General features: G+C 33.1%; 19 protein-coding genes, 1 non-coding gene and 2 pseudogenes across 23 annotated transcripts; 12 read left to right on the plus strand and 10 right to left on the minus strand.

Moving 5' to 3' along the window:
- The window catches only part of LOC108831559 (eukaryotic translation initiation factor 4E-1-like), a 1,566-nt pseudogene extending 255 nt beyond the window's left edge, over window positions 1-1,311 (plus strand).
- A 6,838-nt stretch (window positions 1,312-8,149) lies between these two features.
- Window positions 8,150-13,402, plus strand: LOC108848701 (two-component response regulator-like APRR2). Its single transcript, XM_057009507.1, has 11 exons — window positions 8,150-8,327; window positions 8,907-9,131; window positions 9,694-9,843; window positions 9,932-9,978; window positions 10,052-10,129; window positions 10,203-10,583; window positions 11,958-12,014; window positions 12,089-12,226; window positions 12,306-12,560; window positions 12,822-12,926; window positions 13,031-13,402. Exons 2-11 carry the CDS (start codon window positions 8,996-8,998, stop codon window positions 13,217-13,219), a joined length of 1,536 nt encoding a protein of 511 aa, XP_056865487.1. The 5' UTR covers window positions 8,150-8,327; window positions 8,907-8,995; the 3' UTR covers window positions 13,220-13,402.
- Window positions 13,403-38,134: 24,732 nt separating this feature from the next.
- On the plus strand, window positions 38,135-41,667 carry LOC108831900 (type I inositol polyphosphate 5-phosphatase 2). Of its 2 annotated transcripts, none has more exons than XM_057007405.1 (10): window positions 38,135-38,445; window positions 38,545-38,653; window positions 38,762-38,863; window positions 38,983-39,070; window positions 39,155-39,259; window positions 39,674-40,535; window positions 40,627-40,811; window positions 40,897-41,005; window positions 41,098-41,246; window positions 41,325-41,667. In XM_057007405.1, exons 1-10 carry the CDS (start codon window positions 38,416-38,418, stop codon window positions 41,527-41,529), a joined length of 1,944 nt encoding a protein of 647 aa, XP_056863385.1. In that variant the 5' UTR covers window positions 38,135-38,415; the 3' UTR covers window positions 41,530-41,667. The 2 variants fall into 2 exon arrangements, with proteins under 2 accessions (XP_056863385.1, XP_056863386.1); XM_057007406.1 differs by having other exon boundaries at window positions 38,145-38,445; window positions 38,548-38,653.
- Window positions 41,668-42,712: 1,045 nt separating this feature from the next.
- Window positions 42,713-44,652, plus strand: LOC108831906 (serine/threonine-protein kinase BSK2-like; annotated as a pseudogene).
- A 1,541-nt stretch (window positions 44,653-46,193) lies between these two features.
- LOC108831901 (serine/threonine-protein kinase BSK2-like) lies at window positions 46,194-49,745 on the plus strand. Its single transcript, XM_057007913.1, has 9 exons — window positions 46,194-46,272; window positions 46,511-46,770; window positions 47,036-47,171; window positions 47,247-47,486; window positions 47,590-47,675; window positions 47,757-47,945; window positions 48,017-48,169; window positions 48,253-48,357; window positions 49,455-49,745. Exons 1-9 carry the CDS (start codon window positions 46,194-46,196, stop codon window positions 49,743-49,745), a joined length of 1,539 nt encoding a protein of 512 aa, XP_056863893.1.
- A 7,742-nt stretch (window positions 49,746-57,487) lies between these two features.
- Window positions 57,488-59,332, plus strand: LOC108835828 (NAC domain-containing protein 71-like). The gene is made up of 4 exons (XM_018609051.2): window positions 57,488-58,087; window positions 58,173-58,459; window positions 58,554-58,772; window positions 58,853-59,332. The coding sequence occupies exons 1-4, from the start codon at window positions 57,925-57,927 to the stop codon at window positions 59,042-59,044; spliced, it is 861 nt and encodes a 286-aa protein (XP_018464553.2). The 5' UTR covers window positions 57,488-57,924; the 3' UTR covers window positions 59,045-59,332.
- A 3,626-nt stretch (window positions 59,333-62,958) lies between these two features.
- TRNAC-GCA (transfer RNA cysteine (anticodon GCA)) lies at window positions 62,959-63,030 on the plus strand. Its single transcript has one exon. It is a non-coding gene; the product is annotated as a tRNA-Cys (tRNA).
- A 374-nt stretch (window positions 63,031-63,404) lies between these two features.
- LOC108831904 (aluminum-activated malate transporter 12) lies at window positions 63,405-65,884 on the minus strand. Its single transcript, XM_018605405.2, has 6 exons — window positions 65,548-65,884; window positions 65,293-65,433; window positions 64,702-64,974; window positions 64,502-64,614; window positions 64,276-64,419; window positions 63,405-64,182 (listed from the first exon to the last, which is right to left on the minus strand). Exons 1-6 carry the CDS (start codon window positions 65,825-65,827, stop codon window positions 63,502-63,504), a joined length of 1,632 nt encoding a protein of 543 aa, XP_018460907.1. The 5' UTR covers window positions 65,828-65,884; the 3' UTR covers window positions 63,405-63,501.
- Window positions 65,885-70,589: 4,705 nt separating this feature from the next.
- LOC130511819 (AT-hook motif nuclear-localized protein 13-like) lies at window positions 70,590-72,371 on the plus strand. Its single transcript, XM_057009522.1, has 5 exons — window positions 70,590-71,176; window positions 71,262-71,314; window positions 71,395-71,535; window positions 71,621-71,782; window positions 71,875-72,371. The coding sequence occupies exons 1-5, from the start codon at window positions 70,696-70,698 to the stop codon at window positions 72,070-72,072; spliced, it is 1,035 nt and encodes a 344-aa protein (XP_056865502.1). The 5' UTR covers window positions 70,590-70,695; the 3' UTR covers window positions 72,073-72,371.
- A 140-nt stretch (window positions 72,372-72,511) lies between these two features.
- Window positions 72,512-74,685, minus strand: LOC108850138 (uncharacterized). 2 transcript variants are annotated; one of them, XM_057009521.1, is made up of 7 exons: window positions 74,337-74,685; window positions 73,887-74,251; window positions 73,489-73,786; window positions 73,168-73,404; window positions 72,935-73,083; window positions 72,774-72,851; window positions 72,512-72,674 (listed from the first exon to the last, which is right to left on the minus strand). In XM_057009521.1, the coding sequence occupies exons 1-7, from the start codon at window positions 74,659-74,661 to the stop codon at window positions 72,588-72,590; spliced, it is 1,539 nt and encodes a 512-aa protein (XP_056865501.1). In that variant the 5' UTR covers window positions 74,662-74,685; the 3' UTR covers window positions 72,512-72,587. The 2 variants fall into 2 exon arrangements, with proteins under 2 accessions (XP_056865501.1, XP_056865500.1); XM_057009520.1 differs by having other exon boundaries at window positions 72,935-73,089; window positions 74,337-74,679.
- Window positions 74,686-75,412: 727 nt separating this feature from the next.
- On the plus strand, window positions 75,413-77,034 carry LOC108854228 (AT-hook motif nuclear-localized protein 13). Of its 2 annotated transcripts, none has more exons than XM_018627742.2 (5): window positions 75,413-75,932; window positions 76,018-76,073; window positions 76,156-76,293; window positions 76,440-76,601; window positions 76,699-77,034. In XM_018627742.2, exons 1-5 carry the CDS (start codon window positions 75,533-75,535, stop codon window positions 76,861-76,863), a joined length of 921 nt encoding a protein of 306 aa, XP_018483244.1. In that variant the 5' UTR covers window positions 75,413-75,532; the 3' UTR covers window positions 76,864-77,034. The 2 variants fall into 2 exon arrangements, with proteins under 2 accessions (XP_018483244.1, XP_056865503.1); XM_057009523.1 differs by having other exon boundaries at window positions 76,021-76,073.
- A 604-nt stretch (window positions 77,035-77,638) lies between these two features.
- Window positions 77,639-80,286, minus strand: LOC108851562 (cytochrome P450 81D11). Its single transcript, XM_018625008.2, has 3 exons — window positions 79,692-80,286; window positions 78,507-78,890; window positions 77,639-78,431 (listed from the first exon to the last, which is right to left on the minus strand). Exons 1-3 carry the CDS (start codon window positions 80,193-80,195, stop codon window positions 77,820-77,822), a joined length of 1,500 nt encoding a protein of 499 aa, XP_018480510.2. The 5' UTR covers window positions 80,196-80,286; the 3' UTR covers window positions 77,639-77,819.
- Window positions 80,287-82,591: 2,305 nt separating this feature from the next.
- Window positions 82,592-83,488, plus strand: LOC108853412 (RING-H2 finger protein ATL29-like). Its single transcript, XM_018626825.2, has one exon. The coding sequence runs from the start codon at window positions 82,592-82,594 to the stop codon at window positions 83,486-83,488; it is 897 nt and encodes a 298-aa protein (XP_018482327.1).
- A 661-nt stretch (window positions 83,489-84,149) lies between these two features.
- On the plus strand, window positions 84,150-86,504 carry LOC108849404 (putative pentatricopeptide repeat-containing protein At4g17915). The gene has a single exon (XM_018622954.2). It carries the CDS (start codon window positions 84,341-84,343, stop codon window positions 85,733-85,735), a length of 1,395 nt encoding a protein of 464 aa, XP_018478456.1. The 5' UTR covers window positions 84,150-84,340; the 3' UTR covers window positions 85,736-86,504.
- A 2,213-nt stretch (window positions 86,505-88,717) lies between these two features.
- On the minus strand, window positions 88,718-90,165 carry LOC108853069 (uncharacterized). Its single transcript, XM_018626533.2, has 3 exons — window positions 89,972-90,165; window positions 89,303-89,489; window positions 88,718-89,232 (listed from the first exon to the last, which is right to left on the minus strand). The coding sequence occupies exons 2-3, from the start codon at window positions 89,386-89,388 to the stop codon at window positions 88,950-88,952; spliced, it is 369 nt and encodes a 122-aa protein (XP_018482035.2). The 5' UTR covers window positions 89,389-89,489; window positions 89,972-90,165; the 3' UTR covers window positions 88,718-88,949.
- Window positions 90,166-93,803: 3,638 nt separating this feature from the next.
- LOC108848889 (protein RGF1 INDUCIBLE TRANSCRIPTION FACTOR 1) lies at window positions 93,804-95,863 on the minus strand. The gene is made up of 4 exons (XM_018622342.2): window positions 95,609-95,863; window positions 94,959-95,156; window positions 94,655-94,873; window positions 93,804-94,249 (listed from the first exon to the last, which is right to left on the minus strand). The coding sequence occupies exons 1-4, from the start codon at window positions 95,669-95,671 to the stop codon at window positions 94,085-94,087; spliced, it is 645 nt and encodes a 214-aa protein (XP_018477844.1). The 5' UTR covers window positions 95,672-95,863; the 3' UTR covers window positions 93,804-94,084.
- Window positions 95,864-102,695: 6,832 nt separating this feature from the next.
- LOC108849426 (ubiquitin carboxyl-terminal hydrolase 20) lies at window positions 102,696-105,821 on the minus strand. Its single transcript, XM_018622980.2, has 8 exons — window positions 105,178-105,821; window positions 104,976-105,096; window positions 104,770-104,883; window positions 104,470-104,648; window positions 104,034-104,363; window positions 103,819-103,938; window positions 103,240-103,726; window positions 102,696-103,137 (listed from the first exon to the last, which is right to left on the minus strand). The coding sequence occupies exons 1-8, from the start codon at window positions 105,559-105,561 to the stop codon at window positions 102,878-102,880; spliced, it is 1,995 nt and encodes a 664-aa protein (XP_018478482.1). The 5' UTR covers window positions 105,562-105,821; the 3' UTR covers window positions 102,696-102,877.
- Window positions 105,822-106,251: 430 nt separating this feature from the next.
- LOC108851774 (probable ADP-ribosylation factor GTPase-activating protein AGD8) lies at window positions 106,252-108,850 on the minus strand. Its single transcript, XM_018625241.2, has 7 exons — window positions 108,637-108,850; window positions 108,434-108,552; window positions 107,514-107,931; window positions 107,154-107,441; window positions 106,937-107,062; window positions 106,749-106,850; window positions 106,252-106,655 (listed from the first exon to the last, which is right to left on the minus strand). Exons 1-7 carry the CDS (start codon window positions 108,703-108,705, stop codon window positions 106,548-106,550), a joined length of 1,230 nt encoding a protein of 409 aa, XP_018480743.1. The 5' UTR covers window positions 108,706-108,850; the 3' UTR covers window positions 106,252-106,547.
- A 2,446-nt stretch (window positions 108,851-111,296) lies between these two features.
- LOC108850140 (uncharacterized) lies at window positions 111,297-112,252 on the minus strand. Its single transcript, XM_018623716.1, has 3 exons — window positions 112,218-112,252; window positions 111,439-112,120; window positions 111,297-111,311 (listed from the first exon to the last, which is right to left on the minus strand). The coding sequence occupies exons 1-3, from the start codon at window positions 112,250-112,252 to the stop codon at window positions 111,297-111,299; spliced, it is 732 nt and encodes a 243-aa protein (XP_018479218.1).
- A 12,400-nt stretch (window positions 112,253-124,652) lies between these two features.
- On the minus strand, window positions 124,653-125,449 carry LOC130510748 (abscisic acid receptor PYR1-like). The gene has a single exon (XM_057007359.1). The coding sequence runs from the start codon at window positions 125,361-125,363 to the stop codon at window positions 124,788-124,790; it is 576 nt and encodes a 191-aa protein (XP_056863339.1). The 5' UTR covers window positions 125,364-125,449; the 3' UTR covers window positions 124,653-124,787.
- Window positions 125,450-125,745: 296 nt separating this feature from the next.
- Window positions 125,746-127,778, plus strand: LOC108854726 (uncharacterized). The gene is made up of 8 exons (XM_018628354.2): window positions 125,746-126,241; window positions 126,332-126,483; window positions 126,562-126,657; window positions 126,733-126,864; window positions 126,950-127,052; window positions 127,129-127,200; window positions 127,292-127,380; window positions 127,460-127,778. Exons 1-8 carry the CDS (start codon window positions 125,827-125,829, stop codon window positions 127,613-127,615), a joined length of 1,215 nt encoding a protein of 404 aa, XP_018483856.1. The 5' UTR covers window positions 125,746-125,826; the 3' UTR covers window positions 127,616-127,778.
- LOC130510747 (acetylornithine deacetylase) lies at window positions 127,660-130,311 on the minus strand. Its single transcript, XM_057007358.1, has 10 exons — window positions 129,907-130,311; window positions 129,204-129,448; window positions 129,020-129,128; window positions 128,806-128,944; window positions 128,665-128,722; window positions 128,558-128,575; window positions 128,359-128,481; window positions 128,114-128,267; window positions 127,981-128,014; window positions 127,660-127,893 (listed from the first exon to the last, which is right to left on the minus strand). The coding sequence occupies exons 1-10, from the start codon at window positions 130,234-130,236 to the stop codon at window positions 127,787-127,789; spliced, it is 1,317 nt and encodes a 438-aa protein (XP_056863338.1). The 5' UTR covers window positions 130,237-130,311; the 3' UTR covers window positions 127,660-127,786.
- Window positions 130,312-132,924: the final 2,613 nt, after the last annotated feature.

The raw sequence follows: 132,924 nt of genomic DNA on the forward strand, positions 1-132,924 counted from the left end.
ACCTTCTGGTTCGATAACCCTTCTGTTAAGTCGAAGCAGACGACTTGGGGAAGCTCCTTACGACCTTCTCCAGCAGTTCTGGAGGTTACAACTTACAATGATTCTGTAACATGTGGTGGTTTTTTTTTTTTGTGCACAACATGTGGTGGTTTAGATCTTAAGTTTAATCTATTAGCTTCAATATTGAATTCTTGTATATGGTTGCAGTTTGTACAATAACATGAGGCATCCGAGCAAGTTAGCTCACGGAGCTGACTTTTATTGTTTCAAACACAATATCGAGCCTAAGTGGAGGATCCTATCTGTGCTAACGGTGGCAAATGGACTATGAACTTTTCTAAGGAGAAGTCTGATAAGTCCTGGCTTTACACCGTATGTCCTTTTTTTTTCTTTTTTTTTCTACTTCTTGTTTCACCATCCGAGTGGAGTCTTATGGGATTTTTTTTTGTTTTCAACTTGCTGCTTTTGTCTAGTTGCTTGCATTGATTGGGGAACAGTTTGACCATGGCGATGAGATCTGCGGAGCTGTTGTTAACATTAGAGGAAAGCAAGAAAGGATTTCCATTTGGACCAAAAACGCTTCCAACGAACCTGCTCAGGTCAAACCACAAATCTCTCATCAAACTCTCTCTCTCTGTGTGCTTAGGAAAGGCAGGCATGAAATTTTTGATACCTTCAATGTTACAGGTGAGCATTGGGAGACAATGGAAGGAGTTTCTTGATTACAACAGCAGCATTGGTTTCATTATCCATGTAAGAAGAGAGCTTCTCTTGATGATTGCTCATTCAAAATGTGTGTTTTTTTTTTGAATTTCTCACTGTTTGTTTGTTTATTCTTCTATTGGTTTGGTTTTTTTTTCTTCTTCAGGAGGATGCGAAGAAGCTGGATAGGAACGCGAAGAGCGCTTACACCGCTTGAGACCCCAACAACCTTTCATATCTTCGCACCGTTTCAGTACACATTTCACTTACAGTTTTGCAGTGACAGTTTTTGATGACTTGACACTTGTCTTTGTTCTTGAGTGTTAGCTGTTCACAAGTCCAGCATTTAGTGATAGATTTCCTAAATCTGATGGTGCCCTTTTTTTGTATAAACCAGACTTTTCTACTATAATTTTCATCTCGAGTAGTTGACAAAAACAACTGAAGCCTTGTTGGCAAAACCACCTCAAGATTTAGTAGGCCTTAAAATCCCTTTCATGTTTCAAAACATACAATACAAGGGTGGTCCATGCACGTTGTTTTCTTCAGGTTTTAGCTTTCTGTCGAGAACTTTTTCAATAAATATTGTACCGATTTAACTCCATTTTGTTGGTGACCGGTTAACTAACTCAGGTTATGACTTGTGAATGTGATTCCAACCATTACAAAGAACACATTGAGCATTGTCTATGAGAGAAGTCTCGTTGGTATCTACCATGACTAGGATGAACTCTCTACACCATTAATTGCAATCTCTCTAGAGACCATAAACAAACAATCTCTAATATCTTTCCTGTTAAAATCTTGCATGTGTGAAAGGGTTTTCTACTTATCCAAGAACATATGATTTCATTCACGCTAGGGAGTGGTGTTCACTCTTCAGCTTGTATCAGCACTTGTAAAGATTATAAACCCTAACGTAACACCAGTGGCGATCCCAGAATTTTTTTTTTGAGGGGTCAATTATATAACAAAAAGGTCAGTAGGGGGATTCGAACCCGATCTGTGGGTTCATACAATACTCTTTTAAACCAAATGTGCCATTTTCAACAATGATGTACTGCTAAATTTTATTTTTTATACCATATTTGTGGTGTCAAGTGACACCATAATCAGCTACATAGGTCCGCCCCTGCGTAACACTAAAGTTTCACAGCTTGCAGTTGCAGGTGTGAATGGTTGTTTACAAGTTTACGAGATTTAACCATGAAGTTTTGTTAAAGTTCAATTAAACCCACAATGTGTATCCAGCAACTCTGCTAGCCAAGCTGATAGATAAAACTATCAAAAATAAATTTACTATCATTCAAAGGAAGAGGGACAAGGACTATGAAGGTGGAATGCAATACTGGTTCGCAACAAAACAGAGTTAAAAGGAGATTTCTAGGAGATTTGAAGCTTTAAGTAAATAGAAACAGTTTTAATCTTGTTCTGTTGAAGTTAATCTTTATAAGGTTGCACATTGCTGTAAGAAGGGGGTTTTAATTAAATTTAACATTCAGTTAAACTCAACATTTTGTACAATTTGTTTCAAAGTTCATGGTTATAGTTTATCATATGTTTGAGAAAGAGTTTCTTGTTGGTATTTTAGGTGAAGATTTAAGCTTGAAGTATAAATCTATTTTACTGGCCCTGTAAATTTCTTATAAATTGAATGAATGGAAAGAAAGAGGTCCAAAGTTGAAATACAATGTAGATGGTTTAATACGGATATGTTCATTTATTTATTTTTATATTTTTGAAGAAAAAAGGTCCATGTGTTTTGCAAGATAGTTGAAGCCTTAAGGGCTTAAAGTTTCTTATGATGTGATATTGAAATTTATAAAATTTTAGTTTTTTTTAACGTTGGATAATTATGCTATTGCAAATTATAAAAATATTATATGATTATGCTATTACAAACGATGAAAATATTATAATAATTTTACTACCGATAATTGTATCTGCTTTATAAAGATTCGCGTCTAACTGTATAATCTGAGTCGTCATATCGGATTAATGCTTAACAGTACTTCTTGTACCATGCTGCTGATCTTTTGTAAGATCTTTTTTCTATTAATTCACATAATTTTATTTTTATTGGAATTTGAAATTCAAATATTTTGGTGTAAAAATATTAATGAATTTGTAATCGTACCAGTCGACGAAGGGGATTTCTACCATTAAATTTAGTTTTAAAAGACAACTTATTAATGGAAACATCGAGATGACTTTAAAATGAATTCAATAGAATTATTCGTAGGGAAAAGAAAATATCAGTAATAGTTCATTGACATTATTGTAGGGAAAAAGGGTACATATGTCAGTCGATGATGAACGTAAATGGATATTACTGTTTTGGCACATATCTATATAGTTGTCATGGACTCCTCAACACACACAAATTTCACGCACTGATAAAACATATACATATTTATATTTTCTTATTACATTATTATATCAATTTAAAAATGTTAATTTACCCAAAAATATTAATTTAAAAAATGAGAACAGTTTTTTTTGGTAAAGGAAAATGAGAAGAGTTTACAAACTTTTGATATATATATCGTAGATGTATATGTGAATTGCATTGTATCTCTAACTACACAATCAAACAACAAATGAGATTTAAACAAAACGACTCAGACCGAAACACTCATCTATTTTCCGACCTTAAAAATACTACGGATTGTGAAATCGAAAGCTCCTTGACGACAAACAAATAGAGATAACTATTATGATGAATAACTATTGAAGAGTAAGAAGAAGAAGAAGAAAACAGGAAATAGCTATGGATGGAATAAAGGACCAATAAAGTAAAAACCAAAATAGCCTGCACCTTCGACAATCACTTTCGTCTACCGGATAAATCTATAAGAAACAAAACCCCATTCAGTTATTACTAGTTCAATAGTCTCCCGTTTTAAAATACATGTTTCTTGAATTATAACCGTTTCATGTATGTGTATATCTTGATAGTTTGTTGGGTGCAACAAAAAATAACTTGATAGTGGACATACATTTTAATTAGCTTTTCCTTCCTACGCAAAAAAGTTTTTGGCTTAGCATTCTAAACCTAATTGATCCAAATCAATATATTCTCTAGTGCTCCACAAAGTAATACATCAACATAGAGTAAAAATCAATAGCTTAGAATTATATTTGTATTTTGACCGTATTTGATATATCAATATATTCTCTAGTGCTCCACAAAGTAATACATCAACATAGAGTATTGATCAATAGCTCAGAATTATATTTGTATTTTGACCGTATTTGATATATCTTTGTTATCTAGTAATTTAAATTAGGACTAACTGCGTTATAACTTATTTTAAGTATATGTAAAAATAAATTATAAACCGAGAATCATATACCTCATATACCAAATTCACCTTGGTCAGAAAATAAATCAAGTCTAACAAAGGAAAAATATCATATGATAGAACACTTAATAATTTTTCGAGCAAAGCACTACTGCGATAATATTAAAGCACATAATTATCTTAAAAAATGTTTTTAATTTACAAGACAAGTGAAATAGAAAAGTGTTTCCACAATCTTAAGAGCATCTCAACACTACTTCATTTTTGATTCTAAACTCTATTTTGGAGTAAATTTTTTCCAATCTTATTCTATGTTTAATTTCAAAATAGAAGTAATAGTTAGATTGAATAATCTTATCCATTACTTCATTTTAAAGTTAAAATTTTATTTATGGAATTATCTTTTTAATTTTGAATATTTTAATTTCATATTTAAATAGTATTTAAAATAATAGAATAACATGAAAATATAATATTTAAAAATATAATAATTTATATAATAGTGTATAAACTCATAAAAATCAAAAATAAACATAAGAAATATGAAAATATAAAATAAAAGATTTAATAATTCAATAAATGGAATAGATAAGTTTGAGGTTAGTATATGCATAAACATATGGATTATGTACAAAATTTAAATTAAAAAGCAAATTTTTGTATTCTTTTTATGTTATTTGAATGCATAATTATCTTGTTCGATTTACGAAAATACAAGATAAAGAATCTCATTGTTCATTTAGAAATAAATTAGTTGATCATTTTATGATAAGATATTCTAATGCTCATTACTAAAACAAAATATGGTATCTTATATATTTTTATGTTTTACTGTATTTTCAATAATAGATGTTTAATTTAAATAAAATATATTTTATGAAAATTTTGTAAACATAAAATAGCTGGTTAATTTTTAAATTTTTATAAGTTAAAATATTACTAATAATTATTACTAAATAAAAAAGAATCATTTGAAAATATTTTTTTGTAGTAAAACTGAAGTAATATATTGCAATAAAATTCAACTTTGTTTTTAGATTACACCATTTTAAAGTAAAAAAAAAGTAATACATAGGAGATGTTTTAAGTTTATCCTCGGACTAGCTAAATCGAATGATCCAACGCGTACTACCACTACCACCTACTTTTAAAACTTCAATCATTGTAAAATCGAATGATTCAACACGTACTAAACGAAGAAATTAGGAGCAATTATTTCAGTCTCTCTTTTATCAAATCAAATTAGTTTCTTTCCCACTGAGATATACCCTATTTTCTTCACGTAAAATTTAAAACGAGTAAAAAATGTGTGGCTAAAACTAAAAGAGAAGAGACTATGGACTCAACAAGAGCACTGGGACATCTAAAAAGTCAGAAACTTTATCTGATTACATATTTATATATACAAACATCGCGTTTGACAAATGTTAGATGTCTGTTTCATGTTCCATATGAAACATAAAGTAATGAGCACATAAATATATATGCATCAGTCGTTTCTCAAATTTCAAAATGATCACGTCTTCTATATAACTTTTTTATAGCAGGTTTGTTCAGTACGTATAAACCAACTAAATTGAATTAACTTATGATCCAAACCAAATCTAACTCTCTCTCTTTTTCTATATCTATCCTTGACACCTACAAATAGTGAACAAAATGGCTTATTAGATTTATGGGTTAAGCTTCTTTTCCAATTTGTAGAGAGACTGTGATCTAAGCTACAAAATCCAGTTTTACCAAACAACCAAAAAGTTTTACCAAACAAACAAAAAGTTAAAAAACCCCACCATTTTGAAATTCTGGCCAAACTGTGGGCTCTTGACAATAACTGTGTGCTATTAGGTATTTGTATTTCTCAGTTCTTACCTTCTTTAAAAACTCAGAGTCTTATCATATTAAATTATTAATTGTTTTTGTTTCCTTTCTATTTTTGGCTCAATTAGATCATCTGTTACAACTTACCTCGATTGGTCCTTTATGTACAAGCTCGTTCAATACAAGGTCGACCACTTTTTTTTAAAAAAAAAAATCTTTCTCAACGATCATTTTCTAATAGTGTTTCATTTCACTTCCTTTTTTCATTTTTTGTTTCAATAGTACTTCATTTTTTTCTTCATTTCTTTTAATTTTGAAGAATCGAATATTTCTTCAAATTTGAAAAAATATTGTTCATTTTTTAAGATGAACTTTTTAGTTACAAACTAATCCTTCATTTCAACTTATTTTTGTTTTATACTTAAATAATTTATAAGTTTTGATATTGCCCTTGTATTATTATCTTCATCTAATTAGATGTTAGTAACAAAGAACATTAAAATATTAATTTCAGAGAAATTTATGTTTGATTTAGAAGAATTTCAAATAAAATAAGTTCATTTTCGTTTTGGAATACATTGTTTAATCACTTGAATATATATATATATATATATATGGTGTTTCTTTATAAAATCTAATATTTTATTTATTTATGTTATGTGTAGTGATTATATTAAATAATAATGTTTAACTTATAATAAGTAGTAATTTTTCGGATTACTGTTAAAATAAAATAGTTGGATAAAATTAGTAAAAAAATTTAAAATACAAAGTGATATTAACAATTAATTATAGAATGGTGATAGAATATGTAAAATATTTCATCAAAAGAAACATATTGCTACATTTTTTGAAGAACTTCAAAATTTGAAGAAAAAAAATGAAGCTAACGTATTGTAGATGTTATTAGTCATATATCTTACATTAATTACCTTACCAGACAAACTTGAATAGTTACGTGCAATGACTTGACCGCTAGCATATTTATTTTTTCACTAATCATCTAAACTTGTATGTTTTCATGTGAGATCTTTTCTCCAGGAAAGATTATTCAATGTACTCCAGTCCATTCACTAGAGTGGAGATATAGACCAAACTATACAAGAACAAAGAAACCAACAACACCATCATGGCCGACATTAATTAGCTGCCGGACCAGAAAGCAAACAGATAAATTTGAAATTGCAGCAGTTAGGATGAACTCCTCAATTAAAAAAAAAGCCACGATTGGACTTTTCCAATCATGTAGTAGAACTTCAGATGCTATACTCTAGTTCTAATCATATGTAATATGGATAAATCTTATAAATACGACGGAGCTCGAATAATTAACAAATTATGTTCAATAAAAAAAGACAAGTATGGTGATGGTAGAACAAACTAGCAAAAGCAATTATCATTCAAATGAGTAAAAATGAAAAAAGATCATGTAATAATGAAAGTTCTCTATGTATGGTTATTTCCCAAAAATGATCGAATTGATAAATGTTTTAGCAATAACTGTAGTTTAGTGTTTGTGTTAACGTAGTTGTTGTATAATCATAAACCCGAATTCAAAATCCGTATAATGCTAAAACAGTACTCCCTTTATTTTTATTTGTAGGTAGTTTTAGCAGAATATATTTGTTTCACAATATAAGGTGTTACAGATTCCAAAGCAATGAAATAATATAATTAAAATTCATTTAACTAGAAAGTGTTATTTTTCCATTAAATGTTTTTCTTAAGAATAACAATAACTCAATTCTCTAATTAAATGTCCAAGAAAAATTGAATGTGTTAATAGATAAAGTAATGTATTCTGCTTGCTGATTTCTAAAAAGTTAATAAATCTTAATATGCGTGCTTTTATGTTAAACTACCTACAAATAAAAACAGAGGGAGCATTCAATAATCAGAGTTGGATACAATCAAACTAAAGTTTTCCGGTTGCCGTTACATAAAAAGTACGCTTGATTGGTTGTTGTATATGCCTAGTCTAGTTACAACAATAAATGTTATTTGTTTTATTTGAAACAATATTTCTTGGACATCTGCTACAAGGGAAAAATATACTAACAATATACTATTTTTGGAAAAATATCTAGAAAATGCCTATTTTGTAATTAAATTTGTGCTAATTTGAAATATAATGATATTCAAAGGAGACTTCCAACTTTTCTCTTTGTTAGAGGAAATTAAAATTATATAAATATATTAAAAAGGTAAAAGATCAGTTTACCTTTATTCGTTTTCTCTAAATTCAATAGATTAACCTTTTTGATAAATTAACCTTTATCTTAGTAAGGCTTTTGATTCCATATATCTTTGTGTATAAGCCAATGACAATAACAACACTAGTCACCAACTTATTATAACTCTTCATCCATTCTCTCTCTCTCTAAAAGTCACCATATCCACCACCCATAGGATCTAACTTTGAATGTGACTAAAGAACAGAGAGTGTGAGAGAGAGAGAGAGCTTGAGGAAGGGGTTAAGCAGATCTGCAGAAGCACTCTCAGGTATGAGAAGACCTTTAACATATGAGTTTTCCCTTAGCCTACTTCTTTTCATTGGACTTCTTGATTGTGAAGGTCTATTTTGATTTTCAATTACAAGCTCTGTTTTTTTCTTTCATTTTGATAAAGTATATGTTCATTGCATGATATAAGCATCTCTTCTCTGGATTTGGGATCTTCTTCTTCTCCAAACCGGGTGAAAAAAGATTATTTATTTAAATTTGTTTTATAGAGAAGTGCAACTTTTAATTTGATCACAGTTCTTCCTCTCTGGGTATTCCTCTCAGTTCCCCTAAATTTCATAATATATACATACTGCATGCACGAGTTAATAACACTTAGAAATACTAACTAAGATGTAATAATTTTCTTATAAATAACCATTATTAATTCACTGCCAAATGGTTCAACGCTTTGTTAGATTTCATGGCATGGTGGTCCACTCCATAAATAAGAAAATCAAGTTCCTCATGAATTATTCTTCTTATCTCACCAATAATACACACCTTTTGCATACTTACTTTTCTATGTTTTATTCCTTTAAACTTATTCGATTCTTCTTTGTTATTAATCAAAATCTAGATAGAGAGTTCCCGTAGATTCTACCGGCAGCGACAGTGACGGCGTCGAGAAGCGGCGGTGTTGGCCGCGAAAACAATGCAAAACCAGCTATGGTCTGTACCGCTAACGATTTATCAAAATGGGAAAATTTTCCAAAGGGACTCAGAGTTCTTCTCCTCCACGGCTGCGGAAACGCCATATCCGCTGCCGAGACCCGATCAAAGCTCGAGTCCATGGACTATATTGGTGAGAAAACTACTCTTCTTCAGTTTCTCTCAAACCTTTTTCTGCTTTTGTTTGATTAGAAAAATAATATAAGACTTTACAAAAAATATTTAATTATTTAATGGCTCTGTATAAATAAATAAATAAATAAATAAATCACATTTGTCATATACTTGAGTGAGACCTTACGGTGTATAGTTCACTAGTTTAATTTTAGAGTTACTTTAGCCCTATACATTCCCGTGACGATTCCTTTTTTCAATATCAATTGATATATAATAAGATTGTTATGAAATTAATGTATAATGGATTATAGTAAAGAAAAGCAACGTTTTAGACATTTTAGTTGGTTGAAAGTGGAAAACAGTAGTAAACGTTGCGCAGTTATATTTTGGAGTTTTGTTAGTTAATTACATTTATTGAATCTTGAAAGAGCTTTTACTGCATCTTAAAAAAATTCATTAATGTTGCCCTTTTGACTGAGAATAGTGGTTTTCTCGGGTTTATTGAACCGGAATCCAAACTATCCCAGTGCTTGTTTGTGCATCAATCAGTTCTTGATTTTCTTGAATCTTTCTTGCAGTCACTACATTCACTGATGAATCTGAAGCTCTCTCTGCGGTTTTCAAAAGCCAGGAGAGCTTCCACATTGCAATCATCGAGGTTAATACGAGTGCCGAGGATGAGAGTATCAAATTTCTTGAAGTTTCCAAAGGCCTTCTTCCTACTATAAGTTTGTGAACCGTACCTTTGAAGTTTCTACGAATTTTTACAATATGAATTTGCTTTTAAAAATGTGGATTTTGTCTTTGTCTTTATAGTGATTTCGGACGACCATTGCATCACAACTACAATGAAATGCATAGCGGTAAGTGACCGTGACTTGCATTTTTGCATAGATGTATACAAAAATGTTGGTTATGTGATGAAGTGTTTTCCAGCTTGGTGCAGTTGAGTTCCTTCAGAAACCACTCTCACCGGAGAAACTAAAGAATATTTGGCAGCATGTCGTTCATAAGGTTCGGTTAGTTTATACATCTTACATAAAATAGTGTAACCATCTAAGAAAATGTACATTTTTAATGTTGTTAGGCATTTAATGATGGAGGAGCTAGTGTTCCGGAATCACTTAAGCCCGTTAAAGATTCTGTTGTCTCGATGCTTAATCTCGATACCAATATGACAAGCGACGAGAAAGATCCAGCACCATCAACCCCTCAGTTAAGGCAAGTTTCACGGTTACTAGACCAAGAGAACCTAAATTTCTCTGTGGAAAATGTAAACTCCCCGACCGAGAAAGAGAACACAGAGGATCATGATGACATCGGTGAGTCCAAATTAGTCGACACTACAAATCTTGAAGACAATGTGATTGTCAAAGAAGAGAAAGGAAATAGTGAAAAGGAAGAAGAACAAGGCCAAACCGGAGATTCAGTTAATTTTCATAAGAAAGAAGATGAGATTAATAAACCTATTAATCTCATCTTCTAAAATATCTACTATTTGAAGTTCTCATTTAAATTTTGGACTCTTTCATAGTTGTTGCTAAAATATATCATGCCTCCTATACAATGCAACCTACCAACTTAAATTAAACCAAAACTTAACCAACATAGATTAGTTAAACCTAACTGGTAACACTTTTATAATATTTTTGGTTAATCTCTTAATATAATTAGATCATATAAAACTGAACCATTTTTAAATCAACGAGTTCCATATCATTCCAGACATAAGAAAAAAATATCCGACTCATTTACAACGTAAGTATACAAAGACCTTGTATGCTTATGCTCATTGATCTTCCAAAAACCAAATAATTGTGGCATAGACCAACATAGGCTCATGTTCGTATCACTAACTTTATTTCCATATATTTACTCTTCACATACATCATATCACAACATACACAGTTCTGTAAGAACATGATTTTTTTTTAATTCAAACAACCAAATAATGGTGGCATATGGTCAGTAGATTTTTTAAATATGTTTTTATATATTACATTTTACGAGACTATTTGCATAACTATGTGTATAAGTTAAAAGGTAAAAAGTGTGACAAGGCAAACTATTATACTAAAAATGAAAGAAGATTAAATACAAACTAATAACAATTACAACACAAATTATAACACTATTAAATTCTATATATTTAATAAAATATTATATATATGTCTAATATGTATATATATATATAAATGTTACACAAAATATATATAATATTATATACACATATTATATATACCATATATTATTAATTGAAATTTGACAAATCAATTTCCGCCCTTTAGGGCGGGTCCTAATCTAGAATGTAATATATAAAAAACATATTTAAAAAATCTACTGACCATATGCCACCATTATTTGGTTGTTTGAACAAAAAAAAATCATGTTCTTGCAGAACTGTGTATGTTGTGATATGATGTAGGTGAAGAGTAAATATATGGAAGTAAAGTTAGTGATACGAACATGAACCTATGTTGGTCTATGCCACAATTTTTTGGTTTTTGGAAGATCAATGAGCATAAGCATACACGGTCTTTGTATACTTACGTTGTAAATGAGTCGGATATTTTTTTTCTTATGTCTGGAATGATATGGAACTCGTTGATTTAAAAGTGGTTCAGTTTTATATGATCTAATTATATTAAGAGATTAACCAAAAATATTATAAAAGTGTTACTGACTAGGTTTAACTAATCTATGTTGGTTAAGATTTGGTTTAATTTAAGTTGGTAGGTTGCATTGTATAGAAGGCATGATATATTCTAGCAACAACTATGAAAGAGTCCAAAATTTAAATGAGAACTTCAAATAGTAGATAATCCCTAAATTAATAGATTAGATTAATAAATCATCCGGGACCAAGAACTTTTCTGGTAACAAAGCTATTCGAAAGAAGGTAATGTCAGGTTTCTCTTTATGGTTCTTAGTTTCTATACGATTCAGCCTTGTTATTGAAATCTTTACCTTCAGGTGGATTGGACACAAGAGCTGCACAAGAAGTTTGTGCAAGCGGTAGAGAAACTTGGAGTCGATGCGATACCTTCAAGGATTCTTGAACTGATGAAAGTAGATGGCTTAACTCGACATAATGTAGCTAGTCATCTTCAAGTAACTAACTCCAATATGTCGAATGTTTTACATATATTTTTGTGAAAATGTTACGAAATCTTGTGAATTTTTTGAGCAGAAATTTCGGATGCATAGGAGAAATATTCTTCCAAAGGAGGATCATAACCATAGATGGATACAATCTAGAGAGAACCATAGACAAATCCAACGGCAATATAACGGTTTCCAACAACAGCACCGTCCCGTAATGGCTTATCCCTTTTGGGGTATTCCCGGTGTTCATCCGCATGGAGCAGTTCCGCCTTTGTGGCCGCCGGCATTGCCATCTGCCGGCCAACTACCTCCATGGCATTGTAAACCAGCTTATCCAACGGTAACATTTTAAGTTCTCTTTTATATAAAGTCAAAGAGTCGAGTAACAAGGAACTAAATCAGATCTATTACAACAAGAAACGTCATTAGCTACGAAAAATTGTCATTGTTTAAGTCGTAAAATTGTACAAGTAAAACTTAGTTATTTAGATAAGATTGTTTGACAAATAAAAAAAGAATTAGATAAGATTTGGTGATGTAATGTTTAGAATTGATAGCTAAATCCTTGATTGATGTTATATTATATATTATCGTGTTTCAGTTGAATGGTAATACATGGGGTTATCCGGTTGGACCACCGGTGACCGGAACATACTTTTCTCATCCGCTAACCGGAATATTCAGTACTGCTACGGCGAATCAGCTGGTAAAATTTTCATAAATTCTCTATTTTGCGTAGGAAATAACTAATAATCTACATTAAAGTATTCATTTCCGGGTCGGTTTTGCGTTGTATTTGGGTCGGGTCAGGACGAGGAAATGATTGATCAAGTGATTAAAGAAGTGATTAGCAAACCGGGGATGCCGCTACCGCTGGGACTTAAACCGCCATCAGCCGAGAGCGTTATAACTGACCTTTCGCGTCAAGGCATCTCGACCGTTCCTTCTTCCTCTTCATCGTCCTCTTGTCTAATCAACGGCTCTTGTCGTCTTCGCTGACGTGTCTACAAAGCGGGACACATGAAAACCAGGTGTGATGACGTCATGCGTAGTGTCCTTCTCCGTATATGATGGTCCGAAGCGGAAACTGATGATTTTAGAGAGAGAGAGAGAGAGAGAGTTGAACTGTGTTTTATTTTGTCATCAAATATTTGGCTTTATTATAATAATTATCAAAAAGAATTGGACAGTGTAAATGTGGCCACGACGACAGTTCGAGGACCACAAAAAGAAATCAGCGGCCGTAAATAGATCTCGGACACGAGATTTTGAGAAGTCGGAATCTGACATGTGTATCTCTTTTGTGGCCTGTCGAAGCGGGTCCCATCTAAGAATTTAGTAGTTGAACTTTTTAGGTGATGCGATAAAAAAGTAAAGTACAACTCAATGATTCCGTGATGACATTTTGTTTTTTTTGTTTTCTATAAATCCTAAAGAAAATACAAGAGAGGGGAATTACTAACATTTGTTTCTTGTAACGGGATCAGTAAGTATGTCACTTCTAATACATAGTAAAAAAAAAAACTTCTTGCCAAAACCAGGAAAAACCCAATGAAAAACACATACGTAGTAAAAGTTGCTTTACAATATCGAATTTAAATATGGCTCATTTGGCTGAATAACCAAAACAAGAATATAAATTAGCTGAGTGGACATTATTTTTATTAATTGAGAACATAGACATTCAGCATAAGAAATTGACATTTCTGTCCTCACCTATCATCTCTTTCAATCTTCTTCTTCGTCGCATAAAAAAATCAGTGTTCAAGAAAGCGCTAGGCGCTAAGCGGGCGGCGACCTAACGCCTATCGCCTAGAACGACTAAGCGGACGCCTAGATTATTAGTTAAGCGGTTTAGGCGTTTATAAATTATATCAATATATTAAATATATGTAATGTTTTATACTTAATAATAGTAAAACCTATTATTTATATATGATAAAAATTATTTTTATAAGAATATATATTACAATATATTAATTATTATAATTTATGAATAATAAATTATATATTATTTATTATTACAATATTGTAATTATCTAGGCGGTTTAAAGACTAATCGCCACGATCCTGTAACGCCTAAGCGCTGCCTAGGCGGCCGCCTAGACTGCTTTTTAGAACACTGAAAAAAATAACGTGACGGATCAAAACATCTCGTCCAAAAAAATCAAATCAAATCAAAACCCTTTCACTTTCATTTCAATTCGAATCAGAAAACCCTAATAGAGTTGACGATGTTGCGAGCTTTGGCACGGCCTCTCGAACGGTGTTTAGGAAGCACAGCGAGCGTGACGCAATCGGAATTGAAGCCATACGCCGGTAGAGATTACTCGATCGCGGTGGTTCAAGCCAATTCTAGCTTAAAAGATCAGAGTCAGGTGTACACGTCTTCCTCTGCTACTTACCTCGGCGTCTACGACGGCCATGGCGGACCTGAAGCTTCTAGATTCGTTAACAGAATTATATTGTGTGAAGTGAAAATATATTCTTTTCATCCTCTGTTTCACTGACTCAAGTTTAGAGACAAGTTTCCAATTCCACGAATTTTTTTATGACCACCAAGTGCTTGTCCCGACAAGAATAATTCTAAGACAAATTAGACATTTATGGATTCTCTTCTCTGTTTTCACTTTGTTACTCTGTTTTTGTTTAGAATTCAATTATCTAACAAAACAGGGATACTCTTGGTATTATTGAAAAATCAACAGTGCTATGGTCAGTTACCTAATTAAATTCTCTACCATGTATATCTAGTGCAAAAACCCTTTAAATATTATAAGCTGTAAAAAAGATCACAAATTTTGGAGTCTTAGGAGGGTTATTAAAAATGAATTCTCTATAACATTGGAAATTTGAGATTACATTGTTATTGATTCATTAATTTTAACAATCTTAGTAAAATTCTTTGTTATTGGTTTGATAATTTTTAAAATCCATTAAAATCTTTTGTTATTCGAAATTTTTTAGTTCTTATTGATTTTCTAATTCTAACCAATTCTAGTGTTACTGGGACATGAATTCTTTTCATTTTTAGTCATAAAACATAACTTTCAAAATATCATGTGTATCCATGAGATTTATAAAATCTATGTGATAGAAAAGTCTAGAAAATAAAATAATCCAAAAGTATAATTCATTTTTGTATAATTACTTTTTTAAAATGTATAATTATATTTATTGTTAATCATTAAATAAAAATAAAACTTTTTATATAGTTTTCAAATTACACATTTTGAATTTGAACTTCTTATAGTTTTTTATAATTCTTTTTTCAAAATTTAAAAAATTCAAATTTTATTTGAAATTTGAAAATATTTTTGAAAGTATTGTTTAAATTTTTATTCTCAATTTTAAGTATTTTTTATTTGTTATTAAATTTCTAATCAACATATTTTAATTTTCTCAACTATAATTTACAAAGTGAATGATAGAAAATAAATAATATAAATTCATGAAATAGAAATCTAGAAAAGTTATGATCAAATTTTGTAAGTCAATATATATATTTTCTTAACCCACATAACTTTTAAAATCTATCAACTTAAAAAATTTGCAGACTCAGACACAATTTTGTGTCCCAATAACCCATCCTCCACCCCCAAGACATGTTAATATGATAAGATACCATCCTAATTCCTCAGTGGTGAATAAATTAACACTAATCAAAAAGACTAAATTACTCCAAACTCACCCCTAAATATAAAATTTTGAACTGTAATCAATAAGCCCAAATCCAAATCCAAATCCACATTTTTTTTAAAACGCTTTCATTATATATTACCATAATATCATAGAGTGAACTACAAAAAATAAGAGGATCCAAGATAATCTAAAGGATATTACAACAAGGATGAAAGCTATTGATAAAGATGACTTAACCAACGCGGGAATCCAGTTGCAATATAAGATTGAAATCGATCCTCTTTGACCACACTATTGGCAATAAGCTGAGCGCCTTTTATGTCACTACGCTTCAGGTATTGAAATTGCCAATCCAAAAAATCATGTAACCGAAGACAAACCTGTTCTGAATAGAATTTAAGAGAAGGCCAGGCATAAGGAGAAGAGACTGCGGCAATCAGGTCTTTGTCTTCACTTGCAAAAAGAATAGAATCAAAGTGTAGGCTTTTTAAATTTTCAATTGCCCAAATCCAGCTTTCCAAAGAAGCATCAGATATACTGTTGATTCCTGAGAATGATCTTCTACCGTGTAGCAATACTTTCCCTGCACTATTTCTCAGAATCCAAGAAGCTCCACTCTCCTTTTTGAGGCGACTCCAAACATATCCAATGTCACATTTAACCCAACGAGAAGGAGGTGGTTTCCAACCAAATAAGATTCTCTTCTTTCTTTCAAGGTCAATGGCCTTTTCTTCTTTCTCCAAAGTTTTGATGTGAAACCAATGGTTTACTTCTTCATAAACTTGGTTAGAGAAATATGGAGCATTGATGACGTTACCTTCAAAGAAATGAAGATTTCTGTTTTTCCATATGCTCCAAATGATTCAAGGTCCTGCTCTACTGATCTCCAAAGGGATAGAGGTGATGTCTCTAGCTTTGAGAACGTAATAAATATTAGAGTAGACAGAAGATTCAGAGAAACCAGTGTGAGGAGTAGAAAAATTACTGATGGCCCAGTATTGCCTAGCAAGCGTGCAGGTGAACAGAACATGGTTTACGGTATTTCTCAAGATTAATTAATTATGCATAACTAACTACTTGGGAGTTGGGACACCTTATTTGTTCGGCGGATTGCAACTACAAAGCAACTATTTTTATTTTCTGGAGTGCACGAATGTTAATAAATTATAGACTTATTTATAATCACAAAGCTTACTTTAGCAAAATAGGCTGTTTCTATTCTTCCGAAATTGTTACACATTTTTTTCTTCTAATTCACGAGATAAATTAATCACTACCATCTGAAAACATTGATAAATCATAAATCAAGCTAAACAGTCTAGCTGAAAATAGGAAATTTTTTTTTTTGGTTTTAAATATAGAATAAATTCATATGATATCTACTCACACATCCACAGTCTTATATATACACCTAAAATCATTATAGAAGAAAGCTTTTATGGCCATTGAGACAACTTTGAGTAAAACTTATGAGCGAATAGTACTTTCTTGAAATTTTAATGCTGAAATTAGGTTTGTGCCTATATAAGTAAGATCTCATGGACGATGAGTAATATGGCCAATCAAGCGGGAATATAAAAATTGTCGAGAGGTGTACGGGAAGGATATCTTTAATCTCCATGTGATTCTATCTTTTGTACGGTGGTATTGGTCTTCCATATTTGTGAGGCGAACATAGATGATGTGACAAAAATACATATATGATAGCCTGCTTTTACGTTAAGCGTCACCAAATCATGTGCCTAAAAATATATACATAAATACAACCGATATATATATATATATATATATATATATATATATCGTAATAAGGCTCTCTAGACTTAACCCAGTTTTGTTCTTTCTTCGTTACCGAAGAAGTGCCCCACATTTAAAACAGAACCGAAGAATCATCTGAGGCTCGTGTTTTCTTTCTGAAGTTTGACCTATTATCTAGTATTACGTAAAAGCATGAACGCATAACCGTTTTGTTTTTGTCAAAGGGGTTTTCAACCGTATTTATATTTAGGTATCTGTTTACTTGGCTGCAATGCAGTAAGCATTTTCACATAATTGCCTCCCAAAATCCCAATGTTCAAGGACTGCAACGCTTTAGCCGTGTGGTGGCACATATTGTTCGTCCACGATTTCTAAGTGCTAGTGCTTCTTCTTTTTTCTCTTACGTAAACCACTAGTACTTTCTACAATATTGCTACTACACTTTTGTAAACGTTTGAATAAAATGAAAACTTGCGGTGAACAATTTTTTTTAACTATATATAATACATGCATGTAGATATTATATTATTTATTTAATTGTGATATCATTTTGCTGTAAGGAAAAACTAAACATATCACTACAATGTAAAATACAATATCACGCAACCGTTCAAAGGGTTTGAACATGAAATAAGATTATATGAGCATCAACATTACGGACCTTTATCAAAAAAAAACTATCACGGTCTCAAGGAACACTATGAAAGGCCATAAACAACAATAAACAAGCGTTTGAAAATGTCCATGAACATTACGGTTTCACAGAGGATGAAAATCGTTTATGGCGATCATGCTATTCTCTTTTAAAATAAAATATAGAAAATCCTTTAAACACAAAAAATATTCACTAATCAAAGCTTAATTTGTAATTCTTCTTGTTGGTGTTACTCGCTGAAATTGATCTAGGAATAAACAAATTATACTACAGACGACAGCTCGAAACGCAAAATTAGAAGCACTTACATACCTTTTAATTAAAAACAATTTTTTTCTATGAAAAAACCCTCAAAATGCAATACTAGAACACGTCTCCATTCAGAACTAGCTTCTGGTCAATATAACGTACACGATTCACATATTGAAGACATTGTTTATATTGTGTGTATAACTATATATATATATATATATATATATATAATATATATATATATATATATATATATATATCCCCTAGTCTATATTTGAGAAGTGATTTGCCATATGTCTTCTCTACAATCGTTTTTACCAAAAATAAATTGTGACGTGGCTATTAAGATTTGATATGATGTCGTATGGTTTAAATATGACATGGACAATTACATTTAGTGTTGATATATATTTGTGAAATCTTTTAGGAATATAGCAATAAACTCATATATTACATTTAATATTGATTTATATTATTTGGGTAAACTTTGTAGAATATGGTAATAACTCATAAATCATTCACTAAAAAAAACTATATTCAAATTGACATTTTGAATTTCGAAATATTATATAATTTTACTTTTATAATTATATAAAATTTATATTAATCTAACTACTTTTCTAAATTTTCTGAATTAAAAAATAAATTAAATCGTTAATATCATTAGTTCTTTTAGATAATCTACAAATTATATAAATATTTATTTGGTTTTAAATTTTTGATAACTATACAATTTTATATGATAGTAATTTTGTACAAGTTGATTTAATAATTTAACCAAATGAAATATTTAATTTTTTATCTAAGATTTTAACTTTATATATATACATATATATTCTTAAATATAATTTAAAATAAAAAAAAAATATTTTCTCTTAATTTTATGCTTAATTAATGATATTTATATTAATTATTGGTCAAAATAATAAAATATAAAATTTAACTTTAAAAAAATCATCATTAGACATGGTGCAGGAAAACACCTAAATTAATAATTGTGACATGGCTACTAAAATTGATGACATGTCTTATATATTAATATGACATGAAACAATTATATTTAATGTTAATTTAGATTTTTGGTAAAAAAATTTAAATATAGTAATAACTCATATATTACATTTATTGTCGATTTATATTTTTGGATTTTTTAAAAAATATGATAATAACTCATAAATCATCATTAAAATAAATATATTCAATTATAACATTTCAAATTTCGAAATACCATTTAAATTAAAATATTTCAAAAATATATACATATTTTTAGAAAATTATAAAAATTAAATCATAAAATCAAAGTAAATCGTAAAATCATTAGTTTCTTATATATATCTATAGATTTTATAAATATTGTTTAATTTTTGACAATTATGCAATTTAACATATTTATTTAATATACTTAATTAAAATAAATAGATAGAAAAATCTACCTAAGATTATAATTTTAAATATATACATGCACATTCTTAAATATAATTCAAAATAAACAAAATTGTTTTTATCTTAATTTTAATGTTCAATTAAATCAAATTATATTAAAATATTGATAAGAAAAAAGAAAATTTATAATATTAATAAAAATTAAATATAATTTATATTTATCTATTAAAATATTTTAAAATTCTTTTACTGCACATGGTGCAGGAAAACATCTAGTATATATATATATATATATATAATATATATATGTGATGATAAGGATTAAGGCCTACTCTTGCATGGTGGGATCTCCAATTCTCTCAAACCCGTGTGGTTCTAAAACCCAAAAAGATAGTGATTTCTGATGTAGAGGGATCTAATATTCCACTTCCCAATTGTAATTTTGCATACAAACAAACACGCGTCACCCTTCATTTTATTCCTTTATTTTTAAATATGCCTTACATTTTATTATTGTAATTAAAAACGAATTTTCGATTTTACTAATTATACTTTGGGATTATCACATTGTTTGCATTGCAATCTAGACAAAGACAAGTGACTTTCATATACAAACTAATTGATTTTTTTTTTTTTTTTTTGACAACAATAAATTACTCTAACAAGTTTCCACCGGTTCAGAAAGCCAAACCGGAGAATCGAATCGACATATAACATAGCTGATGGTGAACTCCTTGCCCCATGAGCAAGCTTGTCCGCCATTGTGTTTTGCGCCCGTGGAATATGTCGGATCTTGAAATTAGGGAAGAAAGTCTTACTTCGTTGAAATTCCTCCATATGCGTAGTAAATGCTGGCCATTCTTCGGGTGAGGACACCATCTTCACCAATTGAGAACAATCCGTCGCAAAAACTACATCTGAGAACTGCAGGGTCTTCATGCACTCCATTGCCCAAATCAGCGCTTCACATTCTGCATGTAAAGGAGATAGGCTACGTCGGAGATTCATTGCCCCCATCATCTTGTCCTCTGAATCCATTTTCCGGCAGTACCACCCCTGTCCAGTAAAAACATCTTTTTCCTTCCAAGATCCATCGACACAACAAATCCTTGTTGTACCCATAGATTGCCAATCGGTGGTAGACTGAACATTACCATGAGGATCCGGTAGCAATAATTGTGCTTCTGTCCATAGTTTTTCCTCAAGATCCGCTATCCGTAATATCTCCTGAGGATTCCCATTTCTATTTGTATAGATCTTACTATTTCTATTCTTCCAGATATACCACATAATCCAAGGAAAATAGTTTGAATCCACTTCTTTCGGTAACCTCCAGAATAAATAATCCAAGCTAGAAAAAACTGATGTTGAGGGAAATAGTCCCGGGGGAGACGGAATCCTAGATAAGGCCCATGTTTGCAGTGCTGGTGGGCACTCAAATAAAACATGATGGACTGTTTCTTCCTCAGCTCCACAAATATTACATCTAAGGTCACACTCAATACCACGTGTCCTTAAATTTTTGTACACCGGTAATGTTCCGGATAGTATTTGCCAAATAAAATGCTGCAATTTAGGTGAACATTTTAATTTCCAGGAGAAAGCCAGCAAAGGTTTTATATTTGGTCCAAACGGCGGTATCCGTGGTTCCCTATCCGGGTATAAGGTTTCCGTTCGAAATCCTGATTTCACCGAATATTTTCCAGATTCTGTAAATGCCCAGCCATAAGTATCAGGCCGATGATTCCGGCTAAGTGCCATACCTCTGATGATCTTAACATCGTCCGGGTGTATGTATGCATTGAGGAGGTTTACATTCCAGGTTCTATCGAGTGGATTGATGAGGTCCTCCACCGTTAAAGATGGGTTCAAAAATTGAACTTGATTTTTTTGTTTTGCTGATCTCGGGCGAGGAGCTGGGATCCAGGGGTCATTCCAAACAGAAATTGATTGCCCGGTTCCAACTCTTTTGATTAGCCCTTTTTTAACCAGAGATCTAGCTGAACAGATACTTCTCCACCCATAAGAGGAAGAATAAGATCTGTGTTCATCCAATGGATGAGAGTTTCGGAAATACCTTCCTTTAAACACTTTCGAAAATAGACAATCTGGCTTGTCTATTAGGCGCCATAGTTGTTTTGCCAATAAAGCCGTATTGAAGACTTGTAGATCTCTAAAGCTCAAACCTCCCTCTTCTTTATGTGTGCACATTTTATCCCATGAAAACCAATGTATTCCTTTTTTGTTACCGCTGCCTCCCCACCAGAAATGTGCTGTGGTACTCGTTATTTTTTTTGTAACGCCTTTCGGGAGTCTAAAACAGGACATGACATGTGTTTGCATAGCCGAAGACACAGATTTAATTAAGACCTCTTTACCACCCCGAGTAAGGAACCGAACCGTCCAACTGTTAACCTTCTTGTTAACATTTTCATTTAGAAAACCAAATATCTGAATTTTTGACCCGCCGAGACTCTCCGGGATTCCCAGGTAATTCCCCATACCACCTACAGTGGAGATGCCTAACAACTCATGAATAACCGCTCTATCCTCTTCCGCAATCTTATGACCAAACTGAATTGATGACTTAAGAAAATTAATTTGTTGACCTGATGCTCTCTCGTATTCTTTAAGTAACTTGAGAATTACCCCACATTCCTGCGCTGTTGCCTTACAAAAGAATAGGCTATCGTCTGCAAAAAGTAAATGAGAAATTGCCGGGCTAGCCCGAGCCACCTTTAGACCTGTTAATCGCTTTTCCCTCTCTTCTTTTTTAATGTTCGCAATCAGCGCTTCAGTACATAAAATAAATAAGTACGGGGATAGCGGATCCCCTTGTCGTAGGCCTCGTTCCGGGATTATATGCCCCTTAGGCTGTCCATTTAGTAAAACCTTATAACTAACCGAGGAAATACATTGCATCATCAACGCAACCCACTCTCGCGAGAACCCCATCTTTAATAGAATCCGTTGGAGAAAACTCCATTCAACTCGATCATATGCCTTACTCATATCCGTCTTGATTCCTAGAAATTTCCCCTGACAGGACTTATTAGTTCGTAACCCATGAAACATTTCCTGCGCAATGAGAATATTATCAGATATCAACCTCCCAGAAACAAAAGCCGATTGTGTTTCCGAAATCAAATTTGGTAATATTACTTTGAGTCTCTGACATAACACTTTAGAGATGATCTTATACCCAACATTACACAAACTGATGGGTCTCAATTCTGTCATTCGATTCGGTCTCGCTGTCTTTGGAATAAGACAAATATTTGTCAAATTCAATCTATCATCAAAGACCCCAGTTCTCAAAAACTCGTTAACCATGCGAACCACATCACCTTTAATTACTGACCAGGATTGTTGGTAAAACAATGCCGTCATTCCATCTGGTCCCGGAGCCTTCTCCGGGTGCATCATAAAGAGTGCTGCCTTAACTTCTTCTTCCGTAGCCGTATCTAATAGTCTATTATTCTGAACTTCCGTCACCGAAGTCGGTACCTCTTCCAGAAAACTATCAATACCTGATGGAGAAGATGTACGGAATAAATCATTAAAATAGTTGACAGCCACTCTCTCCACCTCCTCCTCCGAGTTAACCCACGTTCCATCCTCTTTGTGTAAACCAATTATCCTATTTTGGATTCTCCGTTGTTTTGTCAATGCATGGTAAAACTCTGTGTTTCTATCTCCGCAAGTGCGCCATTTAACTCTACTTTTTTGTTCCCAGTATTCTTCCTCGTCTCTATAAGCCTCCTTCAGTTTCCTGGACACCTCCAATACCTCTTCATTTGACTTAGTAAAATCATTTTGTATATCCTCAAGTGCTTTTTGCAAAGTATTTATCTTTTCCTTCCCATATGGAGGGTTGTTCTTTCGCCATACTGATATTTCATGTCTACACCAGTGTACCCTATCCACAATTCCAACCTTATCATTAACTCGTTTTGATTGCCAGCCCCTGGATATTGATTCCATCAGCCCCTCTTCACCTATCCATCTCTTATCAAACCGAAAGGAACCTCTGAATTTGATCACTTTGTCCTCAACCACCGCCACAATCGGTCTATGATCCGATCCAAACATACCTAGGTATTCCACATGGGAATAGGGAAACATATTGTGCCAGTCGTTATTGCCAAGCGCTCGATCCAACCGACACTTTACATTATGTCCTTTTCTCCTCCCACTCCATGATAAATTATTACAAACTAATTGATATAATGCTGTTTTTCTATATTTCAAGAGAGTTGTTTCAGGAGTTGTTGCAATCTTTTGGGAATCATTTGGAAATGGTATCGAGATTTAGAGAGAAAAAAAAATGCCTAGGAAGTGAGGTTAACGATTAGGGACAAAAATGTTAGTATGTTAGTGCGGTGGCTCACAGTTGTGTAGTCGGTACCGTAGCGGTACTTAGCCGACAAGCCGATATCTACCAGTTTCTGTTTCTCTCGAGTTTTCACCCTATCTTTTCGAATAAGTTACAACTGATACCCAGATAACATCCATATTATTAAAACTGAAATAACTTCGTGAATTGTTTAGAAATAACATGCATAAAATATAATATTATTTAGAAATACTATATTCTAAAAATAATGTTTTTAAACAACATTATTTCTAAACAACATAAAAATAATGTTATTTAGAAACATTTACCAAAACAAAATACTGTTTAAAAACGTGAATAACAGTATATTAAAAAAAGTAATATATATTATTAAAGTTGAAATACTTTTGAGAATTATTTAGAAACGTGGATATCAGTATAAAAGAAATATAATGTTGTTTAAAAATATAGATATCATTATATTAAGAAAAAATAATAAATTTATATTATTAAAAAAATAGAAGTCCAGTTTTACTATGAAAGACTATCTATCTGGACCAGGTTTAAAATATATGGACAAATGATCCAAATTAATTACCTAAAACATAGTTTTGTCTAAAATAATCATAAAACAAAATTTAAACTTTAATATATAATTTTAATTTATATAAAAAATTAATTCAAAATATACAAATATTCAAAATTTGGTTTTTACTAAAATATTTTCTATTAACCACTATAAAAAAATTCAATATATATAAAAAAAAATGCAATACAAAACCAGTTTCAAACACCAACTTAAATTATGGTTTTTATATTTTATATTTAAAGTTAAAAAAATGATATATGTGATTATTTATATGATGATATGTATAAAATAACTATTAATTATTTGATTATTTATATGATAGTACATATAAAATATGACTAATTAATAGGATAACACTTTTATGATATATAACAGTGATATAAAAAATAAATTATATATTTTTGAAACAATATGCATAAACGGGTACACGAGTCAAATCCTAATCCAATACTTTTAATTCTGTAGCATGACCTATTGATGTAAGGTTATGTCCAACTAATCATTTCAATAATACATATATTTTTAATATAACTGCATCAAAATTTACTTTCTTACTGTAACCACCACATGCACACATACGCCTAATAATCAGGGGTCCAATTAATTTCTCAGTGTAACCACCACTTTTTTTTTTTTTTGTAACCACCACTTTCTTGCTGAATGTAAACATTGGTATACCTTATTTAAGCCCACATTAAAGAGCAATTATATAAACATTAAACATCAATTAATAAGCCCATATATCTCACGCAGAATGTGAAGCGCTGATTTGGCAATGGAGTGCATGAAGACCCTGCAGTTCTCAGATGTGGTTTTTTGCGACGGATTGTTCTCAATTGGTGAAGATGGTGTCCTCACCCGAAGAATGGCCAGCATTTACTACGCATATATGGAGGAATTTCGCAGAAGTAAGACTTTCTTCCCTAATTTCAAGATCCGACATATCCCAAGGGCGCAAAACATAATGGCGGACAAGCTTGCTCATGGGGCAAAGATTTCACCATCAGCTATGTTTATATGTCGACTCGATCCCTCCGGTTTGGCTTTCTGAACCGGTGGAATCACCGATAGAGTAGTTTATTGTTGTCAAAAAAAAAAAAAAAAAAAAAAAAAAAAACATCAATTAAATCCTGAATTTTTCTAGAAATATTTATTTTCTATGTGATGAGTTTGTGGTCGGATGTTATATTTGAGCCTTGAGGCCTCGATTTTGATATAGAAATCTTCAGGATTGGTTGCATTATGTATTATATGGGCCTTTTAAAAATTCCAGTTGTTTGAAAATAATTTTGTTTAATTACACGTTACATATAATTCAATTACACAAATTACTAATCCACATTATTATCAAACAGTTTCTATAATTTGTTATATCTTTTTAACAGACACCTACTCTAAGTTTAGAAATAAAATAATTAACACTATTATCATATAGGAAACTACAAAAATATAACATATTGCAACTTTATAAATAAAAATTATAAATAAAAATTTAAAATAATTTTTGAAACACATATGACACAAGTACATATTTAGAAACTTGAATTATTTAATATACTTACATAAAACTATCTATTCTATTAAATTCACATCATGCAGAAATAAGATTATACAAACACACAAACATATAAATTATATTAGTCAAAATTATTAAAAACAAAAAAATATCCATCTTCTCAAAGAGCGGAATTTAGTTGCCTAATAATCAGAATATCTTTTTAATATAACTGCAACCATTAGTATAATTACCTAAAATTACTGCAACGATTTTTCTATCCACTTTTTGTAACTGCATTGGAAATTTATGAAACTTGCCTAATATAACTGCAACCATTAAAATACTTATGAAATTTGATTTATTTGATATAGTTACATAAAGTTATATATTCTATTAAATTCATATCATAGAGAAATATAATTATACAAACACACAAACATAAAAATTATATTTCTCAAAAAAAATTTAAATAAAAAATATACCCGCCTTTTTAAAGGCGGGTCAATATCTTGTTTTCTGTTATAACTGAAGAAGTTTAAACTTCAACTTATTTTTCTTTTTGTGGACGGCATTTTACATTACAGCTTGATATAAAATGCAAGACATGTCTTATTTTTTGGTTGATAACCCTTTTAATCTATGAGATTGAAAGATAAAGTTTTTGTGTAGTTTAGTTTGATAAATATCTGTATATATTTGAACTCATGATTAGTTAAATTTAGAAGTTGACATAAAATATTATGGTTTGCTTTTATTTTCAGCTTTTAAAAGTATTTTTATTTCCTTCTCTATATGTCATCGTTGTTGTTCATTTTTATCGAAAAATTAAACACTTTTGTGAAGAAAAGTTTCATATATGATCATTCATATAGTTAACAGTTGTTTTATCCTTCTTTTTATATTCAAGTGATCCGCCATATATAACCGACTATTCTAGACCCATTTGGTTATATGAAACTGCAAAAGAACCTCTCTTGTTATAAACAATGCGTTAAGTTTCGTTTTTTTTTTAGCAAAAAAATGTTTCGTATTTTTCCAACTTAAACTTATTAGCGGTAAAGTATACATTATCTGAAGTTTCTATTTAATATATAGAGATTAAATCTTATAAGTTATAACCCATTAATCTTTATATCATATCAGTACACCCTTTCAAGATTAAGGATATCTTTCTAGCCATTAGTCTCACATATCATCATTATTGAGTCCAAGAGCAAATACTACTTCTGGATCATATTATAGAAGTGTGTGGATTGGTTTTAAACCCTTTTATTAACTAATTTTAGAGGCTTTAATGATGTATTATATTTTGTGAACTTCTAGTTGAAAATCAGCTAGTAATAAGTGAATTATTTTAAGTTTATATACATTACTCATGTTTTATCAAAATTTTCAATGTACGAGTTTATATTCTCATACCCATTTTTTAAAGATTTAAGACGACCCATATTCTTTTTTTTTTTTTTTTGTAACTGACGACCCATATTCTTCTTCATAAAAAAGAAGCCAAACCATAATTGTAAAGCTGTAAGAGGGACGTAGGGTCGGGTAGCCACTTCATGAGGATGTACGTATATCTCCTTTTCTTCTAGTAGGTCATAATTAATTCGTACCTTTTTTTTTTTTTATAATCCGAGTATCCGGTGACTCGAGGCATAACCATTTAATTTTTGGGAAGTTTATTCACCGGCGTCATAAAGATTCAATTATTCGCAATGAAAATTAGATATACATATCGTTTGACTACAAAATCAAATAAATCTAAGTTTGTATATCCAAAATGATTAATATCTTTCCAAATCTGTCGTACCACTTGGATGCGATTAGGAATAATCTGTAACATGAAATGAAAGTTTAGGTTTATAGGTTGATCAATTTTAAAACTTATGGGGTCACCTTGAAGGTTTTAACTCAATATATCCATCATCGAAGTGTTTCTCCTTTGGGTTCACGAGGAGCCAAATAATATCTCACCACCTCCGTACATATATGTATATCATCTATCTTGTATGCATGTACTGTGTACAGATAACACTACAAAATAAGTGTTGAATTGTATCACTTAATTTGTATCACAAAACTAAGTGATTTTATTTTACATTACTTATTTATAAATGAGGCAAAAAATACATAATTTAGCATCAGTTACAATAAATGATTTTATTATTAATAAATTTGGCATCAATTGAACAAAGTGATATAATTTATATAATTTAGAATCATTTAAACAAAAGTGATATAATTATATAAATTTAAATCAGTTAACTAAATGATGTATTTCTTTCTTGTAGTTAACATCAATTACAAAAGTAATACAAAATTTACATCAGTAACAATTGATTCTAACAAAGAACTATATTAATGAATTTCTCTTTCTAAAATTATACTTACAAATTCACACGTAACTATATAAACATAATATGTGTGTCTAATGTAATAGTTGGGTGGTTTTGTTGCCAATAGATTATGGAGTTTAAGTCCATATTATTTCTCTCTAGAACTGAGAAGTGAGAACCGCCACTACTTACACATTATACTAGAACGAAAGTTTAAATTAAAACAAACTACAACCAGGATAAGTATCGTATGCTTTTTAATTTATGATCAATTGCTATATGGAAAACAATGGTGTTAGTCGAAGTGTCTACGTTAGTTCTAAGAGAAAAAAACTGACGAGTTAAAGTTTTTTTTTTGGGTGTAATTAAAAAATGTTAAAAATTTAAAGTTAAAGTTACGTAATCCCAAATGAAAATTTAAAGTAAATGTGAATATCCGACTACAGATGAATGAGTCAAGAAATTCATCATTTCAAAGAAAGAATGCGTACTGGAAATCCTATATTCAAAATATTAAAGACCTAATGAATGAAATATTTTTTGGAACAAAAAAAAAATATATATATATATAATCACCGTATTTCATATATATATATAGATTTTATAATGATCAAACTAATATGAATTCTTGTTAATCATTATATATATTTTTTAATCTTCAAGATGTGTTACATTGATATAAGCCATGCATTTGATTAATAGAAAATCACAAGTATATGTGTGAAGACAAAAGGGGTTGTCATTGTCTATATCATTGTATGTCACTAGATTTGGTTCACCCCACTATGATAAATTAATATTATATTATTTCAAGAGATAATAGTTAATTCCAATATGAACTACAATAGTATTAGATGTCAATTTGCCCACATAAAATTACGCATCGTAAAAGTTTCATACTGGTGTATGGTCGTGACGCTGTGCCATTGTGCGTGCTTATCTCGTGATACCGGTAGTGAATTTGACATACGAATCTACTCGTTTTGGTGGACCAAATTTCGGTATCTTAATTAAAAAATTAATATAATCATTGTAAAATGCAAATCAGAGATATCATTAAAAATCATGTAATATTATATTAGATTACTTCTAATCAAGAAAAGTGGACAAACTTTTAGATCGTGTAGGAGATTTATTTTGCGGCACTAACGAACTTTTTTCTTCTTATTTTATTTTGTCATTTCCCTCTCGATTCGACAAGATCATTAATTTAAATATTAATGCAAAGGAATTTGGGTAAAAAAAAGCTGAATTTGCCAACATACCCAAAGGGACTGAACATAGTTTTTAAGTCTTAAGTATTACGTAGAACGTATTTAATATACTATTTTAAACTAATAATCATGGTGAATTTTTATTAAAAACAATTATCTGAATCTTCAGTTGTTACATGTCGTCCTATATATTTAAATACTTTTAAAATTATTTTTTAGAATATAAATATTCTATGTACATAAAATCAATATCTTAAAATAACGTTACGCATTTTAAAATATTTTATTTATAATGTTTCAAAGATTTTTTCCATTGATTTAACTCAGAACTAAATAAATTATAAACATGAATCAATATATTTTTCAATTACTAAAGGTATTTCTAACGTTATTTCTAAATTTCTTTCAAAATGAATTTGTGTTTCACTTTAATTGTTATTTTCAATTTTTGTAAGAAATAATATTCTAAGTATATTTTATTTTAATTTTACTATTTACTATTAATTCTAGTAATGATATTTATTTTAAAAACTTACAAATTTTATCTAACTATAATTTTATTTTACCTAAATAATTATTTTGTACAGAAATTTAGTTTTGAATAAAATAGACGATGATTTATGTGAATTTATAATTGTGTTAGTGAAAGAATTAATAATTTCAAGAAAGTATAAAACAAAAATATTTAGTTTTTATATATAAAGTAGATAAGAATTCAAGATCAATTTGTAAATAAAAAATTCAATAGTGAAAATGAGCTTGTGAATATATAGTATTTTTTAAAATTCACATTCTCATTTTTTGTTTTAAAATAATTCACCAGTGGATATGTTTTTCTTCATATTTTAATATTTTCCCCCAAAATGAAAGACAATTTAAAATGGTTTAATAAGAATCCAACCAAATTCTAAACAATCCACTAGCGCCTGCATTCTCCTTAGATGGATTGAGATATTCAATCTTAGTCGGAGAGTTCCTCTCCAATAGGAATCGTTGAAAATCATACGCAGAGAAGTAAACTTTAATTTCGATATACGTGAAGCATATGAAGACAAGAATTTTAATTGCAATTTTGTCTTCGGAGGGGACCAAAATTACAACCCCATTCCTTGTATGGATTCAATTGTTTTCCTGTCCAAAAGTGTTTGATGATGGCTTCCACGATAGTTCCGTTTCTGTCTATCAGTTTTTTTAGCAAACCTATATATCAATTTGTAATTCATCAGTGTTTCCATTTACATTTTGACAATAACATGATTTATAGATGGAGCTAGCTAGGTTATTCAATTTATTATCTTCAGAACAAATCTTGAACTTTTGATCTATGAAAATCAAGTTTGTAGGTTAATCTATATGTTGAATTCAGAATCCAAATGGTTTCTTAAACAAAGATAAGACTTACCTGCAAATGAATTATGAAAACAAAAAAGTGGTATTTCTGAAATCCTTATTGTAACTAGTGATGAAGGTGGCTTTGCACCCTATCAATATTCGACCCAGTTCTAAAAGATCCATTAGCTTCAGCGGTCCGGAGTAGAACAAAAAAGACCCGACTCAAAAACAAACTCTGATGAGGAAAACAATGTCTAGAACTTGACCCCAGCGTGCATGATCGGTGATCGGTCAACAAATATAAACGATACAGTTTGAAAATATTCAGTGTCTTGAGACAAGGCGAGTTGCATTCATGTATCAGAGAATATGTGATATCACCTGACAGATTAAATATTTAAGACGAGCTGTCTTTTGTTGTATTTGAAGCACCCTTCACCTATAGAAGGATGAATAGTCAACAAAAGAAAGATCGATTTTTTTATATAGCCAAATATCTGATGAATTGCTTGAGAAGTTATGACATCAGTCCAATAAAAACTCCATTTTTGCCGTTAAAACTCCATTTTATTTTGTTGCACAAAAAAAAGAACTGTATAAAATAAAATAATGGAGTCAAAAAATACAAGTGATTATTCATATAATTTGCGTGTTGATGTCCTATTAGCTCGTTAAGAAAAGCAAATGGCATTGACTTCTTTCTACAACATTTTCATCTTTTTGTCCACCCGTTACTCAAAAAACTTTATACGGCATGATTAAATTTCAATCTTTTTAATAACGATATTGGTTAGTCATAATAAAGATTAGGGCAAGTGTTTCCTTACACAGGTGCGTTTAGGTATGTGTTCCAAATGTACCTTTAGACCGGCCTACCAAGTACCAATAGTATCTAATTTTTGTGTTGGATTTGGTAAATTAAAATAATTAATTATTTCAAATATATTATCATGTTAGAGTTCTCACATTTTTAGCAATCTTCGAGTAACCGACTTGTCCAGTTTGAAATAAATTATACTTGTATATAAATTTGTTTCTTTGTGTTAGCTTTTTGTAATCCCACTCTTTCTATAAACGTTATTTGACAGCAGTTACATCACGAATTAATCTATCCAAAAATGTATTAGTTATCCGGTCGCTCTCGTTGGTGATTAAGAAACATTTTTACTTCCCACTGAACTTATTGTAATAAAATAGTGATTTATGAATGGAAGTTCAAAGAAAAAACTTGTTGTAATAAAATATCCTGTTACCTATTTGATTGATCAATTACTTAAACAGAGACAATTTGATTAACTAAAACTAATTTAATTGAGTGACGTTAGTTTATAGTGATTATCTAGATTCTGACATGCCATTTTAAATGACATATATACTTTTTGTTTTTTGTTAAAATTTAATTTGTATATTTAAGTTTTTTCATAATATCTATATTTATATTCATATTCAATATTAATTTAATTTGATAGAATAATCTGTTAAATAAATGAAATATATAGTTCGACAACATTCATCAATTGATATGTTCATATTTTAAAAGAATATAGATACCAATTTGATGGTTATGTTCATATTTTAATAGAATATAGATATCAATTTGATGGTCAACCATCATCTTCCAGGTTTTTGTTTGAAGGTCCATTAATCAATTACAGTTTGATTAACTAAAAATAATTTAATTGAGTGAAGCTATTTCAAAATGATTAACTAGATTCTGATACGTTCTTTCAAAAGGTGATTATATTTTTTGTTTAAATTTTTTTAAATTTAACTTTTAAATTTGTTTTTAGTCATATTTATATTTAATATTAGTTTAATTTGACATAGTTTTTTAAATAAATGAAATACATAATTAAACATAAAATTTATCAATATGTCATAACATGTTTTAATAAAATAAATTAAATTAATTAGTTCACCCAAACACTTTCCAAATAACTCTCGTTGCGTCCGCTATCCACAAGTTGCATTGCATGGGCGTCAATTGTTTCATATAAACTTAACTTATCTAATTATTGACGTATATTGTGCTAATTCTTAAGATCAAAATGAACTAAAATCCGCTGTGTGAAATTAACATTTCAGTATATTTAGACAATATATCCACATACTAGACTTGGATATTTCCCTTTCTTTTTAAGAACGGTGTGTTTAGCCTTTAGGATTGTATCTGCAGAGTTCCAAATTTAGCGAAAAAGGATTGTATCAGCAGAGTTGATATCCATCAAATTTCATCTGTTTCGGAAATTGGAAAATCTAATTTATTTATTTATTTATACTTTTTATAATTCGGAGGTGTCCAGCGGGCCAAGACCTAACCTACTAATTCTTTGGAAACCTATCTATCGGCGCCAGACAGATCCGGTTGTTCGCGATAAAAATTAGATACCATGTCGTCTGACACACAATTGGATAAATCTGAGTTTGTAGGCTTTAAACCCGGGGTACTTAACACCTTTCCAAATTTGCCGTATTACTCGACCACGTTTGTGTGGTTAACCTAATTTATTTTCAAATATCTGAAACTGAAACATAAGGTAATATTAAAAAAGATATCGAAAATCCCCTAGACTATATTTGAGAAGTGATTTTGCCACATGTCTTCTCTACAATTATTCTCACAAAAATAATATGACATGGCTACTAAAATTGATGACATGTCTTATAGATTAATATGACATGGATAATTATATTTAATGTTAATTTATATTTTTGGTAAAAATTTTAAAATATAGTAATAACTCATATATTACATTTATTTTTGATTTATATTTTTGGACTTTTTTAAAATATGGTAATAACTCATAAATCATCATTAAATAAATATATTCAATTATGGCATTTCAAATTTCGAAATATCATTTAAATTAAAAATATTTCAAAAATATATACATATTTTTAGAAAATTATAAAAATTAAATTATAAAATCAAATTAAATCGTAAATCATTAGTTTCTTATATATATCTACAGATTTTATAAATATTTTTTAATTTTAATTTTTGACAATTATGAAATTTTACATCCCTTAGACTATATCTGAGAAGTGATTTTGCCATATGTCTTCTCTACAATTATTCACAAAAATAATATGAGATGACTGCTAAAATTGATGACATGTCTTATAGATTAATATAATATGGACATTATATTTAATGTTAATTTATATTTTAGTAAACTTTTAAAAATATGGTAATAACTCATATATTACATTTATTGTCGATTTATATTTTGGACCTTTTAAAAATATGGTAATAAACTGAAAATAAATATATTCAATTATGGCATTTCAAATTTCGAAATATCATTTAAATTATTTCAAAAAATATATACATATTTTTAGAAAATTAAAAAATTAAATCATAAAATCAAATTAAATCGTAAAATCATTAGTTTCTTATATATATCTACAGATTTTATAAATATTGTTTAATTTTAATTTTTGACAATTATGCAATTTACATATTTATTTAATATATTTATTAAAATAAATAGATAGAAAAATCTACCTAATATTATAATTTTAAATATATACTTGCACATTCTTAAATATAATTCAAAATAAACAAAATTGTTTTTTATCTTAATTTTAATGTTCAGTTAAATCAAATTTATATTAAAATATTGATAAGAAAAAGAAATTCTATAATATTAATAAAAAATATATAATTTATATATATCTGTTAAAAAATATTTTAAAATCTTTTACTGCACATATTACAGGAAAACACCTAGCATACTAGTATTTATAAAGGCGTGAATAAATGCGCCTGTTCTTGTTTTCGTTTTTTTATGGTTCCAGTTCATTGTCAATTGTCATTTATAATATTGTTTGATCAAACATTAGTCAGATAAATATATAATCAATCTTTGGCCCTGTATGGCTGAAAATCTTAGATGGAGCTAGACGCGTATTGAAAAATTATTCGTCTCTCCTAAGAAATTGACATTTTGACTTTTTAAATCACTAAAAAGAACGTTTATAAAATATTATCCTTATAGAATTGCTGAATCGGATTTGGGTTGGTTTTTTGGTTTGTATTTTTGTAGTTTTTTGTTTGAGAAAAACAGTGACTAAAGTGAAAATGATTCGGGAAATGGTTCCATTTAGCAAAATTTTAGTTTTGCTTCCGTCTAAGTTTTAGGACAAACATATTTTTAACTAGCTGATTTTTCCGTGCTCATGCACGGGCATAAATATTTATAAAATAAATATACTATGATAGTTGATTGTTATATACTTTAATTTAAATTTAATTTATAAATTTTATGCATAATTTATATTAATAATATTACATTACTTTAATTAAACATATGATTTTAGATATGTTATATCTAGTCGATTTAGTTATCATTTAGGTATATTGGATTGTATTTATTTCTCTGAATTCAACTATAATATTTTTTATTCTAAATATATTAAAAATTTGATTAATTTTCTTATTTGCATTTAGGTTGGTTGTTGTCTTCCTTAATTTTAATATAATCTATTATTTTAGATTTAAGGTTGATTAGTTTATGTTACTTAATTATTTATGTAATCATCTAAGAAATTAGATAGATATATCAAAATATTTATATTACTTTGAAAATATATATTTTGTATTTTTTAATATTATGTTTTAAAATAAACAATATTTCTTTTTCTAATATCAAAATTATCTTTCTGAAATTTGTTTTATGAAATCACATTATATACAAATGTATATATTTTTCATATAAGAAACAATAGATATAAAGTAAGTATTTTATTACTTCAAAAGTATATTTTATGTTATTTTTTTTAAATAGAATATTACTAATGTGAAATTTCCTTTTTAATGAAATCATATCATATATACATATATTTTTGTTTTTAAATTCGATTTTAAAATTTTATATTTTTTTCCTTTTTAATATATATGTTATATGGAGAATTTAAAAAAGAAAACTAAAAAAATAATAGTATTTAAATGTAATATTTTTAATTCATTAAAGTTATCCGTGTAATCAACTATCGTGAGAAATAACGTGAGTGTGACACATAGGAAATTGACTTCTCAAATTATATTATAGATAGATATATAATTTGTATTGTTTAAAATTATGTTTTAAAATAAATTATATTTCTTTTTCTAATATCAAGATTATTTTTCTGAAATTTATTTTTATGAAATCACATTATATGCAAATATATTTCATCTAAGAAACAATAGATATAAAGTAAGTATTTATTACTTCAAAATTTAATTTATGTTATTTAAAAATATTTTTAAAATAGAATACTATTATCTTGTGAAATTTTCTTTTTTAATGAAATCATATTATATATACATATATTTTCGTTTTTAAATTTGATTTTTAAAATTTACAAATTTTCTTTTTTAATATATATGTTATATGGCCGACAAAAAAATATATGTTGTATGGAAAATTTCAAAAAGGAAATTTAAAAAAATAATAGGTATTAAATGTAATATTTTTAATTCATTAAAGGTATCAATGTAATCAACCATCGTGAGAGTTAACGTAAGCGCGACACATAGGAAACTGATTTCTCAAATAATATTATAGAGATTTGCAAAAAGAAAAAGAGTTAACTAGCCCAAAAAAAACAAAAGAAAAAGAATCTAGCCGGTTTCCTTCTTTCTTTCTTTTTTTTCCTGAGAAAACGGTTCTTTATTTTATGCTGTTGAGTGATGTAAAAGCTATAAATGATATTGGTTCAATTTACTCCAATAAACCATCATTATATCTCCAAAAATATCATATAAATTAATTGTTCCCGAAAATGAAGAAAAAGATAATCAAAGATTAGGTTGTTTAAGCTTAAGAGAAGTATCCGGTACACTAACTATAGTAAACCTAATTGAAATAAATGATTTGGTTCAAATACATCCAAAACCGGAAGAAACACGTGAGTAGAGATGGCAATTGGGCTCTCCCGTCCCGTTCCGTCCCATACCGCAGCGGGCTCGTCGTCGAGCGGGTCACGGCGGGCCTGTCCCGCGCGGGTTATGGTCTTTCAAATGGCTGCCCAATCCCGTACCGCATAATTTATAAGCCTTCGCGGGCCGTCCCGCGGGACGCCTCTTTCAGTTTTCTTTATGAATGTTAAAGTAGAAGAGTTGTGTAAGAGAGTTGAAAAGACCTCAACAACATTGATCACAACAACATCCAATGTGATCACTCGCCGGTTTAATGGTCTTGAAGTAAGTGAAAACCATTTGGACAGTCAAATTCAACTCTTTCATGTATATTCCTTGTTTGAGATTTTGTAAAGCAACGTCTCTGCATAGCACCGGTAACTTAATACTAATGGTTGCTTCATCTCCTTCAACCAAATTGTTGAACTTAGAGTGTAGAGACAAGATTCTACAGTAACTCAAACATCAATTCGAACAGTTTAAAGAATAAGCAGTAGCTCTTCAACAAACAGTATCTCTTTAACAACATCATTGTAACTAAATTTTTTTTTTTAAATCACCAATTAACAATACTGAAAACAAAACTCATCAACCTAAACAAAAAAAATCTCACATAGTAATAAAGTAATTTATGGTACTGAAAAAAACAAGTAGAAATGGGGATTTATAGTTGCGGGTCTTCAAAATTCTGCGGGTTAACCTGTCCCGCATCCGGCCCATTCCGTTTTGAGCCCATCCCGCATTCGTCCCGTCCCGTTGTGAGCCCGTCCCGCGAGGCCCGCAATTTTGCGGGCTTATCAAATGGAGGCCCAATCCCGTCCCACAACAAACCTTTACGGGTTAGGCCCGCGGTCCAGGTCCTTGATTGCCATCCCTACACGTGAGAGAGCATAAATACAGAGAAATAAATCAGATGGTATTTATAATTTCTTATAACATGTCTTCCCCAAATTAATCTTATTAAAAAAAAGTGACTTGCAAGTTGGAGTTTGGTTCGTGAAGGCTGTTAAATAACAGCCATAGCTTTATAGCTTTTTCTTCGAACGAGCCCAAACATAATATCAGAGAATTTCCATTATTACACCTTTTTATTTTAAATTTCTTATAATTTCCTCCACACGTCTGACTACCACTTTTTGTTTTGCGTCTTTGTTCTTTTTCGTGTGTAGTCTTCTTGAACCTCGCTCTGTCACTGTTATAAATATCATAACTCCGACATCTCTTCTGTTCAAATTCTCCTCAAAACTCCCCCTAAGAGAAGAATATATTATCAAATATTTGTCTCATCAGAGAAGATGAAAACAAGACGCGGGAAGCGCCCTGAAGTACGATGTCTTGCTTGCTTGCTTGCTCTTCTCTGTTTTCATATATTTATTTATTGTTTATTCATAAAATTTCTGTGTTTTTGTTTGTTTGACGTAAAGCAGAGGTTTTGGCCTTCGATTGTTATGAATAAATGGCTGAACATAAAGCCCAAGGTCTACGACTTTAGCGAAGACGAAGTAGATACAGAGAATGAGAGCGAAGATGACGGTAAGTATTGTACTATATTAACAAGAATCGTCCTCTGCTTTCAAGTTTGGTCAAACTTTATCTATAGTTTTATCTTTATTAATATTATTTTATGTGTCCCTTTACCAGTATGTTCAGTCAAAAACGTATCCAATGGCTGCTGCGTAGCTGATGAAGATAGCTATGCCAGCTTCCGAGGAAGGGAAGCTGATCACGGCAACAAAATTTCAGGTAAAGATTCTGATTTTCTGTTAAAATAAATTTTTATTTTCAAGTAATTGAATAATAAATTCCGATTATAAATACAGAGGAGTTATAATATATTTCTTGGTTCATTTAATATTTTTCAGACGGTGGTGTGAGGGGTTACCAGAGAAAACACCGGCGAGGCAAATCGGAGACTTTGAGAGTCCAATACATAAACACTAAGGACATCAGGTAAGGGTATTTCTGGAATTTAGATCTTTTTCTGGTGAAAATATTTCCTATAACGTTTTTGTATTCGTTGAAAATGACTTATAGAGTGACGGTGGCTACATGGAACGTCGCCGGAAAACGTCCCTCCGATGATCTTGATATTGACGATTGGCTTTCTACTGATAACCCTTCAGATATCTACATCATTGGGTAAGTAAAAAAAATTAACAATAACTTAATAATAATATTTTACTAATTTAAAGATATTTTTGTTCTATATTTTATTTTTATTATTTAAAGGAAAATATTTTTACATTTACAATCATATGGTTATAATTTGACCGTTAATTAAGCAAAATGATTATACAAAATATTAAAATATTTTAAAACGTAGATATATATATATATATTTTTTGTTTTGAAGAAAACGAATAATATGATGTTTTATTTATGTGTATATTTATGTTTTATTATTAATAAACAAATAATTACTAATAATGATACTATATCATGACCATAGTTTTGACCCAAAAAAAAAAAATCATGACCATAGTTATATAGTACTATGTTCCTCTGTTTTGATGAATCTATATTCAACGGTGTTTATTTAAAATCTTGTTACAGGTTTCAAGAAGTGGTACCCTTAAACGCCGGAAACGTCTTCGGAGCAGAAGATAGAGGTCCGATTCCGAAATGGGAATCGATAATCCGTAGAACACTGAACAAACCCCAAAAAGAATCAGTCTACGATCAATCACCAAACAACAGCAACGTTCTCCATAGGTCTCACAGCGCACCGTCGTCTCCCATCTTAGCACAACAAGCAAACTCCATTCTCGCTGATGTGATGGTCGAGAATCTTGCTGCTGGCCACTCGTTAGACCTAGCTACTGATGAGTTCATCGACGCTGCAACTGCTTTACCGAGTCTTGAACCTGTAGGGAATCCTGACATGGACTGGCCTGAGCGAGCTTTAGACGAGAACCCTCAGATTGTTGGATCAGAGGGGAAGCTAAGGCGAGTGTTGAGCAGCAACGCTATGCTAGGGTTTAAGCTACCGGAGAATCCAACGGGAGTGAGTAGGTTTGCTTGTGACGCAAGAAACTTGAAACGGTCACGGAGCTTTGAGACACTAAAGCTGAGTTGGAATGATATCAAAGAAGAGAATGATAATACTTCCTCCTCCTCCTTGTCTGAAGCTGAAGAAGCTGCGAAAGCTATGTCTGATGATTCATTGGACGGTGAATCATCTTCCGATGATAACGAGGAAGACCGAGACAAGATCGGAAATACTTACGGATTGCCGGAAGATTTAGTGGAGGAGTGTCGGAAGGTGAAAGATTGTCAAAAGTATGTGAGGATAGTGAGTAAGCAAATGGTTGGGATTTATGTATCGGTATGGATCCGACGGCGGTTAAGAAGACACGTCAACAATCTGAAAGTTTCGCCGGTTGGAGTTGGCTTGATGGGATACATGGGAAACAAGGTAATTAAAGAAACCCTTAACCCTAGCTTCTTTCCCAAGTAATATCAATAAAAGTTAAAAAATCCTTAACCCTAGCTTCTTTCCCAAGCAGGGATCAGTATCGATCAGCATGACGTTGTATCAATCAAGAATGTGTTTCGTGTGTTCGCACTTAACTTCCGGTCAAAAAGAAGGTGCTGAGCAGCGCCGGAATGCTGACGTGTATGAAATCATACGTCGTACTCGTTTCTCATCGGTTCTTGATACCGATCAACCGAGAACCATTCCATGTCACGAGTAAGCAATCAATCAAATATATTAAAAAACGCAAGAAACTTTTAAAATCCTTTTTCCTAAATGTTTTTTTTTCTTTCAACAACAGTCAGGTATTCTGGTTTGGTGATCTGAACTACAGACTTAACATGTCAGACAGTGATGTAAGAAAGCTTGTCGCACAGAAACGATGGGATGAGCTCAAGAACAGTGATCAGGTTTGGTTTTGAATTGTTACCCGTATATGTATGTATACTAATTACTTTGCTACTAATATATATTAAAACAAGTATCACTTTTCATTTAACAGTTGATAAGAGAATTCCGAAGAGGGCATGTCTTTGATGGATGGAGAGAAGGACCGATCAAATTCCCTCCTACATATAAATACGAATTTGATTCTGACCGTTACGCCGGAGAAAACTTGAAAGAAGGAGAGAAGAAGAGAGCTCCTGCATGGTACGTGACTAAAAATTGTACGTTATCAGAGTTCTGATAATTCAGAAAAAGTGTGATTATTGTTGTGTGTGTTAACAGGTGTGATAGAATATTATGGCTGGGAAAAGGAATAAGACAAGACTGTTACAAAAGATCGGAGATAAGGATGTCTGATCATCGGCCAGTGACTTCCATATTCACTGTTGGAGTTGAAGTTTTCGATCAACGGAAACTTCAAAGAGCTCTTCACGTTAATAACGCAGCTGCTTCTGCTGTTCATCCTGAACCTTCCTTCTTAGTCTAAGTGTCTCGATACCATGTTCATAATTAATTTTTATTGCATGGAGGATTTGTTTTGAGTTTTGTCTTTTTTTTTCGCTATATAAAGCTAACTTTTATCTGTTTAACTGTTTCCATTCTATTTGATTTCCTTATGATGATCTACTGTTTCGTTTCTATTTTTTACATAAATTTGTATGAAAAATGCTTAAATTGATGACGTAACTCTGGAAACCATTTGACATATAATAATAACAATGATGTTACCAAGGACCGGTATATTTCAAATATTCAATATTGTCAAAAGCAACATTTAGTTATTTCACCACGTTACTCCACCGCGTCATCAAAGGGACGAGATGTAAATCTACAATGCAGCAAAGATGAAGATGTAGCAATGAGTTTATTTACTAAACCATCGTGAGCGTAAAACTGATTTAGCTTTCTGGACCCAAGTCTAAAATAACAAACCTTGGTGTGTGAGGCCTGCAAAATAGCCCGCCAACAAATATTCACATGAATCTCGTTAGAGGCCCAAATTATGCATGTTGACGTGTTGCTTTCAAGGGAGTACGGTTGTGTCTAGTATCTATTGCACTAAGAACGAAGAAACAACAATTGCAAAATCTTTAAGCACATGAAAGTTTTATTTATCTCTGAAAGATTTATATCAGAACCGGAATGTTAGCTTTACATATGTATAGGTAAATAACCAAAATGCCTCAGCATAGAGGAGACACTACTTCCAACTTCTAGCAAATTAACTAGAGAAGCAAACTACCTCTCTGGTTAGACAAAAAGGATTACGTTAAGTACATGCAAATTAAGGTATTTTGTTTCGCTTGATATGTAATGTTTTTTTTTATTTGGCACTTTGCAGCTTTTGATTGGCGTTTAGACTTTCCTGTAAGGAAGTATGTCTTAGCGCTGTTGGTTGGTAAAATATAATCATTTAAAACTTTCATCATATGGTAAAATAATCTTTTGATTGGATATAAATGTTAAACAGAAACTCAAAAAGCTAATTTATTTCTGCATTGTTATCCAAAAATATATTCTTACTCTTTCTGTGGTGAATTCAGTTCTTATTCTTCCTTTCCCACTTCTCCTTATACATAGCACAAATGCCAAACTCACTCATAATCATTTTTTCTTATCAACTTACGCTTCCGTATTTCCCATTGCTTGGAAGAATCTCATTTCTTTTGATGGGTTGTTTTCAGTCCAAAAATGCCGATGAGATCACTTCTCCTGATCATCCATCAGCTCAGCACAATCCAGAATCTGGTTCGACTCTACTTTGCTTCTTAGTGGAAGTGTAGATTAGTTTGTCTTTTCCTAGTTCTGTCTTAACTATGTGTGCGTGTGTTTTAATTATTGTGGGTGTTGGTGTAAGGCAGGAATGAGATGGAAAGTGTATACCTTTGTAAACTACACTCTAATAAATCCCTTAGGCATTTTTTTTATAACAAAACTGTTTTTGTGTTGCAGTAACTGAGGGCCAAGTGGATCATGAGGACCAAGTGGAGCAGGAGATTGATGTTCCATGTTTCCAACGCTTTGGATTACGTCAACTGTACGATGCAACAAATGCGTTTAGTGGCAAATGCATTGTCCCTGGAGGTGAGATGAAAGATCTCAATTTGGTGTACGGAGGAATGCTCAAAGACATTGGTCTCGTCGCCATCAAGCGACTCTCTAAACTGACTTGGCCTGATGCTCAGCAGTTTGTGGTAAGAATCTTACAAGGGCTAGTTCAGAACTTTAGCTTTTTATATTATGTTTCATTGATCATTAATGACTAGTCGAAGATTAAAACGGTTTCTTTAGTTGTAGAAAGGGAAAATAATACATCAGCTAATGTGTTTTGAAACTTTAGGTTGCAAAGGCTACTTTATTCCATGATTATGACTATACTTTATCGACCATATATAGTTTTATTAGATTCTCTTTTATTTGAAAAAAACAAAGTTGCTTTGGAACTTTCTTCTGTCTGTTTATCTTGTCTGAATTTGTAATAGTTGATCTTGCGTTGACTTATGTTTTGACTTGTGGAATCAGGATCAGGCGACTGCTGTTGGAAAGCTTAGGTCCAAGAGATTGGCCAATCTGCTTGGTTATTGCGTTGAAGGAGGCGAGAGATTTTTGGTGGCTGAGTACATGCCCCATGGTACTCTCCCAAAGCATCTTTTTCACTGTAAGACGATGTTCCTCTAATCTTTTCTCTGACTACTTCCCCTTTCTATCTTCCCTTAGAGAATTGATGCTCTCTGTTGTTGTGTAGGGAAGAGACGGGAAATGCCTTGGGAAATGCGTGTTCGAGTTGCATATTATATCGCTCAAGCACTTGATTACTGCAACGTCCAAAACCAAAAGATCTATCATGATTTAAGTGCATCCAGAATCCTCTTTGATGAGGACGGTGATCCTCGTTTATCAACTTTTGGTCTCATTAAGAACAGCAGAGACGGAAGAAGCTATAGCACTAACTTGACTTACACTACGCCAGAGTTTTCAGAAACAGGTAAATATATATAACAAGTCTACTTCAAGAACATTAAGAAAAAAAACTTTCATGATTTAGATGGAGCTAGCGAATATTTTCCATTTTTCAGGAAGAACCTTTCCTGAAAGTGTGATTTACCATTATGGAAATGTTCTTATAGAACTTGTGAGCGGCAAACACATTCCACCGAAACATGTAATGTCCCTGAAAATTTTCTTGTTTCATTTCACTAATCTGTCATCTTAATATGAACTAGTGATGAATGTTTCATATTTCAGGCTTTCGATATCATAATGGAGAAAAATGAGTTGCGACTCATGGATTCATCACTTGAAGGGAGATTTGATAATGAAAACGCAACTAAACTTGTTAATCTTGCTTCAAAATGTCTTCAAAGCAACCCGGAAGATCGACCTGATACTAAATCTCTTGTCTCTGCAGCAGCACCACTACAAAAGATGGAAGAGGTTAATGAATCATAATAAGGAATACCCAAAATTTTCTTTTAGCAAATAATTAAATTTTTGTGTTTATGTTTAGATTTCATCTCACTACTTGATGCGTCTGCCTAAGAATCCTGTGTTACTACCATCCATGCGTTCTCCTCTCGGATAGGCTTGTTCTCGGATGGACCACGCTTAACTGGTTCAAACAAAGAACTTGGGAGACAGTGGTTTCAGAGACAAGGAGTACTTCATCAACATATCTTGGTTAAATCTTATTCAAAAGCACTCTATCCGTTTTATATATGGTCGTTCTGCACTTTAAAATTTGGTCTATTTTTTTGTAATTTCAAAACATATCGTTATCAAAATTTTCAGTTTTATCCTTATTGTTTTATTTTCATAAAATTAATACATTAGTCAGAAAACAGAACATTTAGTTGTAACCAGGTCCTTCTCTGCGCATGCGAAAAAATGTTTTTAAAAAAATAATTTTATTTGTAAAGAATTATGTTTTGCCTGTTTTAAATTTATGGTATCTAGTCAAAATTAATTTTTAAACTTATTTTAAAAATATTTGTTAAATCAGACTCTTTGCAGTAAAATTTTAAATGTCATACTTAGATAGAATGCATGTCATATTTTTTTTGAATTATACAAGGATATTATTGCCTCCATTAAAGTGGATCAAGATTGGCTACATGTTAGCCGTCTACATATCGTTTTCCTATTTCTTTGGTGATATCAAAATTTAAATTCCTCAATAACCGGAATTCAAATCCTAATAGTTTCACCGTATAGACTATAAACCCCGGTTGCATGTGACATTTCTTACTAACTCATGTCACATTTCTTACTACGTCATGTTATTATTTTTATTTCAGAACTAATGTTAACATGACACGTAAACAAATCAAAGGAATTATTTCATAAATCAAGTTTAAAGGATTTTAATATGTGCGAAAAGAAAAAGTAAAACGATATATAATATGAAAGGGAAGTAACAGATAAAAAAACAAAATAAACAGACATAAATCTAATCACTAGTTTAGTGTATTTATATCTAAAACTCCTTGTAAACCCTGTTTCTTTTTTTTTTGTTATGATGACCATTCCATTTGCGACTGTATTTACAAGAAGGTCTTTCTCCTACTATGGGAATGTTAGCTTTACATATCCATAGGTAAAAAACCAAAATGCCTCAGCTTAGAGGAGACACTACTTCCAACTTCTAGCATGCAATAATAGGAATGAATTAGATAAGCAAACTAGCTCTCTGACTAAAGAGGATAATGTTAAATGCAAGTTAAGGTCTTTTGTTTCGCATGAAATGTATTATTTTTTATATTTGACATTTTGCAGCTTTTGATTGGCCTTTAGACTTTCATGTAAGGATTTTATGCAAGGGTGTGTCTTAGCTGTTGGTTGGTAATATATATCATCATTTTATGGTAATAATCCTTTTGATTGGATATATATACCTTAATTTCTCTATGTTAAAAATGAAAGTCAAACAAGTCTACTTCTTTCTCAATTATTTTCCAAATATATATATTTTTTATTAAAAAAATCAGTTTGTATTCTTCTTTTGCCTCCCCCCTATACATAGCACAATGCTCAACATAATATAGTCCAAACTCACTCAGAGGGAGAGACGGAATTTTCTCTCGGCATAAATTTTTTTGATTATCAACTTACTCTTTCCTATTTAGCATTGCTTGGAAGAGTCTCATTTCTTTGATGGGTTGTTTCCAGTCCAAAACTGCTAATGTGATCACTTCTCCTGATCATCCACCAGTTCAGCACATACCAGAATCAGGTTTGACTCTAGTTTCTGTCTAGTTTTTTTTTATTATTTATGGTGTATTAGCTTCTTAGTGGATGTGTAGATTAGTTTGTGTTTTTCCTACTTCTGTTTTAACTCCTGTTTGCGTGTGTTTTAATGGTTGTGGGTATTGGTGTAAGGTAGGAAAGAGATGAAAGTGTATACATTTCTGGGACTACACTCCAATAACTCCCCTAAGCCCTTTTTTGATGAAATTGTTTTTGTGTTGCAGTAACTGAGGACCAAGTGGATCATGAGGACCAAGTGGATCATGAGGACCAAGTGGAGCAGGAGAATCATGTTCCATGTTTCAAACGCTTTACATTACGTGAACTGTACGATGCAACAAATGGGTTTAGTGGCGAATGCATTGTCCCTGAAGGAGGGATGAAAGATCTCAGTGTTGTTTACGTAGGAAAGCTCGAAGGCAATGGTCTCGTTGCCATCAAGCGACTCTCTAAACTGACTTGGCCTGATGCTCAGCACTTTGTTGTAAGAATCTTAAAAAGGGCTAGTTCAAAATTTCAGATTTTTATATTATGTTTCTTTGTTCATCAAAACGGTTTATATAGTTGTAAAAGATATGTTTCATTGATCATTCATGAATAGTCGAAGACTGAAACGGTTTATATGCTAATGTATGTCTGAAACTTTAGATTGTAAAGAATGCCTTGGAAATTTTTTTTCTGTCTGTTTATCTTGCCTGAATTGTAATAGTTGATCTTGCGTTGACTAATGTTTTGACTTGTGGAATCAGGATCAGGCGACTGCTGTTGGAAAGCTTAGGTCTAAGAGATTGGTCAATCTGCTTGGTTATTGCGTTGAAGGAGGCGAGAGATTGTTGGTGGCTGAGTATATGCCCTATGGTACTCTTTTAAAGCATCTTTTTCACTGTAAGATGTTCCTCTCATCAACTTCCCTTTTGATCTTCTCTAGCTGGAGACTTGATGCTGACTTTTGTTGTATAGGGGACCAACAGACACTTCCTTGGGAAATGCGTGTTCGAGTTGCATATTATATCGCTCAAGCACTTGATTACTGCAACGTCCAAAACCAAAGGATCTATCATGATCTAAGTGCATCCAGAATCCTCTTTGATGAGGAAGGTGATCCTCGTCTGTCAACTTTTGGTCTCATCAAGAACAGCAGAGACCGAACAAGCTATAGCACTAACTTAACTTACACTCCACCAGAGTTCTCAGAAACAGGTAAAGAACTTTCATTCTTTTAGTACTTTCATGATTAAGATGAATTTAAAGGTTATCTTTCACCAGTGACAAAAAAAAAAAAGGTTATCTTTCACATTTTTAGGTACAGTTATTCCTGAAAGTGTGATTTACAGTTATGGAAATGTTCTTATAGAACTTGTGAGCGGCAAACGCATTCCACCGAACCATGTAATGTCCTTTAAAGTTATCTTTTTCTTTTACACTTTTGTCATCTTAATGTGACACTAGTGATTAATGTTTCGATTTTAGGCTTTTGAAATCACAATGGAGAAAAATGCGTTGCTACTCATGGATTCATCACTTGAAGGGAAATTTGAGAATGAAGACGCAACTGAACTTGTTAATCTTGCTTTAGAATGTCTTCAAAACAATCCGGAAGTTCGACCTGATACTGAATCTCTTGTCTCTGCAGCAGGACCACTACAAAAGATGAAAGAGGTCAAAGAATCATATAAGGAATACTCAATATTTTCTTGTACCAAATAATAAATTTTTGTGTTTGTGCTTAGATTTCATCTCATTTCTTGATGCGTCTGCCTAAGAGTACAGTAATACAACCAACCATGCTCTCTCTCAGAAAGGCTTGTTCTCGGATGGACCACAAGGCTGTATACGAGATTTTACTTAAAACTGGTTACGGCGACGAAGGACCAGAGAGTGATGTACTTAGAGACAAATCATTAACCTAGCTAGTTCTTCCATTTGGTTTTTCACGTTCTAATATTGTCTCACTTTGCGTCCACAGCTTCTTCTAGTGACACAAGTGCAGGAACTAGTTCGAACAAAGAACTTGGGAGACAAAGCTTTCAGAGACAAGGAGTTCATTAACGCGATTAAATCTTATTCAAAGGTACTCTATATATCCGTTTCATTTATGGTGTCACTCTGCACTTTAAAATATGTTTTATTTTAAAATTTATTTTTATTTTTAATCTTCCAGTTTTATCCATATTCTTTTATTTTCATAATTATCAAATTCCAACAGATTAATACATTTATTGGAAACAAAACAGAGCATTTAGTTGTAACTAGGTGGTTTCCAACACATGCACAAAATATTTCTTTCTAAAATAATTTTATTTAAAAAATTAAAAATATTTATTAAAGGTTTAAAAATATATTTATTTAATTTTTATTTAGTAAAGTTTTAGTTACAGTTAAGTTAAAATAAAAGATGGATTTATTTATTTTTAATGTATTTATATTTAACACCATAATTTAGCATAGACTTTGTTCTATATAATTTTTGGTTAAAATGCATTGAATTAAACTTGTTATTATTATATTTATCTTAATTAATCGTCAGTCATAACTGATGCATTTTATAGCATTTATACTCAAATAAATTCAATAGTTGGAAACTCATTAATCACATATTTATGCTAAATAATTGATTTAAGTATAAATTTTAAATATTTAACTTATTAAATATCCTAAATTTTGAATGTTAATCAAATTTTATTTTGTGCTTATTAAGATATATTTACAGTTAGTTTGACGGGATACATATATTTATGCTATCAATTATAGTATATTCAAGCCCTTTTACAAAAAGAAAAAATTAGTATGTTCTAAGAATTTTAATAATAGTTATGTATATGATTTATATTTTTGGTATATAGCCGAATAGTGTCATTGTCTTATTTAAGATATTACTTTTATGGTATGTAGGCAACCAAATTTATCAACTTATTTTAAGAATATTTTTTAATCAAAATATTTATCATTAAAACTATAAATGTTATAGTAAGACAAAAGATATGTCACTTTTTAGATTTTTCTTTTAAAATTAATGTGGTAACATCACATAAATAAAATTTAAAAATCATTTCACAAACTAATATGAAACAAAAAGAGTATAAATAAAACAAAAAACAGATAATAAAGTCCAAACATTAGATTAGTGTATTATATTTAGAACTACTTGTAAACCTTTTTTGTTATCAGTTGGTGAAGATGATGTCCGTTCGGTCCGTTCCATTTGCGACGGTTCCATATGCGACTGTATTTGCGAGAAGGTCTTTCTCCTACTTAGTGACGGGTGAACATGATCCTGCTTTGAGAGACGCAATGCAGGCTCAAGTTTGCATACCGGAGTGGCCTACTGCGTTTTACTTGCAGGCTTTAGCACTTTGGGAACTTGGTATGGAGACTGATGCTAGTGATATGATTAATAAAGGTGCTGAACTTGAAGCTAAGCGACCACAGAGAGATCAGAGAGTCCGTAACCTTCTTTGATAATTTATTTTACGCAGCCGCTTCTGCTGTTGTTCCTAAGCAAAATTATTAATAGTTATTAGCGAGTTTCTGTTACTAATTATTTTTTTATGAATGGATGATTTGTTTTGAGTTTTGATTATTATTATTTTTTCTATCTAAAAGCTTACGTTGATTGTTTTCAGTTTCAGTGATGACACATGGGAGTAACAAGCAATTGACTTTTTTTCAATTTATGGAATGTTATAAAAACCTATTTTTTCTGAAAAACCTTAACTTTACCGCGAAGATACAAATAATGAAAAAGAAAAAGAAAATATATTACTAGACAGAATTTTTAAAGGTATCATGTAATTATGTTTTCGACCATATATGCTTTCTTACATGGTTTTAAATAAGTTATAAATTTCTTACTTATCTAATAAGTTACATTTTTAATTTAGTAGATGATTAGATGTAAACTTGTTTTCTTATTTTAATTATTTGAATATATTAAGCAGTAAATTTCAGAATAAATTAAAGTAATAATAAGAGCTATGTCTTAACTTCTTTTTTTTGCCAAAAATATGTCTTAAATGGTATTGACATATTTATATTTTAATTATAATGTAAGACTATCAATACAATCCCAAATATTATATGTATGGTATAATGGCCGCATGAAATCTATTTGATGCATTTATAATGGCCGCATGAAATGAGGTTCGCGACAAACCCTTTTTGACAAGTTTAAATCACCACCGACAAAGTTGGAATCAATTTCAAAGCCTAATGTATTCTATTTCTAATCAAAAGATAAAAAAATTGATGCATTTATATTTGATAAAAAGATTTAATGGTATATAATTGTATATTTATTTTAAACTACTGTATCTGGAATGATTATAAAAATCAGTCCCGTGGCTGCACATTGTTTTGTAAAAGGTTGAAGTTTGCAGCCCGAATCTACATTTAAACATATAGGTTTTGATCAACTCTTAGCATTAATCTAATTATTAGTACTTGGTGAATAGACCAAAAGTGAGCGTATCAGAAGATCAATAAAAAGAGGAGCCCAAAGGGAAGATGATAAAACTAGGGGACAAAGTGTCGTTAAGTGATAAGTTCTGGTCTGTGGGATCTTCTCAATTTCTGATTCTTCTGATTCTGTTTGTTTTCTCCTTTCAAACTAATCGAATTTTGAAACAACATGTTTTCTTAGAAAAGGCTTGTGTGGACAAATATGTTTTTTCTTCTTATTTTTAGATAATATGGTGTACATGTGCGTGTTTGTTAAACTACCGAAACAGAGCAAGGAATAATGTTATGTGTATTTCTTTGACTGAGAGTACTTAAGTATATTACGGTTGCAAGATCTATAAAAACTCTAAATTAATATTCAATAAACTAATAAATTAATGAAAAATTGGTCTCAAATTATATTGGTTAAATCCTATGTAGATATATAGTTCTATTAAAATTACAAAAATTAGTAATTTATATGTATACATATTTATATAAGTACAGACCAACTATTATATTGTGTGTTTTATATTTACAATAAAATTATTTTATATTTTCTTAACAATTAATATATTTCGGTGAGATTTAATAAAATTATATCTAAAACCATATATGACATCAAAAAAAAAATCTAAAACCATAAATAAATTCTATAAAACATATTTTATGTACATAGAACAATATATAAAGTCAATATAAATGCAAAATTTCAAAATTTTAATTAATGTATATACACTACAAAGTAAATATTTTTTGTCTTAGATAATTATTTTTTTGTAAATTAATAATTTTATAAATTAATAAAATATCTTTTTGTCAGTAAATTAATAAAATATCATAATCATAATGTCATTAGTTTATAATTATTTTTTAATATAGTTGCTTAAAGTGTTACATATACCATTCTAATAGTTTGAATACCGTTCGTTGTAAACAAAAAAAAAGCTATCCTAATAGTTTGACCAAAAAAATACTATCCTAATAGTCAATAAGTTGCTCAGTGCAAAGGTAAAACAAAAGACAGATCAATGTTACATAAGCACTATTCCAGATTTGACTGTGATCTTTGGTTGCCAAACGGTAGGGGTTCTTCCTTGATTGTTTTCTTAATGCATAAAAATTAGTTATATCCGCCGGTCCGGTCCGGACCGCGAACCGGACACCTATCCGGGTTGGTTTAATGTCAAAACCCAACTAAAATTGAACCGGTTAAAAACCCATGTTGAACCGCTAAAAATCCGGGAACCGAGTGACCCAACGAACCGACGAAACCCTGGTTCGTATAAAAATCAAAATTTTGTTAATAAAATAATTATTTTTTTCTCCCTTTTTAACATATATACTATTTTGTTTGTCACAAATTGCAACCAAAATAGAGTTTTGTAACTAATATGTATATAATTTTTATAGGTGATGAAGATTTAGAAGGACAAAGATTTGGAGAATAAACTTTAAATGTTTTTTTTTCTATTGACTTTAGATTTGAACTATTAATTTTTTTTTATCACATTTCAATTTGTTATTTTTGAAAGTTTTCTAAACATTATGACTATTTTTGAAAAAAATATATATAATATTTATAAAATAATAAATTCAGTTTAATCTAATCGACCCCGGTCGAACCAGGTCGAACCACAATGACCCGTGACCCAAAATATTTCCGGTTCGCTCGCCGGTCCGGTTTTAAAAACACTCTTATATCACCTAATTGCCTTGCTGGTTTAGATTAACTAAATTGACTGCGATCGACAAAGTAACCTATAATAGCTAAAGCAGAGCCGGTCCTGACACTAAACATTAGAAGGTGGTGTATATAATAGCAAAAGCAGAGTCGGTCCTGGCACTACGCATTAGAAGCTGGTGGTTCTGGCGGAGAGTAATATATAAATTTACCGGCCATAACTTTTCTCCTGTCTAGTGTAGTGTAGTGGTAATGGATCTTAATGAGATCATGGGTTCAAGTTATTTTGACATTCAAATCATTTTATTTTTATAATACACATAACTATTAACGGTCGATAATTTTGTGTGGGCTTCTGGCCTTCATATTTCTAGGACTGGCACTGTAGCTAGGAATACAAATGTCATATATTAATTGGACTTTTTCTTGGGTTCACCCCCTAGAGTGAACCTTTAGGTTCACCAACCAATAGAAAGTTGTTATTTTAAATCTAGTATCTTTTAATTAAGGAAACAAAAATAACTTACCAAATTATATTATGCTTTTAAAATAAATAAAAAAGATTAAATAAATAAAAATAACAATAGTTCTCAATAAAGATTATTTTAAAAAATATTTATTTATAAGATTTGGAGTTTAGTGTTTAAGATTTATAGTTTAGAATTTATCCAAATGTTTAGTATTTTTTCAAAGGTTAGGGTTTACCCAAGGGTTTAGGGTTTAGGATTAGAATTTAGGGTTTAGTGTTTTGTTGACAACATGTTTAGTGTTTTTCCAAGAGTTTATGGTTTACCCAAAGGTTTAGGGTTTATGATTAGAGTTTAGGGTTTAGTATTAGAGTTTAGGGTATAGTGTTTTGTTGACAACATTAATTTTTTTAATTCGTTTTTATATACTATTTTTATTTATTTTTAAATATTATTTTGAAAAAAATAATATAATTTGACAAATTATTTGTTTCCTTAATTAAAAGATACTGAATCTAAAATGACAAGTTTCTATTGGTTGGTGAACCTAAAGGTTCACCCTAGGGAGTGAACCTAAAGGTTCACCCTAGGGAGTGAACCTAAAGGTTCACCCTAGGGAGTGAACCCAAGAATAACTCTATTAATTGATACAAAAAATGTAAGATTAGTTTTGTTTTTTGGTAAAAGAGATTAATTTAGTTTTGTTGGTCAATTGTACCAGTTGAGTCTATTAGATATCGTTCTTGCTCTTTAGCAGGTTGGATGAGTCAGTTTTTACATAGACCAAGTTTCGTCGTATCGTGAGCTGCTTTTGTTGAAAATGCTGCTCTTCGATGTGTCGATTTCCTCTACGATTCCTTTATGGTAGACGTGTACCGTACATACAAATGTAAAGCCAAAATATGCCATATCCAAAATGATTTTCATTGTACATCTAGTTCTGTTATATAGAAACATAAGCGAGTACGTGGAAATGAAAACGTATGAAAATGCAGAAGCAAAATCTTTATAAAAGTTAGGAAACAGATATGTGTTGAAGATTTTAGTTATCTTCTTCGACTTGGATTTCTTACTACGTAATCTGTATAGTGGGAAAAGTTATCATCCTAGCCAATACGATAGAGTTAGTCCGCCTAGTAGTTATAAAAAAATATTTAACAAACGACATTCTTCACTACAATCTGTTGTTGAAAAAATTTTGGTGTGTGGAAAAGAAAATGATGAGTTTTAAGAAAGAAATTAAGATACAACATGCATATTCAAAGAAGAGTTGTTGGAGCTATAATGACTCTACATAATTTTATTAGGCTATCAAATTTAAGAGATGTTGATTTTGATTTGGACTATAGAATTGGTAACGGATCAACTGAAGACTTTGATCCAGATGAAGAAAAATACAATGACACTCAGATGCACTATATGGAAGGCATTCGAGATCAGCTTTCTGCATTTTATAAGATTCAAGATAGTTTTTATTTTATATTTGATGTTTCTGTTTTAAATAATTTTATTTAATAAGTTTGAAGAGTGTTTTAATAATAGTATCTTATTTTTTTTCAGAACAACAATTTTACTATTAATAATATTGTTCATTTTATTATTTTTAAAAGCAAAAATAAAAAAATAAAAAACAAAATCTAAAATCACCATTCAAGGTTTAAAAAAAAATCCACTGCAAAATCAAAAACCAAAAACTAAAAACAAAAGATAAAAAACCAAAAACCAAAAATAAGAAACCAAAATCTAAAAACCAACAATACAACCATCACCTCTGTTATTTTGTTACTGGTTTAATATAGTTTTTATTTTAGAATTAATTAGGTAATTAGATTGTATAAAGAATATTATTATTATATTAGATGAAAACTTTATAATTGTAGTCTCTTAACGGTGATGATGCTAGAAACATATATTCAAAATATTAAATATGATACAAGTTTCTTATTTTTAAAGAAAAATCTTAGATTCTTGGTAACCACAAAAACTCTATAGACTTATAATAAGGGACTTCGAAGTTTATTAATTTATAGAGATATTAACTTTTTTTTTTATTTTTTTAAAGGATTTAGTGTAGAAGACTAAAAATAATATTTATTTATGATATTATATATTGGTTAAAGTTATTAATATATACATCACACATTTGGAAAACGTATCATACCATTTTCCAATTTAACTATTTTTATTAGATTATTTGTATTTATATATGATGATTATATATTATAGAATACAAGTTCACTTTTATATGTTGTTGGATTAAACTATAAATAAAATTAGGGATGAAGTTTACTTTAGAAAAGATAAACAAACAAAAAAATTGTATATGTTTCTATATAATTTATATATAAGATAATTATTAGTTTAAGGTTTAATAAGACTATATATGTGACGATTCATAATATTATTATTTTATTAAATTATGTCATATTTTGCTTTGGTTTAATTTAGGACTGGAGAAATTTATTAATATATTATGTTTATTAATTTATCGAGAATTTATACTTTATATTCAAAATATTATACATGAGGCTAAATGTATTATTTTTTAAAGAAAATGTTAGTAACCACATATATTCAGAACTATCAAATATGATGGGAATATGTTATTTTTAAGGAATGTTTTAGGTCTCGAACGTTACAATTCGCTACGTAAATTAACAGTAATAAAAGTTTTTACATATATTATATATCTATATGTTTTTATAACTGTTAGAATACACAGCAGTTATACCGTTTTTAAATCATTTGGAGTTTTAGTAACCACGTATATTCAAAACTCTCTGATTAGACCCTAGAGCAGTCAACACAGCAGGTCCGTTATTCGCTTTTTTTTTTTTGAAACACCCGGTCCGTTATTCGCTTACTTCTTTCTTTACCTACCAAATGACGTACGTAGTTATCTTTGCTTTCGTAGATCTTTCCTAATTTCCTAATTTACATATTGTTTTAAAGTTTTTGTTTTAAGTTTTTGGGCTAATTAACTCTTATCTTTTTCTTCTTTTTGTTGTCTTTTTCTCTTTCATCTTTTTATTGCCTAGTGTTCTCTTCAAAAGTGTAAACACCATTAGGGACGAAGGTGACCGTTCCTAAAGTGTCGGGGAATATTCTAACCACATCATAGTTACAAGGCTCGGTTTTTTTTTTATAGAACCAAACCTGACATTTCCATCTCGTGAAGTCATTCGTTTATTTTTGTATGTTTCTTTGATCGGGTCTTACACAAATGGGAACTAAACTTTAAACTACAACTTTACATCTTAAACAATAACTACATTTTTACAGAAAGCCATAATTAACTAAATATATTTCGTCAAAGTTTCGTTATCTCTTATGTTTTAAAAGTTTAAAGCGATTTTGTCTTACTCATGCTGACGTGGAAGAACAATGTTAAACCCTATTAGCGATTAAGAACTTTAATACATTTCATTTAAATAGTAATTTTGGGGGTAGAATATAAATGCCAAAAAGCATCAAAACCGGTTTTTACGACCGGAAAGTTAAGTTATACTACTGGATTCAGACTAAAATTCTATTATAAATGCCTTTGTTGTGTTAAACCAGGTCGAAAACTCGAACATTCATAAATCTATAGAATATTTGAAGGAACATAAAAAATAATAATGGTGATCTAATATAAATCTCAAATCAATAGCGGAATAATATAACAAAAGGCAGATAAAACATTTGGAATGAAAAAAAAATGTTAAACAACAGTCAAAAAGTGATAGAATATTTAGTATAGGTTAATAAAATATTTAAATAAGTATATAGCAAAATTACGGTAAACAACAATCATAAAGTGATAGATAACATTTCTGTAAGGCCTTTTCTAAAAAAAAATAACATTTCTGTAGATTAATGTCCCCTCTGTTTCTAACTATAAATATTTTTGCTTAAAATCACAAATATTTAGAAAACCACATTTATATCGATCTTTAGCATTTAATTAAAGAGGAAAAATAACCAATAACAAATCATACTTCTAAGTTCTAACTTTGCTTTTTCACATTTTATTAAAATATTATTTTATTATATTATTTTTGCATTGTACTTTGAAAATAACTTTTACTGTGAAAATCTTGAAGACAACTTATATGTAAAAAAAGAGGGAATAACACATTTCTACTTCGATATATAAAATTGACATAAAACAAACTCATTGTTTAACAAACTGAAACCATAAATAAGAAGCGGAGGGAGTAGCACGTTAGTTCTTCGATATATATATAAAATTGACATAAAACAAACTCATTGTTAAACAAACTGAAACCAGGTATTATACATTTAGTCGAAAACTGAACCGATGATCCCTGATTAATGAATCACGGGATGGGTTTTATTCCGAAGCGTGTGTGTGAACACGTCCAATAGCTTTTAGACCAGGTAGGTCCAAGTTCTTTTGGAATTTTGGGAACTCTTAAGACAAGCAATGTCTTTATGTGCTTTCGGTGTGTCTCGTAATTTTTCTTCTGGATTTTAAAATGGCATTATAAAATAAAACACATATTAATTATTTAATCTACATATTAATTAATTAATATGCCCCTATAGTTCAAACATTGTGCTATATATATCAAACTCTTCACAGCCATTCAACACTCTACCACCTTTGTCTTCTCTTAATCATTCTCCTAGTTTAATTACTCACTTATCACTTTTGATTTCTTATATAGCTACTCTCTGATTTAAAGTCAGAGCACCTTTTTCTCCAGCCAGTGTCTTTGACCCGTCGCAGTTATATTGCCCTCAAGTTCAAATTCCAGTCTATTACTCTTCGTTATTTCCAACTTTTTTCCTTAATTTTGTGTCTATTGTTTTTCTCAATATTAAAAAGGGGAACTTGGGGTCATTGGGTTGATATTTTTAAATTGTAATCATACGTTTTCTTTCGGACAATGATCTTGTCACAAAAAGAATGCAATCAACGTGAGTTGCAATCTTTTCTTAAGAACAAATCAAGTGTCGAGAAAAGTTTCTATTTCTGGATTTTCAAAATATTGAGTAGATTTGATCGCTAAATCTCTCCTGTCACAAGCAACAAGTGTGAAGCATGCAAATGGGAAGTTCTTGTTTACCTCCTGGATTTAGATTTCATCCAACTGATGAAGAGCTCATAGGCTATTACTTGAGTAGAAAAGTCGAAGGTCTCGAGATTGAACTTGAAGTCATTCCTGTTATCGATTTATACAAATTCGATCCTTGGGAGTTACCAGGTAATTTAAATAAAACACATGTTTAAATTAATATAATTCATAAATTTATATCCAACTGTTTTAATTGTTATCTTTGTTGTTTTAGATAAATCGTTTCTACCCAATAGAGATATGGAATGGTTCTTTTTCTGTCCAAGAGACAAAAAATATCCAAATGGTTCTCGAACCAATAGGGCTACAAAAGCCGGTTATTGGAAAGCAACTGGCAAAGACCGGAAAATCACTTGTAAATCATCGGGTGCTATAACAGGATACCGTAAAACACTAGTTTTCTATGAAGGTCGTGCCCCATTGGGTAATAGAACAAGCTGGTTTATGCATGAATATCGCCTTTGCGACGATGATTTTTCTCAAAAATCACCAAATTTTAAGGTAAGAAATTTATAATATGTTTCAATATCTTTATTCCTTTAATTTAATGGAAAGTAACCTAAGAATAATATATACATATATGTTGGAATTTCAGGGAGCTTTTGTGTTATGTCGTGTAGTCAAGAAGAACGGACTTAAGACCAAAAATTTGAAAAACAAAAACGAACAAGCTATTGGTTCAGGTTGCTCTAGCCTTGCGACCTCTCCATGTCGAGATGAAACGACTCAGTTTCAACCTTTCAAGCCTTCTTTAACTACAAACGAATCTTCTAGCATTTGGATTTCTCCTGATTACATCCTTGATTCCTCCAAGGTACGAACTATTATCTAAACCAAAACAGTTTTGTATACACAAACACTTGTCTAATTTGGTCTTGTGAAATTTAAATATAGGATTATCCTCAAATTCAAGAGGGTGCTGCTGAATACCTTCCCAACTACCATTTTCCAGTCAATGGGGCGAACCACCAGATGGGATTTCCAGAGAGTTCTCATTTGAACATTGATCAATCAGTGCAAACCGGTTACTGGCCAAATTATGAATACGACCAAACCGGTTCATTCGATTACTCAAACCTTTCCTAGGTAGAAGGAAATGTGTGGGTCTCTTCAGGACAAAAACGCCTTTTAATGTTGGAGTCCTCGAAGAAGATAAAATTGGTTTGTCACAAATTTGGAGTCTTTTGCACTTTATTTTTAGAATACAATTATATATTGTTTTTTTTCCTTTTTGGTTTTGATTTTACTTATTGATATATTGCATGCTGTGGAATGGCTTTTATATTCCTAATTTGTAATATGATAGTCTTATTTTACGTTTCGATATATTTGCAAAGAGATTAATGATATATCTCCCAATCATTAATTGAACATAACTTATAACCTTTACACCCACTTTGGTACGGTACTCACTTGTATAAGAAAACCAAGACATTCGGGACCATTTCATACTTCATACATAGTTTTTGAAAATCCATAAAGGAGGTTTGGAAGAAAAAATAAAGATTACGACGATTCAACAAACAAAAAGATACGATGCAAAATTCAAAACTGCAAATGTAAAAAGGGGCAAATGTGACGCAGAGAATTGTTTAAAGATGTATGAAAGCCTAAAAGTTTGCAATTTGTCACTTGTTGGAGTGCTTTAGCTATTTTTTTTCTCACGACCATTTTCTATCATTATTTCTTTTAAAATGTACAAGAATACGTTTAGTTTGCACTTTTTATCATTTTGATTTTAAGGACTCGATCACTTTTAGAGATTAGTATAGTTTTTGATAAGATTACTATACTTTTACTTCACATCAAATTTCCCTATTATGATTACTGACTCCACAATTTTGAAGGATTTATTGCTTTTTATCACTCGAAACTAACAGAAAAAACTAAAAGAAGGAAGAATTAGAAAAATGTTAGAGAAATTAATATTAACAATTTTTTTTATCTTATGAAGTGCTCTCTTTATAATACAATGTGAGTCTCAGAAAAGATATCACATTTTCTAGACTTCTAGTGTCTCCATCCTTCCTATGAATCCTATTTACGGACTTTACATGTCTACAAATACCACCTTTAATTTGAACAAATCATAAATCAAGTTTTCTCACAGGTTTCATATATCTTCCAAATTTCTGTTATATCTTACAGAGATAACGAAGTCAAAATATAAAAAATCACGTGGTGTTTGTATTAAAAACTACTCAGCTTCCTTTTCTTGATGAAGTGATGATCCATCAGTTTTGAACAAACAAGAAATTTGCCAAGCTTTAGATGAAGAAACAAAAAATGAATAAGTATGGGAAAAGACTGTGAATCTTAGGAGGTTTATTATTAGATAGCATCAAGTACAGTTACTTTATGAATAATATTTTATGATTTGTGACTTTATGTTCAAGATTTAAGAATTTTTGGGTTTTGAAAGTGTAATCGTTTTTCATCTTTACTGAGTTTTTTTTAACGACATTTATTATTAAGTTAAATAGTATATGGGCGAATACAAAAATTCACCAACCATATCGGTGGAATTGTAAACTATAACATTTGACTGCTCTTCCATTGTGCGCTTTGATAAAACATCAGCAGCCATGTTTCTTTCTCTATTGACACCCCTAATGAACATTCCGACAGTAGTGACATCCAATGACGAATATCATGTAGTAAGTTGCCCTACTGTACATGTTCAATTTCCACGTATTGATTGTACGATCAAGTTCTTTTCATCTTTAGTGAGTTTTTTTTTTAATCAACAACTAGATTCTGACCCGCGCGGGTGGTTTTTTAATTTTTATATTGTTCAATTTTTTCACAAATAATTGATAGTATATATTTTACCATTTACCAATATTTAATAGATGTTTAATATGATTTTTGTAGTTTATATGCATCAATTTTATTAATTGTTTTTTTGTTGTCATTTGTTTTGGTTCGTTATATAAATATATATAATATTATTTGTGAAATGATTTTTCGTATATATATACTATTATTTGCGAAATAATTTTTCGCATTCGAACTCTCACGTTAAAAGTTAAAGCGGCTAATATCGTTTATACTCTTAATGAATAAAATCATGAATTTTATTTTTTTATTAGATAAATGATTAAAATTAATAATAATAAAAATTATCTAAAGTCTAAAATATATATTTTAAAATAAAAATATAATTCATATATATATACATATTGTGTTGTTATCTGAATATAAAAAATAAAAATTAAGTTGTCCAAAAAAAATTAAAAATTAAAAAACCGAAAACATAACTTAATATTAATCAAGTAAAATTCTTAGCTTTATATAACCGAAAATAGAATAATTGATGATTTGTAAGACTTATTTCTATATAATGAATACAGTGTACAAATAAATTTACAAAAAATATAGTTTGTAAGAACTTTCAGATAAAACACAAATAAAAGCTTATCAATAAAATTCTCTATCTTCACATTCTTGTTGGTAGACTTTGACACAGACCCCTTCTTGAGCACTGCACTGATGTGACTTCAGCTTAATACCAAACCACCACCACCATCGCTTGTGTGCAAGCTTCTAAAGAGAGCTTCTAGCAATCTAACAACCTGCAAAGATTCTCTCTTTTTGTTTCCATTAACCACGTATGATGCATTAAGTAAATGTCTATTGCACGATATAGTCCATCATCTAAAAATCTGGTGTATTCAGGAAAAGAAGCAGCTAAAGTTTGGAACTTTGGAAGCTTGAGATTTACATCAGGTGCAACTTCAGAAAGATACCCATCGATTAGCTTTGCAACCGCTGTCCTTGGTGTTGACTGCGGTAATCTGATTATATTCCATCATATATTATAGAACAGGGAGAGCCAACGTCAACAGACGTAATCTAATCCGTACTAAGAAAATGATCCAAGATCTTCTGCACAGAGTCAACATCGTATATATTCTCTATTGTATGAAAAAAGCTAGGCATTAGAAGATCTTCTAGTGCCGCCTGGTCAAGCTGCGTCCCTATCCCCTTCTTTGGATGCTTCTGAATTTCTTCTTTCCTTTTTTTGATCAGAAAAAAAAGAAATTCTTCTTTCCATGACTCCACTTCTAGAGAGCAAAGGAAACTTGTGAAGATGGAAATACACTTCTCCAACTTCAACTTCAAGGACAATATCACTTGGAAGTCCAGTGTGCAAAACCTGCAAATAGCAAAAAAAATGAAAAGAACAAAGTCAGACAAAGGAAAAAGGTTTGGCTGAGAAATGCAGAGACCAAAGGTATCAGATTTAACAATGAAAATTATGAAGAATCAAAAAAAAAAAAAAACTCAGAGAGATAAAAGTGAATATACCAAGCTTGGCCTTTTCTTTGGAAAGCATCAGATTTGGATCCCAGCTTCATGCAAGCCAAACTTCCTCCTTGACGAAGAAACTACAGTAGCTAAGCCTCCACCAAACTCAAAAGATTTCTCAAAAAGAGAGAGACTTTGAATCCACCCCAGATCGATAGTTACTCAAAACAGATCAATTTCACTCATAGACATTTCAACAAACACTTAAGCTTCAATCTTTTCTCCACATTCAATAAGCTCACAATTATCTTCAAGAAATTAAACCTAAAGCCTCAAAAGAATCAGACCCGATGTGAAATAAAAGAGATCCCTTTAACCAAAACCACTAAAAACTAAAGGTTTTAAATAAACTTGTCTGCAACACCAAATTCAGACGTTTTCCCCAACAAAATAATAAAAATTAAGAAAACAAAGAAGCCAAATCCTCCAGAAACCCAGCTAGAGAAGAACAGCTAAGCATTAAAGATGGTGTAGTCGTGATGTTTGGTTTAATATTTAGTTGGTTTATTTTAATATTTACGAATGGTTAGGCCAGTGGGCAATATCTCGTAATTATTTGGCAAATCTCAGGTTTAATTTAAATTTGTACTTCACTTTTAATAGATTAGATTTCATTTTTGGTGAGTTTTTCTTTCATTTTTGTAAGCCTACGGAGTAATATACTTAACTGTGAACATATCTAACAACATGGGTCCATAGCTCAGTGGTAGAGCAATTGACTGCAGATCAATAGGTCACCGGTTCGAACCCGGTTGGGCCCTTTATTTTTGAATTTTGTTTCCTTTATTTATTTATTTTTTTTTTTTTTTTTTTACTTTTCTTCCCAAGTGTTGGTATTATAAATGAATACGGTCCCATTTCAGGATTAGTGTGCGGGTTTTAGACATCGACTCTCCACCATTATAAAACGATCAACTAATTCAAAGAAGAATAACCAGAGTTTGAGAGACACAAGAGAATAACTCTGTATCTCCAAACAATGGTTGTAACCTAGACTAGAATATGTTCTCGCCAGTTGCCATAAGCTGTGTTGTTGTCTCGACAAGGTTGCGGTCTATTTGGAATCTAATGTCAAGGCATAAGTTTGATGATATAGATCATCATAATGATCATCATCAAAGATGGATAAACCGAATTATACCGAACCAAATCGAACCACATAATCGATTCTTTATACCGATCGGATGAATAAGTCTCCATCTTTTCAAATATTACACCTTAGAAAAAAAAACTTATTCCGCGGCGCCGACACTGATCACTATATTCGCAGGTTTTTTGCACCGGACATCGTCAGCCGTCGGATCACGCGCGTGATCATACTCCTTAAAACATGCGATCCTTCCCAACTCCTCCACTTCCTCTATTACATTATCAAGCCTCGCCACCATCTCCACCAGCAACGACACAAACGCCGCGAACGGCAAAGCCTCCGAGAACTCGAGGCTCGTCAACACCGCTATTTTGCTCATCTGCGGCCGTAACATCTTCCTCTCTCCAGCTCCCGCCGCCGCCGACGTCTCGGACCTATTATTGTTCTTGAACGATCTCCTGTACTCCATCAAAGCTGACGTGTCCGTCCTGAAGCTAGACAGCGAAACGGCGCCGCTTTGGCCTTGACGTGAACCGGTCTCCGCGGCTTTACTCGAAACGTCGTTTGCACGGTTGCGTTGTGAAACGGCGTTTTGGTGTTTATTACTGTGGCGATGGAGATTGGAGCCGAGGAAGAGTTTAGGCTGAGACTTGATAGCCGAGTTAAGGTCCTGGAGTGCCACGTGGAGATGATCGGAGAGAATCTCAGGCGAACAGTGACGGTGGTTTGAGATGCTATCGGCGAGTTCCGAGAGAGCTTTGCATACTTCTCCGGCTAATCTCACACAAGGATCTTTGAAAAGAGCGCGAATAGATCTTGGAGTCTTGAAAGAAAATCAACAAAGTAATTAAAGATCATTTGATTTAATTCAACTTAACTTAAGACATGTATTTTATTAAATATAAATTATACGTACTTGGATCTCAGTTTGTAAGCAACCGTGAAGAGCAACAACAGTGTAACCAAACTGACGAAGAACAGCTCCGACTTTAACATATTGTTGACATGGGAATCTATGACATCGTCTCGTGTGTCTTGGCTCCCAGTTTGCATATAATGCCTTTATTTTATAAAATTATATATTATTTAATTTGTGGGTTTTATTTTGTTTATTCTGAATTAAAGAACTCTAAAAGACTTACAAGTGTTTCATCAATGGATTTAGAATCCAAAACAGCTTGATACCCTTCATAGATTCTGTCTTTTGAATCTGATGTTTCTTTCTCTTTCTCCTCAAAGTACTCACTCACACATGCTACGAAATAAAATAAAAATATTGAAAATGGATATGAATTATGTTATTTCTAAGATGTTTAACTAATATTACATACGTTATATGTACCTTCTATAGAGCGAGAGAGGCCTTGGAGTTTACCGACGGTGGTCTTGTGTAGATCTTCACCGGACCAAATAGGGAAAACAAGAAGGCTCATGAAAAGGCATATCCCGCAACCGATAGCTATAGTGTAGAGTCTATCATGTGCTATTTTTATCACACTGTCTACTCTATAACTCGAAACCGTTATGAGATTGAACGTCAAGAGAAATATCACAACACCATAATCGTAATTCTTCTTTATATACGGTATAAATCTTATATATGTTGCAGCCGCACCTGTAATAATTTAGAAAGAGACACACAAATTTTAGTAGTTTTATTGTTAGAACTTAATATACAGAAATGTCTCTAAATTCAAAAAGATTAGTTTAGGTTTAGAGACTATAAACTGGATAACAAATCCCATTTCATGCTTTTTATCACAGAAAATATATATCATGCATGTTCAAAGAACAGAAACTCAACTAATATATTCTTGAAATTTATACAATACTCAGACGTATACACCTACAGTTTTTTTTTTGTTTTTGACGTCACGTATACACCTAAAGTTGCTATACAATAAAAGGGTTAAATCTATAGAAAGATACATACCAATGATAAAAACAGCAGTGCCAATGAAGATAGCTCGAAGAACTTTTCCCGAATCATTAGCGACAAACTCAATGAAAAATGCCAAAGATCCCGCGATTAGTGTTCCTAATCCTCTGTTGAGCCCTTTGCACAACGTTGCACCTAAAGAATAGAAATCCATCAAATGTTATATATATGACACTAATGAAATCACTACATTAATGAATTCAAATTGTTTGTACAATAAAAGAATCATTGGCACTTGGTTACACGTACCGGCAGAGAACTCGAGAACGACGACGACGGTCATGACAGCCCAAATCGCAGTGCTCCCAATGTCTTTGAAGAGAGGCTCCATGAGATATAACAAAGAGACAAGTGTCAAGGAAATACCTACTTTAAGGGCATGTATTACCCTTCTTGGATCTTCTTTTCCGACATCCCAAAGCCTTTTCGGAATCTTCTTGATTTTATCGGAAGGTTCTAACACTTTCCACTTCTTATTTCTCAAACCTTCCTCCATCTCAGTGCTTCCTACGTGAACCTTGTTGGACATGTTGTGGGGGAGGAATCGTTCTATATTTTTCTCTCTCTCTTTCTTTTTTGTAATAGAATGTGTTGTTATTGTGCGACTCTCTATATATAGCTCTTTGTGTGTGTTCGTGTATATGTGTATATAGAGTGATGGGAATCTATGGTTTGCGTACATAGTTGTTAATACGTGTGATTGTGTTGGTTGAACTACGAGAATTTCATTTATTAGGTTTTCTATTCGTAATTTTTTTTAGTTGTCGCATGATTTTACAAAATCACGATTATATCAGGGTCTAAATTTATTTTGATGTTTTTACATTCTGATGAGAAAATAAAGTATCATTTTGCAATGGACAATTCTCTCAAATAACGATTTTTAAGTTTTTGTCACAAAAATAGTAATAAAAAATAAAATGACTAAAATAGTATTTTTGTTTTAAAATTTTTAATTTTTATTTTTTATTTTTAAAAATACGAACACATTCCTAAAACTCCATCCCTTTACCCATCAATAAAACTTATTTTGGTCATTTTCTTTATTTTGTGACAAAAACTTGGTTTTGTGCTATTATGATCTTTTTCTCTTTGGTCATTTTATTCAATTTATGGCGTAATGATTTTTTTTCTTTTAACGATCATTGTTTGTAGTAAAATACAAAAAAAAACTCTATTCAACACTCATAATCACTATAAAACCCTCCTGGTGTTAATTACCTTTAATAGGTAGATAAATAATATTCTCCTGTGGCAAGTTATGAAAGATTAGATTGATGGGTTTCACATGACTTGCAAATATTGATGTTGATATTAATTGAAGTACCTTTTCTATTTTATTCACAAGATCGAAAATAAGAAGTCAAAAGTTACTGAAAAAGATGCTAAACTAACATACGTTCCATAATAGTACTAAATTACTAATTATAATATATGAGATCCAATTATTTGTCTTAGATATTAACATTTTCACTGTATAATAATATGCATGTGTCATCAAATGAAAACTAATATTGTTAAAAAAGATCGTTCAAATAACTAGATCCTTTGTTACAAATGAACGTTGTTATCTTAGACTAAATACAAAAGTATGACATACACATTTTAGTTACATTAATTAGTCGAACATAATAAATCATACTACTAGTCGTTTCTATCACATTGATTATGTATTTGAGGAGTGAGAATTAATCATCACTTTGTATTAGGTCAAAAAGAGATTAAATAAGTTATTGATCATATGACCAAGAACACATGAACACAAACTCAAATTGTATTATGATAAACCATAAACAATACAAGGTTTCATTAGGAAACATAACTGTGATAAATATAATACAGTCTAAATCATATAAAACTTTTTCTTATTAAAAAAGAAGTCATTAACAAGTTATCAATATCTCAACTAAAGTTGACATTTTGGATCCTTGAAAGCCGTACCAACATTGACACATAGCATATGTATACCTTCTTATTGCACGGGGACAACTAATTTTACAAATTGGGTTTTAGCACATCACGCAAACTAAATGCCACGTTAATATTTAAATACGAAACCGCCATTTAAAATTCATAATATCTAAGTTATTGATATCTGATCAAAATTAACTTCCGACTGCGAACAAGAAAAAAATAAGTACCACATGAGAGGATTATAGTTAACAAATTTGTGGACTACACAATTTGATATTTCATTTTCTTTTAGTTGTGAAGTTGATTCGCTGTGTTTCAACGTCTATTTGGCAAAGATAGATTTAAATTTTATATTTTCTGGAAAAAGATTTAAATTTATATAAAATAACTAAGTTCGAAATAAACTGAAAACATGAAGCGGTAATAATGTTCTTACTGCTTCGGCTTGGAGAAATATTGTTTAAGTAATCGTATATTCACGAAATGTAACGTCTCTTACCGTATTCTTCCACCAAAAAGGAAAAAAAGAACGTGAACAGTATTAATGATCACACGGGTTGCGACTTGTGAGTTGATACACAACTCATTAAAATGGATTTGTTGGATATACAGTTATGAATTCACCGTCCAAAGAAAATTGTATTTTTTTCTTCTATGTGGCTGATTAGCTAACCTGATTAGAACATGTTTCAATTTTCTTTAATGAAACAAGGTTTTTGATTCCACATATTGTGAGCTTCTAATGATCCACACTCCGATTAGCGCCGTAGTCGATCAACCAACTGCATTGATTCTATTATTTAAATACGTTCATTGTCGCAAAATACAAGAAAATCAAGATGGGTGATGAGTTGTGTACATGTTTACAAAAGGTTTTCACCCAAAAAATGTTTACAAAAGGTTGATTTACAAATGGACATCTTCTATTTTCTTGATCAACTTGATTTTGCTACTGTGGATATTTTCTACACTGAGTTTGTAATCACGTATTATTCAAATTGTAAGATATTTATAGAATTTTTAAAGATATTTTGGTATTTATAAATTAACTTCATTTTTATCAAAAATTATGACTACTTGTATATTACAGATTTTCTGATAACTGGTTGATTTTTTTTTTTGTTTATTTTTGATGATAATTTTTTAAAATGTGTTTTAGTTCTTTTGTTTTTACCCAAAACATCAAACATCGTGTAATTTATCAAAATGACCAATAAATATTTAAAAGTATACGATTCTCTTTGTAGTGTTGTGTCATGTGTGTCAAGGTGAGATCTTTGTATGCAAACTTAACAGCTGTTTCTTTACTTTAGGGTGTTGTGTTGTTACGCTTATGAGATTCCAGATTTCTCGTGTGTTTGTCCATGTCGCTCATGTGGGTTCTCTCCTCGTGTCAGAAGAAAAGATAGTTGAAGAAAATGAAATTACCAACAAAAAGAAACTTTGGTTCATGTTTAGTAAGCCAAAATAGATTTGATTATACCATGTATATAAACACAAAGATGTATAATACATATTACAAAATCCAAAAGATGCAAAATTAAGTGTAAACACACACCCCAAAATCAGTTGTTTCTGTCTAATTATAAAATTAGTCTTGTTTTGCTCAAGAATCAGAAACAAAATTTCATCTCAGAATCTAATTAATACTCTATCGCTTGATGCCAAGTTTTGAAATACTGATGAAACAAAAGAAACCTGTCCTAACTTCTATGTTCCAAATCTGTTCATACTATAAGTTATCTTCCTTGATGTTCACTTAAGACACAACTATTCTTCTTACATTTGCAGGTTTTATTTCACATTTCACTTCGAGTCATGGCATAGTCTTAATAAGTTTTTTTTTTTTTTTGTAACTTTAGTCTTAATAAGTTAGGATCATCTTTCTGCGTTTGTGCGTTGTCTCCCTCTTCCATAAACTCAATCGCGAGTCTCCATCTTCATCTAACCTTTAGCCGTATTGTATACCACCTTAGTCCCTGATTCAAAAGAGTAGAAAACTATAACATAGTATAGGAAATAAAAACAAATATACAAGAGGAAGATAATGCAATCTCTAAACTAAGTAAACTCCCCTACTAATCCAGTGACCTAAACGTCTTCACAATGGAAATCAATAATTCAGGTAGCTGGAGGGATAACACCAAATCAGGATTGGGTTTAAAATGTTAAAAACCTTCTTGTTTTTTTTTTAATTTTTTGACAAACACCTTCTGTTAGAAGTATATATATAATTTTTTATTGATACTACATTAGGAGTGATTGGTTGAGATTTATCTCCTTACTTTAGTTTTATTTATTTTTAAATTGTAATTTTATTTTTATTAATTAAAGTCTACATCAAATTTCTATAATTTTTTACTAATCGTGTTTTAGCTTTATTTTTAAAGCTACATCAAAAGAAATTAAAGCAATTTATTTTTTTATGTGTTTTAGGTAAGAAACTTAAAGTTTTTTTTATAGCCTGTAAAATAAAAAATTATCTACAATACCAAATAAATTAGATAATCATAACTAAAAACATCTATAAATATTTAATTTAATTTTGGGTGTTTTTAAAATTAATGAAATATTTTAAATAACATAATTATTATTTAAATATCACATTTTTAAATAACATTAAACTTTTATAATTTATAAAAAAAGTATTAATATAAATTATTTAATAGATAAAAGTTAATTATTTTACATATACTTTTTTTAAACATCTATTGCTTATAACTAACAGTTACAACAAATTTAACTATAACAAAAGTATCTGCAAAAAAAAATCTATAGTAACAACTTTACAGATACAACTAATTTACCTACAACTAAATTTTTACGGCTAAAATTTTAAAATCACAGTCGAACCAATCATCACCATTATCTTTATCGGTTAATATGTCTTTTTTATCTTTACTATTTAATTACCATTTAGAATTTTTATGATATTTGGCTTTGGAAAGATTTCGATTCTATCGTTTTTTCTCCAGATTTTATTTATTTGTAGTTTAGGTGTGTGATATACATTTTCAAATATTTTAATATAATATTCAGAAGAGAAAAAGATTAAGTGCTCAAAATAAGCTGATGTCATTTTTAAAGTAGTGCTGGTGAAGGATTCTATTATATACTTAAGAAAAATCTGATTCATCAAAGTACAAACCCATGCTTACTTGGATATTGAAACACACAGAAGTCAAACCAAAATCTAGAGTTTGAATTATTTCTTTAAATCCCTGAAAAGTGAAAACCCTTATACCAATAATTTATTTCTTTAAATTATTTAACTTCTAAGTAAAAAAAACAAAAAAAAATACAAATGTCTCTCTGTCACACTACTATATATATCTCTGAAAAACTCATGTTAGCTTGGCTCACACGCTTTCGCTTAAAACTCATAAAAGCCTTCACTTTCTCCCGCGTCTATATTCTCAAAAAAAAAAAAGTCTTTCAAGAAAGTTCCTTCCTTTTTCTTTCTCTAATCCTCCCTCCATCCCCATGGATGATGATTCTAAAGAAACCAACGAACATCAGCAGCAGCAGCAGCTACAACCACCGCAATGGACGCTAACGGGCTCCTACAACCGCAACGCCGCCGCGTTAATGAGTCCCACGTCCACTTCTCAGGCGATGCCCCACTGGTTATCTGTCGGGGCTCTCTCGTTGCTTCAGCCTCAACAACCGCTCGGGCTCCACGGATCACCTTCCTCTGTTCCGACGCAACAGCCGTATATGCAATTCGGGAACGAGCAACGAGGACGAGCAAGAGCAAGAGCACGAGGAAGAGTCAAAGGAAGACCGAGGAAGTATGCTGATGTCATTGATCTTTCTCTAGGTCCTCCTCCTACATTGCCTCTCTCTTCAGCTTCTGACGATGGTGGTGGTGGTGCAAATGCTAACTCATCAGACCCACCTGCTAAACGGGGCAGGGGCAGAGGTCGTACTCCTGGCTCCGTTAGTAAGAAGCTTAAGTATTTAGGTACACTCAAAGGACTACAATCTTTCTTTCTTATCTTGATTCCCTTTCTTGATCACTGCTTACTACGGTTAATGTGTGTGAGCAGGAGGAGCAGAAACATTGTTGACACCTCATATCATTAACATCAATCCTGGAGAGGTAATGTGAGCATATCTTCTTTAATCTTGTAACTTGTCAAGATCTTTTTACTTGATTATCTTCCATTAATTAATACTCAGGACATAGCTGCGAAGGTAGTGGCGTTTACGCATCAAGGACCACTGGAGTTTAGTATTCTCTCAGCTTCAGGAGCTGTTTCTAGTGCGGTGCTTCTTCACTCCAAGGATCCTAACAATCCTACTGGAGTTGTTACGTATGAGGTATAGCATTTTCATGTCCTTGTTGCGGTACTTCTGCTGGAAATTTTATCTGATTAGGCTCTTATGATCGTTAATGTATTTGCAGGGGATATATGATATCATTGCTATGTCAGGTTCTTTCTTGAATACTGAGAGTAATGGTACTGTGACCAGAACTGGTGACATGAACGTGCATCTTGCTGGTCCTGATGGTCGGTTTGTGGTGGGTTTTGTTGCTGGAATGCTAGTAGCTGGGTCACAAGTCCAGGTTTACTCCATTTCTCTAATTCTTTATACTCAGAGTTGATTCACGGAATCTTCAAGATATTGACTTTGGTTGGGTTGGTTTTTTTTATGTAGGTCACTGTTGGAAGCTTTGTATCAGAGAAAGTGAAACTGAGTCTCAGGGACCCCGACCGCGAGCCAGCTTCAGCATCGGCCAGTGGTGGTGAACCAGGAAGCCCTCAGTCTCAGGGACCGCGATGTTCAAGCGAGTCATCAGATGAAAATGATAGTATCAACAACAACAATCATCAAGTTGGAAACTCTACGCCCTGACCACTTCACCTCTCGCCTGGTGACAATCCTAAATAAGCAATGTCTCACTGTGTTTGCTTCTCTGTTCGTTTTATACATCTCTCCATCAGAATTGTCCATAAGTAGATTTGAGCTTTCTTACTCTCTCTCTTCTTCCTAACATTTCATCAATGTAGCTTTGGTGTTAGATAATAGAAAGATACAGAGATGTTGAGTAGGTTTGAGTTCCATCTATTTAGTTTGTTTCTTAGTTTCTTTTGTTTGTGATGATCATAAAGACTAGTCTTTAGTACCGAGTCTCTAACCTTTAGTACAAAATTCTTAATTCAACAAACGCTTATACAGAAGCCCTTTTCTATTATTATCACTAGGAGTAAAGCCCGCGCAAACGCCGGGATGTTAGAGATATATTTGAATTGTTGTAGTTGTAAATGTTGATGGAGGTGGAGTGTAGAAGAAGAAGAGTGAAGAGATTTTTAAATTCTTATTAGTGTACATTGTGTAATGTCTGGAATCTTTTAACTGGAAACACAATATCAACGTCTAGTAAAACGTAATGGTCTTGGGACAAAACCCTTCCGGGGTGCTTTCCTCATACGTTTGGTCTTGGGAGGATACCCTACCTACAACATGTAGGTTATATGAAATGAAACATATTTGTATTTTGGACATGTATTTACATTTTGAGAATCTATATCACTATTAAGAAGAAAAAAACTTGCCTCATCATAGTAGTTGGATATTTTAAATTGCCTTCGTCGGCCAGGGAAAGATTGAGAATGCGAAGTCATTCTGTTCTCCTGTTTGACAACGAGTAGAAAGAGTTAAACAGGTAGCAACAATCTATTTATTGATACAGAGGGAGAGGGGAGAGGATGCTTACCTCCTCTGTATGGTCTTCACTTGCGAGATGCTTATTGAAATCATCGAGGGTTTTGCAATCACATAAACACAATGTGCAACAAAACATACCGGTAGATGCAACAACCCTTTCACTTTCACTGCACTTATGAAAAATGTGTCTTTTTGTCTCTGAAACTAGGGAGGAAAAAAGAAAGATCAGCGTAATTATTAGCTTGGTGGTGTGGTAATGTAGTGGAAGAAGAGAGAACAAACCTGCGAGTAAGCTTTCCCATAGCCATTCTGCAGAAGTGACCAGGACGGGCATTTCAAAAGGCCTAGCTGAATAAGCCAAAAAACACTTGTAGTTACTCTCTTGTAGTTTCCGGCAAATAAGTGTTGAACGGTACTTGCTGGAAGCCACTTCATCCGATATGATCATAATTGAAGCCGGAGCAGGATTATTTTTTGTCCATTTCTCAAATTCTGTAATCATGCGACTGTAATGGACCCCTGTTTCAACAAAAAGGAAATAGTTTCAGTTTAAAGTTAAACCCTAATTAATTAAATAACAGCAGGGAAATGGGACTAACTAACAGGAAAGGGTATGTGAAAAATCAACTCCAGTGGAAGAGAGCGCAAGAAGGTGGTGAATAGGGGTTTGTTTTTGGTCGGCAAAGGCAGTGATAGAGACAGAACCAGAGTAGCCTATTTCCTTGAACGCTCTTTCTATACTTGGACGGACCCTACGAGCATCATACCCCTCAGGAATCGGGCAGTCGTTCATGTCCCACAAGACATGTATTTTAGCTGTGGCGTGTTCAGGCGTGGCCGGGTAGTTCCTTGCCCACGTCTTCGTTACACATATGAGTGTGTCCGGAGGATCTATAGCCTCCTGAGCTTGACAAAGAGTTAGATGCTCAGATTATGTAACAAAAGTATTTGAGAAAGAGAGAGAGAGAGAGAGAGAGAGAGAGGATGCTTTGCGTACTTACTTCCATTCCATGCTTATAACTAGAGAGATGCTTCGTGAATTTCTTCAGGCTTTGGCAGTCGAAATTGCACGTTTTGCAATAAAACATGGCAGATGATAATCCACCCGCCGCCACAAGTGGCTCGCCTCCGTCTTCTTCTAGTAATTCTTCCCAGCGCCAATTTCCATAACGGACCAGGATTAAATCACTGCGAAGATTCATTGAATAAGCCGTAAAAAGGTCGTAGCTAGTGCGCTGTTGTAGACGGGCCAGATCCCAGGAGAAGTCACCTTCCACCTGATCGGATATAATCATAATTGTAGCCGGAGGTGGATTTTGACCTCGCCACTCCACCATATCCCGATACATGACTGAGCGCGTGCTTTCTGTGAATTATATGGATGAATAACATAAAATGTTTATAGTCTAGGGAGGTTTTGTTATATATACTAACATCGGAGAAAGACTAACCCGATTTGGTATGTGCAACAGCGACTCCAGTGGAAGAGAGCCCTCGCAGGACGTGGCAAGGGGTTTCTTTTTGATCGGCAAAGGCAGTGATGGAGACAGGACCGGTGTAGCCTAGTTTTTCGAACGCCTTTTCTATACTTGGACGGACCCGACGAGCATCATACCCCTCCGGAATCCGACAGTCATTCATGTCCCACCACACATGTATTTTAGCTGTCTCCGCCGCATCGTTCCCCGACATCCTCTCTAACATAATCTCAGACACAAGTCCTCTATCCCTACGTAGTACTAGGGTTTCTTTTATATAAACCAAACTAATGGCCATAACCGAAACCTAGTATCGGTGTGGGCTTACTTACCAAATACGTTTTTTAAAAAAACTTTTCATTTTTTTCATCACAATAGACTTGGGTTTATAAACTATATCCTAAAACGAAAACATATCTTTATATCTCATTAAAATAAAATAAAATAAAACGAAAAAAAAAATCCCCTAAAAAGTGAAAACCCCTAAAGCAATGATATATTTATTTCTCAGTAAATCAGAAAAAAAAATACAAATCGTCTCTCTCTCTGGATTACTATATATATATCTGAATTATTTAATTTATTTGTTTATTTTACTTAAAAATTAAATAATTTATTTCTTTAGATTATTAATTTCTAACTAAAATAAACAAAACAAAATACAAATGTCTCTCTGTCACACTACTAAACATAGATCTCTGAAAAACTCATGTTAGCGGTTTTCGATTTTGGCGGGAAATTATATTTTCTGTTTTTTTGTAGAAAATGTGTTTTACTTTTTTTTTTAATTAAAAACCAAATGTGTCAGAGTTGACCCAACCCAACAGACATATTTAACTTGTTAATCCATTAACTTGTTAACCCATTAACCTGTTAACTCATTAACTTGTTAACCCATCAATTCATTGGATCAAAAATAAACAATTTATTTGGGTTAATGGGTCAATTTGGATTGGGTCAACCCATGGGTCATGACCTATTTTGACACCCCTAGTCACACTACTATATATATATCTCTGTAAAACTCATGTTAGCTTGGCTCACACGCTTTCGCTTAAAACTCATAAAAGCCTTCACTTTCTCCCGCGTCTATATTTTCAAAAAAAAAACAAAACAGTCTTTCAAGAAAGTTCCTTCCTTTTTCTTTCTCTAATCCTCCCTCCATCCCCATGGATGATGATTCTAAAGAAACCAACGAACATCAGCAGCAGCAGCAGCTACAACCACCGCATGGGATGCTAACGGGCTCCTATAACCGCAACGCCGCCGCGTTAATGGGTCCCACGTCCACTTCTCAGGCGATGATGCCCCACTGGTTATCTGTCGGGGCTCCCTCGCTGCGCCAGCCTCAACAACCGCTCGGGCTCGACGGATCACCTTCCTCTGTTCCGACGCAACAGCCGTATATGCAATTCGGGAACGAGCAAGGACGATCAAAGAGGAAGTATGCTCCTGATGGCATTGATCTTTCTCTGCGTCTTTCTCTTCCTTCAGCTTCTGATGGTGGTGGTGCAAGTGCTAGCAGAGGTCGTCCTCCTGGCCCCGTCAAGAAGCAGCTCAACGCTTTAGGTACAGTTCGCAAAAAATAAAACTCTTAACGATCTTTCTTGAAGCCCTTTTTTGATCAAATCAAGATATCACTGCTTGCTTACAGGAGGAGGAGCAGGAACACCGTTTATACCTGTAATCATTAAGGTCGAAGCTGGAGAGGTAAAATGTGTTCAAATCTTTAATCTTTTAACTTGTGTCTAGATATTTTACTTGAATTATCGTATATTAATTTAATACTCAGGACATAGCTGCAAAGATAGTGGGGTATACCCATCAAGGGCCAGGCGGGGTCGTTATTCTCTCAGCTTTAGGAGCTGTATCTAGTGCGGTGCTTCAGTCTAGCAATCCTAACATTCCTAGTGCAGTTGTTAAGTATGAGGTATAACTCTTCATGTTCTTTACTTCTTGGAACCTTCAGGTCTCACACCTACCTAGGAGATTTGATCCCCGGGAGCTTTGATCTTACTCTTAGCTGAGCTGGAGAATGCTTTATCTAATTAGGGGTCTTGTGATCTGTATTTGCAGGGACAGTATGAAATCGTTGCTATGTCAGGTTCTTTCTTGAATACAGAGAGTAATGGTACTTTGACCAGCACTGATAACTTGAGCGTGACTCTGGCTAACCACAATGGCAATATTGTTGGGGGTTCTGTAGCTGGAATGCTAGTTGCTGGGTCACAAGTCCAGGTTACTTACTCCATTTCTCTAGCCTTTTATAGTCGAAGTTGATTCACGGAATCTTCAAGATACTGACTTTGGTTGGGGTGTTTTTTTTTTTATATAGGTCGTTGTTGGAATCTTTGTACCAGAGAGAGCGAATTTGAGCGCAGGGCGCGTTGAGAATAACCCCGAGACAGCTTCTGCTTCAGCATCGGCCAGTGGTGTTGGACCAGGGAGCCCTGACCAGATGTACCATGTTCGCCTCTGGCCTGGCAGCAACCCTCAGTAAGCAAATGGTTCGTGGGTTGACCTCACCGGATTTGCTTCTCTGTTGGTTTTACACATCTCTCCATCAGAATTGTCCATAAGTATATTGATCTGTCTTACTTCTCTCTTGTCTTCCTCTTCCTAACATTCTCTTCAGTGTAGCTTTGGTTTTAGATAAATAAAAAGATATATTACGTAGGTTTCAGTTCATCTTTTTTGTTTGTTTCTTACTTCATTTTTTAGTTTGTTTCTTAGTTTCTTTTTGTTGTGTTGATCCTATGATCAACTAATGATCCGGTTTGTAGTTTCAAAGGTCTCCGTTCATTTTTTTAATATTTTTCATATTGTATATTTTCTCTTGTTTTCGGTAAAAGTTTTTGTTAGGATAAAATTTTTGGTCAAATACAAAACAAACTAAAGGACTATAGTTTTCATCATCTGATCTGACATTTAACTATTAAAGAAAAATTATCTTAATTTGTTTCGCTTAATAATAGTTTTTGTTTTTGTTCTGATAACCAATGCTCATTAATCAAAAGTCTTAACACACATGCATAGTCCAAACGCAGTTTAAAACCTTACTAACAAGGGTTAGCTTTTTAGCCCATAGCTCCGGACCGGTTTACGGTTAAAGTTGTGGAGGTTAAATAGCTCACAACTCTTTAAAATCTCAACAGATTGACACGCAAAATTTTGGAACCTCTGGTCTTTTTCATGACATGCATGTAACTGATTCTTATATTTTATATGATCCTTAGTCCTTACCTAGTATTTCTAATATGATAGTCATTTATAAAAATAGTTAATAATTTTTTATTAAAATAATTATATAACTAAAAATGACGTCAATAAACCCTATTACAACTCTCACCCAACGCACAAATATACCTATGCATCAAAGACGCTTATTAAACTAAACTTGTTGAACCACACAATACTTCTATTTTCAAAATTATCTATAAACCATCATAATGGGTTCTACACAAAGACTATCATTTTACGGGCAACAACACGTGACTTGCACTTGGCTCGCAACGGAGTAGCTTTAGGCATAGTGAGCCCTTTGTCTTCCATCATGTCCACAAGTTCTTCACCAACCCTCTCCCACTCGAAACACTGAATCAAACACCCAAGAGCCAGGCTCACTAGACGCTTCCCAAGCTCGGCTCCAGGACAAGCTCGTCGTCCCATCCCAAACGGCATTAGCTTTCGAGTCTCTCCTTCTTTCTCGAATCTCTCCGGCTTGAACCTCTCTGCCTCTTCCCATATACCATGATCTCTATGCATAGCCCATACGTTTGTTAACAACATCGTGCCACGTGGCATATCATATCCCGCCACTTTACAATCATCCGATGAAAAATGTGGGAGTAGTAGAGGAACCGGAGGGTACAAACGAAATGTTTCAGACACGATGTACTGGAGATAAGGGAGATTCTCAATATCTGATTCTTCGAGTAACCGGTCGGAACCGATTTTATCATCGATTTCTGCTCTTGCTTTCTCAAGTATTTCTGGATGGTTCAACAAATTCGACAATGCCCATTCTAGAGTTATTGAGGACGTGTCTGTCCCCGCCATTACCAGAGACTGTATATGCATATTATATAGTTAGTAAACTCTCATTGTATACTATAGTTTAATTAGTTAATATTATGTACTTACGATTATGATTCCTTTGATGATGACATCGGTATAATACTCAGGTTGGTTTTCTTGGAGAGAAAGCAAGTGATCTATCAAAGTTTGACCCCTTTCTTTCTCTGCACGTTTCTCATCAACCAGCCTTTGCAAGAATCCATCGAAACGTTTCCCCAAAATTTTGGCCCGTTTTTCAAAATCCGTGACCCATCGTACGATCGGAAGATAGTCAGCTACATTTCCAGCACCAGCCCCGGCCACCGCCTCTGATATAAGTGCTCTCACTATTCTGGCCTCGTCATTGTTTTCTGTGCCAGTACCGTAGTATCGTTTTCCGGCTACCATCATGATTATATTGTTGAAAGCCAAGTTGGCTAACAATGATTTCATTTCCACTTCAACAAATCCCTGCCAAGCGGATAAATACCATTTCCAAAATATATCTTTAATAATACAGCTATTTATTAAAGATCAATTTTTGGAAAAAAAAATATATATATTTAAAACGTTTTACCAAAAAATATTTTTTTTTGTAAAACAAAAAATATATATTTAAAATGATTATTTTGGTGTTTTGTATAGATTAATATTATTTGATAATAGTAAATAATAAATTTTAAGAAAATTGACTAAGGTTATTAAATTATTACTTATTTAGATTTACTGAAATGAATAATCATAGAAATAATGTATTTATGGTACAAAATTAATTTGATTTCTAATATGAAGAAACAATGAATAAATTATTTACGTGAAAAGGAAAAAGTATTACTTGTGAAGTTAATATAATTTCAAATTCAACTTAATTTGCCCTAGTGCCAAGAAAAAAATAGAATTTGTAAATACATATCATTAAAATATAAATTAAGAAAATAGTTTTACTGATTATGAAAAAAATAATTGATTCATATATTTTCAATAAAAGTTACCATCAATTATCAAAAACATATTTCATTTACATTTTGAAACGTCAAGATCTTCATAAAAATCATTTTTTTGTCAACTTATAAAAATCATTTATTATATCATTTATTATATCATTTATTATATCATTTATTTATTTTTCTGAGCACAACATTTATTATATCATTTATTATGAAACAAATTATTATTTTTGTTAGTTAAGTTTAGATGATTTCAAAGTTGAATTGATTTGCTCTACTGCCAAGAACAGAAAGAAAAAATAATAAATAAATAAAAATGTCTTACGTGTAATGAGTTTCTCGAGAGGTGTGTTATGAGCCGCCTGATCTCGTCTTTACGGATAGACATAAATGTACTGACCCTATGAGAAGAGAATATCTCGACGGCCGCGATGCGGCGGATATTCCTCCAGTGGTCGCCGTATGGGGCTGCAATCATGATGGTGGAGTTGTAGCCGACGTGTTTCCCGATGATGAGCTCGGGACGGTTTGCAAGAACTACATCGTTTCTTGTGAAGCATTCTTCCGCTACAGCATGCGTGGAGACGACGTAGACTAGGCGGTTTCCAAGGCGGAGGTGGAAGATGGGAGTATTCCCGAGTGATTCAGAGAAGGAGAGGAGTGTCCGCTGGACAGGGTGCTTGAGGAGATAGAGGTGGCCGATAAACGGTAAAGAGTAAGCAGGTGAAGGAGGAAGATTCAGTTTCCGAGTTGAGTTCTTGAACAAGAACTTGATTGAGATCAAGACAAGCAGAAGAGATAGAAGTAAAATTGGGTTGAAGTCCATCATTTCTTTTGTTTGTTCTGTTTTGGATCTGTCTTTGTTTGTGTGTGGGAGATTGAACCAGATGTGTACTCTTTGGTCCTAAAAAGGAAAATTTATTGACCTGACTATAGATCCGGCAAAAGATTTGTTGGGATCTGGATTAAAACAATAATATAAAATTATTTCTCATTGAATTTAAGTAGGTAAGAAAACGTAAGTCTATTTGTTTATTAATTTTTATTATTAATAAAATAAAAAAGAATGCAAATTGGGAGATCGAATTGATTATAGAAACATGAGTTTAATTAGTCGATTTATTAGTGAACAAGGAAAAATATTATCTAGACAGGTGAATAAAGTAATTTTAAAACAACAACGATTAATTACTATTGCTATAAAACAAGTTCGTATTTTATCTTTGTTACCTTTTTTTAATAATCAGAAACAATTTGAGAGAAGTGAGTCGATCCCTAGAACTACTAGCCTTAGAACTAGAAAAAATAGACTTATTCTTCAATTGAATAACTAATCTGAAGGAATTAAAAAAGAGGTTAATGTATTGAAAAATAGGAGGGGTGTAATATAACTCTGTCGTTAGTGACCAATTGAAATTGATAGAATGTATCAATAATCAAGAGTTTTTTCGACTATAACTCTCCCACTTCAATCGTGCTTTTCTTTCTGTTACTTCGAAAGTAGCTGCTACAGCTTTAGCCACTCGAATTTTCGATATTCTTTTTTATTTCTCATCAAATGAATGGCATCTTCTTCTAGAAATCCTAACTATTCTTAGCATGATATTGGAGAATCTCATTACTATTACTCAAACAAGCATGAAACGTATGCTTGCATATTCGTTCATAGGTCAAATTGGATATGTAATTATTTACATATTGGAATAATTGTTGGAATTTAAAATGTGAGAGGTTGTTATTGCTTGTGGCTGCTGTGTTTCCATTGCCGTCAAACAAAACGACGTTAACAAAATACTTAACAATACTTTATATTATTTTATTCAACATATGTTAAGAACTTTTATTTACTTTTAGTGTATTTAAATAATTTAATGTTTTGTTCTTTTCTATAAAATCGTATATTTATATTTTGCATTTTTTGTCAACTATTTTGCATTTTATTTTATGATTTAAATAAAATACATAGCTAAAGTCTAAATCTTATTTCTAAAACTTCTTTTAAAAAATAAATCAATTTTTAAGTACAGAGAGAAATTAAAGTACGCAATTATTGCATGTGTTACTGGAGTGTTGTAGTTGATTTGAACTTTATATAAATAATGAGTTGTTTTTACCGTTTGAGTGGAGCAAAGACAAGCTAGTACTACATACTGATACTATAACAGAATGTGGCCTATGGGTCCAAAATGTCAGCTGTTAGTGGGGTCTTCCTGATCTTTCGAATTTCTGGATCTCTCTCTATGCCCATTTCTGATACGCGATTTCCTTTTAATTTGTCTTGTTTGATATTACTTTCATTCAAATACAAAAGAGCTACAATTCACAACAAAACTTTAGCGGCGATAACACACATGCTCTGCACATGGCTCGCAATGGCTCCTTTTTGGGCATCGTAACTCTCTCCCACTCAGAACATTGCACCAACGACCCAAAAGCGAAGCTCAGAGTCGGGACAAGCCCGGCTTGGAGCGGCAAGTTTGGTTTCGGCTTTGATTTTGATTTTGTGAAGCAAGTTTCAATCTACGTAAAAAGCATGTTCTTAGTTCTCATACTCAATCCTCTATACTCCTGGAAAGGAAAGAGATTTCAAAACTGGCTCTTAGCTCTTTGATTTCAAAACCTTGAGATTCACTATACTGAATTGATAATTAACTGACCCGTTAAGCGGTTATTAAGCAAGATTGTAAAAGTTTACAACAAAGTATCCTGTATCCACATAAAGACTTGTCATTTTTCGTATACTTTTATTAAACATAGAAAGGATACAAAGCTGTCATTTAAACATGTACGTTTATTTAAGAAAAACATTAGATCAGTTTACCAACAATGGGACGTGTTTTGCACATGGTTCTCAACGGCACTAGTATGTTTAATGAGGATGTTATGTATATATAAATTGGGTGAAGGTTGCTTGTAATTGTTGTTCCTATTTTATTAAGGTATAAGTGGCTTATTTTCAAGCAAATGTCACAAAAGACTCGTTCAATGCATGGTATTAATTAAGAAAACAAATACTCAAAACACACTTTCTATTTTTAGTAACCACAACTTCTACACTCTCTCATGCCAGACACACATCTTCCACACATAATCGTCAAAAATAACCTTTTCAACTAAAAAAACAATCAAACAAATAAATCTCCATGTCTTTATTTTTCTAGCTCTATTGTTTCTCTCGTGTATGAAAAATCTCACGGCGGAGATAATCAATCTCCGGCCGCCATAATGCCGACAGTTCCTTCACCTGTCCCGCCACAATTAGAACATTACGTGACACCACCTCTCACGGTGATCTTCACCGTACTCTTTCTAATACTCATCTTTGTCGGTTTCTTCACTCTCTATTTCTGCAAGTGTTTTCTCGACACCATAGTGCACGCCTGGCGCATCCATCACCACAATGGAGAAACGGAAACAACAGAAAATCCCTTACAGCCACATGACGAAGCTCCTCCTCCGGTCAATCCTGGCCTAGACCTTAGAATCATAAACTCGTTCCCCACTTTTCCTTATTTCTCCGTTAAGGATCTCCGGGAAGAGAAATACGGCCTCGAATGTGCCATTTGTCTACTTGAATTTGACGGTGATCACGTGCTACGTCTCTTGACAACTTGCTACCACGTGTTTCACCAAGAATGCATCGATCTTTGGTTCGAATCTCACAAGACTTGTCCTGTTTGTCGCCACGACCTAGATCCTCCTCCTCCCCCAGAAAACACCAGCAATGTTCTATCTAACGTCGATGAGATGATCATCGATGTAGTTCAAGAAACCAGTTATGCTGATGATCGTCATCAGACAACAACACCGAATGATACTTGCACGTCTTCGGGACAAAGCAGTTGCGCAAACAACGAAAGATCGAGAAAAGAACAAACATCGCCAGAAATATTCTCGAGATCGCACTCTACGGGACATTCAATAGTGAGAAACAAATTACCAGAGGAAGAAGATAAGTATACATTAAGATTACCAGAGCATGTCAAGATTAATGTTACAAGAGGACATAGCCAAACAAAGAGTTGTGTGACTTTTGCAGAACTTGTTAGAAACAGAAGCTATGATCATCGCCGGTTTGGTGAAGTATCCAATCAAACGCTTGCTACACACTCGGGAAAGTAAAAGAACTTAAGAAATGATCAAAAACCTCTTCTTGACAAAATAGTTATTTTATTTTCTTGTTGTATTGATTATATATACTTCTTTTAGGTAGAACATATAACTTGAGGTGCTTTAGTGTTGTCTGTGATGTTTTTTTTCTTCTAACATATAATTTCTTGAGTATCAGTAACAAGAACAGACAATTTATAGTATAAATGCTAACTAAATTTGAGTGATTGACCGTAGAGAAGAAAGCTAAAATATAATAAAATAAAATTAGAGTTACCACATTGATCAGATGAGAGTTGAATTGTTTGGATTGAAAAGCAGCCACATTAACCTTTGAGCTCTACATGTTAAAGTGAGCTGATTGTTTTTTTTTTCGTAATATTTTATCCAAGTGAAAACATGAGTTTTCTCATTTCAATTTGAGACATGCTGCTTAGATTTGGTAGAAATGATCAAAAATTTGTTGGATTAATCGGTCTTCTTCTTAAATCTAATTCATTTGCATCTTCTATTATCCAGTTCTATACTTCTATAAGATTTGACAAAATCATCTAAAATGTATATAGTTGACAAAAACAACAAATTCAGGGAGTTATTTGACATATAAATAATTTACGGGGTTATCTCAATACAAACTTAAACCTTAAAGACTGTTCTTGTAAAATCCATCTCAGATGTTTTGTTTCTTCTCTTCCCTTCCGATATCATCTTCTTCGCCGAGATCCACATCTCAAAAAGTTCGAAACTTTCTCCACCAGCGAGCTACACTCGCGAAACCCTCCACTCTCCCAACCCCCAATGTCACAAACCCATCTCCAAATCCCTCTCCTTCCACCACTCTTCTATGTTTAATCCGAGCAGAGAATGGTCGTCCTCGGGCTGGTCAAATTCACGGGACTATCCACAAGGCTACTCAACATATGCGTCGACTCCCTCTGCAAATTCCGGAAACTCGACAAAGCCGAGACCTTGATCACAGACGGGATCACACTAGGCGTCTCCCCCGACGTCGTCACTTACAACACGCTGATCACCGGGTACTGCCGTTTCGTCGGAGTCGAAGAAGCTTACGCCGTCACCCGCCGCATGAGAGACGCCGGCATCAGACCCGACGTCGTCACGTACAACTCTCTCATCGCCGGAGCCGCGAGGCAGCTGATGCTGGACCGCGTCCTCTACCTGTTCGACGAAATGCTCGAGTGGGGTTTGTACCCTGATCTGCTGAGTTACAACACTCTGATGTGTTGTTACTTCAAGATGGGGAAGCAAGACGAAGCCTTTCGTGTTCTTTACAAGGATCTTCGCTTAGCTGGGCTTAGTCCTGGGCCCGATACGTACAATGTCGTGCTCGATGCGCTTTGCAAGTGTGGTTGTGTAGATGATGCTCTCGAGATGTTTAGGGAGATGCAGAGTAGGTTTAGACCTGGGTTGATGACTTATAACATTCTTATCAACGGGCTTTGTAAAGCCAGGAGGGTCGGTGCTGCGAAATGGATGTTAGCAGAGCTTAAGAGATCGGGTTACACTCCCAATGCAGTTACGTACACGACGATACTAAAGCTTTATTTCAAGACTAGGAGGATTAGAAGAGGGCTTCAGCTGTTTTTGGAGATGAAAAGAGAAGGGTATACTTATGACGGGTACGCGTATTTCGCGGTTGTTAGTGCTTTGGTTAAGACGGGGAGGACGAAGGAGGCGTTTGAGTATATGCAAGAGCTGGTTAGGAACGGTAGGAGGCACGACATTGTTTCGTATAATACGTTGTTGAATCTGTATTTTAGAGAAGGGGATTTGGATGCGGTGGATGATTTGTTGGGGGAGATAGAGAGGAGAGGAATGAAAGCTGATGAGTATACGCACACGATCATAGTCAACGGGTTGTTGAGGACGGGACAGACGAGAAGAGCAGAGAGGCATTTTGTAAGTATGGGAGAGATGGGGATTGGGTTGAACCTCGTGACGTGTAACTGTTTGGTTGATGGGTTGTGTAAAGCGGGTCATGTGGACCGTGCGTTGAGATTGTTTGAGTCGATGGAAGTGAAAGATGAGTATAGTTATACTTGTGTTGTGCATAATCTCTGTAAAGAAACGAGGTTTGTTTGTGCTTCCAAGCTGCTTTTGTCGTGTTACAGTAGAGGAATCAAGATTCCGTCGTCTGCGAGACGAGCTGTTTTGTCGGGTTTACGGATGTCGGGGTGTTATGGTGAAGCGAGAATGGCTAAAGCCAAAATGAAACTGACTCAGGTTGGGAATTCCTGACGCTCTTTACACATAGTGACACAAGTTTTGAAGTGGAAGTGTGATGTACTTGTTATGTAACAAATGAATGAAATGAAACAAAGACTGATTCTTTACATAAAGTCAGATTCTTAGCACATGGAAGAGTAAAATCTTGGCTGTTTATGTGAAGTAAAAGGGTCTGTCTGCAGTGGGGTTGTGAGCTCCAGGAAGAAGTCTTTTTGCAAGGATCTGTTACCAGAAAGCCAAGGTAATGATCAAGGTGACGATGATGAAGTTACTAACTCAAGTATGGAACTAAGTCTAAGAGAGACCAAGAACAGCGCTTGGAGTGGAAAAAACTCAGGTTAAGGCAAGGTAGATTGATGAGAGTTTCACACAAAGGAGAAGCTACTTGGAAATACAAGTGGCGGGTCTTCTGAGTTGAGTAATGTGTGTTGAGGCGGGAGCTCTAAGGGACAGCAAAAGAGAATTCTTAAATAAATGAATGGAAACTGATTTGTATTGGAAGATTCTTGCAACAGGAAGCCAGTTACATTCCATCCCTTCTTAGTGGTTACTTGTCACAGATTTACTTGCGGATCAGAACAAAAGCTACACTTGAGAACTTTTAGTTCAAAGAAAAAACGTTCTCATTTATTTGGAGTTTATACTCAGATGCCCCTTTAGAAAAAAAATCATTCTCCACGTCCCCTCTCTATTCACAACACCCCTCTGTGGATCCCACTACCAATGTCAAATACCAAACTATCTTCTTATTTTTTAATATTTTTTTTACCTTTTTAAATCATTTATTTTTTCATTTAAATAAATCAGTCATATAAAACAACTCAAAACAACTCATGACCCACATATTTGTTTTAACCAATCAGATTTAAGCTTGGTCAAACCTCTCTCTTCCTCTTTACTCTTCCATCGTAAAATTCATCTTCCTCATCCTCCATTAATGATTTTGAAGCTTGAAAAAAAGGAAATTCTTATCCGTTTTTGATCAATTTTTTTCTGAAATATCATTTAAATGTTTTTTACGTCATGGGTAACATTAAAAGATAAAAATTGATGGAAGTATTGAGAAATTAAAAACCATTTTGAAAACTATATTTATGAATTTTGGGCATATTTTATGTCTGTTTTTGATGATTTTTTTACCTGAATACTATTAAACAGATGTATCTCAGCTAGAATAAAAAACAGATTCGATATAAATTATAGAAGATTAAAAAGGATTTTGAAAACTGTACTTATGAGTTCAACGTATAATTATGTCTGTTTTTGATGATTTTTGTGTGTAATTTCATTTAGATGAATTATATATCATGGGTAATATAAAATCCATCCTAAAAAATTGATTAGTTAGTGCAATGATAAATTTTGGGTATTACTAGTTTACTAAGGCAACATTATCTCATTGTATATATTATGTTTTCAAATTTTCGATTGTATTTATTAATTTTATAAATATTAAAATAGTAAAGCAGATTACTTAAATATATTTAAAAAAAAATTATCATAAAAACGGAAAATATTTTTTGGTATAAACCTTCCAATTTAAACTTTTGACAAAAAATATTCTTATCTTCTTATTTTGATATTTTATATTTATGATTGGATTAAAAATATAAAAATTATAAAATAATAAATATATTGTTAATAAGTAAGAATTGATAAAAGTTTTGAGAGATTAAAAATAATTTTAAAAACATGTTTATAGATTTTAGGTATATTTTATGTTGGCTTTTGATGAAATTTTTGCTAGAATACTATTAAAAAGAAGATCATGGATCTCATCTAGTGTAAAAAGGAAGATTAGATGCAAATTTTAAGAGATTAAAATGGATTTTGAAAACTGTGTCTATGGGTCTATGGTATACATTTTGTCTGTTTTTGATGATTTTTGTGCGTAATTTAACTAATATGAATTATGGGTAATGCAAAATCAAAACAAAATCGAGATAAAGACGTGATTAGTTACTGCAAAGATAATTTCTGGATATTACTAAGATTACTCTTCTTACTAAGAACAAATGGTATTAATGATGTTACTAATATTACTATGTTTACAAATACTACTGGTATACTAGTATTACTACCAGTTTTACTATGTATAGTACTGACACAAATTAGTATTAGCAAGAGAGCACTCTACAGTGTGGAAATTAAGGATATTATATGAAAACTGGAGCTGAAATGAAATGCATTTCAGAGATGGTGAAGGGAAAGATGAAATTCACACTATTGTCTTGATGAAATCAGTGGAGGAAGTCACATACTCTGTTTTTGTTAAATGTTATTCAGACTACTAGGTTTACTCGTATTATTAAGTGTTATCTGAACTACTAGTATTTAGTTTTACTAAGTGTTATTTGGACTACATATATATTAGTGGGACTACTTATGTTTAGTATATAGAATCGATATATATTTCATGGCTATTATTAATTAGTAGACTATTCACTTAATAAATAAGTATATTAAGACTATTTTTATGACTATTTCAATTGTTTAAGGAATATCTACGCAAATTCTCAAAAAAAACCTTAACTTTCATTGTTAGTATGTGAATGGTTAGACCATACTAAGGAAAATCTAAAGAAATACATATTCCTGACATATTTTTGCTGAAAATGTCTTTTTTAATGATAATTATAGTGTAAAAGCATTGGTTTTACTACAAAAAATCTCATCTTCGTAGAGTTTTACTAGATAAATGTGAAAATGGTCAAAAAATTACTATGTGTAAGGTAGTATTACTAAGTCCTTGAAGATTACCAAGAATTATTAAGTGTTATTAGAATATTATATTTATGTATATAACGGCTGCACATTTACATGTGCACTTTTCATTCATGCATGTTTTACATGTAAACATTGTTTTATTATTTTGTCAATTGAAGTATTTTTAGACAGTATAACCTAGTATGAAACTTTTTATATTATTGTTTTAACATGAATAAAACAAAGCAAATTTATGAAACATAACACTTTTTAAAAATGCAAAATAAGAAGATCAATACTTTTTTTTTCATTATTTATAAATGATGGAAGGTGTAATGTGTGATATATTACCTTGTCTAATATTTACTGACACACAAAATGTATTTGTAGAAGAAAAAAAAACTTTTAAACTATAATCCTACATTAAAACATACTCAATTTTTTTATTTTTTCATTCTTCTGTCAATCTTTCTTTTTCCTTGACTTTTTTTCTTAGCTGCAGCTTTAGCTCTCATTTTTGCTAATGTCTCAGGCCTGGGAATGCCATGACCTTCGGCCTAGCCTTGGGTGCAGCTTCCTTCACCACTTCTTCACTGTCTTTGTACACAACCATGTACCAATTTTGCTTCTCTTCTTCAGTGTATTTTTCACCATTTTCCTCTGTGGTTTTTTCCACCTCTTCCACTAATTTTTCAGGTTCTCGGTTTTCTACTTCTTCTTCAGTGGGATTTACAGCTTCTTCCACTTTTCGTGAACTGAGAGTTGTTGAAGTACAACTCAAGAAATTGCATTGGCTGCCTTTCCTGAAATCACATACATTTTTTTGTTTATCAAACATTAACAAAAGTTCTTACATGATCATAAAATGCATACCTGAGATGATGCAGACATTCCCTGACTTTCTGACCCATCTGAGACCGAGAGTGAATACACTGTCGGTTCTGGAACTGGGATTTCATTTGAGAGCTCTTCTACAATCGGTTTTCTAGCTTTTGGTCTTGTATTGCCTTTGGTCTTGCCTTTTCCCTTGCCTTTCCCCTTACCCTTCTTCGTTACCATTCTGTGCAAACAGATTTAAACACAATAACTCAATTAAATACACATGATATTCACAAAACTCACATAAAAACAGAAAAACTACAGAAATTTAATTACACACCAGGTTCATACAACTCCTAAATTTTTCTCTATAATTCAAAGATTTTTTTAACACACCAACTTAACATTCAAAGCTATAGAAATAACACAGCATCTATAATCCAAACTTATAAAACTCTCACAGCATCTTAACCATTTGTAGACTTCTTAAACCATTCAAAATAATCACAAAATCACAATCTCTTATGGTCTCAGTTCGCACTCTACCACTGATTGTTTCACAATCTAAGATTTCACAAACATTTTCCTCAATCTACTATCCTTAATATGTTTTACCCATACCCTATTCAAGATTCATCTACACCATACAACTTTTCCCCAAATTTTGTTGACCTAATTACATTATCCGACCTTTACCGATCAAAATCAAGAGAAGTTACTTACTGAGATGTTAGGAGAAAGATGAAGAATGATGACAGAGGCTTGATTTAGGCGAAATTTTGCAGAAAACGAGAAGATGAAGATGTGAAGAAGATCAAGATGGGAGAAGAACGGCGTCGCGTTTCTGTCGTCGAGAGAGAAAAAGAAGTCAGAGCAAAAGAAGACAAATAAAAAACGACGTCGTTTAGGATTTAGGTTTTTTTTTTGTTTTTTCAACCTATTGGATTTGGGTCGGAGTCGGATAGGAACCGGATCATTAGGTTGGACCATGTAATATATTGATTTTTCTAAGGGCAAAATCGTATTTAACTTGATTTTGTATTTAAAAATTATTAAATAAAAATATATTTTAATCAAAGGAGAAATAGGAATCATATATATAATGAGACACTTTCTTCTCTTCTTAAGGTGTCCACATCAGATTTTAATAAATGTTTGTGGGACCCATCTTTATATTTTTGTTTTAAAATAGTATGTATTCATATGAATATCACTAAATATCACTTAGTGCAGTGGTTTATGTATCATTAAAGAAGCTCACAACCCGGGTTCAAATAGAGAACATGTGCGTTTTGCATTTTTTTATGATTAGATTTAATGAAAGGCAATTATGATTTTTACAAGTCATCTTCTTCTTTAGACTTTTAGACTTTCTGCAATATTGACTCCGACATCTCATAATTTGTCAAGAGTTATACATCAGTTTCTTCGTTTTTGCCATTTTCATGAAAACTTCATGAATTTTTAAATATATTACTCGATTATAGGATGAAATGAGTGAAAATTAAATTTTTAAGAATTTCGGTTTTTGGACTGAGTCATTTTAAATCGTCATCGTTGGTGTCCGAATTACGTTTTTCCGGTGATTTTACGGCACTCGGCAGTGAGTTTTCAAACGTGATTATGTAATGAATTAAGGATTGTTGGGTCATTTTAAATTAACTTGCGGCCTATGGCACTCAGTTTCTACATCTCTATTATTAAAAGAGAAGTACACTTATAAAATGCTCCTGAAGTTTCAATGTTATTTACAATGATATGCCACTGAACATTTAATTAATCTTCCTATATTAATGCTTGTCTTTTTCAGTTATTTAATGTGTATTTCCTAAATATTTTTTTTGTCTTTTCTGTTTAATTAATGCATTTTACCTTTTATGATTTTTTGTCTTTTCTGTTTAATTAATACATTCCCAAAATCGAATTCGAAATAAAAAAAAGTTTGGCAACAATAATTAATAAACCTAACTTATATTATTCATTATTTTTTCCTATTTTTTATATATGTGTGTGTGTTTGCAAATAATTAATAAATATAGCTTTGAATGTTTAATGAACAATATTATTTATAAATATGTAATTATATTTTTATTGTTTATTAGTAATAACTAAAAATAAAGTCACATTAACTAATTAAATTTTTCAAAAAATTCTATACTTTTCAAAAATTTTGCTAACATGATTTAAAATATTTTCACAGTGTATACACCTTCTCTATTTTTAAAAATATTGATACAACTATATAAACTGACTATTCTATGGAATAAATTGTCTATAATGTTTTTATTTTCTTAAAAATATTATAACTAATGTATCAATTTTTAATACTATACTAACTCATATTTGTATATGTTTTCTACTTTTGATTCAAAAATTATATTTTTAGATATTTTATATATAAATCTAATTATACAAATGTTTGATTTGTTTACATGATCTAATTTTACAAATGTTTGATTTGTTTATATGATGTCCAATAAATATTGGTCATGTAATTTATTGTAGAACGCAAAAAATTATTCGATGTAATTAAGTACATTGTTATTTTTAAATATGTTATATTAGTATACATATTGCAAACCATATATACTATTTAGTATAAACAAAAAAAATGAAAATTGACACCCGCTCGGTCGAGCGGGTCAAGATCTAGTTTTTCAAAGGTGACAAGGGTGTTTGAGAATAAACTCCCATTTATTTAGAGCATATCTCCAACAGCCATTTATCTGTTTATTTTTAAATAGTTTTGCATTCCAACAGTCTTTATTCTTTTTCTTTATTTTTAAATGAGTAAATAGTAAATCTTCAAATATAAACAATTGCTATTGAGACTTTTTAAACATTTTTCAATTTAGTCTTTTTTATTTATATAAATTTAATGATTATGTATTTAAGACCTTTTTGCTTTTTATTTTATTGTAGTTCTGAACTAAATCTGTAAAAATATGAATCGAATTTAAATCTGAACCAAAAATTTATAAATATATGAATAGAGGTTAAATTTTTAATCCCAAAATCTGAAACTCAAACAGACTCAGATCAAATTTGAATGGCTATTCAAATATCTATCTCTATTATCTATTTATTATTTAAATAGATAAGACTTCTATAATTTACCAAAATTTACTGTATTAGATGATTTGCTTTTCGTTATGTGCTGATTACAGTTTTTATTTTTAATGTGTATTCTTTTGTCACGGGTTTAACAAGGTTTGTGTGCACCAATAAACCTAGATTTGATCAATTTGTCCATTTTTTATAGGGAAGAGTTTTAGTTAGGTTCTCTCCTATTAGAGAAATGACATATATTCTTGTCTACTTTCTCTTATACTTATTCCAGTTTCCAAATGGTTCCATTTCTCAAAAAGAAAGAAGAAAAAGTTAAAAGAGAAAGCAAATTAGTGAAATTGCACCTCCCCACCAAATGCTTTCCAACAACAATGCCCCATGAGAATTAATAGTTTAATACACCATATGCCGTATAACGAATAGACTTCAATTATTTTCAAAAAATTGTATTTTATTATATTTAGAGTGGCACATGATTAAAAATAGTGGCTCCATTTATTTAGATAAGGACCATACGGAATAATCTATCTTTCTAATTAAGTTCAAACTCTGGCGATGAATCGTTCAACATAATAATTTCATGCATTCGATAAAATGCTCGTCTGTTTGTTTCAGTATATAATATTTTGACACAAGTTAGATACACTAGTAGGCATTTAAAAACAAACTAGATTTTGATGAAGCGCGAGATATTTTACGATGAAAATTTTTACTAATAATTTAACAAATATTTTGGTAAATTTTAAAGAGTGTGTATTTAAAATATTTTTGTATTTAAATCAGTATTTTTAAATTCAACCCGATTGTGATTATACTGGTTAATCTGGAGATTTGACAATTCAATTTATGTTTTTAAAATATTCATATTAAAAAATCACTAAAACCCGAGACTAACCGATTGAACTGATGGATGACCGATATGTAATCTAATTGGATTTAAATTGTAATAGTTTCATAATTTGTAATCTTATAATCGAAATTTTAAAGTTTACTATTTTGCAATTTATGAAATTATGACGTTTCTACAAAATTTTAAAGAGAAAATGATAGATATAAAATAACTAAGATTAATTATTGTATTATTTGGAAACATTGATAGTAGTATAAAAAATATATTGTTTGGAAACATTGATAATAGTATAAAGAAATAAGTATATTGTTTGAAAACATTGATAGTATTATAAAGAAATAAGTATATTGTTTGGAAACATGGATAGTAGTATAAAAAAGAACATTAGTGATTTAATAATGTTTAACTATAAAGTATAAAAATGTATTTAATTTAAAAACTTACAAAATAAATGTTAGGTCCAACAGAATGTTTCTGTTTTAATAAGATAGATGATTCTTGTAATTAACAGAAAAAATACTTTTAGAAGTATAGAAACGGACGAATATAAAGGTGATAAGTCTCATCATTGTTTATTTGATATTCCAGATCCATATATTCACCTAACCAAACCACATTTACACCACTTGTACATAATGAAAAACCAAAGCTAATTTTGTTTTATTCCCACTTTTAACCCTTAAAACCTCCTATATTTCCCTTTCTACCCCTTTTTGCATCACATTACATATTCACAGACTTACCATTAGTAAGCCAAAACCTATCTTAAGGCCTTTGTTTTTTGCTAAAACAAGCAAATAAGAGACCAAAGCTTATGTATTAGCTATACATTTCTGTGTAGTTATCTTTATAGAACAAGAAACTGGCAAATGGCAAAAGCTTCTGTATTGGCTTTAACTCTTTTGCTGCTTCTTTTTTTATCCCATTGGAGATCGGTGAGGGATTCCCTTTCTTCGCTTGGCAATTCTGCAACTACTAGATGCAGTAAGTGGAGGTGTTGATGGGCTGAAACTACCTGAATCCTCTGTCTCCGTCAGAAGGTTCTTCCTTCCCTTTTCAAACCCTCTAGATGATCCAGCAATCTTCATTTCAAAAACATAAGAAAATTAGAGTTTATTCAGAGAATGATTATTGAGAAAAAAAAGAAAGAATGCGCTAGAAAAAAAGACGACCCTTATCACAAGTTTTGGTCTTGTCCTCGACAAGACTAAAAGGACATTGCTTGGTAAATGTTAGGTGAAACTGTAAACCATAAAATCAAAATTTGAAGATGACCCATTTCACAAAGTTTTCATCTTTTTCCTTGGACGGGGTAAAAGGGAGTTGAATTTAACCCAAAAAATGTTAGTTGAAACTGTAGAAATCCATTAAATGTGAGGATTTTACTCGTTGATCTATTGTTTTTGAAACGTGTAAAGAGGGTAGACCCAAAACCAAAGTTTCTTCCTTTTGACTTAGTACAAATGAAAAAGTTGAAAAAACTGTACCTTGCAGCCAAGAGAGCAGAAGCGGAAGCTATCATCAACGAGGCTACGATAGCAAACCTTGCAGGTATTGGTCACACCTTTCCCTGGCCTAGGCTGAGGCCTCTCGTTCAAGAAGACGACTTTAGCACTATTGATCACATAAGTCTGGATCCCTGATATATCAAGATACTTTTGTATCTCATTCACCCTTATAACATCATGATAAGATGATCTCCTTATCTGTGCCCAAAAAAACCAATCAACGACGGATTCAAAAACAAAAACATATTGAAATCTTTAGATGAAATCTATAGCAAGAACGGACCTGAATGGTGCGATGATCCTTGTGATGGGCAAGACAAAGAGAGCAAAGAGGGCCGTTGGTGCAGTCTAGGCAATACATATTGCATTCACTCTTATGAGAGTCTACATGGAACTTGCAGTGAACAAAGAATTGCTCTTTGAGCAGAGGTTTCAGCCATGGTGGCCACCTGTTATCTTCCTCCTCCGGTCCACCAGCTCCCTACACCAAAAACCAAATATCAATTTTATATATTTCAGAAATTAACATAACGATTTGGGATCATTTCAACATCTCTCTTAAACAACCATTGGACTTCAGAAAATCCTCATTTTAATTTTTTTTTTTAATTTTAGTCTTGTGTGATAAGTTTATAATCTGATTCTCTTCTTTTAGAAAAAGGAATCATAATAAACCCAGGAATGTTCTAGATTCGTGCTCACTAATGCACTGGATTCTTCAAGATAAAAACAAACCCCTTTGTTAGGTACAAGAAACAGAGCATGAAACAGAGCAATAAACAGAGCACTTGGATGAAAATTTCTAAAAGGTGAATACTTTTAGCCATTTTGAGTTTTGAAATTTCCAAATTCAAAAATCACAAACCCATTGCACATTTGGGGAACATGAAACCAAAAACGAAAATTGAGAAACAGAGTATTGTTTTGAAATACCATGATTCTTCTGTTCTTAGGCTTGAATTCGCGGATTGTGTTCTCTTGATCCTCTATTGCCATTGTCCTTGATAAACCAAATTGCGGGAAGAGAAAAAGGAGCGTCTTTTTCGAGTAAAGCTTGGAACTTTTTCGAGAGAGAAAGAAATGGGTTTTAGAGAGAAGTTTTCTTGCAGAGAATGGTTTAGAGAGAAATAGAGACACAGTCTCTCTCTCTCTCTTATCTTAGCAAAGTCGACCAACCGACCTCCTTCCCCTTTCCTTCTTTTTTTCTTTCAATTATATTCAAAAAATATTATTCTATAATTACTTTATATTATTCCACTAAATTTTATGAGATTTATTTTGTCTATATATTTTGTGATATTCTCTTAAACATATATCCAAAACAATATTACCAAGGGTATCTATTGATGAACAAAACATTTCTCTTTCTCTAGATGTTTCCTCTAACTTCTTTCTAGACTATCCATTGTCAAATTTCGTCATCGGCCGGCGGAGTGGACTCCATCCGCCACTGCTAGTTCGATTCTCTCTTTTTTTCCTTTTTTCCGTTTTGCATGTCTAGTGGGAGAATTTCTTCTTTTTAATTTTCCCGTCGACTTATAGATTTGGTCTTCGGCGGTGCTTCTTACTAGGGAATCGGCCGACTTCGTCTCTAGAGAGTAGCGGTTTCTTCAGCAGCGGCTCCGCCGATTCTGACTCCGGAAAGTGGTGGCTTCTGCAGCACTGTTCTTGTCAGTTCTGTGTTCTCTCTGTTTGAAAGAGCGTTTTTTGGTTGGGAATCTTGCTCGCTGTCTTTGCTGTTTGGATGAAATCTCGGGAAACCCGATATCTGCTCTCCAATAAAAAGATGATAGTTCAGGGGTGGAGTTTTCGCCAACGGTATTTTGAGTGAACCGGAAGAGATTTCGGGGACAGTCCTCGATGAAGCTCTCCGATGGAATCAAGTTTGGCGAAGCTGTGTGGGTGCGGTGGCTGTTCTCCGGCGTGTTCCGACAAATCACTAGTCGATTCATTTTTTCCGGTGAAAGCATCGATCTTTGGATCACGATAGAGTGGTTGGATGACGCGTGTCCCGTTCGATGCGGCGATCTACACGTGTAGAAGATTTGGAGTTGAGCTTAAACGTGTGGCTGGTGTGGCACCGCGTCAGGTTTTCTGGTTTGGGTTTTAGATCCGTTAAGGTTGCCCTTTATGTCGGATTTTTCAGTTTGCTTGTATTTGGACCTTGTTGCCTTTGTTTTTTTGGTTTGAGTTTTGCCTGGTTTGGGTTTCTCTTTAATAATATCATATTTTAGTCCGAAAAAAAATATATTACCAAGGGTATCTTAATATATATTAAATGAGAAATATTGTTCACATTATAATGACTTGTCATCACCATACGTAAATGTACTAACTTACAAAAGAAAATTAATTGGACCGTTTACTGTAACATTTTTTTGTCAACAAGCTTGACCGTTTACTGTAACATACTTTTGTTTTAAATATATTCTGTTTATAACAAAAGCCACTTATATTTTTACTTAAAACTCTAAATATATTTAATTTTTAATGAAAAACAGTTTAAAATTATTTTTGTTTCAGTTTTTGGCATACGCAGACAAAATCGAATTGAATATAAAATTACAAATATATATATATATGAATACGCATTGACTAAGAGTTTACTATTTATGTAAATATCACTAAAAATATGTATGAGAGATTTATTTAATTATTCACATGTTTTAAATTTGTTAAAAAAATTATCTTGAGAATTGGCTTTATTAAAAATAAAGTTCATTCACGAGTGTATGTTATTATCTAGTAACTTACTATATTTTTACCCTTTTTGTTAAGTATAAAAATAAAGATATTTAATTTTTATGTTATATTATATGAATTTTCTAACTTTGGTCATATAATAACTATATTTTTAATATTTTTTCTTGTTTTACGTATTTTTTTGAGTATATTTCTGTCATTATTGGACTTATCTTTGAATACTCAGCATCCACTGTTTTATCTTAAGTACTAATTAATACTTTTTACGTTACATAGCTTTTACAGGCAGCACAACACTGTTGGGTTATACACTAAGAATTTTTGTATTTGGGAAAGTTAGTGTTTCGTGTTAGATATTATATTAGCCAAGTGGAGAAACTATTGCTGCTCCATTATTGTAGCTTGACATCGCATCTCTATCCTTTCTTTACAATCCCACTATATGTTTTCTTCTATCAGGTGGTTTCTCTAGTTGTCCCTCTTTTCTTTTTGAACAAGTTAAATACTAATCACTAAACCTTCTAACCCAAATATAAATTATATTTGCTTACTAATTTTCTTTTAAGGAATCCTATAGTTAGATATATATATATATATATATATATATATATATATATATAATATATATATATATATATATATATCTTATTAAATTAAAGAGATACATATTTTGTTGTGTCATGTAATCTTTTGTTAAAATACTGTAACCCATCTCAATACATAACCAACAACAAACAGAATTTATTATATGTCACTGATGACATATATTAAGATACATACGCAACGTTGTCAAATATGACCATAGAGAGAGAGAAAACAGACCGTGAGCATAAATACTGTAAAATCCTACAAAATCACAAAACATTTCCGAGATTATGTACATTTTCACAAGAGCCATGATGGAAATGTATGTATGTGCACACGCGTATAATTCGAATATATGTGCATAAGAATGAGTTGGAACAAGTGTGAACCGCAGCACTTTACTTTGTTCTTATTATTGGTGTATATCTGTATAATATTTAAGTAAATAGATGATATCAATAATTAGATTAGATTCCATTGTTATAGCTTTTAAAGCGAGCAATAAGCGGAGACAAGCTCATGAACTGAACAATAATAACCTAATCTATCTGTACTTGTTTGTAAGTTTATTAATATAATAATTAATAAAGTAGAAATTAATGCAGAAATTTAGGTCGGGTGATTATCATAACACACCCTTTTGTTTTATTAGTGCTTGAGTTTGGCGTTGTTGCAATTTAATTAGGTAATTAAGCATAGCAAAGTCAGTATTAACAGGTCCAATATGCATCACCTGAAAAGGAAATTCCATTTTAAACACATGCCCTTTGATTATAAATAATCACAAGTATGCTGTACACATAACTAAATTTGTTTTATATAACCAAAAACTTTATTGAATTGCTGTCATGTCTACTCTGATAAGAAGAGACAACTAGTTTTGATCCACCAATATGTTCCCTAAACGTAAATATCATACTCGAATTCAAAATTCGACCCTTAATATATTTTGTTTTCTCCTTTTACATAATGAATTAAACACACATTTTTGTTTAATTCTTGGTATGTTATCATTAGATTAAACTCGTTGCGTTGTTAATTAGGCCAACTCCAATCGGACGGTAAAACTGGAAGATGGTGACAAATTTGAAGTTTTCTCTCTCCAACCAGACTGTAAAAAGGATGTCATTATTGTGTGATTTTCTTTCTTGCTACAGTATCACGATATGTTTGGTGTTGTACTGTAGACGACGGCAAAACTTTTTTTTTACTGTTTTTTTTGTCAACTGTCTATTTAAATATTGTCTAATTATATTTAACTACACTTGATTTATAATATATTTTGATAATACATTAGGTATTTTAAATAAAAAGAAATATACCATAACTATTTTATTATATTGTAAGTGAATTTAATATAAACTATTAATCTATATGAAATTAATTTAAAAACATAAAAAGTTTAACTTAAAAGTTAAATTATGAAATTAAAATTAATAGTTTAATATAATAGTTTGTCATATAATATATTTATATCTGAAAACTATTAACATTTTAATATAACATTTTTTATTTAATATATCTATATATTAATAAGTATATATTAAAACTATTAAAAACTAAAAGAATCTTACTTAATTATATAATAATGAAAAATATTTTTTTTAGTGTAATATTTGGTGTTTTGGTTGGAAATGCAAAAAAAATTAGTGCTAAAATAGTGTGATTTTGACACTAAAATGGTGTTATGGGTTGGAGATGTCCCGTGTTTCATGCGGATATTCAATTTGATAGCCCGATGATAAATCATTGTCTAATAGCGAGTCTCTAATTTATTATATCTATAATGTATAAATATAATAAGCTAAAAGAATAACGACAAGGAAATAAATCAAAGGAAACATATTATATGCATAGTAATAAACGTCAGAAGATAACAACAACTTTTTTCATTAGTCATGCCTGATGGTAGATGGAGGAAGATGCCAAATTGTATTTCTCAATAGAAAAGGGGGATAATATTTGATACAATCCATACATACAAAACTGAAATATTTTATAGTATTGTTCATATCTTTGTAATAGTTTTGAAAAATCCGTGCAGTCATTTAAATAGAGGAACGCACAAGTCTTATTTACGTTTTATTGTCCATTGACTTTGAAAAAATACGCCACTTGACTTCTAGATTTTGAAAGGCCCAATCCACATTATGTTCTTTCTTACTTTTCATACATAATTCGTGTGTTTTAATTAAAACTAGATTTTTGACCCGCACGCCCGTGCGGGTGTATTTTTCTAAAATATTACTATTTGTTTTTCATGTCAATATTAGAGCCGAGCGAAAAATCTGAATCCAAAAAACTGAATTGAACCAACCCGAAGCAAAAAATAGTATTAAACTCAAACGAAAATTAATTAAATATCTGACATTATTCAAATTTTGGTATTTAGATAACCGAAACTCATCCGAACCGAAGTGTTTTTGATACCCGAGTGTATTCGAAATAGATTTATATACTTATATATTAGTTGTTTTTAGATTTAATGCATATAAAAACATTCGATTTAAATAATACCATAATAAAAACAGAATATATTTTCTACATATAAGGAATACATTTTTATCAAGTTTAAATAAAAAAGATAATAATTATATTAATTAAAATATATCCTTTCTTGATATGGTGAGTGTAGGGGTGGGCGTTCGGATACCCGTTCAGGTTCAGATCAGGTATTTCGGATTTTTGTGTATTTCGGTATAGGAGTATAAAACCCGTTCGGGTATTTCTATACTTCGGGTTGGGTTCGGGTATTTTTAATTCGGGTTCGGTTATTTCGGGTCGGGTTTTCAGATATTTAGATTTTGCGAAAAAATAACTTTTTCATTTCTCAAGTTCTTTTCCATTTAAAAATATAATTTTTACTTAACTGATATTTTATTTTTAATAAACTGAATGATTTGAAGATAAAATCTTAAAAATAAAAGATACTAATTTGATTATTGTTTTAAAATTTTAACTGTAGCTTTTGTTAATGCATGAAACAAAAATTTAGACATGCATTTTAAGCATTTTAAGTGAGTAAAAAATCACTGTTCTTGCAATTATATGTATATTATCTAGTTTTGAACTATGTGTATAATTAATATAAATATTTTGAATAAAATTAGAGAAGTAAACTATGAATATATGGTTAATGGTACAAACGTTCGGTTATCTTCGGATATCGATTCGGGTTCGGGTATTACCCGTTCGGGTTCGGATATCCGATCTCTCATAATTCAATACCTGTTCGGATATTTTACTACTTTGGTTCGGATTTCGGTTCGGGTTTTTCGGGTCGAGTTCGGGTGCCACTTCGGGTATCGTGTAAAGTGTCCACCCGTTGGTGAGTGTGTAGAAATAGAAAAAAAATGTTGTTTTGTTTTTGAGTAAAAAATATTTAGTTATGATTTTTTGTAGCTAATGGTCATTGCATGGAAATAAGAATCGTTATTTGAATGGTAGTTTTGGAAGGAAAATAGCATATTCAGTTTCGATATTGTATACAGAAAAAAATAATTCGGTATCCTTAATATACTAACAAACATAAATAAGAATTTAAAGAAATTGTAAATCCTGTAATCCAAAAAATCGACTAACCATACCTTCATTAGATTAATATACACAATGTTGGTAATCAAAACCAATGTACAATAGACAATATTAATTTGACTTCATTATATTATGCTTAAGAAATCATTGATGCGAAGCTTGTTTTCTATCATTGTTTTGGTATGAAAAACATGAACTAATTTAATTAAGAAATTACATGTTTTTGTTAAACTTATATCATAGGTTTACAGACTGGTCATGGGTTTACACGAGTATTGGATTCAATTAATATAAGGTATGTGCCGGTCAAACTTAATTAAATAGATTCTATACCGCACGATTCATTTGGTTTATGTAATTAATGGGATAGAGAAAATGTTAAATTACTATGTTTTGATTAGTGGCAATCTCTTGTAATTTTTATGCAAAACTTAGGGTTAAGTACTATTTGTACTTCAGTTTTAATAGATTAGATATTAATTGTTTTCCGTTGATCACATTTTATTTCTGTTTCTCTCGTTTCTCATTATAGTTCTCTATTCCATTAGTATTCCATATAACGCACATAACTACAAACATACTGGTAATGGGATGGGAACTCTGGGATAAATTATAATACATCTGTAAGGAATATATAATTTAAAATTTAAAACACGAGATAATCAGCAGGAAAAGCATTTAAACTTAAAACACGAGATAATATTTCAATTTTCATTATTTAAATTATTTTCCTCGACGTTTAGAACTAAAATTCTACCAATGATGAGAAAAGGGAAAAAATGAAAGGTTTAGTCAAAACTGAAGCATTTGGACACGGCACGCCATATCTGACCTTGATGGGTATTTTCTTTTCATTTCATTTTTAACAAAAATATAAACCAAGTAGACTCGGACGACGACTAGTAGTTTAATTTGATTATCTTCACCGAGGACCTTCGACAAGAGACCAAGTAAAAGACCAATAAGCTTCAGGTTTTTACTAACACTGTATTTAATCTGGTTAGTCATTTCAATTTTTCGCTGGTTATGCAACAGATCAAAGCGACAGGAACCAAACTGGTCGGCTTTCATTTCACTAACCAAATTGCTATTTTCTTTTCTAATAGCTAATATATTTATTTCCTTTATCCTTCATACAGTGGAAGCACTCGACCAATTCTCTTTACTCGTAGTAATCTTTTTGTCAGCCATTTGGTGCTTGACTTGACTTTGGTTTATTGATTTTAAAAAAAAAGCTTTAGATTCCGTCAATGGTTTTCGTTTTCTTCCAACCGTTTATAACAAAACTAGCTTACTATGCACAAAACTCAAAACAATTAAAACCTGATTTAGTCTAATTAAAGTTGTCAACGATCAAGAAAGTCCACGAGCACAAGATACCTATTCGTGTTCCAGATGCTCGACATTTTCATGCTTTTTTAGTTTTTTGGGTGGAGAACCGGATGTTGATATGGCTTGGTCCAAAACTCTTCCACGAGGTAAAGGTTTCTTCATGAGGCCTCTTCTATGAACAATTTCGTCTTCCTTGGACTCTGCAACGTGGCTTATTAGTAATGGCTGCTTGCATGGTTCTTCTTCTTCTTCTTCTTCTTGATTCTTTGTGGCTTCCAGTTTCTTGACTTGAAATTGGAAAACTTCCTCTGCAAGTACACACACAGACACAGAGACCAAGTAAGTACATAAAACACCATGATCATAACATATGGATACGAAGAAAAACTCAGTTAAAGAATGGTAGGTACCCTGTTGTTTTTGAGACGAGTCTTGATCCTGAACCATGAGATAAGGAACAGAGTCATCACCAGTGGTAGTAGCGCTTTCGATGTCTAAACGAGAATCTACTTCTTTCTCAGTGCATGAATCGTTAGAGTTATCACCATCTTCCCCACTGGACTCTGCTAATTCAAACAACACATCTTCGTCAAACTCGTTGGAGAGGGAAACATATCTTTCTTCCGGCTTGACATGTTGTTGCAGTAGGTCAGTTACTCCCGCTGAGTCTTCACAGAGTTTGCTGGATTTACAGGTATTCTCGTAACTGATTTCAGACGAACACTCCCCGCTGGTAGGATCAAGGACAGAGTTCGGCGAAGGGTTTTGCAAGCTAGCTTCTACCAATGGATGAACCTCTTGTTGTAAAGTGCTCGAAAACAAGGGAATCCCTTCTCTTGCATAGAAAAGAATATACGCGTCTTGTGATAACACTCTGTCTTCATCGATTCTAGTGACCTGCCGAGTTTTGTCAAACACACAACAAGAGAAATGTTCATTTCTCAAAATCACCCTTTAATAATAAACCAAAGTGGCTATATATAGATCACCTGCTTGTCATCAAATTTATGCCATATCTTTGGGGCTGACCTCACATAGGAAGAGTAATGACCGTAAGCTAATGACCCGAAATGCTCTACAAAAGCATAGAGACGATATTTTGTACTAACCTGAAGAAAGAAACAAACAAAGTGTGAGATCTTAGATAAATAAATAAAATTTTGAGAACCTAAAGGGTGATAAGAGAGAGTTAAAGAAAACATACTTCGTTGTTCTGGCTTCTGATCATATAAGGCTGCAAGTCTATCTCCAATGGAAACTCGACATGATTGAAGATCTTCTCCATAAAATACCCATTATTCTTGAATCTCTTAAGATGAAACGTGACAACCTGTGGGAGCTTATAGAGCGAGAGCTGTTTCTCCTTTGAAACTTTTTCTTTACAGTCATCACACGTCATTGGCTCGTCAAGTTTTTCCACACGGGTAAACGAATCCAGCGCACTCTGGAGGTTATCCACATCTTCAATTTCCAAACTCAACCCAAGAGAATTTTCAAATGTCTCAGATACAGAGTTGCAGTTGCAGCAACGAAGCTGAAAAGAAGAAGAAAAAGACGCAAAGGTTAGGTTTCTCCGAATCAAATATCTTAAGAAACACATACCGAAAACTGCTTGACCTTAAAGTTAGCGTTAACTTTACCTCACTGACGAGACGACCACCAAAGATACGCTGAACCAAGTTAACATCTTGAGAAGAGACAGAGTCAGGGTCATGGTCAATACTTGGGTCAAAACAACATCTCTCCAACTTATCCAAAAACGCTTGTAGAAACTCATGTGCGTCTTCTTGCTGGTAACGCCTGAAGTCAGCCGAAAAATCTGTAGCAGCTTAAGGATAATAAAAATCAAAACACCCACCCGAGAGAAATAGAATCCAAACTATGCAGCCGAAGCAAATATATTTAAGAGAATAAGATAAATTAGTGAGAGTGAAGGATACAGTTAAGATTGTTAAGGAAGTAATAGGGAGCAATTGAAGATGTTGAAGAAGTGGTGAGTGCATCCTCTATGTGACCTTTAAGAGCACTTCTAACACAAAACCACTCATTCCCACCTTCAAAAAAAGATCATAACTTTTTAATATAAAGACAAAGTTCACAAAATAAAAAAAAGAAGCGCCATTGTGAAGAAGAAGAAGAGTCTTACAGTTACAAGGACCAGGAGATTTGTAAGCACAGAGGCTGTTGATAAGAGGGACAGTATGAGTCAAACATTGCAAGACGGAGTTAACGAAACAACTGTTGCCTAGATTCCAAAGCCCAACACCCTATTGTCACATCACTCGTATTAAAAAGAGAGACAGAGACCATATTATATACAATTTGCAACCAATAAATGAAAAACATACAACACCAGAGGGCTGGTCGTCTTGGACGATCAAAGGTTGTTGGTTGTAACTCTTCAACCAGTAACTTGTAGACGACTCATCATCATCAGAATCATACACATTCGGAGTCCACCGTTTGTAATTATCCGACAGACAAATGTCGGCGAACGGTTCGTCAGGAGGAGGAGCTTGTTGAGCGTCGTCGCTGCTGGTTAGGGTTTCGACGAACCGAGACGGAATCGAGACCTCCTCCTCCGCAGCCTGATCACCACAAACGTCGGGAACTCGACAGGGAGAGGAAAGAGCGAGTGATTGAACTGCGATCGACTCGTCTAGGGTTTCGATTGGGCTGGGTATCAACGGCGGTGAAATCGATGGAGGCAAGTCCGAATCAGCGGTCAGCATCGTGTTTTAGGGTGGAAAACCCCCAAAAGTTTTTGATTCAAAATTAGGGTTTTGTTCTCAGCGAAACATTTGACTGTCAATAGGGGGAGGCGAAGAAGAAGAAGGGAGTCTACGGGAGGATTTGAATTGGGAGGGAAAATTGAGAAGCCATTTTTTGTTTGTTGTGTTGTTGTTTTAGGGTTTTTGAAATCTACGATCGTTTCATCTCTCTCTGATGATACTACAGATGCTTCTTATTTACGGTTTGTTTTTGTTTTTGTTTCAAGGTCGGTGGTCAACATTGGATTTTTTTTTCCTCTGTTTTATAGCCTAAGTTTAATTATTAAATTTACCAATTGTTGTAAGTAAATTACACACTTTCCCAAAACAAAAGGATAAAAACAGTTTAATAGTAGCTCAGAAAAAACAATGGTGAGTGAGATATGATTTGATTACAAAAAAAAATGGTAAGTATTCTTTTGATTAATTATCTGTGTGTTTGCTACGTCAATCAAAATATGGCAAAACAAATTTCATGGACATATATGTGCACTAATACAAATCTTCCTGAACCATATCATTACGTTTGTGTGTAATTTATATTCACTTACTATATGTGCAAAATCATAAACGTCTGTGACATCCATAGTAATGTATATTCACTTGCTATATGTGTAAAAATCGTATATTACAGTATATGACTAATACAAATCGTCCAGAACCATAAATTTGAGGATTTAACATTCAAAACAGATAGTCTCTTAACAATTAGAATTTGATTCTTGTCCACTTTTTTTTTATCTGCAAACAAACAGAGAATCCAATAATAATATCCATATAGTTTTGATATAACAACAAAAGCCACGTCTCAGTTCCAAAAAAAGCTCTCTAGAAACATAGAAACCAGTATCCTTCATTGGAAGTTTCCCGACTGACACTTCTCTCTCTTCTTCTCTGTAAAATGAAAAAAAAACATGCGAGACCTCTTCTTCTTCTTCTTCTTCTTCTTACAGCATTCTGTCCTGAAGATCACTGAAGATACCAGAGGCCAATGTTCCCAGCTTCTTCTTCGTCTCGCCTGCTATGTTCACTATCGACGATATATCTTGTTGTGCCTGATTCAAAAACAATCACCAATCAGTAAGGTTAAATATCTGAATAAGAAGAAAGCAGAGAGATCTTGGAGTATCATCCATCTTTTTTTTTACCTGGAAAGAAAGTCGGTTAATGAGATCACTAGCAGTTAAATCGTCGTTGAACTCGTCTTGGCCATGACCGAAAAAATCAGCGCTTGAGATAGATGCTGAGCCCTGTAAAAACATCCCCCCACAATGAACATCAGAATCATACAAATGAAAGAAAATATTTCTTCTTCTCAAGTAATAATATTACTTACTGAAAACTTCTGAAGAGTAGCTTTAGATTCAAGATCAGCATTCTTGTTCTGATCACCAAAGTACTGAGCAGAAGAAATGGACTTTGCGTTTGTGAACTTCTTTCTTGCTTCATCTGATTCTTCAACCTAGATAAGTAAGTAAGAACCAACACAAATAGGGTTACAAACCTGATTTTTTTACAATTCTTCTTTCTGAGAGATGAATGAATGAATATACCTGAGCTTTTGAGGAGTTGGAGCTTGATTTCCTGGGGACAGAAGAGTCCATTCCAAAATCCGAAAAGAAGCTCGGCGACTTTGGTGGGGCAACATGGTTAAGCACTTGTGTACCACCAATGCTTTTCCCTCCTCCGGCTTGAAAGTCGTCATTGTACTCAAACCGAGAGGCATATGATGATGAGCCACCACCTGATGATTTGCTTCCACCGTTATTGGTTGAAGTTGCAGCAGCAGGAATCACCGGTGCAACTTCTTCTGGTTTCTGCTCATATAAATTCGCCGTAGACTAGCATTTCACCAAAAAAAAAAAATCAGATCTTACAATTCAAACAGTAATGCTCCAAGAAACAAGGCTTACCTTAGTAGTAAGCTTCCGTGCACCAAGACCACCAGTTTTGCCCGTCCTTTTAGCACCGATAGGTTTCTTAAAGGTACTAGGCACGACTGTGGTGTTAGAAGCTTTAGGCGAAGAAGCAGCTTCATGTTTCACAGGAGAAGTCTCTTTAGGAGGCAACTCTTCCTTGACAGAAAAAGAAGAAACCCCATTAGAACCTTCCGCAGCAAGGGGAGATGAAGGCAGATCTTCAGCAATGGCTTTAGCGACTTCTTTAGCAAGAATCTGGCGATACAGATCAGCAGCTCTCGAAGTGTACTTAGCCTCGATTTTGCCACCATCAGTCCATCCATGCTGCTTGAAGAACACATGCGCACGGTTGTTCCCACCGAACATCATTGTCCTGAGCTGCTCAGGGCTCCACGAGTCCAAATTCGTAGATCTACACCACATTGACACATACAAAAACAAAAAGAAAACAAAAAGCTGTCATACGTAATGTAACGTTATACACTTCAATAAGACAAAAAAAAAAGAACTTATACCATAATCAATAATTTGGATCTTTTTTTCATTACAGTAAACAATGCTGATCTTGTAATTGTTCAGAACTAAACTATCAAAGGCTACAACTGTGACGTTATTTAATCCAATAAGGTATATAAAAAAAAGGTACCACCTCGAGATTCAATCCAAATCCAATAAGACAAAAAAAAAAAGAACTTAAATAATAGTCGATGGATCTCGCTAATTTGGATCATTCTCATTACAACAAACAATGCTGATCTTGTAAAATGTTCAACCTAATGATACATTTTCAGAACTAAACCATCAAAAGCTACAAAATGTGACGTTAATTTGGATCGTTGTCATTGTAATTGTTCAGCCTAATTGATACAATTTTCAGAAACTAAACCCCTAAAAAGCTCTCAAACAAATCAGACCTGACGAAGCTGATATGAACACCGAGACTACGATGAGTAGCTGAGCAGTCAATGCAGAGGAAGATCCCGTACGTTACCGATGCCCACGTCGGATTCTTCGCACTGCAATCGAAGCATACCTACACACAATAATAATCGAAGATCTACTCAAACAAGTCCCAGATCTACACATTACAAGAACGAATTGCAAAAAAAAACGAAACCTTGTTGTCGGATTTTGATTTGAGTTTTCTGAAGACAGCTGTTTTGTCGGTGAGATTGTCGGAAGCCATTGTTGACGATGGAATCGGAATGTCTAAAAGAGAGGTGACAATGGAGATCACCTCCTCTGGATAGAAAACCTTAAAGAGAGAGAGAGAGAGAGAGAGAGAGAGAGAGAGAGAGAGAGAGAGAGAGAGAGAGAGTTTTCTTTAAATCAGTCAGGGGACAGCTTCTTGTGGAGATTTTGTTCCTCTTTCTTCTGATAAAATGTAAAATGGGAGCATTGATGATGGTAACATTTAATCTGACTAGATTGACGATAGTACCCTCACTAAACTCTGTAAATTACGTAAAGGATGAAGGTAGTTGTTGTTTGTTAAGAGTGTAGAAACGACAAGCAGTCCGTTGTTCCGTTTCCTAAGCAACGTGGGATGGTAACTGACGAACGGACTAACGAACGCCGTTTATTATTATTTCTTCTTCCTTTTCTTCTACATCAATACAAAAGATTACTTGCTCCTAAAACAAATTAAAAACTTTTTCTCTATTCATCTCAAGTAAAGATTATCAAGAAGATATGAGGATGAGATAGAGAGTAAAGACACTGTTGAAAGTAGAAATGAAAGCTAGTGGTCTTGAACTTCTCCATCTCAATGATCTCATCAAGATCACTTTCGTTTTCACTTCCAATTGTGTATCTTCATCACTCTCGCTTTAACCATATGCAATATAATCTTAGATGTTCTGTATCATCTTCATAGTTTCTATTGATTACATATCTCAAGTAACTCCAAACACACGAGATACATCCCAAAATGGCACTTGGAGACCCCAAAATCGAGTTAACTACTGTTGAGACACAAACATTGCGAAAGCTTGTGTGAGCAGAGACCATTCTTTTAAAAAGAAACACCAAGACTATTCTCCGCAAATAATTTTTTGACTAGGTGTTTTCCTGCACCATGTGCAGTAAAAAAAATTTAAAATATTTTTTAAAAGATAAACATAAATTATATTTATTTTTTATTAATATTATGAATTTTCTTTTTTCTTATCAATATTTTAATATAAATTTGATTTAACTGAACATTAAAATTAAGATAAAACCAATTTTGTTTATTTTGAATTATATTTAAGAATGTGCATGTATATATTTAAAATTATAATCTTAGGTAGATTTTTCTATCTATTTATTTTAATTAAATATATTAAATAAATATGTAAAATTTCAGAATTGTCAAAAATTAAAATTAAACAATATTTATAAAATCTGTAAATATATATAAAAAACCAATGATTTTACGATTTAATTTGATTTTATGATTTAATTTTATAATTTTCTAAAAATATGTATATATTTTGAAATTATTTTAATTTAAATGATATTTCAAAATTTGAAATGCCATAATTGAATATATTTATTTTAATGATGATTTATGCGTTATTGCCATATTTTTAAAAAGTCCAAAAATATAAATCGATAATAAATATAATATATGAGTTATTACCATATTTTAATTTTTTATCAAAAATATAAACTAACATTAAATATAATTGTCCATGTCATATTAATCTATAAGACATGGCATCAATTTTAGTAGCTATGTCACAATTATTAATCTAGGTGTTTTCATGCACCATGTGTAGTGATGAATTTTTTAAAAGTTAAATTTTATATTTTAAAATGTAATTTATTAATATTATATATTTTATTATTTTGACTAATAATTAATATAAATATCATTAATTAAGCATAAAATTAAGAGAAAATATTTTTTTATTTTAATTATATTTATGAATATATATGTATATATATAAAGTTAAAATCTTAGATAAAAAAAATATTTATTTCATTTGGTTAAATTATTAAATCAACTTGTACAAAATTACTAAAAATCATATAAAATTGTATAGTTATCAAAATTTAAAACTAAATAATATTTATATAATTTGTAGATATCTAAAAGAAACTAATGATATTACGATTTATTATTTTTAATTCAGAAAATTTAGAAAATTTTAGATAATAAAAATTTTATTATTATAAAAGTAAAATTATATAATATTTTGAAATTCAAAATATCATATTTGAATATATTTATTTTAGTGATGATTTATTAGTTATTACCATATTCTACAAAGTTTACCAAAAATATAAATCAATATTAAATGTAATATATGAGTTATTACCATATTCTAAAAAGATTTCTAAAAATATATATTAACATTAAATGTAATTGTCCTTGTCATATTTAACCATATGACATGTCATCAATCTTAATAGCTACGTCACAATTTTTTGTGTGAAAATGATTGTAGAGAAAACATGTGGCAAATCACTTCTCAAATATAGACTAGCGGATTGAGATGTAGTTTGAGAATAAAAAACATTTGCGGTCCAAATTTATAGATGAACCAAAATGTATTAAGCTCAATATTGTTAAGCCCATCTTAACTCGTTTTGTCTGCTTTAATGCGAGTTTGAAATGTCTCTTGCAGTCGGCATTCGTCAAGGATATATACACAGAGAGACCATCATTTTAAGCATCTGCTGACAGTTTAGGCCAAAAATAATTATACGCACACATTGTAATAGCTTTTCTCTTTTTTGCTAAGAACGTTAATATCATATTCATGATGTTTAGATTTACAAAAAGTTAATCTAAGAGTACTCTACCTTGGCAAAAAGAAAGAAAAAACAAGATAGAGCAATGTTTAAGAAACCTAGCAGATTAGATAATCCAACTTGACAAAAGAGAATGAAATTTCTTCCTGTCCCTCCTTGCCATGATTGTATTCTTTACATTTCTGTATATCCCTCTTGCAATCACCGTTGGAGCGATAATGCAGTTGTTGTGATATACATTGTTTCTTTGCTTCCATAGATGGTAGACCGTCGACTGAACCGCTATCTTCTTGAGAATAATAGGGCTGTGCGTGGTTGTCGATCTGATCCAGGAGAGTAACTCATTCCAGTCATGGAAGGCATGCAAAGGTGGGTTCAAACGGGTGAGAACGAGGTCCCAGACCTCCCTGCTGTAGGAACAAGTGAGGAGGAGGTGGTCCCTTGTTTCAACTTCACGAGAGCAGAGGCAACAAGTGGTAGAGATTTGGAGTCCCCATGAAGCCAGCCTTGCCCTTGTAGGCAGCCTGTCCGCATTGGCAATCCACATATTAAAAGCCAGTTTCGGAATAGAACCTTTGAACCAAACACAATCCACCCAAGCTTTCTTTTCTGATTTAGGCCTCAAAAATTCCCATGTGGCTGCAGACGAGTATACCGAGGTAGAGCTACCTGCAACCTTCCATTCATATTCATCATCAATCTCAGATAGAGGTAAAGCAATTGTGGTTAGGTGGATTTGAATGTCAAGCGCCTCTTGACTGCGTGGGTGAGCAAGTAGCCATCCTTCTGAGTTACACGCTTCCGAGACAGTTGCCGATAGGGGAACACGCAATACTCTAGGTCCCGAGGGGCCTATGAATCTGATTAGTTGACCCAATGGAGTCCATATGTCAAACCAGAAACTGAGTCTAGTCCCAGAATTTAGAATACCTCTGCAAAAGTTTAGAGCTTCACTACTGATCTTGTGAAAGGGTACAACACAGCAAACTCATCTCCTAGAGCTATGCTAAAGGTTGATCTCAGGAAAGCTTTTGATACCATCAAGTGGGACTTCATCATCGGTACTCTCAAGGCACTTTCTATTCCAACCAGGTTCATCAGATGGGTTCATCAATGTCTTTCTACAGCATCCTTCACCATCTCTGTTAACGGTAGCAGCAGCGGGTACTTTGAAAGCACTAACGGTATTAGGCAAGGTGATCCAATCTCCCCGTATATTTTTGTCCTGGCTATGGAAGCTTTCTCTAGGCTGCTACTGTCAAGGTTTGATTCTGGAATTATAGGCTACCATCCTATGACTTCAGAACTGAAACTGACTCATCTGATGTTTGCTGATGACGTAATGGTCTTTTTTGATGGAAGTGCAAACTCGCTTCACGGAATCTCTGACTGCCTAGATGATTTTGGAAGTTGGTCTGGCCTGAAATTGAATAGAAACAAGACTGAGGTCTACACATCGGGTCTGAACAGCTCTGAAACACTTGCTATTACCAGCTTTGGTTTCACCTCAGGTTCTCTCCCAATCAGATATCTTGGCCTACCTCTCATGAGCCGTAAGCTGAAAATAGCTGACTATGATCCTCTGATGCAACAATTAATTAGGAGATTTCGGAACTGGGCAGTCAAGACATTATCCTTTGCCGGAAGACTTGTACTACTCAGCACTGTCATATCTGGGACTGTAAATTTCTGGATCTCTACTTTTATGCTGCCAAAAGGTTGTATCAGGAAGATAGACTCCCTTTGCTCTAGATTCTTGTGGTCTGGTAACATTGATGAATATAAAACAGCAAAGATAGCTTGGACTACTTGCTGCTTACCCAAGGATGAAGGAGGGTTGGGTCTACGAAGCTTCTCATCTCTAAATAGGGTGCTGCTTCTCCGTTTTATCTAGCTTTTCTCTTGTTATATTATGAAATGTAATATGTTGTATATGAATACATGAATCTTATTTACAGTTAGATTCTTTTTTTTTGTGCAAGACAGTTAGATTCTTCTTTCTATGTTTTCCCTAATAAAGTTTCTGATGTTTTTTTATCGTCTCAGTTGGTGAGTGGTGCCTCTTGATATATTTGACTCTTACACATAAATTATGTACAAAGAAGCAGCTCGTTTCCTCAGGTTATAAAAGTTTATGTTGCCATATTCCAGCCAATAGCATAAGCGTTTTTTTTACTAATCATTCACACAAATCCATTAGATATAGTGTCATTATTCGAAGTGGAATTAACAAGGCAACATCATACAGCAACCATGATAACAAAAAAAATGTCGTTTTTATTTGAGTAAGTGCATGCCTAATATAAAGAATCTCTACAACCGTTGCGGCAACAACAGATGACACACGCCATGCACAAGCAGATTGGGAGACATACGTTGATGCAGCAGCTGTGATGTATATAAACAAAGAGGTATATATTAACTGTGGACTAAGAACAAAACAAAAACTGATAGACTCTGTAAAAGGAAGAGAGAGAGAGATTAACTTTTCGACTAAGAAGAAAGATATATAGCAAGAAAAAATCAACTCACCATCTTTCGAGATTCCAATTATAATATTCTTTCGTTTTTGGTCTTTCTTTACTCTTTCCTTCTTCGCTCTCCATCGCTCCACCGGCCGGTAACTGCTGTAAGTGCGGCGGTTGCAGCGGGTTATCAGCTCCCTTGGAAATGTACTCTTTAAATAAATAAAAATATAAAAATTCATCACCGGAATTTCATTGAGGAAACGAAGAAGAACTCAAAGATTCAAAACCAAGGAAAATTCTTTTAAACAGTTACCTTGGTGCGGAGGAGCTTCGGCGTGATGCTGCTCTTGGTGATCGGCTATGTTTTTCACCTCTTTGTCGTTCTCCATTTTTACAGATATACGGACATATTTTGTCACTTATACGTCTGTCTAACATGACTCCCCACGTTCTCTTATCTGTACATTATTAGAGGACGAACTTATAAGGCCCAACAGGCCAGACCATTATTCGACAGCCCAAGTAAAACCTCCTCTTGCTAATGGAAGACGACAAACACCTGCAACGGTAACAAGAGTGGTCAAAGAACAAAGTAGAGGAAAGAGTGAAGACAAAAGGACAGCTCACCTGGTCTCTCTCAATAACAGATTTGATTCCCTCAAGGATCAGATCGAGTGAGCTGTCAGACCCATCTGTCGTGATTCTAGATTGATCCTTAGCTTGTATAAATAAGACAAGACCTAGAGATGGAAAAGACAAGTAATCAAAAAGATATTATCTGAAACAAACTCTGCATTTCCTCTCTTTCTCTGCATAACCTTCATGGTATCAGAGCTCCGGGAGTAGATCATGGACGGAGATCAAGACACGGTGACGGTTTCAGCCCTCACCATAACTCATGTGGTGACGCTGAAGCTCAAAGAGGGAAATTACCTTTTATGGAAGTTGCAGTTCGAGCAGTTCCTGTCAAGTCAACTTCTCCTTGGTCACGTTAATGGAGCACAACCACGACCAGCACCAACAGTCACGGTTCAAAACGGCGAAGAAGTTACAGAAGAAGCCAATCCTGAGTTCAACAAATGGATCCAGAAGGATCAACTCATCCTTGCTTGGATGTATGGGTCATTAACAGAGGACGCGCTGAAATCTGTTTATGGCTTACATACGTCACAAGAAGTCTGGCTGGCTCTCGCAAACAAGTACAATAGGGTCTCAGCCACAAGAAAACTCGATCTTCAGAGGCGAGTTCAGACAACCTCCAAAGGTAACAAGACCATGGCGACCTACCTCTCGGAGATTAAGTCCCTTTGTGATCAACTTGACTCCATAGGAGCACCCATCACAGAGCATGAGAAGATCTATGGAGCTCTCAACGGTCTTGGCAAAGAATACGAGTCTGTTTGCACCGTTATTGAGCACTCCATGGATGTATGTCCTGCTACAAGCTTTGACGACATCGTCCACAAGCTTACTGGCTTTGAAGAAAAACTTCAATCCTACGAACCACAAGCAGAGGCTTCGCCACATCAAGCGTTCTACGCGAACCGTGGTGGATACTCTGGACGAGGAAGAGGACAGACTCGTGGAGGTTATCGTGGTCGTGGCTCTTACAACACTCAAGGTCGTGGCTTTCCACAACAGTTCGGTCAAGGAGCAAACAGGAATCCCAACTACGGCAACAACAATGAGCGCAGACCTACTTGCCAAATCTGTGGAAAGTACGGACATCCTGCATTCCGCTGTCACTACCGCTTTGATGAGACGTTTGCTGTTAATGATCCTCCTCAAGCAAACATGATCACCACTGCCCCAAATAACAGAGCTGGTGGAGCTGAATGGTTTCCTGACAGCGGTTCTTCGCATCATGTGACCAGCTCGGCTCAACATCTCGACAACGCTCAAGAGTATCAAGGTGATGAAAAAGTAATTGTGGGCAATGGCGAGTTCTTACCTATCACTCATGTTGGATCTGCGTCCATTCCCACTCCATCAGGTAATCTACCTCTCCTTGATGTGTTGGTGTGTCCTGGCATCACGAAGTCTTTGTTGTCAGTATCAAAGTTAACAGATGATTTTCCATGTGCGTTCACCTTTGATGGTAATTCTGTGTATGTTAAGGACAAGGTCACCAACAGAGTACTCAGTCAAGGAAACAAAGTTAAGGGACTTTATCGGCTGGATGTTCCTCGCTTCTTGGCTTTCTACTCAACACGTCAACACAGCGCAAGTGATAGAGTGTGGCACAGGAGGTTGGGGCATCCTAATGATCAAGTTCTGAAGCATCTTTCAACAATAAAAGCCATCTCTTTCAATAAGACTTCTAAGTCAGTTTGTGAATCATGTCAACTTGGCAAGACATGTAAACTTCCGTTTTCTAGCTCAGAGTTCAGGTCTAGTAGAGTCCTTGAAAGAATTCACTGTGATGTTTGGGGTCCAGCACCAGTTGTTTCAGTTCAAGGTTTTCGGTTCTATGTAGTGTTCATCGACAATTGTTCACGGTTTTGTTGGTTCTATCCACTTAAATCAAAGTCAGATGTATTTTCTGTGTTCAAAGCTTTTCAACTACAAGTAGAGAACCAATACAAACAGAAAATATCAATCTTTCAATCTGATGGTGGTGGAGAATTTGTGAACAAAAGACTGATGGAACACTTTGCTGCGACAGGAATCAAACACATTCTCTCATGTCCTCACACTCCTGAGCAGAACGGACTTGCAGAACGCAAGCACAGACACATCCCCGAGCTGGGATTATCAATGTTGTTTCAGAGCTCAGTACCTCAGTCGCTCTGGGTTGAAGCGTTTTATACCTCAGCGTTCTTGAGCAACTTACTTCCTTCCTCGGTTAATGATAGGATGGTCAGTCCCTTTCAAATCTTAAATGGAAAAGCTCCAGACTACTCAGCTCTACGAGTGTTTGGGAGTGCTTGCTACCCTTATCTGCGACCATATGGACAGAATAAGTTTGACCCGAAGTCCCTCCTGTGTGTATTTGTTGGCTACAATGAAAAATACAAAGGATACCGATGCTATCATCCTCCTACAGGTCGAGTCTACATCAACCGCCACGTTCTGTTCGATGAAGACAGACTTCCGTTCACAGACACCTACAAGCACTTGCTTCCTCATCCAACAACACCTCTTAGCATTGCACTGCGGCGACAAGACCCATCTGTCCTTCAGCCTGTAGAGTCGTCTGAAGCTAACGTTGATGACGAGATAGTACCTCAGGTTGTTAAAGTACCTCTTTCAACCCCCCGCCTCATCTTCAACAAGTCACTTCTCCATCACCGTTGATTCAATCCCCTCTGCCCTCTCTGGAAGGTTCAGAGGTATCTTCTGGCTCAAGCAATGGTTCTTCTCAACCAGAGCATCATGTTGTTCAGGAGCAGCCTCCACCTCCTGTCCCAGAGAACTCACATCGAATGACGACAAGAGCAAAGGTTGGAGTAATGAAGCCAAATCCAAGATATGCATTGATGGCAGTGAAAGGCATTCCTCAACTCCCTAAGACAATTGAGGAAGCACTCAATCACCCCGGATGGAATGCTTCTATGGGAGATGAGATAGGCACGTGTGATGAAACAGAAACGTGGAGTCTAGTCCCTCCACCGGATGATGCAAGACCGATAGGCTGCAAATGGCTTCACAAAGTAAAACTAAACGCCGATGGTACTCTGTTGACACTTCGGTCTCGTCTGGTCGCATTAGGAAATCAACAAAAGGAAGGTGAGGACTTCCTAGAAACTTACAGCCCTGTCGTGAGAACAGCAACTGTTCGTACTATACTCCATCTGGCTGTGAAAGAACGTTGGGAAATCAAACAACTAGACGTAAAGAACGCGTTTCTTCATGGTGATTTATCAGAAAAGATCTACATGAAGCAACCACCTGGATTCGAGGACAAAGAGCATCCTGAGTACGTCTGTCTGCTACATAAAGCCATCTACGGGCTGAAACAAGCTCCCAGAGCGTGGTTTGATAAATTTAGCTCGTACTTACTTGAGTTTGGCTTTGTCTGCAATGAGAAAGATGCGTCGTTGTTCTTCTATCAGAAAGATAAAGATGTGATCTTCCTTCTCCTCTATGTAGATGACATGGTGCTGACTGGAAACAACAAACACCTCATTCAGCAGCTCCTAACGACTCTCAGGAAGCAGTTCAGGATGAAGGATATGGGTCAGTTAAGCTACTTCCTCGGGATTCAGGCTCATTTCACGTCAACAGGGTTGTTTTTAAATCAAGAAAAGTATGCTCGTGATTTGCTTCAAGCTGCAGGAATGTTGGATTGTGCTCCTATGCCTACACCATTACCTCAACAGCTTGACAGAGTACCGCATCAGGAAGAGTACTTCTCGAACCCAACGTACTTTAGGAGTCTGGCAGGAAAGCTACAATATCTTACTCTGACCAGACCCGACATCCAGTTTGCTGTTAACTATGTATGTCAGAAGATGCATAAACCAACAGTGGCTGACTTCAACCTCCTGAAGAGGATTATTCGTTATCTCAAGGGAACACTGCAGATGGGACTTTACCTTGAGTCTGATACAGATTCCACGATTCGAGCCTACTGTGATAGTGACTGGGCAGGCTGCCAAGACACACGGAGATCTACCGGTGGGTTCTGCACATTTCTTGGCGCTAACATCATTTCCTGGTCTGCCAAAAGGCAAGATTCAGTAGCAAGATCTTCAACAGAGGCTGAGTATCGCACACTCTCAGACACTGCAGCTGAACTAGAGTGGATCACTGGATTGCTGAGAACGATTGGAATACAACCTCAGTTGCCAGTTGAGATTTTCTGTGACAATCTGTCTGCAGTGCATCTCACGGCAAACCCAGTTCTTCACCGGAAGTCAAAGCATTTCGCAACCCACTATCATTATGCTCGTGAACAGGTTGCCAAGGGGTCTCTCATCGTTCATCACATTCCAGCTTCTCAACAACTCGCAGACATCTTTACAAAGTCACTACCTCACAACAGCTTCTCTGCTCTGCGCTACAAACTTGGAGTTGATTATTCACCCACCTCAAGTTTGCGGGGGAGTATAAGGCCCAACAGGCCAGACCATTATTCGACAGCCCAAGTAAAGCCTCCTCTTGCTAATGGAAGACGACAAACACCTGCAACGGTAACAAGAGTGGTCAAAGAACAAAGTAGAGGAAAGAGTGAAGACAAAAGGACAGCTCACCTGGTCTCTCTCAATAACAGATTTGATTCCCTCAAGGATCAGATCGAGTGAGCTGTCAGACCCATCTGTCGTGATTCTAGATTGATCCTTAGCTTGTATAAATAAGACAAGACCTAGAGATGGAAAAGACAAGTAATCAAAAAGATATTATCTGAAACAAACTCTGCATTTCCTCTCTTTCTCTGCATAACCTTCAGAACTAACAAAATGTAGGTTTCAAAAAAAAAAAAAAAAACTAACAAAATGTATATAATAAGTACAACCTCTTGTCAGTTTTATTTTTCTTTATTATATTAAGCCAAATTGATATTATAAATTATTATGCAAAATTTGCAACGGCCAAACTATATTTCTTTAAAGTGAATCCACAAGAATGGAACAACTTGTTAATATATAAAATCCATAGTAAGAGGTGAAGAGGGGGTTTAAGAATAGATTAACGAAGAAAAGTTCAATTATACGAAAATGTGGAAACATGGGTGGTGATCGATTATATATCGTTGTTGCTTTCTATCAACAATAACCCTCGACAAAGTGTGTGGGAGTGAGTGAAGGAGATGGAGAGAATGTGCAGCGGAGACGAAAGCATGCGTAACGAAAGCATCTGGTCACTCCAAATATAAAAAAATTCAAAATGTATAAGGTTATAGTTATAGATGATATATTAGTTTGTGTAAAACATCTGATGATCTCCATGACACCTACGGGAAATCTAAAACATGTCTTGAAGGTTTAGAGAGCTTTTGTAGATGATTTATGACGTCGCGTGAAACAAAATTGCTTGTTCTTGTGATTTCTTGATTCGAACTATATATATTAATAAGTTATTCTTGGGTTCACCCCCTAAATTCACCAACCAATAGAAACTTGTTATCTTAGATTGAGTATCTTTTAAAAAAGAAAACAAAATAATTATCAAATTGCATTATGTTTTTAAAATAAATGTAAAATAATTAAAAATAGTAATTAACAAAAAACGAATTTTTGAAAAATAATTTTAAGTCCGCCAGCAAAAAACTATACCATAAACCCTAATTCTAATCCCTAAACCCTTGGGTAACCCCTAAATCCTTGGGTAACCCCTAAACCCTTGGATAAATCATAAATTCTAATTCATAAATATCAAACTCTAAATCATAAAAACACTAATTTTTTTAATTCTAAATCTTAAACCTTTAGATAAATTCTAAACCTTGAAATTTATATATAGTTTTTTAAAATACATTTATACAATTACTATTACTTTTATTTATTTTTGCTTTTTTTATTTTAAAACATAATATAACTTGACAATTATTTTGTTTCCTTTTTCAAAAATATTCAATCTAAAATAACTAATTCCTATTGGTTGGTGAACCTAAATGTTCACCCTAGGGAGTGAACCCAAGAAAAATCATATATTAATACACCCTTTTATGGCAGTTACTATAAATACCAATTCATCAATTAGTTGTAGTAGCTTACTATAATTATACGCACACATTGTAATAGCTTTGTCTTGTTATTTTATAGAGTTCCCAAGACGATCGAATATGCTTTGGTTTACAACTTTTCCACCGAGTTGGAAAAAAAATATAGTTGTTTTCTGATATATTTGCATGGTTGTCTGTGTGAAATGTTTTTCTTTCATTTTCGATTGGATGCCAAAGCCCGAAACTGTGTGCGGATTTGGATCTTTTGCGTTCAGGCCTCATCCATCAATCTTCATTTTGCATTTATTCCATGATAAAAAATTTGTTTAGTTTTGAATAAATAAAAAGTTATCATATCTTCCTCCAAAATCTCTACAATTTTATCATTTGATGTCTTACGTTAAATACTCTAGTAAATTATTAGAATCGTGTAATTTGTCTTTCTACAATACAAAACACTAGTTTGGTTAAATTCAGATGGTTCACATTGACAACACACTAGCACAAAGTGATACTTTTTAATCTCAGTTACCCTTGAAATCTGGTGGATGAGAAAATGATTAGTCATGATTTTTGTTTAGTGCTTTCCTTGGATTTAAACTTACACATAACACTAATTTGGTTTTTCATTTTCCTTGTATTCATCAACTTCAGTGATCTTTCTTAGGAACAATCAGGCGGTCCATAATTAAATCCGAATATAGTATATGTTTGAAAGAAAGATAGATTTTATGATTTACTTAGAAAGCTTTTTTAAGAAATTGTTTGAATGCATCATTCAAGAACTCCAAAACATAGTAGCTAAAGCTCAGTCTGAAATGTAAACAATGAGAGGAAATTTATTCTTAACTGGGTAAAGTTCTTCTCTTCCTCCCAGTGGTTTAAGAAAGCAAGCATAATCAAAGAAGCATAGGCTGGTTGCCACGAGTTATCGGACCTGTTTCTTCGATAGTTCCGACACGTTTGGTCTCAGCTTGCTCCGCTGTTTAGCTGGTCTGTAGGCTAGCTTCTCTGCTTGGATTCTTTCGTATCATTTTCTAGTTGTTGTTTTGTTTTGTTTATGCCGCTACTAGTATATTTATAATTGCGGTCAAAAATTTAAAAATTTAGTATAATAATTTAACGTTTTATCAAAAAAAAACATAGGCTGTAAAAATAAAGCCTCAAGTGCAAATTTTTTTTTTGTTTTGAGAAAGAAATCTCAAGTGGAAATGTTTGTGATCGCAGTCAAAGAAGAAGTTTAGTAGAACTCTTTATTTAGAGTTTGAGGTGCTAGTTTATATTGCATGTCACCGTGGTCCCGTTCTCTGTTTTTCTCAGGTTAGTATTTAATCTGTTTTTCAGGTTGTATCTTTTTCGTTTTTTCGCTCCCATTCATTTTTCGTGGTTTAAAAAGTTCTACCGGTTGTTTAGCTAATAGTACTACAGCTAGTAGGCTATTTATTGTTTTATTGTAGGACCATCTCTTCCAGCTTGGCTTCGCTTGACTTTTGGAACACTCAGAAAACAATGTTACAAAAGATTAGTATAGGCCACCTAATACGTGTGAAATCAATCATATAGGTGTTGACAAAAAAAACAGGCATGTACGCTTAACATACGGTATAAACCACAAAAGTTACGGTTTAAAAGTTCTACTAAGAGAACATAACATTCGATTTAAAATTATGACCGACCAAGAGTTGGTTCTGAATTTGCTTATCACAACCTCCAACGAGGATTCTTGTGACATAGTATAACGTACTAGAACATCATGGTTGAATTTGTTTTGAACACCAACGAATGGACAAATAAGATTTGGAGTTTTGTGCAAATTAAATCAATTTGTTTTTTGAAACTAAATCCATTTGTTTTTTTTATCAAAAACTAAATCCATTTGTTATTCCTCATATTTTCTTCATTAGAGTACATCATAGTAGTTTGTTGAACTTGTAGATGGGCTCTACGCTCCCTTTACATAGCACATGAAGGTCCCTCGTGGCTGCTGCATCTGATCCAAGAAGATGCATCTTCTCCTCCGGATTGGAGATCGTGACAGCTCCCTTCCTGGTAATGAAGCCTTCCTGGATCGGTATTTGCTTTTGACTTATCCCTTTGTTTCTAAGCCTTGTTTTGGTCACAAGTCATTTGGTGCCTTGAGTGACTGCCTTCTATCATAGAACAGTTAGAGCTCTTTTTTTTGGGTCAAAATCTATCATAGAACTCTTTTATTTAGTTCTAGGGTTTTGTTTTTTCTCCATCACAACTCTTTGTTTGGAGACCCCATTTTCATACGATCATAATGAAGTTTACAGAGTTTTTAAAAAATATAAACCTATTTATTTTGCTATAGATTTGCCACTCTTCGTTTATATACCCTTCAATTAACTATTACGGCTTCCTCTAAAATACCATCTCAATTATTCTATATACTAGTACTAATTAATTGTAGATTTAGATCTCTTTCACAACTAAAAGATGAAACAGACAGATTTGACGTTAACGATATTAATCATTAAAGTAGGTGAGTGCGGGCTAAAACATATCGATCTTCCGATTGGCTCAACATCATCAACTTCAAGATCAAGTACATGTAGTAAAAGAAAACCATCCTTTGCTTATTATTTTTGCAAAAATAATAAAATTTGTTGCCTCCATTTTTATCAAGTTGGCTACTTGCACCAGCATCACCTTTGCCTTAATTAGAAGATATCGATTTTCAAAGTATGCAAAATAGAAAGAAAACAAAAGTGGTTCTCAGTTTCTTATTATGTCTCGATCCAACCAAATTTGATGATATGTATGAGTAAAAATAGTATTAAGGGTATTCTTATTGATGATTTTGATAAGGAAAACAAAAGAGAATTTCTTTAATGATAATTTTGGGTAAAAAAAGTGATTACATACTGTAAATAGTTTTTTCAATACGAATTGAACTATTGAATTGAACTCAGGTGGTGTTAGTTACAACTATCGGTTTTATGAGAAATTTTTCAAAAATTGTAAAAAAACCTTTAAAACTACGTATCATGTATAGCTAATTCAATTTTTGTTTTATGAATAAATTTGTACCATTTGAATTAATATTATGTGCTTAAAAGATTCATAAAGATATTGATGATTTAATATAATAAAGTTGTAATCGCCGTCTCATAATGGATCGGCCACAACAAATTTTATAACAAAAAGAAGGAAAAAGACAGGATGGGATATATTCAAGTGGGGACAGGCTGACACTTGATATAAATCGATGTAAAGGTGGGCCGAATATGGAGTAATTACTACGCTGTAAAACGGCACGCACTTTTAATCCTGTACTGAAACTTGAATGAGAGAGACAGTCCCATCATCTTAAATACACTTCCTATGTGGGTTTCTCGTGTTTTCATATCTCCCTCTTTTAGGTTCGTTTCTTAAATTGCTACACAATCGTTTTACAACTCTCATTTTTATGGTTAAGTCAGTCATAATGTGTTGCCACCAGATAACATAAACTGAGTCACGACTACGCTTTATCTTACTCCCTCTGTACAATTTTAAGTGATATTTAAGATTTTTACATAAAGATTAAGAAAATACAAATTTATATGCAATTTATCTTGGTTACATAAAATTGCATTAAATAAAATCAGTCTAGTCAATAAGAAAAGCATGTAGTATTTTGTAATTGGTTAAAAATTTCAATTAACATTAAATTTTATCTAGAAGTGTGAGAAACTCACTTATTATAAAACAAAATAAAAATACTTAAACATCACTTAAAATAGTACAGAGAGAGTATTTGTTAACAATTTTCACATGCATGAACTGCAGTAATTAGTCTGGTGTTGCAAACCTCATATTTAAAACAAGTTTGAACAAAATCCTCTATTATGACATTGGAAAAATATAGTTCATTTTGATATTTTGTTCTATTTTCTATTATTTGTGAGTATTACGTACACAACATTCGAAACAAGAAAATGAAAAGCAAAATGACATTTAATCTAACACGGATAAAGTATAGAATACAACAAAATTAACGTGAATATCAATCTTTTACCAAACAAAGAAAATACACGTGAAAAATCCTAATACGATTTACGACACTTTATTTAAAGTTTTAACGAACCAGAAATACAAAATAAAATAAAAAATCACAAGAATCCTAATTTGATATTTAAAAAAGTTACCTTTCTAGTATGGTGTTTACGACAGTTGTGTTTGCGTGGACGAAGATTTTGACTGACTAGCAAAGAATATACCTCTACCCATAAAAGGAAAGATTCCTACTTATCCACAATGTTAAACGTCCAGACTAACCTTTAGATATCAAGGTCAAAAGGTAAAAATATAAGGTTAAAACAGAGAAAAGAGCAGAATCTTATACGAAGCAGCGTAAATAAACATTTCCCGAAAAGGTAATTTAGAAAGAAAAAAAAAACAAATTCCATTTTCTTTCCATATATTCATAATTTATTATTTTTTTCCATTTCAGGTCACCTGAGCACCGCTTCCGTGGCCGGCGTTCCGAGCCATGGCCTCAGTGACGGTCGCCAGCTTCTGCAGATTAAGCTTAACGACCGTATCCGCGAACATGCGCGTGTCGTCCTCCGAGTTCCCCTCCGGCATGTCGACGACGTACGACTCGAGCACCACCGTCCAGATCCGCCCCTCCTTGTCGAACCTGTGCACCGTCGTCACCGACTTGTAGTTCGTCAGCCTGTGCTCTCCCCCGATGATGCTGAACCCCGTCACCCTCCTCTCGTCGTCGAGCACGTCGAGCCTCTCCGTCGACGTGTTCGCCGGAAGGCCGCTGATCACGTTCACGGCGCGCGTGCATCCGACGCGCATCTCGAACCCGTCCTCGACGGAGCAGGACTTGATGAAGTGCTTGTAGGTCTGCGGCTTGTCGAAGCGGCGGACCACGGACCAGACGATCTCCGGGGGCGCGTGGATTCGCTGCGCGTGGAGGGAGGAGCAGCTCCCCGGGCCGAGGCGGTACGTGTGGAACTCGGCGATGGCTTCCGCGAGCTCCGATCGTTCTTCCTGAGTCAGCTGAGAAGGCATGGCGGCGATGGATTGTGGAGGTTTTTGTGTGTGTTTTTATCGAATAGTGTCTTCTTGATTCACCATTGACGACGACGATCTCAAGCTCTCTCTCTCTCTTTATATATTTGTTGTTGGAGGAAGACGAACATGATAGACACTAAGGCCCATTAATTTGCGAATGTATCAGCACTAAGGCCCAATTATTTACAAAAGCCCATTATTGAAGGCCCAGATATGGTAACGTGTAGACATGTCAAAAGCTAGTCAAGTCCAAGTGGAACTTTGAAAATTTAAGTGGTCTCTATTAAACACTTTCTATTAACCGTTGGATTAACTCCTCCTGTATCATCCGACGGTCAATATATTTACTTTCTATTTATTACATAAACTGAGAAAAACGCGCGATCACCGTCTCTCTCTCAGTAAATGAAGAACAGAGTCTCTCCGGCGTATTCCGATAACTACGACTGAGAGCTATCGAATGGGTCTTCCTTTGTTGACATGCAGCACGACAAGAGTCGCTTTCTCCTCTTCCTCTTCGTCTTGGTGTAGTGGAAGCGGTGGACATAGAAGTAGTAGCTCTAAGCTTTTCGATTCTCCTCCGGCGAGTTACGGGAAGAGAAACTCGCGGTTAAATGGTCTTTCTTTAGAGAAATCGAAGTCTATCAAAGCGTCGTCATCACAGAGCAGCGGCGAGGTGATCGACGACGGAGATGCATCGACGGCGGCGCGCGGTTTAGCTGCTGTGCCGTCGGTGGGAGGATTCAGCAGCGGCGAGTTAGCTGGACTTTCCGGGGAGGTTACACCGGTCGGCGAGTTTGTCGGTGGAAGCGGCGGCGGAGATTTCAGTGGTTGGGATAAGGTGGGTGCTGTTGTTAGGCTGAGTTACGGAATCGGTGAGTCAACTCGGTGATCAAAAAAGCAAACTTTAAAGAAAAATAAAATAAAAGTTTGAGACTTTATGGATTTTTTTGATTAAACTTTAGGGATATACTGTGGGATGGCGGTAGCGGGAAGGTTTATATGTGAAGTAGCAGGGATTGATTATACAGGAGGCTTTAATGCTTCTTTAGATGCTATTATCGCTGGTCTTGGTTATGCTTCTCCGCCTATCATGGCTCTTCTCTTCATTCTTGATGTAAGTTAAGAGTTAGGACAATCTCTTTCTCTCTCTCTTTTTAATGTTTAGTGTTTATAGATGTTGTTTCTTGTGTAGGATGAAGTTGTGAAGGTGTCGCCGCATGCTCGTGCCATTAGAGATGTTGAAGATGAGGAGCTTCGTGGCTTCTTCCATGGAATGTCAGCTTGGCAGGTGAAATTTTAACTCTTTATACAATCTTTTGAAACTTCAAAGAATTGGTACCATTGAGCCCTTTGTTTCTTTTAGTTTATCTTAGTAGTTACTGCAAGTTCAATTGGAGAGGAGCTCTTCTACCGTGCTGCGTTTCAAGGTGCACTAGCTGATATATTCTTAAGAGGCACAAATCTCATCTCAGATTCTCGAGGAATGGTCGCTTTGGTTTATGCTCTCTCTCTCTCTCTCTTCTTTCTCAACTTCTTCACGTTATGACTTCAAATTGACTTGATACTATTGGAACTTGCAGACTGGAATCTTGCCTCCGTTTGTGCCGTTTGCTCAAGCATTTGCAGCCACTATCACTGCTGCTCTCACCGGTTCTCTCTATTACATGGCTGCTTCCCCTAAAGGTTCACACCGCTCTTTAAAATCCCTATCTTATGTTCCAAAACCTCTTAACTAATCGTATTCAGTTATTTCTATTAGATCCGACTTATATTATGGCACCTGTCTTGAAAACTCGCTCTGCCCGGGATGAGCTGAAGAAGCTGTTTGCAGGTTCCTATAAGGCTATATACATAATGCTTTAGATATATGTTCTAAGATCAAATACTTAAAAAGGATTACTCTGTGTTACTACTTCCTGCAGCGTGGTATGAGAGAAGACAAATGAAGAAAATCTACTCTCCTCTTCTCGAAGGACTTTTGGGTCTATACCTCGGCTTTGAATGGATTCAGGTACTTATTACTACCACCTTCTTGTTAACTCTATTTTTCTGACTTGTTGAAGTAATAATCATTGAAAACAATACTGCAGACAAACAATCTTCTTGCACCTATCATCACACATGGGATATACTCAGCTGTTGTACTAGGAAATGGTCTCTGGAAGCTTCACCATCACCAGCAACGGCTGCGCCTAAGGGTACAGAAACTTGAAACTGAAGGTGACAGCAGCAGCAACTCAAGATAGAAGATAAAATAGTTAATTAAATATTTTACCCTTTTGTGTTAAAATTTTGTGAATTGTCTTTTATTTATTGAGCAAACCATTGACATTGTACAAATAGATAGAAAACAAAGTGTATATAGATAGAACCATTAGCTAATAATAAGAGAGAAGCTTTTATTGCATTCATCTTCATTACTCTTGTTCAAGCTGAGAAATGATCTTAACGAAGACATCAAAGCCTTGGCACATGTCTGTAAGAAGACAGTACTCGTTCTTTGCATGATATGTAGCCATCAGACCTGCCAAGTAAAAAAAAAGAGATTTAACTACCTAAACTAATCCAAAAAAGGAGAGAATCAGATCAGGGTGCTGTATATTATACATACCGTATCCTGAAGTTTGCACATCGAAACCTTCATCCTGTTAAACCCAAAACCATTTCGAAAGAGTGAGTTACAGAGAACAGTGAGAGAGCAGAGCAAGTCTTGAATCTACTGAGAAGAGTAGTAATGGCTTTACCTTGAGGTCTCGGATTAGAGGCAGAGTACCGGTGATGGAGTAAGGCTTCACGTGCCCCACAACTTCTTCAGTTGCTCTGCATAGAACGTGAAAGCCGCGGGAATCAAGGTTACACGCAACTCCAGCTGATGCTTCATCAAAGCTTAACGTGAGCCTGCAGGAGACAAACAATTGAGACTTCTTTTTAAGATTTTGGGAAGGACAATAAAATGAGAGTGAGGAGGAAGGAAGGAAAAAACCAAAACCTTCCACGTAAATTCTCTTCAGGCAAGACGTATTTCGAAACAGGACCACGGGTCGCGAGTTTCTCAATGTTAGTGTTTATGTCGTCAACATACTCTTGCAGCTTCTTCATCACTTCCTTCACGCTGGGGAAACAAAGGATATTCATTGTTAAACAGTGTATCTAAATGCATAGAAGAAACGAAGAGTGAAGAGACTTACTCATAGAAAGGAGTCAACCTGAAACCAAACATTACAAAAAAGGTAAGCAAAAACAATCAGACAAGACATCTTGGTTTTACAGTATTCAAAACTTAGAAACATATAACCTGACATCACCGGATACGGTACAGTCTCCAGGGATTTGGTTGATTCCACCTCCCGGATCTGCAAAAAATAAAAAACCAGAAAAATCCTTTTTAAGCAGACGACATTTTGGAGTCGTTACTAATACAGAACATAATGCTTACAACTCCATTGAGTTGGCTTCATGGTGGAAGGCGTCGCAAAACCATAAACTTTCTCTTGCTCGTGTGGCGGAAAGTCTCTGTAGAACCGGGACTGGATCTCCTTAAGCCCTTCCATTCCCAACTCCATCGCGTTAATAGCCTGAACATAGTCAGAAACAGAAGAAACAGATTAACGCCGAGCTTGCAGCTTTCATCAATCCATATACAATAATACCTTGTGAGCTAAACCGCTGTGGAAAAGCTTTCCAGTAACATGAAGCTTCCACGGAATCATACCACCGGTTCCAATACACGGCTGCTTATCCGCCGTATCTATCCAAAACCTTCAAAAGAATAAACATTAAAAAAACAAACAGCTTCCAAAGATTTTTTTTTTTTAAAGAAGAACGGAAACTAACAATGGTCCGGATTTGAGCTTGTCAAGAAGTTTGTCTTTAACCAACATGTCGACACCAACACCAGGAATAGAAGAGTTCTCTTCACTAGCGATGAAAACCGCCACCACCGATTGTTTCAAAACGGGTTTAGTTTCCCCGAGCCTCTTCATGAGCTCAGTCACAAGAGCAACGTGACCAAGACAATCCGTAGTCCCACGACCACGAAGCTTATCCCCATCTATGCTTAACGAGAAAGGATCAAACTCCTATCAACACAAACAAAACAAAAAAAACACGAAAAGGATCAAACTTTCTAATCAATCAAAACCCTAAAGTTTCGAACTTTCGCACGACTCATATCAGTTCCTTGGAAAGTAACCACGACCCATCATCAAGCTCTGCCCTAATTCAAATGGGTACCGATCAAAAACCCAAAGGATCAAACTTTCGAATCAATCCAACCCTAAAGTTTTGAACTTTCGCACGATTCTTATCAGTTCCTCGGAAAGTAAACACGACCCAGTATCAAGCTCTGCCCTAATTCAAATGGGTACCGATCAAAAACCCAAAGGATCAAACTTTCGAATCAATCAAACCCTAAAGTTTTGAACTTTCGCACGATTCTTATCAGTTCCTCGGAAAGTAACCACGACCCATCATCAAGCTCTGCCCTAATTCAAATGGGTACCGATCAAAAAAACGGAATCGATAAGAGAGATTTTACCCATTCATCGGGATTCGCGGTGACGACGTCCATGTGCATACCGACGAAAGAAACGATCTTTCCGGGGACGGATCCAGGGTACTCCACGATGAGGTTGCCTCTTCCCGAGTGATACGCCACGTGGTTGATCAGGAGAGGGCCGCCGCCGGATTCGGTGCTGTAAGGACGGAGAGAGTCCAGGACGTGGTTCACGATCCGATCCTCCTGCGGGATGAGATCCGGCGGGTTGTTCTGGACGAACTTGGATTCGCCGATCAGTTTCGACAGGAGCGAGACGAAGGAGTCTTTGTTAAGAGAGCCTAGTGATTCGATCATCGACGATGACGCCATTGTTGCACACCGGAAACAGATAAAGCTTTGGTTTAGACTTTTGAGAATGTGTCGTGTGTTTGTCGAAGGTTTTATTATAAAGCTTTTGTGGTGGAGTGGAGTGTTACGTCTTGTAATGATGTTTTGCGTAACTAGTTTAACTAATGATTCATACGGAAGTGAATAAATAAATTAGCATGTGTGGATAGCGAAGGCGTGAAAGTTACTTCGGATCCATCCGTTTACGAAGGCATAGAAAGATGCTTTACCGTAGAAAATCAAAAGATGCGTTAATTTGCTAAAGCAAGGACCGTTTACAACATATAAAAGGTTGTTTCTTGTAAGGCCGTCCTATATTTCATGAAGTCTTGTTTACACGGTTCTGTTGAATCAGAATTTTGATATATCTAAAAATATTGATTGCGGATTTACAAGAATCTCAAGTTTGTTGAAGTTGAAGGTCGGCGAATAAGACATTAGAATAGACATGAAAGTTTTGATTATATTTGAATCTTTTCAAATGTTGTTTACATACCTTTTTTTAAAAAAAGTCAAGCGGTTTGTAGTTCATTTATAAGAATATGTAGTTTTTGTGAAATAATTAGGTCTTTCGGCTTTGTGTAAAAATGTGAGAATGCCATTTGACTTTGATATGACTTTTTATTTATAGATAGTTTTAAGTTGAGATTTTTTTTTTTTGTAATGAGCTGTTAAAGTTTTGAGTAGACCAATTTTATTTTAGGAAGAGCTTCCATGAGATGGTGAAAACTTTAAGATAGACAGATTTAGTCACTACATACAACTCGCCGATACTTAGGTGTACTTAAAGACGATTTGTTCTGATGTTTCACCTATAGAGATATAAGAAAGAGAGCATGTTGCAGTAGTCACAACGTTAGACGATCACAAGTAGAATTCCGATTAGGTGTAAGCATCAATTATCCAAGTCGGTTCATCTTCTATGCCATAAAACTGAAATTAGAGGAACAAAAAGTCTGGTGTTCAAAAAAAAAAAAAAAGAGGAACAAAAAGTCTAACCTGGATCTAAAACCTTGCTTACGGACATTCACCAATTATCATCATTCCGATAGAAATCAGTTGATGAATAAAGGTGAAGCCCTAGCTGAGTTGGTTTGTTGACGACAAAGAGATGCAAAAGTTTTTGTTGAGAAAGCCAATCATCAGTCCAAAATATGGTTGTACACCAATTGCCAACTCTTGTTATGGATGTAATAGAAATAAGTATTCTCAATTTCAACAATGTTTGAAGTTCTATAGACAGAGGATGTGATGGATACATTTCATTTTTCTGTTTTGGCTTACAATCATAGTCCTAATCCACAATTGCTCCATTGATAACTAGTATGATATATCATCATTCCATAAGAGCATTTTCAAAGTAAAACTCCATTTTTTTTCTTATTCTATTACATAATGGAGTAATGAACAAACAAACAAATAGATTATTCTATTTATGGAGTAAAATTCCATTACATAACGAGATATGAAGTTATGTTTGAACATTTCTTACTTCATATTTTATTTTATTCTATTTTAAAATAAAAAATGGAATTGAGTTGGAGATATCATAAGAAAATCAAAGATTAACTATCAATAATTTTGAAAGATATCTTTTATTAGAATGATGAAACTCAAGCTCTGAAAGTTAACAAACCTGGTAGTTACATATTAAATGAGTTGAACTTGACACACACACACAAATACTGCTTCACTTGGTTCAAAAATGACCAAGATAGCTAATGGGAAGTTTGCACGGCCAATGTCCTTGTCAGTTTGAATTAATTCGATTTAAAAATCCCCAAGTGAATGAGTTATGGTTGTTACAACACCTCTTTCTAGCGTTGATGGAGTGCAATTATCCCTTTGTGGAAGATAAGCAAATAGTCTACAAAACAAAAAACGAATAAATCTGGACTATTGTTTGCATTTCACATGATAGAGAAACTTCCCAGCCATCTTAATTAGGCCTTCTTGATAACTGTAAATAATTTTCAATTTTTTGCCAAAAAATTGCAAACTGAAGTCTGCTATTTATGAAAGCAAAGGTTAAAAAGACAATGGATGGTTGATATGGGGATACACATACGTTTACTGAACATAAGAAGACATTAATGTAAGGAAAGAATTCTATTCAATGGACTGCTCCTCGCTGGCCTCTCTCACATCACAAATCCTTCTTTAATTTTATTTGTTTTAGCATCAAACATTTAAAATTTCTTTGCATACTAACAAATTGATATCTCAGTTTTGCTTTTCTACACGAATCTTGGTCAGCATATTTTCTGTTCTCTTTCAAAGCAACGAGTAATGTTTACATTTGCTTTCTTTAGAAACTTAATAACCGCTGACAGATGAATGCAAGTTATAACCTAATAATCAAGATTTAAAATGGGCACTGAATCTCTAAGTGAAATTAATATAACCAGTTAACGCAAAAAAAAGTTTGGGTTATTAGATTAGAATTTGAATATAATTATATCTGTATTGCGTGATATTGTCAATTATTTGGTGTAAATTTTTTAAAGTTATACTTATATCAGAAATCCACATGTCGAATATATTAATAAAACAAATCGTGTGTATGGTGTGGTAGCGGGGACCAAAACTAGAAACAACATAACTCTAATGGCCTAGTTTGAAATGTTTTCGAATTTCACATGTGGGTGTCAAGACAAGATAATGTCAAAT

The sequence above is a fragment of the Raphanus sativus genome, chromosome 4, assembly GCF_000801105.2.
Source record: "Raphanus sativus cultivar WK10039 chromosome 4, ASM80110v3, whole genome shotgun sequence".
Lineage (NCBI taxonomy): Eukaryota > Viridiplantae > Streptophyta > Magnoliopsida > Brassicales > Brassicaceae > Raphanus > Raphanus sativus.

Bases quoted from the DNA above. Each gene is read 5' to 3' on its own strand.
- LOC108848701 (XM_057009507.1), top strand. From the start codon at position 8,996: ATGGTCTGTACCGCTAACGATTTATCAAAATGGGAAAATTTTCCAAAG. The intron at 10,130-10,202 runs GTTCGGTTAGTT...TAATGTTGTTAG, and splicing joins GGCAGCATGTCGTTCATAAG to GCATTTAATGATGGAGGAGC. The intron at 12,561-12,821 runs GTAACATTTTAA...ATCGTGTTTCAG, and splicing joins GTAAACCAGCTTATCCAACG to TTGAATGGTAATACATGGGG.
- LOC108831900 (XM_057007405.1), top strand. From the start codon at position 38,416: ATGAAAACAAGACGCGGGAAGCGCCCTGAA. The intron at 38,654-38,761 runs GTAAGTATTGTA...TCCCTTTACCAG, and splicing joins GAATGAGAGCGAAGATGACG to TATGTTCAGTCAAAAACGTA. The intron at 38,864-38,982 runs GTAAAGATTCTG...AATATTTTTCAG, and splicing joins TCACGGCAACAAAATTTCAG to ACGGTGGTGTGAGGGGTTAC.
- LOC108831901 (XM_057007913.1), top strand. From the start codon at position 46,194: ATGGGTTGTTTCCAGTCCAAAACTGCTAATGTGATCACTTCTCCTGAT. The intron at 47,487-47,589 runs GTAAAGAACTTT...TCACATTTTTAG, and splicing joins ACCAGAGTTCTCAGAAACAG to GTACAGTTATTCCTGAAAGT. The intron at 48,170-48,252 runs GTACTTAGAGAC...TTGCGTCCACAG, and splicing joins ACGAAGGACCAGAGAGTGAT to CTTCTTCTAGTGACACAAGT.
- LOC108835828 (XM_018609051.2), top strand. From the start codon at position 57,925: ATGCAAATGGGAAGTTCTTGTTTACCTCCTGGATTTAGATTTCATCCA. The intron at 58,460-58,553 runs GTAAGAAATTTA...TTGGAATTTCAG, and splicing joins AAAAATCACCAAATTTTAAG to GGAGCTTTTGTGTTATGTCG. The intron at 58,773-58,852 runs GTACGAACTATT...ATTTAAATATAG, and splicing joins ACATCCTTGATTCCTCCAAG to GATTATCCTCAAATTCAAGA.
- LOC108831904 (XM_018605405.2), bottom strand. From the start codon at position 65,827: ATGTCCAACAAGGTTCACGTAGGAAGCACTGAGATGGAGGAAGGTTTG. The intron at 65,434-65,547 runs GTACGTGTAACC...TCTATTCTTTAG, and splicing joins CGTTCTCGAGTTCTCTGCCG to GTGCAACGTTGTGCAAAGGG. The intron at 64,420-64,501 runs GTAAGTCTTTTA...TATAAAATAAAG, and splicing joins AATCCATTGATGAAACACTT to GCATTATATGCAAACTGGGA.
- LOC130511819 (XM_057009522.1), top strand. From the start codon at position 70,696: ATGGATGATGATTCTAAAGAAACCAACGAACATCAGCAGCAGCAGCAG. The intron at 71,177-71,261 runs GTACACTCAAAG...GTGTGTGAGCAG, and splicing joins TAAGAAGCTTAAGTATTTAG to GAGGAGCAGAAACATTGTTG. The intron at 71,783-71,874 runs GTTTACTCCATT...TTTTTTATGTAG, and splicing joins TAGCTGGGTCACAAGTCCAG to GTCACTGTTGGAAGCTTTGT.
- LOC108850138 (XM_057009520.1), bottom strand. From the start codon at position 74,661: ATGGCCATTAGTTTGGTTTATATAAAAGAAACCCTAGTACTACGTAGG. The intron at 73,787-73,886 runs GTAAGTACGCAA...TGTCAAGCTCAG, and splicing joins GTTATAAGCATGGAATGGAA to GAGGCTATAGATCCTCCGGA. The intron at 72,852-72,934 runs GTAAGCATCCTC...GTTGTCAAACAG, and splicing joins GTGAAGACCATACAGAGGAG to GAGAACAGAATGACTTCGCA.
- LOC108854228 (XM_018627742.2), top strand. From the start codon at position 75,533: ATGGATGATGATTCTAAAGAAACCAACGAACATCAGCAGCAGCAGCAG. The intron at 76,294-76,439 runs GTATAACTCTTC...CTGTATTTGCAG, and splicing joins GTGCAGTTGTTAAGTATGAG to GGACAGTATGAAATCGTTGC. The intron at 76,602-76,698 runs GTTACTTACTCC...TTTTTTATATAG, and splicing joins TTGCTGGGTCACAAGTCCAG to GTCGTTGTTGGAATCTTTGT.
- LOC108851562 (XM_018625008.2), bottom strand. From the start codon at position 80,195: ATGATGGACTTCAACCCAATTTTACTTCTATCTCTTCTGCTTGTCTTG. The intron at 78,891-79,691 runs GTAAGACATTTT...TCCGCTTGGCAG, and splicing joins TCTCGAGAAACTCATTACAC to GGATTTGTTGAAGTGGAAAT. The intron at 78,432-78,506 runs GTAAGTACATAA...ATGCATATACAG, and splicing joins TCATCAAAGGAATCATAATC to TCTCTGGTAATGGCGGGGAC.
- LOC108853412 (XM_018626825.2), top strand. From the start codon at position 82,592: ATGCCGACAGTTCCTTCACCTGTCCCGCCACAATTAGAACATTACGTG.
- LOC108849404 (XM_018622954.2), top strand. From the start codon at position 84,341: ATGGTCGTCCTCGGGCTGGTCAAATTCACGGGACTATCCACAAGGCTA.
- LOC108853069 (XM_018626533.2), bottom strand. From the start codon at position 89,388: ATGAAATCCCAGTTCCAGAACCGACAGTGTATTCACTCTCGGTCTCAG. The intron at 89,233-89,302 runs GTATGCATTTTA...ATGTGATTTCAG, and splicing joins GAATGTCTGCATCATCTCAG to GAAAGGCAGCCAATGCAATT.
- LOC108848889 (XM_018622342.2), bottom strand. From the start codon at position 95,671: ATGGCAATAGAGGATCAAGAGAACACAATCCGCGAATTCAAGCCTAAG. The intron at 94,874-94,958 runs GTCCGTTCTTGC...TTTTGGGCACAG, and splicing joins AGGATCATCGCACCATTCAG to ATAAGGAGATCATCTTATCA. The intron at 94,250-94,654 runs GTACAGTTTTTT...TTTGAAATGAAG, and splicing joins TCTGCTCTCTTGGCTGCAAG to ATTGCTGGATCATCTAGAGG.
- LOC108849426 (XM_018622980.2), bottom strand. From the start codon at position 105,561: ATGCTGACCGCTGATTCGGACTTGCCTCCATCGATTTCACCGCCGTTG. The intron at 104,649-104,769 runs GTATCCTTCACT...AAGCTGCTACAG, and splicing joins CTTCCTTAACAATCTTAACT to ATTTTTCGGCTGACTTCAGG. The intron at 103,727-103,818 runs GTGATCTATATA...AAAACTCGGCAG, and splicing joins ATAAATTTGATGACAAGCAG to GTCACTAGAATCGATGAAGA.
- LOC108851774 (XM_018625241.2), bottom strand. From the start codon at position 108,705: ATGGCTTCCGACAATCTCACCGACAAAACAGCTGTCTTCAGAAAACTC. The intron at 108,553-108,636 runs GTTTCGTTTTTT...TATTGTGTGTAG, and splicing joins AATCAAAATCCGACAACAAG to GTATGCTTCGATTGCAGTGC. The intron at 107,442-107,513 runs GTAAGCCTTGTT...GTGAAATGCTAG, and splicing joins CACGGAAGCTTACTACTAAG to TCTACGGCGAATTTATATGA.
- LOC108850140 (XM_018623716.1), bottom strand. From the start codon at position 112,252: ATGAGTTTGCTGTGTTGTACCCTTTCACAAGATCA. The intron at 112,121-112,217 runs GTAGTGAAGCTC...TCAACTAATCAG, and splicing joins TGTACCCTTTCACAAGATCA to ATTCATAGGCCCCTCGGGAC.
- LOC130510748 (XM_057007359.1), bottom strand. From the start codon at position 125,363: ATGCCTTCTCAGCTGACTCAGGAAGAACGATCGGAGCTCGCGGAAGCC.
- LOC108854726 (XM_018628354.2), top strand. From the start codon at position 125,827: ATGGGTCTTCCTTTGTTGACATGCAGCACGACAAGAGTCGCTTTCTCC. The intron at 126,484-126,561 runs GTAAGTTAAGAG...TTTCTTGTGTAG, and splicing joins CTCTTCTCTTCATTCTTGAT to GATGAAGTTGTGAAGGTGTC. The intron at 126,658-126,732 runs GTGAAATTTTAA...TGTTTCTTTTAG, and splicing joins ATGGAATGTCAGCTTGGCAG to TTTATCTTAGTAGTTACTGC.
- LOC130510747 (XM_057007358.1), bottom strand. From the start codon at position 130,236: ATGGCGTCATCGTCGATGATCGAATCACTAGGCTCTCTTAACAAAGAC. The intron at 128,268-128,358 runs GTTTTGGTTTTT...TGTCTCCTGCAG, and splicing joins GAAGAGAATTTACGTGGAAG to GCTCACGTTAAGCTTTGATG. The intron at 128,015-128,113 runs GTAAAGCCATTA...TGGGTTTAACAG, and splicing joins CTCTAATCCGAGACCTCAAG to GATGAAGGTTTCGATGTGCA.